General features: G+C 41.1%; 1 long non-coding RNA gene across 1 annotated transcript; it reads right to left on the bottom strand.

Annotated features, from left to right (window-relative positions):
• Positions 1-37165: 37165 nt before the first annotated feature.
• Positions 37166-108726, bottom strand: LOC122460377. The gene is made up of 4 exons (XR_006281641.1): positions 108662-108726; positions 45031-45202; positions 44369-44599; positions 37166-38942 (listed from the first exon to the last, which is right to left on the bottom strand). It is a non-coding gene; the product is annotated as an uncharacterized LOC122460377 (long non-coding RNA).
• Positions 108727-144179: the final 35453 nt, after the last annotated feature.

Below are 144179 nucleotides of genomic sequence, written 5' to 3'. Positions count from 1 at the left end.
TAAAAGGAACTCATGGCAATAACAAATAGGAAATTAATCTATGATGTTTGCCATGCAATATGACCAGAAAATAAAAACAAACAAATGAAAGTCAGATAATGCAATTTCAGGCAGCATATACAGAGACCACTCCATGGACTAAAGAAGTGATTGTCCTCCTCTGTACATCACTAATAAGACAATACCTGTCTGAGGACTTCTATATTGCGGGACAACAGCAGAAGAGGAAAACAAATCAGTCCCTGCAGTCCTTTATGAAGAAAGCTTAAAATATATAGTTTAACTAAATTACAGTTATGCAAAACATGATCAGCTAAGTAAATGAAGATCAAGACTCAAGGATAAAGAAATTATTGCAGATGGATCATAATTGTATAATTAGGAATGAGTGGGCTAAAAGTGAGCAAAGGAAAACAGGCTATAAAAATCAGGAAGAAATTCTTAGCAGTAAAATCTATTACCATACAGAATATTCTTGCCTAGGGAAGCCCCACAATATGAAAACTAAATCTGGATTAAGACACACAGATGCCATGGTGATGATCATGTTAATACAAAAACAGAACATACCATACTCTTTCACTGACAGGAAAGAGGATATGATTTCACAGGTCTTTTACATTTGTTTTCTGATTCTATCCAATGACCACAGATTGTATATAAATTTCCATGTCACATATGCTTATGGATAGTATTTGGGGTGTGCTAATAAGTCTGAAAAGATAGGACTAGTAATGAAGGAGTCAATTCCTTTTTCATTGTTGAGTCTTGTTTCTCTCCCATGTTATGCTGTACGCCTTCAAATGTCTTACCAAAATTTACTTCCATTATAACTCATTTATTGGGAGCATGCAGGAGGGCTAGCGAAAAAAGTCATTAGTGGCTGTATTATCTATTCTGAATATACTATTAAAGTGAGCAAATTTTCTGTGCAAGAATGCATTTGATTATGTGATGGAGCACTAAAGAAGGTCTACTCTGTGTTGATTTGAACAGTGACTTATTACAGAACCAGAGAACTGCACATAAAATGGAAGCATGAGCCCTATGCTGAAGCTTAGAAATACTGTACCTTATTTCCAAGGTTATAACAAGAAAGCAGTTACATTTCCTTTTACTTGGTTTCATTTAGTTACAAGGCAACTGAATGCACTGAACCTCAAACAACACAAATATCAGAACTGATGCCTGATTAAACCTAATTACCATCTTATCTGAGGCTTTCACTGCTCACTGTTACCATTTTGCAACATTAGTTAATGTGATTATTTAACAGATCATCTATTACTGTAGGTGTTACATTTTTTAGCTTTACTTTCATTACATTTCTATTGAGAACACTGACCCTGGATATCAGGACTGGCCAAGTTCCATACAGGATAGGATGCAAGAGTATGGGGCAAAAAGGTAAGCCTCTGTGCTTCCCAAACCCCAAGGCTATCATGCACCAGTTCAGCCTCCAATGCAAGATAAAACCAGGGATCAACAGAGCATGGCAGTGCTTGGGCCACTTCTCTCCTCAGCCCTGCCTTTATCATGTTGAGGGACACGGAGATGGAGTATATTCTGCTCCCAGCCTTATCATACCTAGGGATTCTCTTGTGTTGGAGGAACCTAATCCATGTACTGAAATATATCCTCTTTGGCCTTGAACAAGCCATTTACCAACTATCTCTGTCCTCCTAGAAATACTAGTATAACATTCACATACCTCACAGGAGCATTGTGAGAATTAATAAGTAAGTATTTGTAAAATACTTAAGGAGTAAACTCCTGATATCTCCGCTCAGGAAAGAAGGTGGTACAAAGAGCCTTATCCTCCTCTCCCATCTCCTGCAATTCTAGGCATAAAATTCCGTGCAGGAAGTGCAAAGTACTGTTTGAATTTTCCCATATCATCAGTGGAGGCAGCTGCATTCTGAATCAGTGATTCTGCTAACTTGTTTCCAGTGTTATTATAGCTGTGTTGGACCCAGGATATTAGAGAGACACAGTAGGTGAGGTAATATCTTTTATTGGATTTCTCCCAAACCCAAACAGCAGCTCTGAGTAAGCTCAAATGCTTGTCTCTTTCACCAGTGAAGTTGTTCCAGAAAAATATATTGCCTCGCCCACCTTGATTCTGCTAATAATTCTCATCTCATGAATTCAATAAGCAGTTTAGCATCATTGAAAAGACTATGTCCACTAGAATCTTGATAAATACATGTTCTAGTTATTGTGAGTTCTCTCTCCTCTTGTTAAGGACTTCAAAGGAAGGAGTTACTGAGGCAGAATGCATGATGAAACAGATGTTATGTCATATTTTAGATACTGGGTATAGTACACAGACTAGCTATCCGATTATTTTTTTCCTTTAAAAGTGGAAGTTACAAAACAATACTATATACACCTCTGTATATTGTAAAGAGCTCAGGGATTCATAGCAATATTTAGTAGTTTATCTCAGACCATGAATTAGATAGTAAAACTTTCCACCAGAAACACAAAATAGAATCTCTCGGGGATTCCTCAGTAAATGCACACTAAGGAAATGAAGCCCAGTAAGCCCCTAGCAGTTCCCAGCTACAACACTATGGATTGTGTGGCACTATCTGCCCCTGCCTTAATCTAGCAGTGGTTGCTCTATGGCATTGGTAGTTTCCCCTCTCCCTGTGGTCTAAGCGTAGAGAGAGGCTGCTGCATTCCACTACCCTCCAGTGACCTGGCTATGTCACTTCCCACTTAGTATCCTCCCTGAAGCTGAGGAAGAGGGGTGTAGTTGTCACTTACTGCCATTGAAAATACCAAGAAAGCAATCTACTGAATCAGGACCCGGGACAGATCTTTGAAACCACTAGTTGCACAGAAATGTCAAGAGGCTCAGGAGGGGAAGTTTTTTGGTGGCCTGGATTCAGTATACATCCTCCAAGTGAACCATCATAAGATTGTTACAAGCCAACTTCTGTAAACTCATTCTGCAGGGTCTGTTACATATAGCCCACAGAAACCAAAACCCACAAAGCTTATTCTCCCTATTTTCAAACTATAAGCATTTGGAAGTCAGCCACCTCTCCTAAGGCAGATCAGTTTCTCAAATCTATACTCAGTATAACTTGTCAATATGAATTTCCCCAAGAGATCCACCACCAACAGAAACTAACAAGAGAATCTCTGATGCCACCAGTCTTGAGTCTTGTAGTTCTGTCATGGTTTCTTACTATTTGGCCTACATTTTCCATTGGAAGCTGGTGGTTTCTGAAAGCATGCAGGCAAATTTGAGAATAATTAGGATTATTCAAAAAACATGCAAGGCCAACCCATCTTGCCCCCACCCTTCAAAAACCCTTAATTTCTACTCCCATATCCAACATCTAAAAATTAAACATTAAAAAAAAATTTCTCCTCATGACTGGCCATCATCTTACATGGGCTGTTCATTGATATTGCTGGTTCTCAAATAAAGAGCTCTCAAACTAGTTGTTAAGCACCTGTCCCCTGCGTAGTCTGTATCAAAGAGATTGCATAAGATGAGGGTGTGCAGCACATTTTATGTATTTAGATAACCACTTTTTTGTAATTGCTATTACATGACTATGGATACAAATGTGTGTCATGCTTCACCTGCCCATGTGACTGCTAGATTAAGTAAATTATTAATGGCTTTAGTATGTCTTGTCATCACTGTTTACTAATCCAAAAAGTACATTCTGTTTCCTTTTACATATTGAAGAGAGGCTGCATGCCCCAAACAGGTGACATATCAGCATAATGGTATGAACTCAAATCAATCTCAGAACAGAGATAATTTAAATCCCACCATTTTAAAATGTTCTGCTGTCACCAATTTCAGTGGTAGCCATGTTAGTCTGTATCAGCAAAAACAACTAGGAGTCCTTGTGGCACTTCAGAGACCAAAAATGTATTTGGGCATAAGTTTTATTTGGGCATAAGTGGGCTAATTTTCCCCTAATGTTACACAGCTTCTTGTCAACTGTCTGAAATGGGCCACTCTCATTAACACTTCAAAGGTTACTTTTCCTCCCTTGGTATCCTGCTGTTAATTGTCTCATTAGACTGACCTGCTGTGGCAGCACAAAAAGCCCAGGAAGTAGTCAAGTCTTCCTAGCTAGGTATTCCCCAGCTGGAATGCAGCTGACATCCAACTCCTATGGTCCCCCTCCACTACAGACCCCAACGCAGCATGGGGGCAGAGGGGGAGGAGCGCAATGGAAACAGGAAAGGAGCATGGCCAGCACACAATTCCCATCTGGTGGATGGCCCTTTATCAGCAGATATCATTTTAGAGCACATTAAATGCACTGAGGCCAGGACTGGAATAGAACAGGAATCAAGGAGCCACAGCCAGCTTTCTGGGGATCTCCCTTGCAGCATTCTGCTGAGTTCAACTGAAAATCTGGGACATTAATATTATACTATTGCTGAAGGTATCTTTTCACCAAAGCAAAACTAAATTATAGTAACACCTGTGGACACTGACAAGCTTCCAGAATTCCACAAAAACTATCACGATATCACAATAGGTCCCAACAGGTTTGAACTATTCTTGTAATGATGATGAGGACTCTACATTTGAAACTAAAAGCTAAAATCAGAATCAATAGAACTGATGTTCCTCTGTGGGCCTTACATCCAAGGATCTTTATGACCTCTACAAAGCAATAATTCTCTGACAACTTAGTGACTGTGCAACATTTGCTTTGGGCTTGGATCAGAACTAGAGATAAAAAGGACAGATTGACATAAGTGGGATCAATTTACACCCCAGAGGGACATCTGCATTGCATGAGGTAATTCATCCTGGTGGAAAGCAAGCTTGCAGTGCTGTCACCACCTTTCCTTGGTGATTCCACTACAGGAAGGCAACTTTAAATGTCATACTTCACAATATTCAAACAAGCAATACAATTGTTCCTCTGACAACAAACCTTCTATTAGGTCCCAAAGAGTTGGCTTTATCATCAGTTACATTTTGATTTGTTTTAGATGTTTCCGTCAGGACTGCGTGCGCCTTGCAGTCCTGAAGAGAGAGATTAAAAAGGTGCATATTAAGTAGATTGAGTCAAAACTGAAGAAAAAGTTAAATTGTCATTGAAAATTTCCCACCATCCCCCCTTTTTAGTCCAATTTTAAAATTTCTATGAATAGATATCAAAATTTTTGACTTTACAAAATTTCATCTAGGTCTAGGGAGACGCTGTTGATTGTTTCATGCAGAGGATGTCTTTCATTAGTTACAGCTTTCCATTCCTCCTCTCCCCCCATTAGATTAGGCCAATCATGACATCTTGCAAATCAGTTTACCGTTCATCACTTGACTCTTTGGAACAGAAGGAATTTTTTCACTCCTGCTGTCACTCTCAACTATGATAAATGAATGTGTCTTTTGAGGATTGTGATACACATCCGTTCAATCCATGCTTTGGGGTCCTCTAGGCTTATTTTGAGTTGTTCACTTTGTCTTATAAACAAATTACCATTAGGACTGCTTTCTAAAATATAAATATGGACAGATATTAATGCTGTGCAGATTTGCATATTGTTACCAAGTGATTCTGTGAATGAACTGAGTGTTAACAAAAGGCCTGTGTGATGCTCTCATCTGGGTGGTGAGGAATTATATTAAGTTGTATCCTTTTCATGCTGAAATAGTTTCCATCCAAAGTACTTATTAGATTAAGCCATTTTCTGCAGTGATTCATTTTGATAAAACCACAAATACCATTGCCAAACACGAGTCCTCAGGCAGCTACCCTTAGATTTATCCTTTGATAAACGTTTTGCTTATGAAAATTTTTTTCCCTTTTCTTATATTGCAAGATACAGATAATTCCTTAGTGAAACTGATATGCAGATGTTAATGTCTTTGTTATTTCCATCACTGATTATTTTCGAGTCTTCTGGTGTGGGTTCTCCATAGAGTGCATTTAGTACAGACAGGTAAGTTTGAACTAGATCCGGTTTGCTTGAGTATATTAATCCCATTGTAAAAAAGGTCTACTATACGCCAATAAAATTTTGACTTTATTTTCTATGGTACTATATAATTGAATAAGAAGGTTCTTAATATCAGGCTTAATATCTAACACATTCATCAAGTGCCAAGATCTATAGACGAAAAGCATTATATAAAACAGCTAAGAGGAGGTGTGTGCTGATTATTTATTATGACTAGAGCTTTTCAGAGGACAACAATTCCATTTCATTGAAACTTTCAGAGTTTCAGAATTTGCTTCTATACCAAATTGGAACAAAATCAAAAACTTTAGAACATTTTCACAAAATGGGGTGGTGTCAAAATGTCCCATTTTCAGATTGAAAACCTGAGTTTTTTGGTCTGTGCTCGCTCTCCCACTCTGTCACACAGAAGTGACCAGAGGACTATGGACCAAAAAGCTTCACAATGAAAACATCAACATTGATACGTCACCACAAAATGTTTTGGCTTCAACAAAAGAGCATATTTCAATGAAATTTCATTTTGTCAAAATTATTCCAGACAAATTTAGCAGTTATTACCTTCCTTAAGAGAAACAATAATTAAGAAACAAGACTTCTCTACTCTCCTCCCCACTACATATGTGCTTATAGTCTTCTTAAGAAGGGGGAGGAACCTGAAATCTTTTATTAAGAGGCCCACTTCCCAACCCTTGGAAAATGAATTCTGAGAGACAGGAAAAGTTGTGTTTATGAAATTCAGGAAGCCCATTGATTAATTTTGTTAAAAGAAATATTGATAATGCTAATAGACTTAAGTTGTCCTTATGCCTAGAATGGGCTGGAAGGGATGAGGGAGAATGCAAGAAGTCTTTTCCCTTGTTGCACATCCCTAGAAAGCAAAATAATCAATCGTCACATTCCCTGCATTTGGGGGAGAACAGGGAATATTGCTTCCATATGTAGTCTCCTGGGGGCTGGAATATTTTGATCTAGTTTTGATTGTTGGGTTTAGTGCACAAGTCCTGAATCCTTAACTTGACAAGGTAGGCAAACCACCAATGTGTAGTAGCAGGGAGTCTGAGGATAATTGTTAGCTGCTTGCTTGCTTGCAGGAAGGAACAAATTATCTTCAAAAGACTGAAAGCAAAAGGCAATATATAACACCATAAGTATTACTTAACTTGCTACAGTTAATGTTCCATTTTCAGAGAGAAGCAGCAGCAACAACTTTGATGTTAAAATTGTAAATGCTGCTTTTGAAATTGTGAACTATTTTCCTTTTAAATTCTCAACCCACAGTTCAAGTGGCAGGATGTTTAAAGCCACAGAAAATGCTACTTCCTGTATTTTTTTCCAAGGGGATGATCTTGAAATTTAAAAAATAATATGATAATTCAGCAGAAAAAATGGCTATGTGAGTAATAAGTTACAAATTTCTTGACTGTGCTAATTTCCATCTTCCTGTTAAAAGGAGAGGTTGAGTATGAAGAAACAGGATAGGTATGCTCAGAGGTTGTTTGTTGGTTTGTTTTTGATAATTAAAAAAAAGGGGGGGCTGTACAAGTCATAGCCTAAATTGCCCAGCTTCCTAAGTGCTGGAAGAATTCTCAGCTTGTCACTAAAAAGGAAAGAGGTTTAATACATAGCTGTGGGGCATATGATCAGAATGGCATTGATCTTGAATCCATGAGGTGCTCTTGGTTTTAATAAGTGAGTTGCCAGGAGAAGAGTAAGGAAATGAGAAAGGTTTTTTGTTGGATTGTTTTTAACAACTCATATTGTTGTTAATTCCTCTGGACAGGAATCTGACGTGTTATTCATTTGTAAAGCTCTATAATGCCCACAAATGGCACCGTATAAAAAAATAAATACACTTCTTGTAAAATCTGTAGGTCTTGCTGCCATTTATGGTCTGATGGCAGCAAGATCTGACCTACAAGGTACTGTACTCACATCAAATTTCTCTCTCAGTGAGAGCTTGACAGAACAGATCATGGATTGTATTTACATCTATGCAGTGATGAGCTGCCAAAATCTTAACAACCGGTTCCCTCCTCACTTCACGAGGGGTTGTGGACTGCCCCCGCCCCCTGGGACTCCTGCACCATCCAATCCCTGCATTCCTTGATGCCCCCCCAGGACCCTTGCCCCATCCACCCCCCTTCTCTGACTTCCCCCAGAACCGGGCAGGAGGGTCTTGTGGCCCACCGTAGTGGGTACCCACCCCACCCCTAAGAGCCAGAGGGACCTGCTGGGGGGCAAGGTGGGGAATCCCGGCAGTGCTTACCTGGTGCGGCTCCCAGGAAGCATTTGGCAGGTCCCTCTGGCTTCTAGGGGCGGGGTAGCGTAGCTGGGGGGGGAGCAGCCGCTTATCACATCAAAAATGGTGCCTTAGGCACCGACTCCCTGGGTACTCTGGGGCTGGAGCACCCACGGGGAGGAGGCGGAGGCGAGGTCAGCTGGGGCCGAGCGAGGAGCTGCCGGGTGGGTGCTCTGCACCCACCAAATTTTCCCCGTCAGTGCTCCAGTCCCTAAGGCGCCACTTTTGGCCGGTTGTTAAATGTAGAAACCCTTTTAGAACCGGTTGTCCCTCATGGGGGCATGTCTACATTTAACAACCGGTTCCAGCGAACCGGTGCGAACTGGCTCCAGCTCACCACTGCATCTATGGCATCAAAAATCACTGGTGTTTATTAAGTCCTATGTGGTTTTGCACAACATGGACCTGATTATATAAAGATGCAATATTTTCATTTATTTTATGAAGTTCATCCAAGAACTAAATATCTAGGAAAAGTTGTTTTTCCATCAATACTTATGTTTTTTCTTGATGTTAGCTGTCATGGTCAGAGTATGCTGTTTTATACTACTCTTTGCAAACCAATGTGCAAACTCACCAGCCAAGGAAGAAAACCTAAAACCCTGAGCTACAGGTCACTGCACACTCTTTTCCTCAGATCTCGCTTTGTTTCCAAAATCAAAACCAGGACAAAAAATTCAGCTCCAACTAATGGGTAACACACACACAAGGCCTTTCCAGCTTCAGCCAGTGAGGAGAAGAGAAGTTCATATTCTTCCCTTAAGATACCTTTGCACCAGATTCCTTATTCTTTGTATAACCTCACTCAGATCAGACATGTGATAGGCAGGAATCCATAATCCTCTACATGCCAGATCACTTTTATACCTTGTTACACTCTTGCTTGCTGGAGAACAGTGTCTTCCTCAGGCACTAAGTTTCAAATTGTATAAAGCTCAAAAGTAACAGGAAACTAGTCTCAGATTCTAACAGATCAATACCCTTTTTAGCTAATTTTTTAAAGCTCAATTAACTAATTTTTTAGCTGAATTAACTAAAGCCTTAGCCTTGCAAATATCTGTACTCAGGTAGAACCCTACCCCAGTATGGAGCTCATTGCAAGGCTGGGACAAAGCAACCTTCTAGTGGTGGGCAAATAAGAACTGGACACTGTGGTCAGTCCGGACATTGAATGTCACTAGCAACCATTTCCAGGAAAATAGTAAATAGTTAATTTCAGTCAAGGACACAAAGTGTATATATGCATATGGAGTGGGTAAATCCATGACCCTAACCCACTACATCCATCACGTGCATGTGCAATTCAGATAGCTGGGATGTACTGTAAGTCTAGGGGCACAAAGCTCTAAAGATATAGAGCAGGTTGCACAGAGGAGCCAAGAGGCCAGTGAAGAAGCTTGGCAACATGTGACCTCCAGAAGAGGTAAGCGGAATGTCCGGGTTCCAGTAACACAGACACAGGTAACTAACCGCTTTCATGTACTCTCCACAGGTACCATTGCGGAGAATGGACCAGATGATATGTCTGGGGGGAGAAAGCAGAAGGAGACTCCGCTGGTTGGGAGGCATGAGATGCGATGTCCTGAGGTTGGGGGTTCCACGACCACCACTCCCAAGAGGAGAAGGCGGGTGGTGGTGGTCGGGGACTCTCTCCTCCGGGGGACTGAGTCATCTATCTGCCGCCCTGACCGGGAAAACCGAGAAGTCTGCTGCTTGCCAGGGGCTAAGATTCGTGATGTGACGGAGAGACTGCCGAGACTCATCAAGCCCTCGGATCGCTACCCCTTCCTGCTTCTCCACGTGGGCACCAATGATACTGCCAAGAATGACCTTGAGCGGATCACTGCGGACTACGTGGCTCTGGGAAGAAGGATAAAGGAGTTGGAGGCGCAAGTGGTGTTCTCGTCCATCCTCCCCGTGGAAGGAAAAGGCCTGGGTAGGGACCGTCGAATCGTGGAGGTCAACGAATGGCTACGCAGGTGGTGTCGGAGAGAAGGCTTTGGATTCTTTGACCATGGGATGGTGTTCCATGAAGGAGGAGTGCTGGGCAGAGACGGGCTCCATCTTACGAAGAGAGGGAAGAACATCTTTGCCAGCAGGCTGGCTAACCTAGTGAGGAGTGCTTTAAACTAGGTTCACCGGGGGAAGGAGACCAAAGCCCTGAGGTAAGTGGGAAAGCGGGATACCGGGAGGAAGCACAGGCAGGAATGTCTGTGAGGGGAGGGCTCCTGCCTCATACTGGGAATGAGGGGCGATCAACAGGTTATCTCAAGTGCTTATATACAAATGCACAAAGCCTTGGAAACAAGCAGGGAGAACTGGAGGTCCTGGTGATGTCAAGGAATTATGACGTGATTGGAATAACAGAGACTTGGTGGGATAACTCACATGACTGGAGTACAGTCATGGATGGTTATAAACTGTTCAGGAAGGACAGGCAGGGCAGAAAAGGTTGGGGGAGTAGCACTGTATGTAAGGGAGCAGTATGACTGCTCAGAGCTCCGGTACGAAACTGTGGAAAAACCTGAGTGTCTCTGGATTAAGTTTAGAAGTGTGTGCAACAAGAGTGATGTCATGGTGGGAGTCTGCTATAGACCACCGGACCAGGGGGATGAGGTGGATGAGGCTTTCTTCCGGCAACTCACGGAAGCTACTAGATCGCATGCCCTGATTCTCATGGGTGAATTTAATTTTCCTGATATCTGCTGGGAGAGCAATACAGCGGTGCATAGACAATCCAGGAAGTTTTTGGAAAGCGTAGGGGACAATTTCCTGGTGCAAGTGCTAGGGGAGCCAACTAGGGGGAGCGCTTTTCTTGACCTGCTGCTCACAAACCAGGTAGAATTAGTGGGGGAAGCAAAAGTGGATGGGAATCTGGGAGGCAGTGACCATGAGTTGGTTGAGTTCAGGATCCTGACGCAGGGAAGAAAGGTAAGCAGCAGGATACGGACCCTGGACTTCAGGAAAGCAGACTTTGACTCCCTCAGGGAACAGATGGCCAGGATCCCCTGGGGGACTAACATGAAAGGGAAGGGAGTCCAGGAGAGCTGGCTGTATTTCAAGGAATCCCTGTTGAGGTTACAGGGACAAACCATCCCGATGAGTCGAAAGAATAGTAAATATGGCAGGCGACCAGCTTGGCTTAATGGTGAAATCCTAGCGGATCTTAAACATAAAAAAGAAGCTTACAAGAAGTGGAAGGTTGGACATATGACCAGGGAAGAGTATAAAAATATTGCTCGGGCATGTAGGAAAGATATCAGGAGGGCCAAATCGCACCTGGAGCTGCAGCTAGCAAGAGATGTCAAGAGTAACAAGAAGGGTTTCTTCAGGTATGTTGGCAACAAGAAGAAAGCCAAGGAAAGTGTGGGCCCCTTACTGAATGAGGGAGGCAAGCTAGTGACAGAGGATGTGGAAAAAGCTAATGTACTCAATGCTTTTTTTGCCTCTGTTTTCACTAACAAGGTCAGCTCCCAGACTGCTGTGCTGGGCATCACAAAATGGGGAAGAGATGGCCAGCCCTCTGTAGAGATAGAGGTGGTTAGGGACTATTTAGAAAAGCTGGACGTGCACAAGTCCATGGGGCCGGACGAATTGCATCCGAGAGTGCTGAAGGATTGGCGGCTGTGATTGCAGAGCCCTTGGCCATTATCTTTGAAAACTCGTGGCGAACGGGGGAAGTCCCGGATGACTGGAAAAAGGCTAATGTAGTGCCCATCTTTAAAAAAGGGAAGAAGGAGGATCCTGGGAACTACAGGCCAGTCAGCCTCACCTCAGTCCCTGGAAAAATCATGGAGCAGGTCCTCAAAGAATCAATCCTGAAGCACTTAGAGGAGAGGAAAGTGATCAGGAACAGTCAGCATGGATTCACCAAGGGAAGGTCATGCCTGACTAATCTAATCGCCTTTTATGATGAGATTACTGGTTCTGTGGATGAAGGGAAAGCAGTGGATGTATTGTTTCTTGACTTTAGCAAAGCTTTTGACACGGTCTCCCACAGCATTCTTGTCAGCAAGTTAAGGAAGTATGGGCCGGATGAATGCACTATAAGGTGGGTAGAAAGCTGGCTAGATTGTCGGGCTCAACGGGTAGTGATCAATGGCTCCATGTCTAGTTGGCAGCCGGTGTCAAGTGGAGTGCCCCAGGGGTCGGTCCTGGGGCCCGTTTTGTTCAATATCTTCATAAATGATCTGGAGGATGGTGTGGATTGCACTCTCAGCAAATTTGTGGATGATACTAAACTGGGAGGAGTGGTAGATACGCTGGAGGGGAGGGATAGGATACAGAAGGACCTAGACAAATTGGAGGATTGGGCCAAAAGAAATCTAATGAGGTTCAATAAGGATAAGTGCAGGGTCCTGCACTTAGGATGGAAGAATCCAATGCACCGCTACAGACTAGGGACCAAATGGCTCGGCAGCAGTTCTGCGGAAAAGGACCTAGGGGTGACAGTGGACGAGAAGCTGGATATGAGTCAGCAGTGTGCCCTTGTTGCCAAGAAGGCCAATGGCATTTTGGGATGTATAAGTAGGGGCATAGCGAGCAGATCGAGGGACGTGATCGTTCCCCTCTATTCGACACTGGTGAGGCCTCATCTGGAGTACTGTGTCCAGTTTTGGGCCCCACACTACAAGAAGGATGTGGATAAATTGGAAAGAGTACAGCGAAGGGCAACAAAAATGATTAGGGGTCTAGAGCACATGACTTATGAGGAGAGGCTGAGGGAGCTGGGATTGTTCAGTCTGCAGAAGAGAAGAATGAGGGGGGATTTGATAGCTGCTTTCAACTACCTGAAAGGGGGTTTCAAAGAGGATGGCTCTAGACTGTTCTCAATGGTAGCAGATGACAGAACGAGGAGTAATGGTCTCAAGTTGCAATGGGGGAGGTTTAGATTGGATATTAGGAAAAACTTTTTCACTAAGAGGGTGGTGAAACACTGGAATGCGTTACCTAGGGAGGTGGTAGAATCTCCTTCCTTAGAGGTTTTTAAGGTCAGGCTTGACAAAGCCCTGGCTAGGATGATTTAACTGGGACTTGGTCCTGCTTTGAGCAGGGGGTTGGACTAGATGACCTTCTGGGGTCCCTTCCAACCCTGATATTCTATGATTCTATGATTCCAGGACACTCTCATAGGTCTTGAAGTGACAGAACATTGAATATTTCCTTTTACTCCCCCCCCCAGTTCTATTATTCACTGATATAAGAGGAAAGGTGTCTCACTTTCTTTCTAATGTTCACCACAGAAATAACCATTGTGCCATTTGGGAGTCTAAAAAGAACCCACTGGGAGTGGCAAGTAATGTAATTGTTCATCTTCTCATCTGAAAGTATTTTTTGGAAGAATATTGAAGATTTCTTTTGGTGATAGATAGTATGGCTAACAGGCAAGCAGCACAAAGGTGGACCATCATTTTGAAGCTATTGATTTTGTTATACAGAATATAGTCATTGCAAGTGTCCTGCTTCTTGTGTACCTGAAAATTAACGAATAGATGGGAACCTGTAACAAGTCCTAACAAATGGCTATTCTTCCAACATTAATGTCCTTTAAAGCCTTCTAAGGATTCATCACTTTGAGAAAGTAATCTTTTTCCCCAAAAGGCAGCTTGCACTCCATGGAGTGCCAACAGTAATCATTATGACTCAATGTTATGCTGTAGTCTTTCAAGCCAAATAATCTATATAGAAAAAGCTCCAAATGTAAGCAGTCAAATAATTCAGTAAAATCATCCATGAAACTTGGTTCATTTTGCAGAGGTATGTTTATGTTTAAAAAAAAAAGAAAAAAAAGGTCATAGCGCAGGGGTTAGAATGACATTTAACTAGAGTTACATTGCACTTTTGAGATGAGCCAATGAAGCACCTCATCTGTTGTTGGTAACTAGATAGATTATCAGCAGCACAAGCTGTAATACAAGTCACCAAAACAGATTTTCATCCTCTATGAGCATCTAGTATTTTGGTTGCACAAGCAATGTCCGTTTTGAGAGAAAGATACCTTCCTCCCCCCGCCACCCACCCACACTTTGGCCAGCAAATAGGAAAACCAAAAATCAGAGTTGTTAGTGATTGAGGCATGTTATATACAATAGAACAAAATGGAATGTTATTGTATAATCATATGAAGATACAAAATTAGATTGGAAAAAAGATTGTAAACTATACAATGACCAACAAATGACATCAAATACATTCATGTCCTATTTTATCTATAAATTGCATCACAGATACCCCAATAAAGTGAGACATTATCTTAAAAACCAACTGTCCATTAATCTAACCAGACCCCTGGCACAGTTCTTGTTACCCAATAGCAGACTATCTAAAGTGTCATGCCAAAACACTTGATTTTAGTTTCTATTTCCCCCACCATCCTCAGCCTGTGCCTGTCCCAAACTACCTGCACCCACTACTCTGAGAATGAGGGTAGAATAACTTATTACAATACCACAAGCATCTTGTTCATGGTCCAGGTCAGCATTTCTCAATCTTCTCTGCAGGAAAAGGGAACTAGCTCCATCCAACTTCAGCACACCATATGTTATTAAAGGCCTATCCATCTTATGCCCATCATGGCCAGTCCTTTGTGCCCCCTCAGTGGGGTACATATGTCACTTTGGGAAATGCTGGCCTAGATACAAAGAAGTGCTCAGCATATTTCTCATGTTAAGAATGTACATCTGACAACAGTATGAACATTTACTGTGCATAAATAATATGATAATATTATAGAACAAAAGCATGTTAATTTAAAGCAGAGTGATTACAGCCTTTGTCATGGGGTATTTGTATAATTAAAGCAACATTCACAATACAGCATATGAGCAAGTGTTTTATAGAAGCAAAGTTAGTTACTATATGGTTTTCTATTTGTCTTCTCTTGCACAAGGTATTCACAGCTACATAGAAAAAGTAAAAATCACTGATGAACAAAAGGTGAACACTTAAATCCTGTAGCTAGAGCACTGCCCTCAGATCAAGCCAGTATTTTATTCCTAGCATCTACATGCAATAACCTTGATCACAAATTGTGACTTTAACAGAAGGAGAGAAATCTGAAATATATGTTCACTTGATCTGCCTTTCCTCTATTTCACTTCTGAAGCCCTTCTGCCATTCTAAAAGCTATTCCTTGCTATAGAACAACAAAAGTTTTGCTTTGGGGATTATGAACATATCTAACTACTATAAGCCTTTGATCATCTCCTAGGCACTTTTCTGCTTACAACACTGGAGAAGTAGGGAAGTGTTAACCTTGTTTTACAATGGAAAATTGAGGCACAGAGAAGCTAAAGTGGCTTGCCCCAGGTCACATCTAAAGGCTGTGGATAAGCTGAGAATTGAGCCCAGGTCTCCTGAGTCCCATTTTAGGATCTTAACCACACCACCATTCTTCCTGCATAGCTGTAATACACTACTGTTAAGGACGAAGTTGGAGAGACTCAGCAGACTGTTATAGTTAAAAAAAAATAATTTGTCATTGTGGAGGCTAATATATTTATTTTTCAATGTATATGTTTATCTACAGTATCAAACATGGAGCAGGAGTAGGTGATAAGATTGTTAGCAAAGAAACTGATAACAGTCATGGAAGAGGTTTCATTTTGCTTTTCCTAGGAATTTGAAATGTTGTTGGCTATTTGTTACAGGGTCCCAGGTTTGTGTGGAAGTGGTGGGGGGCGGGAGAAGAGAGATTTGTGAGATAATTCATTTGATGCGATATCTGCCAGTAGATAGGTATAGAGGGTTTATTCCTCCTAACCATCTTTTTTCTGGTAATGCTAGTGTAAGGACTCTGAATGGGGAGCTCCAGGTTATGAGCAGCTATGAGTTTGAACGCTTTCCACCTCTTCCATAGGACGTGGAGTAAAGGTTGCTTTTCTCCTTTGCTCCCCATATGAGAAAACACTATAGATTAATGCCTTCTATATGCCTTAATTATTTAACTCAAGTACTTAACCGTACTATGATGCTTGAAAGCAATCTGGGAATTATAGATTTCATTTTGTGGGATGCATAGACAGGAAAATCTTGAGTAGGAGTAGAAAGGTTATTTTACCTCTATTTGGCAATCATGTAACCACTGCTGGAATGCTGTGCCCAGCTTAGTGTTCCCAATTCAAGAAGGATGCTGATAAACTGGAGATAGTTAACAGAAGAGCCACTAGAATATTTAAAGGATTAGAAAACGTGCCTTATAATGATTGAGCTCTTTGAGTCTATTTAGCTTAATATAAAGAAGATCAAAGGGTAACTTGGTCTGACTCCAAGAATCTACATGGGGAACAAATATTTAGTAATGGGGTCTTCAGTCTAGAAGAGAAAGGTTAACAATCCAATGGCTGGAAATTGAAGTTAGACACATTCAAACTGGAAATAAGGTGTACATTTTTGACAGGGGGAATAATGAACCACTGGAACAATTTACCAAGCAACATGGTAGATTCTCCATTACTGATATTTTTTAAAATCAAGATTGGATATGTTCCTAAAAGATTTCTCTAGGAATTATTATGGGGAAGTTCTATGGCCTATGTTACACAGGAGGTCAGGTTAAGTATTATAATGGTCCCTTCTGGCACTCAAATCTCTGAATATTTGAAATGATACCATTTTCTATTTCCAGTTTTCAATATTAGATGCTGTACTTTATAGCATATGTACATTCAGTAATACAGAAGCTGAATACATCTGGCTCTGATATTGATGAAACTGAACTTTTCTTCACCTACTTAAAAAGATAAATCGTATGGATAATTAAAGTTTCCTAATGAGTAGTAAAACATTAACACCCTTTTACATCTCAGATGTATGGTGAAGGATCAAAAGAACCAGTTATTTATCAGAATACCTGTAATTACCTACAAAATGAGTAGATAATGCAGAACTGTTTAGAATGTAATTATATATAGGTCAGTAATTTACATAAATATTTTAAAACTCTTACATATAAGGAAAATATGCAGGCTCAGGATTAGTGATGAAGCAGTGTTATTATGACAATAGGCTCATCGGTACCTAAGTTTATTAGGGGTAGTGTCAGGATTTTCATTAGAAGACTCGTCAGTTATTTGCCTAACCGGTACACAAATTGCTCAGATGTATACTTGACAGAAAGGTCAAGATTGTCACACTTTATTACATTCAGGATTTCCATAATCCCAAATAGACACCCATTGATTATGAAGATATAAAATGGACATGCATAATTTAGATGTATATACACATGTCTGATAGTGCAGATGTAATTTTTTGTACACAGCCTTTACATGCAAAAACAAACTAGCCTCATGTGTGCGAGCACTTCAAAACACATGAAGCAGATTCATGCTTAAGCCTATGATTTTGGCATGAGTATTTTTTATTAAAAGTCATGGACAAGACATGGGCAATAAACAATAAATCATGGATTTGTTGAAGTCCAAGCCCCGCTGCCCAGGGCTGAATTATCGGAATATTCAAGAAGTCACAGCAGTCTCCTAAAAATCACAGAATCCATGACCTCTGTGACAGATCTGTAACCTTAATCATGCTTTCTGGCATCATCTGTAGAGAGGAGGTAGCCATATTGCTCCAGGCCATCTGTCTACTAGATGTGGTATTGTCCTCTCCTCCTCCACTTGTGAATTGCAGTGTCTGTCTTCTTGCTCACTGGTAGAACTTCCTTTACCCTGTCCAAAATAAGATTGATCATGGATAGTTAACCAAGAAGAAAAACCAGATTCCAAGTTGGTCAAAGGATATTAGTCAACTGAATTTACTTACATTTTTAAGTCTTAAAAATACTTCTGGATTGATCATGAACAGTTTGCTACAAGCATGCAATACTCAATGGGCTGTGTTGCTTAGCTCTCACTGATCAGAAGAGACACATGGTATTTTTGGTTCCCTAATTGGATGAGACTGCAAATATCATTTAAGTGTTTTAATGTACAAAAGTTCACATGTATAAATTAAAAATTCAGTTGCCTCAGATATTAGTATGTATAACTGTGTAATTTGGTTTCTGCAAATATTCATCAACTTGATCACTTAAATGTTTGTGGAAAAACAAACATTAAAAGGCACAGCACATGACCAATTTAAATACCTGTGTCAAACTGTCTGGAGTGGCTCAATTCCATGACAGCCTACATCAGGGCAGACTGTCAAAAGCAAGGCAGACAACCCAACTGGTAGTATGTTCTATAATAAGAATTTGCCTACCCAGTGCTAAATGTGAACTCCCAAAATATTACAGTGGACTCACAGACAATCCCCTTTAAACTCTCCAGTCTACTTTGCCACCCAAGCAAGCTGGACTAAGTTTTAAATGGTCACTTACACCAAAAATCAAATATTCCATATTACTCCCAGTCCCAGGAGGCCAGTAGCTCACCCAGGTCAACTTGCATCCTAGATCTCACAAAGACAAATACTGATAGCCAATTCTATAGTAAACTAAAGGTTTTTTAGCTAGGAAAAGGGAATGAGTTATTGAGAGGTTAAAGTAGGTAAAAAAAATATATATGTATGGGTGAGTCACAGCCTATAATTTCAAAAGGTAGCAGAGATATAGTAGTCTGCCAGTTTCCCAAAAGTCTTTTAGGGCTACTCAGAGTAACTCTGGGAATCTCAGGCTTCTCATTCAGTTATTCTGCCCTGTTATAATCCAAGCAGTCTAGTGATAAAGAATTTTTCCTTGTCCATATTTATAGCTTCTCGCAGAAACCAAGCTGACAGCAACAGTTCCCACACAGATCCTTTCTTCATGGATGGCAGGAGCAGGAGGAAGGCATTTAAAGTCTTGATCCTTGATCTCACACATGATTCATTTGATTTAATTAACAGGATTTAACATCTTTTGTAAGAGATCATTTGCATTATCAGGCTTCATTCTCATCTGATGGATTACTTAGTTACAGGGTCATGCTGATACGTGTTTGCGGATAACTACCTCATGTTCTAATGTGAGTGAGAACAACACAGGAAGCATCCTGCAAGCATATTATAACACACTAAACACATGCTTATAAATTTAAGAGCTAATATTTGTTTTGATAATGCTAACACACAGGTACGCAAGACTAGTTTCCTGCTATGTATTTTGAGTATTTCTTGAGGCCTGGGGCCTTGACATGATCTAGCACCTGGTCTGCCAGCATCACAATGTGAGTGAATGTTAATGGGAAACATATTGCACTATTCATCCAGATCTACCTGTAATGCAGAAAAAATTAAGTCCGGGACAATTGTTTTTTCCTATGGAATCAGCCAAGCAGGAACAATTTGTAGTGCTCCCTCATCTCAAAATACTCTTTTAGGAAATGAGCATTCTAATGCCAGAAGTTCCCAACTGTTTGGACCAATTTTTAACTGTTCTGCACTGACTCACTATCAAGTCTGAGGTCTGCAAGAGAACATTGATATACTGTGGGGCTCGAGAGGGAAAGGGGGAAACTGTCACCTATTTAGTCTCATTTATACAGGAAGTGAGCAGGGTGTGGTGGGGTAAGTACCACCAAGGACATCCCAGTTTATGCTTTAAATGTGAGACAATAGCTTTGAAAGTGTTTGCACTGCAGCAGAATTGAGCACGTGGATGATATGCATAGGTGCAACTCATCTTGGGGTGTTACTAAATCAGTGCCCAGAGGCTTGGTACGATTATGCCAAAAGAAGGAGGAGGAACCAGTATAGAGAGACCCCCCACGGTCCTAAGAAGTGCATGCACATACATGCAAAATTAGTTGATAAGCTGAAGAGGTTTGATGGGTGCAACCATCCTGAAAATACTAGCAAGGAAGTGCTCGGACCAGCTAATGAGAGAGACCAGAGGGATCCTGCAGTCTGTGCTTATTGTTGTAAAAAGCAGAAAACTTGAGTGTCCTCCAGGAACCAGAACCAGAGAGCATTGATCAAGGCTGGGAGAAAAGGGATCAGCCCATGAATCAGCTGCATCTGGGGCACGAGCAGGCAAATTGTGCATGGAAGAGAGTCACAGGTAATAAACAGAAGCCAGGAAAGTAGCTGTCTTTGGCTATGAGAGAGAGCAATGAAAGACATATTGCATAAATTTAGCTTAACAGGAAAGTGTATTCATTCATACAGACCCTCACTAAATCAATCTAATCGCTGAAATAGTGACAAATGAAGGATTCTGGTGGAAGTCCTTTATAATTTTAAATAAATATGTGCCCAAGTTGCCTGGATGGGGCATACTGAGAATGCTACACTCAGGGCAGACTGCAAGAAATAGGGCAGGCAATCGCCCAAAGTGATGGTTTATTCTATCATTAGATTCACCAAGCCAGTAACACAATAGTTTCTTTAATACCACATGGGTAAACAAGAAGCCAAATACAGTCCTCTTTATGCATTCCAGCTCTTGCCTTCCACCTAGACAGAGTCTAACGTAGTGAGGGGTTACTAAAAACCTGATTCACCATACACGAGGTTCACCGATCCCAAAGGACCAGACACTTATCCCCCGGTCCATATGAGTCTCAGATCTTACCTAATAATCATGCTGATGCCAATCCTTTAGTAACTAAAACAAACTTTAATAATAATAAAAAAGAAAAAGAAAGAAGAGAGTTGCAAATAGTTGAAAGATCAATATACATACCAGGGACTTCCAGTGTTCATGGTTCAGGATAGCAGCAGTGATGGAATAAACTACTGGCTTGTGAAAAAAATTTCTGGAATCATCCCAACAGATCAGAACCCAAAGGTAGCTTAGATGTAAAGTCTTTCCAAGTATTATTCCTAAAAAATTATTTGGAAGGTCTCCCTCTTACAATTTATACTTTCCTTGTTCAAAGCTTAAGCAGACTAGAGAGGGATCAGGCCCAGGGTTTTGCTTTATAGTTCTCTAGCAAGCTGACAAGTCTCCTGTCACAACAGGACCTTCCCCGGAGGAAGAATAGGTAGTGCAGAGTAGCTTCAAAGCAATAGTACACAGACAATCTCCTATGCATACACAGGTAAACTAGTTGCATTCATTCACACAAGGAAAATAGCTGGTCCTTCATTATAACATAGGTAGTTACACTGGAAACAAAGTAGATAATATTAGTTTCCTGCAGTATCTTACACCTTTGGTCTTAAGGTTAACTGGACACAGTCGCATACATAATTAAGGCAATTAAGACATGAAATGGAACTAGCATCTACAAGCTAATCTAGTTAGATTGTTTAACTTCTAACAAGATATACGTGTAAACAAACAAATACACTTAGAAATCAAGGGTAGATGCTATTATTACAAATAAATGAGTTGACAACTGCTAGTCTAGTATTTCTCTTTGCATAGGCACAGAGTTTTTCTTTTCCCCAGGGGTGCTCCATCCCTGGTCTGCCCCGAGGCCTTGCCCCCACTCCACCTCTTCCTGCTCCCCCCTCCCCAAGTCCCCACCCTCACTCTGTCTCTTCCTGGCCCTGTTCTGCTCCCTCCCCAAGGCCCTCACCCACTTGTTGCTCTCCACCTTCCCCCAAGCCCCTCCCCCAGCCTCCAGTTAGCTAATCGGGGTGGTACCTCCAATCAGCTGTGGCTGGTGGGTGCTGAGCACCCACTATTTTTTTCCCCCGTGGGTGCTGCAGCCCCAGCTCACCCATGGAGTCGGTGCCTATGTCTCTTTGTCTTAATTACATTTCAATGCCTCTTGTCGTTATGGGTCATACCCAGATTGCCAGATCTATCAGTGTCACAGTATAGAAGAGACTTTCATGTAGAAATTTACAAAGCTCTGGATAACATCAAACTTCTAGATTATGTTACAAACTAGGAAGAGGAACTGGGACAATCAGCTGCTATAGAGAAGGCTGGATATTTTCCCAGTACAATTGGAAGATATATATAATATGTGACACATTGGAGTGCTAAAAGAAAAGGAGTACTTGTGACACCTTAGAGACTAACAAATTTATTAGAGCATAAGCTTTCGTGAGCTACAGCTCACTTCATCGGATGCATTCGATGAAGTGAGCTGTAGCTCACGAAAGCTTATGCTCTAATAAATTTGTTAGTCTCTAAGGTGCCACAAGTACTCCTTTTCTTTTTGCGAATACAGACTAACACGGCTGCTACTCTGAAACCTGTCATTGGAGTGCTAATAAGAGACAATTTTATTTCCTGACCTTTATCACCTGAACTGTGTCTGGGTTAAAAAGGGCACAGGAGAGAGGTCAGTTTCCATTGAAGACAGTGGTTACTGTCACAATATCAACAAACAACTTATTGTGAAAGCAATATACATTTTCACTCTACACACATAAGTTAGGTGGTAGGTCACACTTTGCATCTATTGCAGTTTAGAGTAGAGACAGTTGACATCACATCTAGCAATGTACTATTATCCAATCATTGTCAGTGTTAACTTTAGTTTAGTATCAGTGCACTATTTTAACATTAAAATTTGTGTGACTGAAATAAAAACAGAATGGAATATTTAAACTAAATAGCCAGTGACCACTAGAAAAAAAATGTGAAGTCCTTAATGGTTTGCAACAAAAAAATTATACTCAAGCTAAACAATTAGAAGAATCTATATTAAAAATGTAAAACTTTCAGCCACAGTGGATAATCAGCTCACCATGAGCTCCTAGTGCAATTCTGTAGCTAAAAGAGCTAATGTGACCCTTAGTTGTATAAATAGGGGAACATTGGTAGGAGTATTACTACTGTATTTGGCACTGGTGCAACTACTATTGGAATACTGTTTCCAGTTCCAGTGCCCACAATTCAAACGGGATGTTGTTCAATTGGATAGGGTCAGAGCAGAGCCACAAGAACAATTAAAGGATTAGAAAACCTGAAATACAGTGACAGACTCCAGGAGCTCAATCTAATTATCTTGCAAAGAGAAGGTTAAGGAGTGATTTGGTCACAGTATACAGGGCACAAATATTTGGTAATGGCTCTTCAATCTAGTGAAAAGCATAGCAAGATCCAGTGGATGGAAGTTGAAGCTAGACAAACTCAGACTGAAAATAAGGAACAAGTTTATAAACAATGGGGGAAATTAGCCATTGGAACAACTTGATTGGATATTTTTGCTAAAAAGATATTGTCTAATACAAACGGGACCTAATTCAGGGAAGTTCTATGGCCAGTGTTTTGCAAGAGTTCAGACTAGATGATCACAGTAGTCCCATATGAGTAGATATGACTAACTGTGGGATTCAGCTACTGTACCGGACACAAAAGACACATGTAAACCATGCCCTCCAGGACACTTTGTTTTTAAGGAAGGAGAAGATCAGTTTTTATTCAAATTTGGGTGTTTCCTACAATCCAGTTTATTCTGAATAGAGGTAAAATGATATGAGCAAGTTAAATTTTAATTTACTTCATTTATGGTAATTTCACAGTACAAAGAACAAATGCTGATTGGAAAAAATGGCTTAATACGTTTGCATGTACAGAAAGTGACTACTTACCATTCATTAGTAGTTTAAATAGGCATGAAAATTGTTCAGACAAGAAATTCAGAACTTCTCTTTTCCAAAATATGAACCTAACATTTTCTCAGTTCAATTTTTTTTAATAGTCTAGTATGATATTTTATAAGCCAGGTATATGTATCATAATTGTTAAAATCTACTGTAACAATTTATATATAGAATCTGGGTGGTACACACAATCTATAATAATCATATTGTTTCATCTTTGTGCACCTAACCTAAAGTGAGCCAGCCCAGCAGTGCAACAGCAGCAATAGTTTCCATGATCAAAGTAGTAAGTCCTAGATTCTGGTATCTCAAAGAGGGAAAATAGTGACACCAAACTACATATTTAGGAAAAGTCAAAGATTCATCCCTCAACTATATTATTAGTCACAGTGATAAGCTTTGCTATATTAGAGCTTATAATATTTAGTTTAAAGTACAACAACAAATATTATATTTAAGGAGAACATTACTTCTTATAGTTCTCCTTTTTCTTGAATGCTGGCAGATGGATAGCACAGTGGATATTTGTAAAAGCAGGTAGACGATGTTGCCATTTTCCACATAACATACATTCACATCAAAAATTGAAATAAATAACTTAAAATTACAGATCTAGCCTCAACACAAAGAAAGGTGTATGTTCCTCACACATCAATTCTCCCCTTTGTCAAGGTTCAATACAGTAAAAAGTAAGCATTTTAAAGTGCTTTTGAGATACAGAAAAGATTTTAAAATAGCTAAAAAGCAAAGCTAAATAATAACTGTTACTTTGAAAGCATTAACAGACTTGATATTCTGAACCCTATGTGTCAGAATTCTGTATCACATCTGAAAGTCCTCAAGGCATACATCCTGAGGTGGTAGGTAGGACTCAGTAGAACAAGGTCAGCAGAATCCTTGGCACAATAAGGCCCCCAGGCAATAGCAAGGTCATTCAATACATGAAGGTCCAGAACTATGAAAAATTGTTCTAATAAGAGGTCTTATCAATAGGCTGTTTTAACAGAAACTCAGTGTAATCTTTCAAGCAAAGCAGGAAAAATATGACTTGAGAGTGTTTATTTTGAGCAAGATACCCTAATACGATATTGAAAACTTACAAATGGGTTTGACGTGATCTAATTTGAGGATCCTGGAGAAATATTTTGAAGTAATTCTGCAAGAGCAGAAGTTGCAGCCAAGCACAATTCCTTTAGGATGGTAAAAGCTAGAATTTCATTTCAGATGATAATGGCTAGACAGGAAGTAAACCAGCATTACTGAAATGTTTACCTATGATTTGTGCACACTGCTGTAAAAAAAAAAAAAAAACAACAACATACTGTTGATACTTCAATACTTGACTTCGTTTTCCCTTCCTCACTTGCTCCAAGCCTTGATTATTTATTTCAAGCAGATGTGTCTTGTCTTTAATCCCCTGAACTGGCTATTTGTATCACAGATAGCAGCGCAGGGTAGGAAGGGGATGGAGGTAAGGAGAGTAGCCTTCACAGGCCTCTACTTCCTTCCTGGACAGATGGGTGGGAAGTGGGTAGGCAGGAGTGAGTGAAGCTTTGGCTTTGATCCCTCCACCACAATGTGCAAGCAGGAGCTGCTCAGTCAGTGTGGAGGGGGAAATTAAGCTGCACCAGACATAGGGTTGATGTAGAATAATTCTTCCTCTGTGCATAGGTGGAAACCAGCTCCAGATTGTGACTCAGACAGTCTGGTCCTGGACCAGTGTAACTATGTGCCTTCTTTTACTCAGGGCTTATGCCAGAGACTAACCTTTTGGGGGCAAGACCAACTCTTACTATATGTCTGTACTGCACCTAGCACAATGGAGTCTCAATCTCAGTTGGGATCTTTACGTATTGCCATAATCCAAATAATCATGATTAATATTATGAAACAATAAGAAATGTAGGGCTGGAAAGAACCTCAAGAGGTCATCAAGTCAATTCCCCTGCATTGAGGGCCAAGTAAACCTAGAGAGCTGATCCTTGACAGGTGTTTGTCCAACCTGTTCTTAAGCCTCTGGTAGCGATTCCACAACCTCCCTTGGAAGCCTGTTCAGAATTTAGGCTTGTATATCAATTATAAAATAATATTACCCAAATATAATGAAATGTACCCCCAGATTCAAAAGGGTCCTATCTCATCTGCAGTGGTTCAGAATTCCAATAGTTATATTGGACCAGTGGTTCCCAAACTTGTTCCGCTGCTTCTGCGGGGAAAGCCCCTGGCGAGCCGGCACAGTCCACCAGGGGCTTTCCCTGCACAAGCCGTGGAACAAATTTGGGAACCACTGTATTAGACCATAAATTGTTCAAAGCATTAAACATATTAGTTGTGAGGCAAATGGGCTGGGGTCCAACAAGGCCATCTCATGGGCAGCTACAGAGGAAAGTGTCTATTGTCCAAAAATTCGTTTGGCAGACATCTAGCCTGTAACATCTTCATTCAGACAGGACTGATACCAGTGCTGAAAGATTTATCAGAGAGAATAAACCTAATCCTTGACAATATGGTGTGGTTTATAAGATGTGAAGGAAACCTATGGCTATTATAAAGCATAGGCACCAGGGCAGAGTCTTAGGTAATCTGTAGTTCATAACAACAAAGATCAGAAACGCATTTATCTAGTGCTACACTGACAAACTGGCACTATTGAGGCAAACGGAAATAAAACCATTACAGTAGGGCCCAAAGTGTCTGCATAAGGCTTCAAGCATTTCAACAGAATACATCAATCAAAGACCAGTAAAAGATCAAGGAGAATTACAATTGAGAGTGTACTAAACTCCAACCACTCCTGTATAGGAAAAGTCACCACAAACCTACTGCTCATTAAAATAATCTCATAATTTTAGCCTGATGCCCAGTTCTTATCTGATAACTTTATATAGTTTGCAAGTGAGACTGCATGTCTCATTGTTACAACAGAAAAAAGGGACATCTGAAATAAGGCAGTGATGCCCAAAGAGTAAATAATTCCCATTAAAGTGGCTGGAAATGTTAACCTTTAAAAAAAAAAAAAGAAAAAAGAAAAAAGAGAGTAACTTGCTCTAACAGCTGCCGGAGCTCGCTCTCATACTGATACATGATGATCTTTCACACAATTGAGCCACAAAGTTCTGTAAACTGCACTGCTCTATCATCAAACACTTGGGATCTGAAATTTTCAAGGAGAGCAGAGAAAAGGAGTTAGAGCATGGATTTGAGTTACAGAACTGTCACTAGTTCTAGAAATATATTTATTATTAAATGAAAAACCTGTTAGTGTCACATTAAATTTCAACATAGCCACATAATCCAATGTTTAGAAGCAATTCAAATTCAAAGTTCTCCGCAGACACCTTAATTGTACACTGACTAGGGTGACATACTTTTTGTCAACCATGTTTTACAGATTGAGATTATCTGGCTTCTGATCCAGCAAAACTCCAAAACCTGTGAGTAGTCCCATTGACTTCAAGTTGTGTGCATGCTCACGTAATTTGATAGAATGAGGACTGTATAAGGATATGGAAATATTTTGTGCATCAAGGAAATGGTTTGTAAACTCTTACCTCTGGGGTTGGAATATGGAGGGGAAATGTTTAGTGCCACTCAATGCAAGGTACAATATAGATTCAGAATGGAGTGGTTTTGAGGGGACTGGCAGGACAGAAGTATGTGAAGGAAAGGCTTAAAGCCTTTGCTAGTGTCAGCTCTTTTGAATTATTGTTCTTAAAAAAAAACCCTCATAATACAATCCAGACTAAAGTCAACATAAAGTTCCAGATATGAACTTAAATTCCTTAGCTGGACAGGTGGGTGGGAAGTGGATTGGCAAGAGTGAGGAGTGGGTGAAGCTTTGGCTCTGATCCCTCCACCACAATGTGCTAGCTGGAGGGGGAAAGTAAGCTGAACCAGACATAGGATTGATGCAGATTATATAGTCCTTGCACAGAGGAAGAATTAAAGAATATTTATATCAGATAGAAAGGGTTCCCAAACTGTGGGCCACGACACGCTGCTTGGTGGTCCGCCAGCACAACTGCATTCTCCAGTCCAGATCTTAGTAAATCTTTAACTCCCCATGACTTGTTTAATCTAAGTGAAAGCTATATAAATGTAATGCTTTGAGCTGTATATATTGGACAGAGTATAGAAAAAATATTTTTTTATTTTAAAAAACAAGCTGCAATATGTCAAGTTTAATTCTCGTGAATACAATAGTGCATTTCACTGCAAGGTAACTTAGCAACGTACACACAGTCCACCATTTACAACTGTAAAAAACATCAAGCAGTATTTCAATCGGACATGTTTTTAAAAAGTAAATTGAGCCAAGAAGAGTGCAATGGTGGTGAAGATAATGAAAGTCCCAGACCATCTACAGCTACATAAAATGAGCCAGCCAAAAATATAAAGAAAGTGTTAAGAAAATATGATCACTCATACCTGAGGTTTGGATTTTCCTTTAGCAGATCAGATGAATACCTGTTGCCTCAGTGCATTATATTAAAACTGTTATTTAAATATTTTTGCTTTACAATATTTGATTCTTTTCTAACTAGTAGAGAGTAGGGCTATGTCTTTACTTACACAGCAGATTTTACACTAAAAAAAATTGAACACAATTTAGTATTCAAAGTTGGACATTGTTGTTTTAAAACCAAGAAAGAACAAAGTTGTTAAACACAGTGTGTTAACATTGTTGTGTTGCTTATCATTCAGTTTTAAACATTGTACATTTATACATTGTGTTTTCCCTTTTTGACCACTACATTTTGCTCTGAACATTTTTTTAAGTATAGTTTTACTAAAACTATTCGGTTTCAAAGATCTTGAAGCATTTCTTTGAGTGCACATTGCTAGGGATTTCAATCAGTACAATTGTTTACATTAAAATGAAAAGGAAAAATGTACATTATTACATACAAATAAACTATAACTTTCTAAATAAACAAAGTGAATAATTTTCTTCAGGAAGTGAAAAGAAAAGGAGTACTTGTGGCACCTTAGAGACTAACAAATTTATTAGAGCATAAGCTTTCGTGAGCTACAGCTCACTAGCTGTAGCTCACGAAAGCTTATGCTCTAATAAATTTGTTAGTCTCTAAGGTGCCACAAGTACTCCTTTTCTTTTTGCGAATACAGACTAACACGGCTGCTACTCTGAAACCTTCAGGAAGTGTTAATAGTGGGTCACAGTGCCTACTGCAGCTGCACAGGTGGGCCTCAGGGAAAAGAGTTTGGGAACCCCTGTCCTATACCACTGATTATTATAGGATTTCTAGCAAATAAACATAGAACTTTTATTAAAATGTAAGGAAAGTGCTCCAGAAGCCAGCCTTTTTGGATGGAGGTCTCCAAGAGTATGTCTACACTGTAATTAAAAACCCGCAGCTGGCTCATGTAGTTCTGGTGTAGAACTTCAGGCAAGTACTAGAGCCAGGCCCTAGCATCCTGTGAATTGGGAGGGTCCCAGCAACTGGGCTGCAGCCTGAGTCCAAACGTCTACACCACAGCTACACGGCCCCTGGGCCCTAACCTGAGTCAGCTGGCATAGGCCAGCCATGGATGTCTAATGGAAGTCTAGACATACTCTCAAGGCCTGATCCAAAGTTTATTGAACTCTGTGGAAAGATTCTCTATCATTAAACTGACCAGATCATAGGATATAGGAAATGATGTATTTTGAGTTCAAAACTTGCTGATTTAAAAAAGAGGACAATGACAGCTTACCCTGTGTGAAAGTCCATCCATCGGCCAATACTAAAGATCAAAGTTTGAAAACATCTCGTACATAAAGCTGAACAAAAAAATTAACAGATATGAGCAGATAGAGAAGCCTTTCACAACTTTTGCTGATTGTTTCTAGGTATTATTGCTAGCCTTTTCTAGTTATACTCCACTTTGTAAGATGAGTTATACTATAATGGTTTACCATAGAAATAGCATGTTGTATCCAGAGGTTAATAAATATTCCCTCTGAATTAAAAATTTTAGTTAATTTTGAACTATTTGCTTTTTATTGGGTTCCTTGGTATTTGTCAATTCCTGCCATCTCATTAGTTTTAATAGGGTTGCTGAGTCAAATTTAGAGAGAGATGCAAGTGTTTGAGCTTTTACTATTTTATGTTGATGCATTAGTCTATAGATGAAAATAGAAGATGCATGTACAAATTACAAATGTCATCCTACATTATTGGTGGTTTATAGAAATGTGGTCCTAGTCTAATAATGCAAATTGTAGTTTTAGCAATGAAAGCCCTGGAGCAGCTTATCTTGGAACCCTGATGATCCTGAGTTAATGTAATAGCATCTATTTTCTACAGGTATTAAGGACTATAATAAAGGAATGAAATTGCCTATATATGGCACACATTACTTCTGCCATTGATGTCTGTCTATATTTGCCAATCACATTAACTCAGACATATCCAAAACTATCATGTGGAAAGGGCAAAGCAAATTCAGGTGGAGGAGATTCTCTATGTGCTTTTGTAAACAGAATTCTACAAAAGGAATGAAAGGAGAAAATAAGTTAGTGAATACAATTTTATTAAGAGGGTCAATTCTATGGCAAAGTCTGGCTCCACCAAATTGCATGAATCTGGAGGCTTTAGATATCAATTTTTATATAGCCTAGGTCTTTAAAGCATTGTGTATTAGAAAGTTGTTTGGTAAATGAATTCTTCTCTATTGGCAGAAGTTTGAACTAGGATTTTTCAGTGCGTACTGAAGTACAATACAAGATCAACTAATTTGCTTATACAGGGTGTTTTCAGTATTGAACCTCACATGCCCAGCATACAGGATACTGCTATTTGATAAAAGTAAGTCTATCTGTTGTTATTCAGAGTAACAATAGGAATAAACAGAGTGACAGTGGGAATAAAGGTTGCAGAATGGCCAAATTATTATTTATTTTTAATACTGAGATTATAACTAAAGTCCAAAATTAAGTTTTTGGCACAATAACGTTGTTAATCTTAAATTACAGCATTAGGGAGCAAAACGTCAATAAGACAAGCACTGCCATCTATAGCTTTGACAAATCTGGTTCTCCATGTTGACAATCATGTTTAACCACCAGAGTTTGAAGTAGCTTTTCATTTACACCAGTATTAAGGAAGCTCATATGATAACTGCCTGTTTTACATTTATGCCTGAAGCAAAAAAAAAAAAAGTTACATAATAGAGGGGAAATGTTTTCCCTTGGTAAACAAGAGAATCAGCTTGAATACTGCATAAAAGGAAGAGCAAAAAAGAAGCAGCATTGCACTAATAAAGATTAGTGCTCCAATGCTGAGAGGGTTCTAGCTGAATATGCCCTGTCTCCATTTCTTACTGCTGTTTGGTACTGCAAGCAAGAGTGTCCAGGGAGAGAAAGGGGAGATGGAATATAGAAACTTTGTATTTCACATTAGTTTAGATAATGATGAAAACGATGCTACTCACCAAAGTGTGCACCAGCAACACCAAAGTAAGCATTACAGGGTTGGAGCAGTCTGTAATAACTTATAAACACTATCTTGATGGGGGCACTGCATGGTTTACTGTATGCATATATTGAATTTAATTCAATAGCAGGATTTTTGGGCCAGTGAGTTCACCACTTGTCACAAGCTCCCATAGGGAAGAACCGCAGGTTGCATACCTAGTCAGACGGGCTGGCAAGCGTGCATGATACAGGGTCCTATTGCCTAGGCCCAGTCTAATAGTTTGGGGAAGGAAGTCACAGGATTCCACTCCAGAAGAAGAAAGACCACAAGGCCTAAGATGTGGTGATGCAATCAGAGAATCCAGAGGTACAGTTAGCCCTGTAACCATGATAATATATTTTATTTAAAAGATTTTAAGATGTTTGCCTGAAGTGTTAATACCATGAGAATTTATGAATTGTGAAAACAAAAGCTTAAGTTGAAAATATAACTCCAAAATAAATTAATGTATCACAAAAAGTTAACAGCAGAATTTAAACACGAGTTGGATATATTTAGTTACTACTTACACATAACAGGTAAGTATTCAACATGGTGATGTAGCCATATAACTTCTGTTATTAACAGTCTTGCAACAGATATTTTAAGAGCAAACTAAAAAGTTTAGTCAACCTAAAAATAATTCAAATGAAAACGGTGTCTTCAAATATTTTTGTTTACTCAGGGTAGTAGTTTGGAATTACATTATAGCCTGTTCTACTAGTACATGGCATAAGAACAAAAGAGCTGCCATACAGGATCAGATTGTGGTCCCTCTTGCCCAATATCCTATCTCTGACAGTGCCTTATACCTGAGCTTCATGGTGAGTATACAGAACAGGACAATTAAGGACTGACCCATCCCTGGCAGTCAGAGGTTCAGAGTTGCCCTGAGCATAGGGTTGTGTCCCAGACCATCTTAGTTAATAGCCACTGATGGATCTATTCTCCATGAACGTAACTAGTTCATTTTTTTTAACCCAGTTATACTGTTAGCCTTTACGACATCACAGGGCAAAGATTTCCACAGGTTAATGGTGTATTGTGTGACAAAGTATTTCCTCTTGTTTGCATTAAACCTACTGCCTATTAATTTCATTGGGACACACACACACACGCACATACATTTTTGGGAAAGGGTAAATAACACTTCTCTATTCACTTACTGTACACTCTTCATGATTTTTATAGACCTATATCATACCTCCCTCCCCTTATATTTTCTTTTTAAGCTGTCATCGTATGGAAGCAATTCCATACCCCTGATCCTCCTTGTTGCCCTTTTCTGAACCTTTCCCAGTTTCACTATATCTTTTTTGAGATGAGGCAACCAGAACTAGACTCCATATTCAAGGTCTGAGCACACCATGGATTTATAGAGTAGTATGATATTTTGTCTTGTTTTCCATCCCTTTCCTAATAGTTCTTAACATACCTTCAGCCTTTTTCACTGCTATTGTGCACTGAGTGAAAGTTTTCAGAAAACTTTCCAGTGACTCCAAGATCTTTCTCTTGAGTGGTAGCAGCCAGTGATGAGCTGCCAAAATCTTAACCGGTTGCCTCCTCACCCCATGAGGGGGTCGTGGCCTGCCTGCCCCCCCCCGGGACTCCTGCCCCATCCAACCCCCCATGTTCCTTGATGCCCCCCCTGGGACCTCTGCCCCATTCACCCCACCTCCCCTGTCCCCTGACTGCCCCCAGAACCGGGCAGGAGGGTCTTGTGGGCCACCGTAGTAGGTGCCCACTGCGCCCCACCCCTAAGAGCCAGAGGGTGAGGTGGGGAGTCCCGCTGGTGCTTACTTGGGGTGGCTCCCAGGAAACATCTGGCAGGTCCCTCTGGCTCCTAGGGGTGGGATAGTGAAACTAGGGGGGAAACACGGGCTAGCTGCCGCTCCCCCCACCAATCACATCAAAAGTGGCGCCTTAGGTATCAACTCCCTGGGTGCTCCGGGGCTGGAGCATCCACGGGGAAAATTTGGTGTGTGCAGACCCACCGGCAGCCCCCCTCCCCATGCCCGGCCCCAGCTCACCTCTGCTTTGCCTCCACCCCTGAACATGCTGCCCCACTCTGCTTCTCCGTCCCCCCAGCTTCCCGCAAATCAGCTGTTCGCGCGGGAAGCCTGGGAGGGCTGAGAAGCAGGCAGTGGCTTCACGCTCAGGCCCAGGGAGGCGGAGAGCGGTTCCCCTGCGCACCCTCCCCACCACCCCCCGAGTTACTTGCTGCGGTGTGGGCAGCCCTCCTCGCTCCCCCCTCACCCCAGCTCACCTCCGCTCTGCCTCCTCCTCCCTGGGCCTGAGCATGAAGCCGCCACCTGCTTCTCAGCTCTCTCCGGCTTCCCACGTGAACAGCTGATTCGCGGGAAGCCAGGGCAGGGGGAGGGGGCAGAGAAGCAGAGCAGGTGGTGCGTTCAGGGGAGGAGGTGGAGGCGGAGGCGGAGCAGAGGTGAGCTGGGGCCAGGCGAGGAGCTGCTGGTGGGCGCTTTGCACCCACCAAATTTTCCCTGTGAGTGCTCCAGCCCTGGAGCATCCATAGAGGTGGCGTCTAAGGCGCCACTTTTGGCTGGTTGTTAAATGCAGAAGCCCTTTTAGAACCGGTTGTCCCTTTGGGGCCCTTTCCAGCGAACCAGTGTGAACCAGCGCCAGCTCACCACTGGTAACAGCTAATTTAGAACCCATCACTGTATATGTATAATTGGAATTATTTTTGGCAGGGTGCATTACTTTGAACTTAATATTTAATTTCATTGCCATTTTGTTGCCATGTCTCCCTGTTTAATGAGTGCTCTTTGTAACTCTTTGAAGTCTGCTTTAGACTTTACTATGTTGAACTTTGTATTGTATGCAAACTTTGCACTTCACTGTTCATCCCCTTTTCCAGATCATTACTGGGACCAGTGCTGTTCAACATTTAGAACAGATCCTTGGGGGACTCCACTATTTACCTCTCTCCACTATGAAAACCAACCATTTATTCCTACTCTTTTTACCAGTTACTGAACCAAGAGAGAACCTTCCCTCTTATCCCATGATTTAAGAACCTTTGGTGAGGTAACTTGTGAAAGGCTTTCTGAAAATCCAAGTTCATTTTATCAAGTGGATCACCTTATCCACATGCTTGTTGACTCCCTCAAAGAATTCTTATAGCAAATAATCCCTCCCCACTTACAAAAGCCATGTTGACTCTTCCCCAATAAATCATATTAATTTATGTGTCTGATAATTCTGTTCTTTACTATAGTTTCTACAAATCTGCCTTGTACTAAAGTTAGGCTCACTGGCCTATAATTGCCAGGATAACCCTGGAGCCCTTTTTAAAGCTCTGCATCAGCTAGCTACCCTCCAGTCATCTAGCACAGAGACTTATTTCGGTGATAGGTTATATACTACAGTATACAATATACTACTATGCTATATACTGCAGTAAGTCATTTGGTCCTGGTGACTTAATACTGTTTTTAGAAAAAAATTACTAAACCTTTTCTAGTGAGATCCATTTGGGGAAAATACTTCAGATTAGTTGCCCAAAAGGAATGACTCTGATGTGGGTTTCTTCCCCCACATGCTCTGTAGTAAAGACTGATGCAAAGAATTCATTTAGCTTCTCTGCAATGACCTTGTCTTCCCTGAATGCTCCTCTAAACACCTTTGTCATCTAGTGGCCTCACTGCCAATTTGGCAGGCTTCTTGCTTCTGATGTACTTAAAAAAATGCAATTAGCTTGTGTGTCTTCTGCTTGTTCCTCTTGAAGTTCTTTTTTTGCCTGCCCAATTATACTTTTACACTTGACATACCACAGTTTATGCTCATGTCTGTTTTCCTCAAAAGGATTTGACTTCAAATTTTAAAGGATGCCTTTTTGTCTCTAACAGCATCTATTACTTTGCTAATTAGCCATGGTGGCAGTCTTTTATTTGGAGTATACATTTAGTCTGAGCCTCTATTATGGTCTTTTTTAATAGTCCCCATGGTGTTTGCAGACATTTTACCCTTGTGACTTCTCATTATAAGTTTCCATTTAATTAGCATCCTCGTTGTATAGTTCCTCTTTTAAAAAGTTAAATATTGACATGTTGGGTTTTTCTGGTATTCTCCCGCACCACGTACGCTAACATTAACTATATTGTGATCACTATTACCATGCAGTTCAGCTATAGTTACTTCTTGGACCACATCTTGTGCTCCACTTCGGACTAGATCAAGAATCTCCTCTTGCGGGTTCCAGGACTAGCTGCTCCAAGAAGCAATGTATGGGGATCTAAAAATTTTAGATCTGTATCACACCCTGATGTGAAATGTACTTAGTCAATATGAGGATAGTTGAAACCCCCTATTATCATTGTGTTTTCTGGTTTTGTAGCCTCTCTAATGTCCCTGAGCATTTCACAGTCACCAGCCTGGCCAGTGTGGTTAGTTATATATTCCTACTGTTATACTCATTGCTCAAGTATGGAATTTGTATTCACAGAGAATCTGTGGTACAGTTTGAGTCATTGAAGATTTTCACCTTATTTGACTATAATTTTCTTCCACACATAGTGCCATTCCCCCACCAGCATGACCTATTCTATCATTCATATATATATATATATATACATATACATATATATATATATATATACACATACACACACACACACACATATACATACATACACACACACACATTTGTACTCTGCTGTTATCATGCCTTATTAAGTATGCTCATTTCACCAAGTTTCCAGGATGCCACTATCCTTATTTAATGCCAGGCATTCTAGTTGACCCATCTTAGTATTTAGATTTCTTGTATTTGTATATAAGTACTTGAACATTGTCAATATTTAGTTAATCTACATAATAAGACATAATAAGACAGTACCTAGTTCTCATCTCTTTATTATGAGAGAGTTATAAAACTAGAATGCTACAAGGCCAAATCTTGGTTTTATCTCATGATTCGTCAGTTCTTTTGCCCTAATGCTAAGAGCCCTTGTTTTCTGGACATAAATTATAATATATTAAAGTGAAAAATGCATGCTAAAACCATGACTATTATAGAACATCAACAGCCTAAGCATGCGTAACGGGGAACACTCATCTCTGGAGTGCTGAGTACAGCACTACATGCTGCTACATGCAGTACTTCAGTCCTTTTCCCACTCCTAAACCCCCATAGGTTTTCAGCCTTGCTTGGAAAGTCATCAATTGGTCAGCTCTCCAGCTGGGTCATACAATCAAAGTGAAGACGTCCCAAGATAGCAAAGTCCAACAAAACTGTCTATCTGCCCTCACCAGTATCTTCACCCCCAACTCCAGGCCCTTTAAATTCAGCTTTTGCTCAGGCTTCTAAGAGCCTTGCTCCCTTCTCAGGATTTACACCACATTGCTGGTAGCCAGTGGGGGAACCTGGGCCCACCCACTATCCCAGGTTCTAACCCAGGGACCCTATAAACAGCAGCCATGTACCTCTCAATTCAATTCATTGCTGCTACTTCCCGGGATCTCTTTCCACCTGGCCCCTTAATCTGCACTCCTTACTTCAGGGTTAAAGTTCTTAGGTCCTCTCTCCCCCAACATAAGCAAATGCAGCCAGAACTAAATGCTAGTTCTCTTTCAAGCTCCCTTGAGCAGAGATAAACACCCTGTCTTGTCCCTTGGTCCCAGTCAGAACCTGACCTGCTAAGGCTCTGCAGCTCCTTGTTTCTGAGCCTGCTGAACTCTGATTAGCTGCTTCCATCCAGCTTCCATCTAGCTGCACTAGGCAGGCCTGGAGAACCCACCTTCACTTCTTCTTTCCTGGAACAGGAGTGTAATAAGACCCACAGAGCCTCCTGTAAGGAGCCATAAAGATCAGGTATATCCGATCACCGCATACTGTTTAGTTTTTCTCCCATTTCCCTTGGTAGTTTTATTTTTGTTAGTTTCCAAGCAGTCTTGCTTTCTAGCTTTTGCTAGCTTTTATAGTACTCACCTGGGCTCACTTATTCCTTCTTATTACCCAATCAAGTTTTCAAATTCATTACTCAGACATCAGGTTGAATACATTTTTTATTTATAACTGCTGATACTTTTGAGAACAAAGCAAGCTGCAAAATCTTTTTAAAAAACCCCTACAATTGGCTTAAACAAACTGTCTAATAAATCTTTAAAAGTTACACTTTGCAAAACAAAACAACATAGCAAGGGCAGATCACTCCCTCATCCTGGCACAGATTATTTGTTATATAATTCAAATACAAAAGCCCAATGTATTAGTCATTTTGACTGCATTTTTCTCAGAGTCAAAGGTTCACATAACATTTTAGTACTCAGTTTAATTTTTTACATTTATTATAGAAGGTATTTTCTGGACACTTCGTTTGACACTAAGAACCAAATCAGAATGCACATTATAAACTGCTTTTAAAGTATTATAGATAAAACTGATAGACTGAACATGTCTGTTCTTTGAAAAGAATTGATCTCCTTGTTGTTAAGCAGAAAGAAAATGAATGTTATTTTTAAATCTAATAGGTATGAGAAAAGTATTAGAGTTAGTACTATAAGTGAATTTCCCCAAGTTTGCTCAAGCATTCCCTTTATAAAAAGAAAAAACAGAAAAAGCAGTAGCATGGAAGATTATATTTCAAATTCACTGTTCTGTGATTTCAATAAGGGGTGGGCAAACTTGAACAAAAATATGGAATGCCATATTCCAACTTTCACTTTCATCCATTCAACATTAAAATGAAACTTTTCATTAAATTTTGAAAAAATTCTGATATGGATTCCAGAGAAAGGAGATAATTCTTAGCTTTTATATAGCACTTAACTTCCATAGATCTCTGTGATTTACAAAGAAGGAAAAATAATCATCATTTTCACTGGGGAAACAGAGCCACGGAAGGTGAAGTGACCTGTCCAAAGTCACGCAGGTCAGTTACAGATCAAGAATTGAACCTATGCCTTCTTATTCCTAGTCCAAGGCCCTTCCACTGCACAGCACTACTTTCCAGATGAAGGAAGCCCCACGTATTCTCTTCCGCTACGCATCAGTCTTCTTCTCCCAATATTTTACAAGCCTTTTTGGGGAAAGTAGGGAAAAGTCAAACAGCTTGTGATTCCTTTCTGGGGACTTTAGGGTGCTGCTGGTAGTCATTTTTTATCACAGATCTGGCAGGGCGCTCCCTTCTGGCAACCCACCAGACTGCTCTGAGGGAAATTCAAGCCTCTGTGTCCCTGGATTCCCAGCTCTTTTAAGTTTCTCAAGCCTGAACAAAGTCCAGTTACTCCCCCAATCTTGGGTTCCCTAAGCACAGAGTGCAGGCCTGCAGTCTTACACTCCCTTCTGAGCTGGAACCCACTATCCAGCTCCTATCCCCACTGGGCATAGGGCTGACCCTTCAGTCTCCCCCACAGTTAAAACATACCCTTCCCAGATCTCCACCCGAAAGGTGTGAAGCTTCTGGGTTACAATTTAACTTTCTCTGTATGCAGCAATTGTGAACTGTTCGAGACACTTTGCCCACAGTTTAACACCTTAATGCTCTTTAACTTAACCACGTAAAGCACAGGAGAGTACAGATCATATAAAACAACAAATATCTTAACTGCAATGCCACTTTCTAGATCACCCTTCCCTTGGGAGTCCTAAGGCATCATCTGTGTCCCCTGCCTCATGCAGGCTATTGCATGCTGAGTTGTCTGTTTCTCATGGAGTCCCTTTCCCAGCTTATGTGACCTTGCTTTCTCCTGCCTCACGCTTCCTGTTCCGGTCTGGCTCCCTCTGTTTCTGTGGGTATGTCTGCACAGCCCACAGAAGCAAGCATCCCAACCTAGGCCAAAAGACTCAGGTTAGCAGGGCTTATGCTAGCACTCTAAAAAGCAGCTGTATAGACAATGCTTTGAAGTTGTGGCTCACTAGTAGTTATATCATCTATACTTCTGTGTAATTAATACAGGAATTCTCACGTACTGAGGTACAAAAGATGCAGTTAACTTTTGTGTTTTGTTTTACCTTGTCAGTATCAAGTAACATGTTACCAGTTTGAACAGGTATCGTTATACTTAGAACAGAGTATATTGTTAGAAAAGGTAATATCATACCTACTAGAAAAATCGTAAAGGAAGTTTGATTAACTGTTCCCATGCTGCGTGTGTCTGTTATCTATAGCAATTAGCATTGGTTCTAATGGCAACCTTTATAAGAATGATTCTGGAAACAAAAGTCTCTGCACAACATCAAGTATTTTGTACAATTGTCTCAGGCTATTTCAGACCTCACGGTCACACTCTGACTCTCGACTTTTTAATAACCGATAGGCACTTCTTGACAATCCAAAAATGTTTTTTTGTTTTAGCAGTGACCAGACCCTACCCCAATTCAAACTTTAAAAAATGCTCAAATGGGATAAAGGGTCTCTTATGTTTCCCAGTACTAGAATTAAGTTTACAGTAGTGAGGCTTTGAACAGTTGTGACAGTTACTGAGCAATGCACCTTCTTCCCAGGCTGGAAGGATGCTGCAGAACACTTTACTGTGTACCTGGAATGTCCTTCCCCTTCCTCCCTTCAAATCCCATCTCAAATCCCACTTCTGCTGCTACGTGTATAAGAAATTGGCAAATTAACAGCTGATAGCTTGGTGCTGTAGCAGTATTTCATTTGTTTATTTTTACAACAGTCAGATGTTTGGAACTATCAAGCTGTGCAACAGTGGATCAGTGTATCCAAGTGACTTTACTGCTGTTACTCTCATCCTTCTTCCTCCCACAGACATCTTCTTTCATTGTTTGTTACACTCACATGATGTATCTTGTCTTAAATTAGGCCCTGATCATGCAAAGACTCACACATGTGCTTAACTTTACGCACTCTGAGTAGTTCCTTTGACTTCAATGGGACTACTCAGTACATAAATTTAATTATATGGCACTGGGGCCTTAGATTGTACACTTATGAAGAAGGGGCTCTTTCTTACAAGATCATTTTTACAGCACCCAGCACCATAGGTCTCTAATTCTTGTTGTGGTCTTTGAGCACAACTGTTACATAAATAATAATAATTAGATCCTGCTAATTGGTGACAAATCACAATCTAGGCAGGATGGGAGGATGCCATGAGATCATCCCCAAGAGGTTTTTCATTTAAAAAATTCCTTCAGGACCAGATTTATGAGGCTTATATTGGCCAGGCCTTGGGCTTTTTTTTCTGCTGGACAAGTTGGAGAAGTGGGATGGAAACATTAAACAAATTTCTGCCAAAATCTGTTTACATTTCCAAAAATATGCATAGAAAACTGTTTAATTTCCCCCACTCTCCTTCTTCAGACTAGGAGTACTTGTGGCACCTTAGCGACTAACAAATTTATTAGAGCATAAGCTTTCGTGAGCTACAGCTCACTTCATCGGATGCATTTGGTGGAAAATACAGTGGGGAGATTGATATACACACACAGAGAACTCATGTTATACACACACAGAGAACTCATGTAAGAGAACATGAGTTCTCTGTGTGTGTATATCAATCTCCCCTCTGTATTTTCCACCAAATGCATCCGATGAAGTGAGCTGTAGCTCACGAAAGCTTATGCTCTAATAAATTTGTTAGTCTCTAAGGTGCCACAAGTACTCCTTTTCTTTTTGCGAATACAGACTAACACGGCTGCTACTCTGAAACCTTCTTCTGACTGTAAGCATAAACTTATACTGATAGCTGAAATGTACATTGAAGAAGTCCACTGAAGAAAGACTCTGGGCCACGATATGCTCCAAACTACAACATTATTTCACAATATCATATTATGTTGGCTCACTGCGAGTCCCAAGAGTTGCCATACAACATGTGCCCCATTGGACATGTTTCCATTAATGGAATATCCTCCCTGAAGAACCCACATAGAAAAGAGTACTTGCCAGCAGGTATCACTGTATAGAAACTGTTACACTATTGCACAATTAAAAGGTTACAGTGTGTGGGTAATCACTCTGGGGAGGTGGGGTGGGAGAGGCAAAATTATAGATGTTCAAAGGGAATAGAAAATGTTAACACAGAATAACAATTACAGAATAAGAAGAAAGAATGAGAAAAAATAACCACTCTACCAACTGAGTTTACAGGGAATATATATTTCTGCCTGTATGCATTCTGCCTGGAGAATTGGTGCTAGCTTTAGATTGCTGCAACTCACACACAGGCAGTCTACAGCCCAGTCAGAGGTGCTGGATGATTAATTTCTCCTGAAGGAAAGAAATTTTGGCTTAAATGATGAGAAGAAGAAAACTTCTATTAAAGCCTCCAAAATAAAAAGATATTTCATATCTCACATATGTTAGCGCAAGTGTATTTTTTTCTAGGTAAGATCAGACCTAGGAAAAGATTGTGCTGAGTAAGAGTGAGATGGGGGAAGAAGAACATAGACCATGTGGAACTCAGGGCAACATTTGGCCCTTTGTTTCTAAAAACTGCCTAGTCTTGGCTTGCCTGCTGGTGACAGTCTGTTTCTTAGTGGACCAGTGCTCATATTTACAGTCCACATTTTCACCTGTCAAACAGCACAGACAGCCTCATTTGTGAATGTCGGCCCACTAGACAGCGTAAGTAGAGACACAGGGAGAGCACTGGCACTGCACAGGTGCTGCAAATCACAGTGAAAAGCAGAGTGGGAAGCAGCCATTAAGGACAGCTGCTCCCACTTATACCTGCTCAGCCATAGAACCTCTCAGCCACTGAGGAGCTGCCAGCTCAGAGCACCTGGCTCTTTGAATAGCAAATTCATCTTCCTTTAGTTTGCTCAACACAGTATTTTGTCACAACAAAACCCAGCTGCTGTTGCCATTATCATGTGCAGTTTATGTTCTATATAATTTTGAGCATATATAACTATGTATTTATTTTGGTTTTGGTGTGATACATGCACAAAACTTTGCAGTTTATTTATTCCTTCTGATGTATTTAATAACACTTATCACAAGCTCTGGGCATCCTCACAGGTTCAAAAAAACACAGATCAATTAATACAAGAATATAGTTCTACATGACAAAAAAGGACTCCTGAAAGAAGCCAATACTTAAGAAAATACTCCAACCCCTTCTCCTGGACTCTACTGTTCCAACCCGCTGTTTGGGCTCTGTCCCCAAGCCTGTATAAATAGATGGGCTTTGCAGCACATTCTGAACCTTCGACCAAAGAGGGAGTGAAATCCAAAGGGAGGGAGTCCTCACAGAAAACACCCTACCAGCAGCTCCCTCAGCCCAGGATCAACAACATTGGCACCACATCCTGAGCTGGTATAAGTTGTCATAGCTCCCTTGAAATCCAATGGGAGTTAGACACCTAAATACCTTTGAGGATCTGGGCCTATGCCCCTCAGAATGGTTTTTCTATATCTATTGTTCACTTTGTCTTAGGACTCAGTATTCTATGGAAAAGATGTCTTGCTCTATGTCTTGCTACCCATTAGCTGAATTTATCAGACTAGAAACCACATACCTAGGTAATTCATAATTAAGACACATATAATTATTTTGTTTAAATGAGCCCCCAAAACGGAAGAATTAGCTGATACACTTCAGTTGTCCCTTCTAAATGTACAGGACAAGAGGATCACTTCTGCTCCCATTAAAGCAAAAATTGCATTGACTTCATTAGGAGTAGGATTGGACCCTTAACTTTTAAATCCACCTATGTTGATAAATAATTTTATTGGTGGATTTTTTCAGATTTTATCATGAAGTGTCATTCCACTTTTATTCCTTATAAGATTTATGACACCTATATCCATGAAATAAATTCAGCCAACTGCCTATCATTTTTCATTTGTATCTGAATAAAATAATACATCTAGTGCTAAAATACTCAGTTTCTCTACAAAATGTGTTTAAAATAACAGGACTGTTCTAAACTGGGATAAAATACCAGTTTTGGATGTGTAAGAAAATGCAAAGAAAACTGTATTTCAAGGTGAAATTAACACTTGGCAAAATACTACACAGTGAATTTCTTCTATAACATTGTGTAAAGAGCTGTAGAAGATAAACAGCTGCCTTTATATGACTTGCCTTAATTTATAACCATTGTGTTATGAAAACCTCTAAAAGAAAATCCATCAGTGGAACAAATGAACAGTATGCATAACCATAATAATAAACCTGCAGAGTATTAATTATACTGCTTTTCACATCCCGCTGTCTTCTGAATAGCCAGAAGTTATACTTCTCTTTGACTGTACAAAGATTAGTCAAGATTTATAGCAGAAGAATGTTAAGGCTGAGAATCAAACCAATTTTGTTTATATACTAAGATGTAGAAGTCACCATACTATAAGAGTCTGAAAGTTTCCATTTGTGGATTAAAGCATCATAAGGATGCTGACTGGGGGGATACAGAGAATACTGGATAATAGCTGTTCTTATGACCAGTAAGCTATGCATCAGCTATGCATCTATATCAACAGACTATGCAGAAATAACTTTTTAATGGCAAGACATCTGAGGCAAAATCATGTCATTTTATCAATGCATATGGATCAATATAATGAAAATTTTCATTGGATTTTCTGCCATCTGAGATATCATAAGAAATCTACTGAAAAAAAACAGTCATTGAGGCAAAAATTTTCAAAAGTATCCACTAATTTGAAGTTACTCAAGTTTTGGGTGCCTAACTTGAATAATTTAAGACCCTATTTTCAGAGATGCTGAGCACCCACAGCACTAACTGGCTTCAAGGGAAGTCATTAATTGAGAAACTCAAAATGAATAGACACACTGAAAAAATTAGATCCAGCTCACAAGACCTCACAATTCAAAGGGCACACTGTACTGCAGAAAATGACTCAAGAAAGTACTGCAACAGAGTACACCAAACTCCTGTCTGGTTAGCTAAATAAGCCAATGTTATATGAATAGTCATTTCTGAAGTGTCATTAAAAGAGAGAGAGGTCAAAAATTGTTCTACAGAAAAGACTGCAATTGAATTATAACTTCACAAAAGAGGCAATCTGTCTGATTGTAGAGATACTTGCACTCCACAACCTTGGTACAAAGGGCATTCCCCGCCCCCGGCCACTTTAATGCTATCAGGTCTGTTATTTCAGCCAAGCTGGTGACTGAACTTCTTTTCTGTTCAGATTTATTTCGCATCTCTGTAGCAGTAAAAATGAGAAGTAAAACCTGAAAGAGTGGACTTAGCGTGCACATCAACTGTTCACATCACTGTAAGCATAGTTCCAAATTATTCATGCTGCGCAGGTAAATCTACCCTCTATGTAAGACTATTACTGCTGCTTTGTTGCTTTATAAGCTGACATTTGATAAACGTAGCATTGTTGCTGCTTGTATCCCATTTAGGCCTGTCAGTTCTGAAAGAGAATGAGTCATCCATGTGAAGAATAAGGCAGTGCCTGCAGAATGAGTAAAGGAGCGCCAAATTGCTCACAAGAAGGTGTGTTGATCCATTTTCAAATATAGAATGTCACCTTCTTCTCTTAGACTGCAAAAAAGAAAAAAGAATGCAAACATTACTTTAAATGTGCATAAAAGAAAAACACAAATTAATACAAAAGCACTTGAGAAGGCAGTGTAGGAAGCACATGTATAATGATAGAGGAAAGGACAACATGACCTAATATTTTCCTTTCTAATTCAAATTTATATGATCCTAGAAAATACGTAACAATAAGAGCAAGGCAGGTTATTTATTTGTCCTCCAAAAACCTATTAATGCAGTTATAGGGGAAGAAAAGTATTCATCATCGGATCCATGTGATTTCTGCCAAGATCCTGCATAAGTCTTTCTTTCATAATGAATAACATTGCGTCTGTAAGCATGAGCAGCCATTATGTGATGTCAGCGGTGCACACTATCTGTCAATGAGTGTGCCATAAATGCATGTCACTGCATACTTCAATAATAATACTCACAGTTTTGTTATTAAGATTTTTAAGTAATCCTCAGGAAAATGCAAAGAAATTTGTGATGCACTTTTTTTCTTTTTAAATTGTAGGTATAAACTCCCATGTCATTCTCTCTGTTTCTCAGCAACATTAAAATTCAAATGAGATAGGAGTCCCTTCCTGGCTGCTGGAAGCATCCCTGTGGGGAAAAATTAAGAGCAGCTACAGGTATTTACCCCGGATAAATAGACAGGGCATTCACTCACTTGACCAAAATGTATTTTTGATTTACCATTAACAAGTGTAAATATAATCATATAAAAGGTATCCAATTCCATGAATTGCTTTAGTTACAGGATATACAGTTGCATATTAGCCTCTAGGCCAATGGGGCTCATGTCCAGGGGCCCCAGACAATCGGGGGTGCCCCCAGAAAAATGGGCCCCCCACGCCCAGACCTGCTCATCCCCCGGGCACTCCTGCTGGGGGCAGGGGCGGGGCACAGGGGCTTGCCCCGCTCTGCCCACCTGGCACTCCTGGGAAGTGCGGTTGGGGCACAGGGGCTTGGTTTTAATAAATATAATTCCTAAATATTAATAATAATTCAATACAACCATGTCTCCTTCACACTACTCCATGGGATTCTTCACCAACCTATCATATCTTGTTCAGACTCTGAACTCTTCAGCTTTTATTTTACATATGTTCGGTATCAAATACAATGAGACCTTAGTCCTGACTGAGTGTTCTAGGTGCTACTATAATGAATACAGTAACAATTTGTATTTATATCAGTTACTCCTGTCCAAAAAAAACTTTCTTTTCCCTTTATTGCTGACCTCCAAATTAACTTGCTGTGCTGGAATAATGCACAGTGCATACATTCTTAATCTTTTTTAAAAGCTCCATTTCCTTTATATGATTTCCATTTTAATTTGAAAATGTGAATTCCCATTATGTTTTGTTTCAACAGAATAATCCTTTTATATAAAATCATTCCTTTAAATGTCTTGCATTAAGCATATTTTATAATTTCAACGTGCATAGACATTGCCAACAAATATTAAATATAAACAGCATGTGCAATACTCATAACTTTCCATTTTTTGTATGGTTTCCCTCACTAATTAACATTTAACTCCATAGCTTAAACAAAACATAATATTCACTCAGTAGAAACTATCCAATTTAACAGTTTAGATTTCTTTGGGTTCAAAGATGATTTCTACTCGACACAGCCCAGCCATACCTCCACTGCTGCTATCTGTCCTACCACAGCTACATTGCTATTTATACTCTTGCTAGCTGGATGAAAGCTGGCACAAATATGTGTATGCAAGCAGGGGAATCACACCCCTATCATGTAGTGTAAATGTAGTTTCAGATAAGCACTTGATTAACATGTGACTTAGCACTTAGAAAGTAAGCACATGCTTAACATTCAGCAGGTGTTTAAGTGCTTTCCTGAATCAGGGCCACATTGAAAGGAAAGCTAAGAACTTTGAAAACTAAAGGGTGTTAAATTGTATTAAGGCTGGCTCTAATTACTTTGCTGTATCAGGGCCTATGGGGCTAATCCAAAGCCTATTCAAGTCAATAGGATGTTTCCACTGACTTCAATAGGGTTTGGACAAGGGCCAATAGAATTCAACTAAATAAAATGGTCACTCCATGTGAAGCCTTCTCCTGCCCCTTCCCAAACTTAATGACTTAGAAGTATCCATGAAGTCCAAAAGTGCCACTTAAAACTTCCCAGGGGTTACATGGAGTATATAATAAAACTGGGCTTTAGTAGTTCATGAAAAGGAATCTGGGGTTACAGTGGATTACAAATTGTATGAGAGTCAGCCTTATGATGAAGTTGTGAAAAAGGTTAATATTCTGGGGTGTATTCACAGGAGTCATATGTAAAACACAGGAGATAAATGTCCTGCTCTACTTGGCACTGGTGAGGGGGAAACCTGATAACAGTCTTTCAATATGTTAAGGGCTGTTATAAAGAAGAATAGGAGTACTTGTGGCACCTTAGAGACTAACAAATTTATTAGAGCTCTAATAAATTTGTTAGTCTCTAAGGTGCCACAAGTACTCCTTTTCTTTTTGCGAATACAGACTAACACGGCTGCTACTCTGAAACCCGAAATAAAGAAGAATGTGATCAATTGTTTTCCATGTCCACTGAAAGCAGGACAAGTAGTAATGGGCTTAACCTGCAGCCAGGGAGATTTAGGGCATGGCTACACTGGGGAGTTTACAGCCTTAAATTAGAACATTTTCCCTAATATCTAACTGCAAGGGTAGTTAAGCTCTGGAGTAGGCTTCCAAGAAAGGTGGTAGAATCCCCATCATTAGAGGTTTTTAAGAACCGACTGGACAAACACCTGTCAGAGATGGTCTAGCTTTACTCGGCCCTGCCTTAGTGCAGGGAGATGGACTTGATGACCTCGAGCTTCCTTCCAGCCCTTCATTTATCTGTTTCAGTGCTAAACAACTAATCAGAAAAGTTGTTTTAAAATGCTGTCTATTGTAATAACAAAGGGCCATCTCCTCCATGAATGTGATTTCATTCAGTTAAAAATCATCTGGATACCGGATACCTTCTTCCTTCCATTTTACTCTTTTATCAGTTTCCTGCATGGAGAGAAGAAAGGTGATGAACACTTCATTCCACATATTGTTCTCTATTTAATGTAGAAAGTCCTTTTTTTTCAAAAATGAATCCAGTTCAAACTGAAACTAACAATGACCTATCTAATTAATCATACATTTAAAAAAAATCATGACAGCCTGTGTGGACTTTGCCAACTGGGGAAATACTGCACTTAAGAAATATACTTGGTAATCACACCATATTATTTGCTTGGCTGTCTATTTCCATTTTCATCATGCTCTAGTTGATGAGACTGGTATATTGACCAAAGTGCTACAAAAACATAATACTGCAAGTACTATCCCTTTACTTCCTCAGTGTCAGCTCCGCTATAGTGGTGGCAGTCACAATGCCTCTTTTCGCTCTATTACATCTCTTCATACTCTAGTGAATTAATAAATAAGCCTGTGGTTTTCTCCTGACCTTCTCTTTGTATCTTGAATCATTGCTGATCATCCTAGAGAGAGAGACTGAAGGGTATATTATTGTAATTTCCTTCGTTGATAGGGTTACTGGCCTAGTGAGGGGAGAAAGAGTAGACGTGATATACCTTGATTTCAGAAAGGTTTTGATACAGTCCCACATGAAATTCTCAGAAGCAAACTAGGGAAATGTGGTGTAGAGGAAATTACTATAAGGTCAGTGTACAACTGGTTGAAAGACTATACTCAAAGAATAGTTATCAATGATTTGCTGTCAAATTGGGAGAATGTAGCTTGTAGGGTCCTGCATGGGTCAGTTCTGGGTCCAGTACTTTCAATATTTTCATTAATGACTTGGATAATGGAGTAGTGAGTATGCTTATAAAATTTTCAGATGACACCAAGCTGGGAAGAGTTGCAAGCCCTCTGGAGGGCAGGTTTAAAATTCAAAATGACCTTGACAAATTGGAGAATTAGTCTGAATTCAACATGCTGAAATTCAATAAAAGACAAGTGCAAAGTACTTCACTTAGGAAGGAAAAATTAAATGAACATCTACAAAAGGGAAATAACTGTCTAGGTGTTAGCATTGCTGGAAAGTATCTAAGGGTTATAGTGGACCAGAAATTGAATATGAGTCATCAATGTGATGTAGCTGCAAAAAAGAGTAATATGATTCTGGGGTGCATTAACAGGAGGGTTGTACATAAGACACAGGAGGTAATCGTCCTGTTTCTACAAGGCACTGATGAGGTCCCAACTGTGTCCAGTTTTGGGCACCACAATTTAGGAAAGATGTGGAGAAACTGAAAGAAGTCCAGAGGAGAGCAATAAAAATGATAAAAGGGTTTAGAAAAACTGATCTACTGATCTGAAAGGTTTAAAAAAAATGGCTATGTTTAGCCTTGAGAAAAGAAGACTGAGAGGGGACTTCACAACAGTCTTCCAATATGTTAAAGGCTGTTATAAAGAGATTGGTGATCAATGGTTCTCCATGTCCACTGAAGTTAGGACAAGAAATAATGGGCTTAATCTGCAGCAAGGGAGATTTAGGTTAGATGTTAGGAAAAACTTTCTAACTGTAAGGGTTAGAACAAATTCTGGAATAGGCTTCCAAGGGAGGTTGTGGAGTCCCTTTCATTGGAAGCTTTTAAAAACAAGTTTGACAAACATCTGTCAGGGATGGTCTAGGTTTGCTTAGTCCTGCCACAGTGCAGGAGGCTGGACTTGATGATTTCTTGAGGTCCCTTCCAGCTCTACCTTACTATGATTCTGTATTATGAAACAAGTGCAAAGGGCATCAGCAACTCAGGCACCGCATTATTGTTCTTCTGAGAAAATACTGCTTCAATTAATTGCTGTGTTCTTCACTGAGCCATCTTTCAGGTAAACCTCTGTGGACCTGAGAGATCATTTTGCCAGATGAGGGGAGGAGAAGCTGTTTTTTAGGACACAATGAGTACCTCCTTCATAAAGGAGCTAATGGCAAAGGAATATTTAGTTCAATCCCTCAGAAAGGGAAGGAGAATTTCTGAAGTGTCTTGTGTATATAGCTGACAGCATCAGTACAGTGTGTTGCACCTTATCACTATATCTCAAGGATCTCTTCACCCTGACAGAATGTTTCTCCCATATACCCATTTATATAAATATCCAAACTCAAACTGGTTCTTCTTCTCTGCCATAAGATGCATTAAACATATATATTCCCCCTCAGAACAATTGTCCATAAGTAGATCTCTCTTCAGTCTTCCCAATATAGACTTGCTTAAAGATCCTCGTCCTTTAATCTTACTAGATACTGGCTTTCATCTCTCACTACCACCTTCAGGCTACACAGTCTAGACCAGTGCCTCTCAACCTTTCCAGACTATTGTACCCCTTTCAGGGGCCTGATTGGTCTTTCATAACCCCAAGTTTCACCTCTCTTAAAAACTACTTGCTTTCAAAATCAGACGTAAAAATACAAAAGTGTCTCAGCACACTATTACTGAAAAATTGCTGACTTTCTCTTTTTTACCATACAATTATAAAATAAATCAACTGGAATACAAATATTGTACTTAAATTTCAGTGGATAGTATATAGAGCAATATAATCAAATCATTATATGAAATTTTAGTTTGCACAGACTTCACGACTGCTTTTTATGTAGCCTGTTATAAAACTAGGCAACTATCTAGATGAGTTGATGTACTCCCCTGGAAGACCTTTGCATACTCCCAGGGGTACGCATACCCCTGGTTGAGAACCATTGGTCTAGACTGAATTGATGGTAATTTCTTCATGGGCTGTATACAGAACCTCACAGGAGGGAAGCACTGTGGAGCTAGAACTCCTGAGATCTCAGGCTCAGTGTACTGATTGTCAGAAGTGTTGACTGGATTCAGCAACATCTGAAATAACGGGAAAAGATTTGCAGATGGGAAAGGCAGAGAGTTGGGAAGAGGAGACCTGGAACTGGACCACAGGTTTCTGTGTTTGGAAAGGAATGTTCTTGTAATCTGGAGTTAGATGGAAGAAAAGAATTTAGCGGTTGTTTTTTTTCTGAACCAGATGAGTTCTAATTAACATTTGAGTTCTAGTCGCATGTTTTGCTATTGTCAAGGGTAGGGCTAAAATGGAATATTTTTCCACACAGCTTCATGGTAGATGCAAGCATAAATGGAAAGAATGAAGAGACTGTCATACCTATTGGGCATTATGATATCATCATTCAGGATAGAAATACTGCATCTCCTGAGGCTTCAGAAGGCGAGCATGGCCTGTGCTTTTTAGTAGGATGCCATATTGTGCTCTATCCTAGCTTTACTATTGCCTACACTACCTGAAATCCATAGACAGAAGAGGTACAATTCAGTACACTATGTCACTTTATGTGGTTAAGTTTTAATATATGCTTGCTTTGATACAAGAGAGCAATCTGTCTGGCAAACAACAATCTCTGTAATGCGTTTGCAACTTACTGTTTACTCTGCAACATTACATTGAATCAAGTATTCCCCTGAATGAACAGGTACAGGACACAGAGCATGCATCTGTCAGATCTCACGACAGACAAGCTAGGTTTATCAGAGAAATTGCCAGCTTATGGAGAAGTCCTCCTTCTACATTAGATAGGCTTCTATTACAGCAGAATGATAGCTGTGCTATAGTTAAGTTTAAAAACAACTTTCTGTTTAAAGCTCAACTCTTAATCTAAGGGATCTATAATCTACATAGTTACTCAAATTGTCTTGTAATTGGTGTACCTCATGGGGTCACAGAGTACTGTTAATAATCCAAATTTGGTGCTTCTAACCAAGAGGTTCCAGAGACACAACTCCTGAGAAAAAAACAACTTTTCTTAAAGTTAAGAGATTGCAGCAACCTTTTTTGTGCTCACAGAGAGAGGTCAACTCAGGGTTCAGATCATCACACCAGGTTCTCCAACCTGCGAGGGTTACCCTCAATAGAGTGCACAACACACACCAGCCATTTGGGGGAAGTCAACTAAAACATTATTTGAAAAAGAGTTTGCTTCTCCAGTTAGCTTCTCTCTAGGCAAGTGTAGCCATTGAGACTGTAATTAAGCATGTGAGGCTAGTCATGAGCCTAACTATCTGGAAAACTACCTCTCCATCACAGGACCATGGCTCTGAGGACATGTTATGGTCATTGAATCTAAGCACAAACCCCAGGTTCCATGGCAGAAATCTGAAGTAAAAAAAGCAGACATACTGCTCCAGTCTGCCCCTCACATAGGGGGATTTTTATTTTGGGGAAATGTAATCTGAATACAGTGGAATATTCAGAAGGTGCTCAAACTATTTTTATACAAGCAAATGCTTACTGGGAGGGGAGGGGGATTGGGGTGGAAGAGTAGGTGGAAACAGGGGGATCAGCTGATGAGGAGAGGAGAGGAACTAGAAGGAGTATGTATGAGTGTGAGGCGAGTGCTGGGGCACTGGGAAGGGGAACACAGGTGTTCTGGGGGATAATAAGGTCTGGGGTGCTTATCAACACCACATTGCCCTTCCTGTGTGTACCATTATATGGGCATCCCCAACCCATCTACAAGGGTGTGATTCTCCCTTCCCTGCCCCCTCCCCGCTCATATGAGCCAGATTCTGAAGGGGCTTGCCTATCTGGGGTGCCTCGGCCCCTCTTCTTACCCCCTCATATGTATCAGGATCTGGGGAAGCCCTGCCCCCCTCTCTCCTCTGGGTGGGGAGATTAGGACAGCCATGCTGGGAACATGTGTCAAGAACACATTGATGTGGCTGGATGAGGAGCTAAGAACAAGCAGGCCAGGTTTAGGGGCAGGCGACGCACAAAACAGCCTGGGTTGCCAGGCTTAGGGTGGGCTGTAAGGTATTCAAAAGTTTAACAAATGGAAGGGGTTGGGCACCAAAGACACTCCTCACCTGGCGCACCATTTGGGCCCTGAGAACAAGTATGCTTGACACATATCAGAAACTCTCCAGGACTGGAGAGGGGGAAAGGGAATACCCATTGAAATGAATGGAGCAGTTTACATTTCTCAGAGCTAATGTTTCAGGCTGCATTCATCTTCATCAGGTATTCTCCTTCAGCTAAGAATATCTCATTGAGATGTTGTATCCTACAACAATACTGCAAACAAGGAGTTTTTTTATTTTCTAGAAAGGTAATCTGAGTACAGTAGAATATTCAGAAGTTGCTGTAACTATTTTGAAAAGAAAATAAATTACACATGTAAATGCTCACTGGGAGGGGATGAGAGGAGAGGGGTAATTATGGGTGGAAGAGTAGTTAGTAATAGGGAAAGGTGATTGGGTCTACAGTGAGGGATGGGGGTATTATGGGGAGTGGGAGATAGGGGAATGAAGAAGGGTTGGGAGGCTCAGATAAGGAGGAGGGGTAGCGATTAAGGAAAGTGAGCGAGGAGAAAACATGAGGGATTGGAGTCAGGCCTACTTAACTGCTCAAAATACTCTCAGAAGCCTGTGCACCAGGATGCTCATTCTCTCCTGGCTGTAGATTGTTCTCAGATAAACTACCGACAAATAAACTAAAACAAAAAATTCTGTCCACATTTTTCACATCTGCAGGGAAAGAAGAAATGGGAAGTTCTGACCACCCACACATGGGAGCTTGGTTTACAGAAACCCTTAAACCAAGGCCCAGAGGTATTACAGTTCCAAATATATGTTCCAACATGGGTCTTCTGAGAATTTCTCTCAGCCTTCATACCAGATTGTTTATTGAATTTAACATGGCAGGAGAACCTCCTGCCTGTACTCACAGTATCCATCCTGGCCATGTTGCAAGACAACCAGTTAATCAAGGCAGATAGCTACGTGCCTGATTATTAAGGACAACAAATCTGTGGGTAATTTGGATAATCAGCTAGAACAATTGCAGGGAGAAGACATAGTCTTGAGGTTAAGGTACACAACTGCGGACCTGATCCTTCACTAAAGTCCTCTACTTTGACAATAAGAGGATGCCTCTCAGGGTATGTCTACACAGCATTTTGGATCCCATGGGAGCGAGCCTCCCAGTCTGGGTCAATAGACTTGGGCTATGAGGCATAGGCAATATAACCCCACATGCCCCCCTACAAGTGGCTCCCCCCAGGTTTCTGCTTGACCTGCCTGGGGGCACAGAGGGGGACTCCCTTCTCCCACTGTGTCTGCCCCCCCAGCACGCTCAGCCCCGTCCCTGGCAGCTGCTCCCTGCCTGGACCCAGAAGGGGCAGGACCAGCTACTTCTCACACCGTCCACTCTGGGTCGCTGTTCTCTTCAGTACAGCGCCTGCCTGAGAGAGTGCCTGGCTGGGGTGGAAGCCCACCCCACTCCCTCTGTTCCCCACCTGGCCCCAGCTGCTGGGGACAGTGGCCAAGTGAGCTGGAAACGTGCTGGTGGGGATGGGGAACTCCTCCTCGCTCAGGCCCCGTCCCCAGTAGCCGGGCCCAGGCAGGGAGCAGAGAGGATGGGATGGGTCACTGCCCCAGCCAGGCTCTCTCAGGCAGCTGCTGCGCTGCACAGAGTCAGTGACCCGGAGCAGCCAGCTTCAGCCGGCATGAGAAGTGGTTCCCTTCTGCTCCCTGCCAGGGCTCAGCTGCCAAAAGTGCAGAGGGGGAGGTGGAGAGGGAAAAGGACAGAGCCCCACCCCCTCTGCAGGTAACTTTGGTGGGGTGGGGAGAGCATGGGGGCCCCAGGCTGGGAGGTTGCTGGGCAGAGGAGACATGTGGGGAGGTCATGTGTCCTCCCATTTAGATTGTGCCCCCCCAACCCAGTATCAGAAGGCATGAGTTGTCTTATGCTAGGGGGGCTTGTGTTGGTTTCTCGAAAGAACTGTGTAGACAGTACTTTGAAGTTGCAGCTTGGGCTAGAGGTCAAGCCCTGAAGCCTACAGAAGGGGATGGATTTTAGAATTCGAGCTGAAGCCTGAACCGTAACTTCAAAATGTTGTCTATACAGTTCTTTAGAAAGCCAGTGAAAATCATGCTATCCCAAGCCTATCAACCCAGACTGGGTGCTTGCTCCCACGAGCTCCAAAATGCAGTGTAGATATTCCCTTACTGGCACTTGCCCCAGCGAATCGCATTCTACTATAAGCTGGGGAATTACTAGAGTTGGTTTTCCATTACTATCCATTTAAACAAATTTACTTTTAAGGTGTTCTTGCCTCTTTTGTTTCTGCTTTCTGTGAATCTTTTAGCAAAGGAAATTACAGGCCCTATTTTTTGCAGAAATGGTGAATTTTAAACAAATATTGGAGAATTACATGGAATTCAAATTTCAAATGCATGATTACATGTACTTACTCTGAAAACTTCTTCAAAGGGTTACACTTAACCAACTTGGGAACTGAAAATACTAAGGAGCTAATGTGTCTAATCAAAAAAGCTCATAGTATGAATATAACATACTCACAATGAACTCCTTGCAAAGTTACTGTCCTAGATCTGATTCAGACAGGATTCAGTGAATAATTTCAAAACAACAAATATATTCAAGAACATCACAAACCAGTCACAGATAATTTACAAGCAGAAACAGAGTCAAAATTCACTAAATAAATTAAAATTACACAACATTTGCCCCTTGTACTTTCTGTGCTGGAGAAATCTAGCTCCCTCTCCATGGGCCAGATTGAGAACTGCTTACTCATATTGATGAACAGTTACTCATATGACTAGTCCCAAAAATTACCATGTTTACATGTACAAATTAGGTATATGCATATACAAACACCTAAGTTGTAATAAATGGACCTGAAAACTAGGCAACCACTTGTACATACATACTAGCATGCAGTCCAAGATAGGCATTTTTATATTCATTTTCTCTGTAACCTGTTTGGAAGCAGAGTGATTATACCATACTGACATTTCCTGGCTTTCCTTCAATCATTGCAACTTTCAAAGCCCGATGCTGTAAATGCAATTTGTTAATTTTTTCAGATGAATTCTCATCCTTCATCATTTAATTGTAGCATTGTATTCTAAATGATGTTCTATTGAATTGCCTGCTGTTTTTATACATCACATTCCTTTTAATAACATTCTTAAAGTAGTTTAATTCCATATTAAATATAATTACTTTTGTTCAGAATTCTTGGATTGTTAGGTATTCTTGTCTTCTTAATGAATGAATTCATTATTTGAAGCAGAATGGCTGATCCTACTGTAGTATTTTTGTTGTGTTAAAATAAAACAAGATGTGCAGCATGTCTACATGTTCTACTTACTATTGCTGTGTTTACATTTATAGCTTTATCTTTCATTTTACATCTCAAAAATTCAATTAAATGAAGGTCAGCTGTGTAGTTTCTCTGTTATGAAGCAAGCATTTGAATGAAAGAAGTCTGTCAAGATCTTCATTTAAGATCAAGCACAGCAACCTAATCTCTCTGAGCTGGGACACCTCATACATCTAGTTTGGGCCAACATTTAGAATGGCATTGACAGACTATCCACCTCAGTCTTTGGGTGTATGGACTGAATAGAAAAATATATTCTGATTACAGATCCAAAAACTGGGTCAAATAAAATAAGAATCCACTGAGATAAAACCCAAATTTCTTTTTCAACCTTTTAAAGCTTAGAAAAAAATTAGTAATTTAAGTTGTGACTGGATGCTTAAAGATAAATACTATGAGAATGGTCTCGTCCTGTCCAAAAAGAGAAAGCTTCTTCTCATAAAATTTCAGTCCATTAGGGTCGCAAACTTCAAATCCATATGACCCCTCATTATTTCTGGTAAGATATGAATTTTAAAAATCCCGACTTCTTGCTTATTCAAAACTTGCATAAACTCAGAACCTTTAAAATGGTATCATCCCTGTTTCTAAATTCTAATCATTAGACAGACTAAATTACAGATTCCATTGTGTAATGACATGATCTTAAAGATATCCAATTGTTCCACAAGCTTATAGCCAGAGATTGAGTCTATTATGGCCTAGCTAAGATTCACCATTGTTTTTATCTTGCCATAAATAAAGGTACATGAAGCACATGAAGACAGGGACAAAACTTTCAAGGCAGATTACCTGTAATGATTAAACAAGGGATTCTGAGTACTTTTTAAATTGTTGGGGTTAAGCACAATCTTAGTCTTAGGAAGCCTTTTTCAGTTTTGTTTTTTGCATATATAGTCAGAAAATATATAAAGGAGAATTAGTAAATACTTATAGCTTCTGAAGAAGAAATGAAGACACTGACAAAAAATAGTATAAGGAAGCCTGTGTTATTTTTAGCAGAGTCTCTGCTGCCTTAAGCTAGTACAGCTGCTCCTTCACTTCCATGGGCAAAACACTTGCATAAAAAGCTGAAAGTCTTGATTTTACATATCTCCATAGATGCTTTCCTCTATAATTCAATTACTGACTGTGCATGCAGCAGAAATTGTGCTCTATGGAATCATAATACTGTAGTAATTGAAGGAAAAATAGAGGGGAAACAACAGACTATTTTTACTAAAGGAAAATGCCACCAACAAAACTGAAAACATTTGTGTGCGTGCCCACACATGTGTGTACATCTTGGTGAGAGTGAAGACATCCTTATATGCACCAGGAGTACCAACCTCCATTATACTATACTTCTGGTAATAATTTTACATCATCAACCATCAGAACTGCCTGAAGTGGTGCTGTCATGGTCGGCGGGTATCATTGGCTAGGGGAAGCTGTTCCTCCCCAAACAGGCATTGCCTCGCCCATGCTCCGTCCCCAGATGCCCTACTGCCAGTTCTCCTGTCCCTGAGCCATGGCCCCAGCTAGGGCTCAAGCTGGTGCTGGGGATGCACCGCCCACCCTCCTGGCACTCTGGGACTGGGCCTGCACTGCCCACCCTCCCGGCATGCCGAGGCTGGGGCACTAGCCTGAGGTGAGGGCTGGGGCCATGGTGGGGGTCTATGGGCTCCGGTGGAGGGTGGAAGGGGCAGAGCTTCAGCAGAAGGGGCAAGATTGGGGGTTAGCCTCCCCCAGCTAGCGGTTCACGCACCACCCATGGGTGCTGTCTTTCTGAAAATTACCATTTTCAAGGCCAGTACTTCTTTGTTTATAATATAAATGATTCACCTGTCACCCTCGACTGTTCTGAATTCCCGGTGGAGGTATGGCAACCCTCCCACTCTGGAGTTACATACAACTCCTAGCCCACAATGTTACATAAACCATTCATATACTTAACACAACATGGTCCCCAAAGATATTGCAACTGCATGCACTATGTGTCACAGCCAGAATAATCCAGCAGTATTTACCCCAAACTTAACAGCGTTTTAGCACCCAAAGTCAGGGCAATTTAAACAGAAGAGTTCTGCATACCTATGTAGGGACTAAAAGTCTGCCACCCTATTCATACAATCTTCATTTGAGTTCTCTCTTGGAGAAGAGCATTTGTGCAAACTGAAAAATTTAAAAGATTACTTTTCATTGTCACTTACCATGGCTGTTTACTGGTCCAAAGCCATTAAAACACAGATGCACAGTGAAAGGGCCTCTCTGAAGAGAATGCACAAATGTTCTCACAAAACATTTAATATTCCTTCACTCAGAAATCACTGCCTCAGATTTGATGAGAAGCTTTTCCGTATAAAAGACCTGAATTAAAATTTTATCAACAACTCTTCTGCCTCAGAAATTGAAAAGGACTATTTACAATAAATATACAATCATAACACCATTGACACAGATGCTGCTAGTAGAAATAGACATACATTTACAAAAAAATGTTTTCTTGTGGTCACTCAATATACTTCTTCCATTCTAAGTTTTAAAATGGTGGCTTTTGTCCCAAAGGCCAGGATAATAGCAACTAGACCCCAAGCAGAAGGAAAAATTATAAAACCTCTAAGACTACAGTGCCCTTAAACCTGATTCCAATTTAACCCCACTGATATCATTGCTTTGATACACTAAGATGTTTGGATGCACTAGGCCTTTTGGAAGTAAAAGAACTGCTCCTACTCCCATCCAATCCCCTTCTAGAGATCAGGAAATTGGGGAGGGGGGAATGATTACTTTGGGTGTGCACACAATCTGCTTCATAACATATGGACATAGCAACATCTTTTTTATCATTCACTTTTACCGGGAAAGCACTGCCATTTAGATTGTCTTTCATAATTGCCTTCTCAAATAATACAATGCATGGTCGGTGCATTGTACTATCACAAAGAGAATTATAATGGAGTAATTACATGCATTTCTTTTTTAATTAAAAACAAAGTGGAGATAAAGTGGAAGCCCATGGTAGAACCTACAAAACCAATGCAAGTGATTGGAAAAGTACAGTCTTCTGTAAATTATCAAGTTTATTAGAAGATATTAAGAAAAATAGATGTCCCTATTACTAGAGAAATATTTTATATGTATATATAAACATTTACTCTTACCCAGTCTTTTTTCTATTTATTACCAGTTTTCACTTCTGGGAAACTTTAGGTCATAATTCTGCTGACTCATAGCAGAAATATTATTATAATCATAAAAGAAATCTGAATTTTCCAAAGCATCTATAAGATTTCAGAGGCTATTTAGTATCCTTCTACTTCCTCTTTTATCCTCCTGCATAAATTGATCTGGGAAGAAAATCTGGCTTTGTGACTGCAGCCTCAGAGAGAAACTGTGTGCTTAGCTAATTTTATATATAAACAAATTAAAATCACTGACAGAAGTAGAGTATTTCTTGCCTCTCTTTTTAACGGACTGTTCAGTTAGATGTGAAGGTGACCGTTATGCAAGTTATGAATAAAATCTTCACTTTTAAATGTACTTTAAACCAATGAAATAAACCCTTGCATAGTTAAGATGTGAAAGTATTCTTTAGAAATTAAAACTTACAGTACAAAATGTACATAAGCTATACGAACTGTGACAAAGTTCCTGCTCTACCTTGGTGAGTCTTGCACTTATTGGCAGATTTGCTCGCCTTGGAGCTTCACGGCAGCCCTCAGCTTTGCCGTTTTTCTGAATTCACAGTCCAGGTCGACTCCTCCTGTGTCTGACCAGGAGTTAGGAGGATTTGGGGGGAACCCAGGCCCGCCCTCTACTCCAGGTTCTAGCCCAGGGCCCTATGGAATGCAGCTGTCTAGAGTGCCTCCTAGAACAGTTGTGTGACAGCTACAACTCCCTGGGCTACTTCCCCATGGCCTCTTCCCAACACCTTCTTTATCCTCACCATAGGACCTTCCTCCTGGTGTCTGATAATGCTTGTATACCTCAGTCCTCCAATAGTCTGCGTTCTCACTCTCAGCTCCTAGTGCCTCTTGCTTCCAGCTCCTCACACGCACACCACAAACTGAAGTGAGCTCCTTTTTAAAAACCCAGGTGCCCTGATTAGCCTGCCTTAATTGATTCTAGCAGCTTCTTGATTGGCTGCAGGTGTTTTAATCAGCCTGTCTTAACCTCCAGAAGGTTCCTGATTGTTCTGGAACCTTCCCTATTTCCTTACCCAGGGAAAAGGGACCTATTTAGCCTGGGGCTAATATATCTACCTTCTATTACTCTCCTATAGCCATCTGGCCCGACCCTGTCACATATCCCCCCACTCTGCTCAACACTACGGGGTTGGGCAACTTGGGACGTCAGGCAGTGTACTCGTGACAATCCATCTGCATTGCCATGGTGGCTTCCAGCCCAGTGTTGTATGGTGAATTGGAAAGGTTGTAGGGACAGGAACCATCTGGTCACCCTTGCATTCTTCTCTTTATTTCACTGCATCCACTGGAGGAGTGCATGGTCAGTCACAAGGGTAAACCGTCATCCCAGAAGGTATTAACGTAGTGTTTCCATGGCCCATTTCACAGCTAGGCACTCTCTTTCAACCACAGCATACTTCTGCTCTCTCGGGAGGCGTTTCCTGCTGAGGTAGAGGATTAGGTGTTCTTCATCTCCGACCATCTGCGATAGGACAGCTCCCAATCCTACTTCAGATGCATCCGTTTGTATAATGAATTATTTGTTGAAGTCTGGGGCTATAAGCATGGGTTTACTGCAGAGGGCTGTCTATAGATCCGTGAATGCTTTCTCTGTGGCATCTGTCCACTTCACCATGTCTGGACCCTGGGCTTTTATCAGGTCTGTCAGGGGACTCGCTCTGGTAGCAAAATGGGGAATAAATTGTTGATAGTACCTCACCACACCCAGGAATGGCTGAACTTGCTTTTTCCGATTTGGCCAGGGTCAATTTTGGATAGCCTCTAGTTTGTTTAGTTGGGGCTTGACCATGCCCCTTCCTACAAAGTAGCCAAGGTATTTAGCCTCGGCTAGCCCTATAGCACACTTGGCTGGGTTGACTGTGAGGCCAGCCTGTCTTAGCGTGTCCAGAACCGCTTCCACCTTTCCTAAGTGGGTTTCCCAGTCGGGGGTGTGAATAATCACATCATCCAGGTATGCCGCTGCATAACTGGTATGAGGCTGTAGGAGCTTGTCCATAAGATACTGGAAGGTGGCAGGTGCCCCATGCAGTCCAAAAGGAAGAACAGTATATTGAAACAGACCCTCTGGTGTAGAGAATGCCATCTTTTCTTTCACATCTTTGGCAAGGGGAATCTGCCAGTATCCCTTTGTTAAATCAAGGGTGGTCAAAAATCGGGCATTGCCCAGGTGGTCAACTAACTCATCAATACAGGGCATGGGGTATGCATCCAATTTGGATATCTCATTCAGCCGGTGAAAGTCATTACAAAACCTAGTGGTGCCATCGGGTTTGGGCAACAACACAATCGGGCTTGACCACTGACTTCGATGACTTGCAGCTTCAACATCCTTTTTACCTCTGCCTTGATCTCCTCCCTTTTTGCTGCTGGGACCCAATAGGGCCTTAAAGTTACCTTTGCCCCGGGGTCTGTGATAATGTGGTGATATGCTTCGGTAGTCCGGCCTGGTTTGGTTGAAAACACGTCCTGGTATCGGTTGATCATCTCAGTTACCTCCTTCTTCTGGTTTGGTGTCAGATCAGTGGATATCCTGATCTGCTCCTGCATATTATTTCCCTGGGGTCTCTTGGGCCACTACACACACCTCTCGTTGGTGCCAAGGCTTTAAGAGGTTAATGTGATAAATTTGTTCTTGCTTCCGGCGTCCTGGCTGCCGCACCTTGTAGGTTACTTCCCCCACTGGTTCAACCACCTCATAGGGCTCCTGCTATTGGGCCAAAAGCTTGCTTTCTGCCATGGATACCAACACCATCACCCGATCCCTTGGTTGGAACTGTCGTACTTTTGCCTGGTGATTGTAATGGGTTCGCTGGGCCTCCTGCGCCTTTTCCAAATGTTCCCGTACAATAGGGGTGACCTGGGCTATCCGTTCTCACATCTGCAACACATGGTCATTTATATTTCTCCCCTCATTGGGTTCCTCTTCCCAGATTTCTTTTGCAATATCTAGTATGCCACGGGGATGGAGTCCATATAATAATTCAAAGGGGGGAAAACCCAGTTGAGGCCTGAGGTACCTCCCGGATTGCAAACATAAGGTAGGGTAGTAGGGAGTACCAATCCTTCCCGTCTCAACTTATCACTTTCCTTATCATTGCCTTGAGGGTTCAGTTAAACCTTTCTACAGCCCATCGGTCTGCGGATGATAGACCGAAGTTCTCAGGGTATGTATATGGAGCAGCGTACAGAGGTCCTTCATTAGCTTCAACATAAATGGGGTCCCTTGGTCTGTTAATATCTCCTTTAGTAGCCCCACTCGAGCAAAGATGCCCACCAACTCTTTAGCTATCATTTTAGAGGCCGTGTTCTGCAGAGGGACGGCTTCTGGCTAGCGAGTAGCATAATCCAGAACGATAAGTATATATTGGTGACCCCGGGCTGTCTTCTCCAGGGGTCCCACAGGATCCATGGCTATTCACTCAAAGGGGACCTCTATGATGGGAAGGGGTATTAAATGTGCCCTCAAGTGGGGATGGGGACTGTGCAGCTGACACTTTGGGCAGGACGCACAGTACCTCCACACTTCTTCATATACTCCAGGCTAGAAGAATCGTCGCAGGACCTGTGCCAGGGTCTTCTCTACCCCCAAATACCCCCCAAAAAGATGACTATGGGCCAGACTTAATATAGCATTCTGGTGTTTTTGAGGTAGTAGGATCTGCTATACCTTCTGCTCCGTACTGGGGCAACCTGGTATAAAACATTCTTCTTCATTATGAAGTAGGGTCCTGGTCCCTGGGTTTTCCCTTCCACGGGGACCCCATCTATTTCGGTCACCTCCTTCCTAATGTTGTCATACCTTGGGTCTTCAGCCTGGTCCCGTCCAAAATTTTCTCTCCCAGGGCTAATCTGCCCGAGATCTACGGGGCCAGTCTACCGTGGATGCATCACTACTTTCAGGGCTTCCCCCTTTTTCCAATTCCCCTACTGGGAGTAAGTCTCCAAACCCTGGGAAGTCCCTCCCTATGAGCACTGGGTATGGGAATTTAGGGAATACACCTAATGCTACCTCAGTAGTGTTCCCCGAATCTCGATTTTTACTGGGATGGTGGGGTAATAGCCAACTGTCCCATGGACGCATGTTATCCCCATACACTTAGCCCAAAACAGCTGACTACACTTCACAAGCTTCCCCGAGACAAGCATGATGGCACACATATCTACATATGTGTTGAGATATTTAGATAGATACTACTGTGATAGACACTATCAGACACCCAGCACTTCGCAAGTACGAAAAGCACCGCCCCACAGGTCTGATTTATGTTATTTGGCAAACCTCAGTAAAAAAATGGAAAAATATGCAATGGAAAAATTATTTGCACACTAACAGTTCAAAAGGGATCTTCTTGACTGAGTTCATCGGCCTGCTAGCTCAGGGACCCTAGTGACTAGTAAACTTGAGGTTAAGTCAGGAAACAAACTCTGATTCCCCCATATGGCAACACAATGTGATACGACCAGACTGCTGGGCCAGCTTGTTTGGAAGTTTTAAACAGCTTTTTTTAAGTCCAGACTGTGCATTGGAATTTCATTCAGAGATTTTTCCAGATTTAAACCATACTAACTCTTGCCCAGTTTGTCACCCACCCACTAGGGAAGAACTGAGACAAGCATTAAAGGAAAATATAGTTACTTTGGCCTAGTTTACACACAAAGTTATAGCAGTTTAACTAAAGGTGTGATGTTGCACTGATTTAGCTAAACTGGTGCAATTTTATGTGTGGATAGTCTACATTGATTTAAACCTGGTTTACTTTGGTTTCACATGTTCCTACTATTACAGGGCAAGCTAAGATGAAATAAGACAGCTTTAAACTGATATACAGCACCCACATACAAAGTTGCATCTGTTTAACTATACTGGTGCATCATCATACATTTAGTTAAACGAGTGCAATTTCTGTGCATAAAGAAGCCTTAAGTATAGAGCCATTTAGTGAAGGCTTAATTGAACAGATAAGCTTTGGGTAATCACTGAAAGTACACAAACTCACCTTAGAGGGACAGATGAAGAAATAAGTTTCACAGTGATTCATACTCAAAAACCGTCCTTCATTGAGTCCTCAAGGATGCAATTCTTGAGCAAAAGCATACAAGTGCTTCAGCTAAACTCAGCCATTGCAATGGTGCATAACTTCCTATATTTGGCTTTCTTTATTAGCACAAAAAAATTGCTCATTTGATCCATTGATTTACAATGGATCCCAGTACAGTCCCTTTATTAAGCAATTTACGAAGGGCTGGTGCTGCCTCTAAGAAATTATTGTATTGATCAAGATAGAGTTTATATTTTTTGTTAGGGAGGACTATGTTTAAGGAAATATTGTGAGAGTTTCAGAACTGAGATGCACAAAGACAACAACTTTTACTACAGAAATATGACTCAAATTTAAAATAGTAAACTTTTCAAAAAAAATGAAGAAGAAGAAAGTTGATTTTTATACAGGGCTTATTCTGTGACAATGAAATAGATTGATTGCTTGGACTGCATTTGGAAACTGGATGAAAAGACAAGATTTCAAAAAATGGGGCCAAAAAAATGCCTGCAGACTTATAAGCACTGACCCACAATGATGATAATTACTGTACTGGAATTGTAAAGTGATGTGCTATTGTGTGAAAATAACAGACTGCTTGTTGCAAATATAATATTTTCTGCAGGAACAGAGCACGGTTACAGAAAATTGGCCTTTTCAAAATTACAGTAGCAAAAATAAATGAAAAGAGAAAACCTCTCTGGAAATTGAGGATTAAAACATCCCATCTTCGGACTGAGTTACAATAAGAATATTCAAAATTAAGAGCTTCCAAGCAAAGACCAAATTCTGTTAAACTCAAATAGTCCCAATGACTTCTCATCTACCCTGCTTACTCCAGTAAAAGCAGCAAGATTTATGCCCTGGCATAGCAACTCCTAAGCCTCACCTATAAACAGTTATACATGTGCTTAACTTTACATATGTCCAACTGAAAGCAATGGAAATACTCATATGCATAACAATTAAGTACATGTGTTACTGTTCACAGGACTGAGATCACACACTTGATTTTCCCATTACATCTCATTTCAGAGGTGTAATGATTTAATCCTCCACTTCTAGAAAGTTATCTCTCTCTCTCGTTTTGCTGCTGGAATTTGAAAAGGGCAATTCTCTGTATCTATTTTCTGTTCTTCCACATCAACATCCTGGACCATCCCTCATGATGTGGAAGAGTACAGTTATCTCTTTTCCAGTTATAGTTAGAAGCCAATTTTACATAACTGCTTTCAATCACAATTCATATTTCTAGGGGTTTTTTTACATTTATTTATGTAACTATGAGATGAACATAATTAAAGCTGCAAAACAGAAACGTATAGTAAAGTGTTTTTACAGGGTTTATTTCAAAATGGATGGAAGAATTATTATTGCATGGATGTGCCAAATGATCCAGTCTCAAGAGGGAGTGGGAGCAATCACTATTTGACAGATTTAATTTCATCCTGCAATATGGACTTTTTTTGATATTAAGTGCTATGAAGCTATGATTCTGATTTAATGCCAGATTATCCTTTCATAGAGCTTGTTATGTTCAGAGGTGTGTGTGTGTGTGTGTGTGTGTGTGTGTGTGTGTCTCTCTCTCTCTCTATCTTCCTTCTCCCTGCACAGAGGAAAGCTGGTACCCTAACTCTGCATTGTGATGTTGCATTTTGTTTTCATTTTCACGATATTTTTTGGAGACATTTGTACAGTTTAATTTATTTCACTACTATTGTATCACAGGTGGCTGCAGTGACTCAGAGCACACTGTATGCAAATGGCCTATTGGTGGTGCAAGGAATCCAAGCAAGTGGAAATTTATCTGTTTAAGCCAAAATGGGGGGGCGGAACAACACAGAAATCTCACTATCTGCACTTGTATTGTGAACTTATTTTCCATATTCTAGTTTATACTGTTCTGTATTTCCACCAGCTGATTGTTTGGAAACTTATTACTTTACCCAAGCTCTGTAATACCTTATGCAAGGAAAAGTAAAAATAGGACAAGAAAAATAATTCAAATACAGCAATTTCTATTTAATTTTGTTGTTGAACTTCCCATTAACAATGAAATGTAATCACACCAGTGCTGCTGAACTTTAAGAACTCCAAGCTCAATATGGAGACTTCTCTTCAATACAGCATATAAATTAAATTAATAATATTCTTTTCTCACTACCTTAGTTTGATTTAAGGTGGAAATTAAATTTTGTTTTTGTTTCTGGTTTGTTTGTTTTTTGTAGCAGATAAGTTGAGCTCATCTTGTGCATGAATATTCCTCAATCATAAGCTGTTCTTTCTTCAACTCAAAGAAGTGGAGTATTTACATATGCCAATGCATGACCCCATCTTTGCCTTCTTTGAACAAATATTAAATAGATTTATGTTAACAAACACAAATTAAATGTTGACTTTCTTTTGCACAGATTTGTGTAAATGAGTCTTTGAAGTAGGTAAATCTATCAGTTGATATGCTAGGAATCTAGTGCTATGAAAGTTACAAAGTTACTGTAGCAAGAGAGAATTGTTTACTACTACAACTACGTTATTCAGAGTTGCCCCTTGTTGATCTTGTATGCCTACTCAGCTTAACACACTTGCTGACATATCATTCAGATGTTAAAAGCCTTCCTGAACAAATTAAGCAGGACAGGTTACTCACCTTGTGCAGTAACTGGAGCTCTTCTGGATGTGCATCCTGATGGGTGCTCCTTTGGAGGTGCATGTGTGCCTTCAATAGAACATTTTCAGCAGAGTGTTTATCTGGTCCTTTCATCCACCCTAGCTATGCTCATGCCACATATCAAGGGTACATAGGGCTGTGAGGGATGAACCACTCTCAATACCTCCCCGACTGCACAGTCCCAGGGAGACCAGACTCTGAAGCAGAGGCAAAGAACAGTGGGTAGCAGAGCACACATAGCACACACATCTTGAAGAACTCTGGTCACAGCACAAGGTGACAGAGTAGCAGCCATGTTAGTCTGTATTCGCAAAAAGAAAAGGAGTACCGGTGGCACCTTAGAGACTAACAAATTTATTAGAGCATAAGCTTTCGTGAGCTACAGCTCACTTCATCGGATGCATTTTCAAATGCATCCGATGAAGTGAGCTGTAGCTCACGAAAGCTTATGCTCTAATAAATTTGTTAGTCTCTAAGGTGCCACCGGTACTCCTTTTCTTTTAGCACAAGGTGAGTAACCTCTCCTTCTTTGGAGTAATGTCCCTATGGGTGCTCTACTTGAGATAACTCCTGAGCAGTATCCACTGAAGGAAATATGAGCTTCAGAACCAGGTCTATAACTGTCTTCAGAACTACAGTATCGAAGGTAGCATGTGCTGTAGAGGCATGCACTAAGGCATAGTGTCTTGAGGAGGTGTGACTCAAGACCCATGTAGCAACTTTGCAGATTTCTGCAACAGGAACATCTTTTAGTAGGACAACAGATGTGGACTGAGAACTAGTAGAATGGGCTATGACCTACTCAGGGCATGGCATATTAGCTGCTGCATAGCAGGAGAGGATGCAGCCAGAAATCCACTTAGAAAATCTCTGAGTGAACACTGGCATCCCTTTAACTCCATTTCTGATGGATACAAATAGCCTTGGAGGAATTCAAAGAGGTTTCCTCCCATCCAAATAATATCTTAGCCCTTTCCTAACATCTAAGATGTGAAAGGTAGAATCCTCCTTAGCCTGATGAGCAGTAGGGTGGAAGACCAGCAGATGAACTGTCTGATTGATATGAAAATTGGAGGTGACTTTAGATAGAACTGTAGGTGTGGTCTGAGATGTACCTTATCCTTGAAGACAACAGTTTAAGGGGGTTCAGCTATCACAGCTCCTAATTTATTTACCAACTCTTCAAGCAGAGGTAATTGCTACTAAAAAGGAGGTTTTCATGGAAAAGTTTAAAAGAATACAAGTAGCTAAGGGCTCAGAGGGAGGTTTCATCAGATAATTAAAAACCAAGTTCAAGTGCAAAGTTGGGGTGGGCTTTCTGATATTTGAGAAGAGGTTGGATAACCCTCTGATGAATCTGGAAGTTGTACGGTATGCAAATACTGAGAAACTTCCACAGGAAAATGTGACTTTGTGATAGTAGCTAGATGACCTTTACTGAGGCTCAAAGAGAGACCTCTCTGCTTCAGAGTGCCAAGGTCTTCTAGGTAGGTGATGGTGAGTGTACCCAGTGGTAAAATCTTTTCCATTTCTGATGGTAAGTTTTCCTTGTGGATTCCTTTCTGCTGTTCAACAGGACTTCTTGAACCTCTCTGGAACAGCAGAGTTCTAATCCTGAAAGCCATCCAGGTACCAAGCCTTGAGTCGTAGAGAGGTCAGGTTGCGGTGACAAACATTCCCTAACTCCTGAGTGAGAAGACCAGGCATCAACAGGAGACTGATCACTGGTCAGGAGGAGAGGTGAAATAGGTAACTAAACCACAGTTTTCTCAGCTGGTTGGTGTGAACATGATTTTTATGACTTTTTCCTGTTTGATTTTGTTTAGAGCCCTAAGGGTTAGTGGCATTAGAGGAAAGGCAAGAAGGAGACTTCTTGACCAAAACAGTGGAAAGGTGCCACCCAAGAATGGCAACCAAGACCTCCCCTCAATCAGAATTTTGCACATTTCCAGTTGTCAGTGATGGCAAAAAAGGTCTATGTACAGAAAACCCCAGGTAAGGAATATCTGCCTGAGTATGGATCTGTCGAGTTCCCACGCGTGATCTTGAATGAAGTGTCTACTGAGGTCATCACTATGATGTTGTGGAGGCTGGGCAGAAATTGTCATTGTTGCACTATGAACTGGTTCCATAACCTGATGGCCTCTGAGCAAAGGGAAGGGGATCTCAATCTCCTTGTCAATCTATGGAGTACATACTGACCCTGTTGCCTGTCATTATGCAGATGGGTGATCTTCTGTCATGGGGAAGAAGAGATGACAAGCATATCTCATGGCCTGGAACTCCAGAATGTTGATATTTAACCATCTATCCTGGATAATGTGGTTCTGAAGATGAGCTCCCCATCCTAGGAAAGATTAATTCAAAACTACTGAAACTGTGGAAGGGGGATGTTTGAAGGGAACAACTGAGCACACCTTGTCTGGGTTCTTCCATCAGTCAAGGAAGACTACTAGAAAGCAATATGTTCAGACTGTCTCCATTGGGGGTATAAACTGTCTGAGTCAGGTTTGGAAGTAGTGCAGATATAAACAAACATGTAGCATGATGAAAGAGCATACTTCCATGTGCCTGAGCAGCTGAAGGCATGAGCTAGGAGTGACCTGTGTACTCATTTGAACTTGTGCAATTAAGTGTATCAGAGTGAGAAATCGGTCTTCTGGTAGATGGGTTCTGGATTTCATGACATGAAGAATGGCCTCTGTGAACTCTACCCCTTCTAGAGGTAAGAGAAAGGACTTTGGAGTATTGAACTGAGGACAGAGAGTGTCTTTAAAGAAAAACCTGGCCTTCTTTACTGCTCTTTGAAATTTGATGTAGGAACACCCTTTTAGGAGCCAGTTGTTGAGATAGGGGAAGACAATTTCTCCCCACTAGCAAAGCTATGCAGTGACTATTGCCATTACTTTTGTAAACACCCTGGGAGAAGTAGATCATCTGAAAGGGAGAACTCAATATTAATAGTGGTCCTGACCTGTAGGAATCTCCTGTGAGACACATGTATTGTGATATTAAGTTTCAGAGTAGCAGCCGTGTTAGTCTGTATTCGCAAAAAGAAAAGGAGTACTTGTGGCACCTTAGAGACTAACAAATTTATTAGAGCATAAGCTTTCGTGAGCTACAGCTCACTTCATCGGATGCATTTGGTGGAAAAAACAGAGGGGAGATTGATATACACACAGAGAGAACATGAAACAATGGATTTATCATACACACTGTAAGGAGAGTGATCACTTAAGATAAGCCATCACCAGCAGCATGGGGGAGAAAGGAGGAAAACCTTTCATGGTGACAAGCAAGGTAGGCTATTTCCAGCAGTTAACAAGAATATCTGAGGAACAGTGGGGGGTGGGGTGGGGGGGAGAAATAACATGGGGAAATAGTTTTACTTTGTGTAATGACTCATCCATTCCCAGTCTCTATTCAAGCCTAAATTAATTGTATCCAGTTTGCAAATTAATTCCAATTCAGCAGTCTCTCGTTGGAGTCTGTTTCTGAAACTTTTTTATTGAAGGATAGCCACTCTTAGGTCTGTAATCGAGTGACCAGAGAGATTGAAGTGTTCTCCAACTGGTTTTTGAATGTTATAATTCTTGTTGTGTGGTGTGTGGTTGCTGGTGGTGTTGGTGCTCCAACCCCTCAGACAGAGACAAACACCTACAAGATCTCTATCAAGCATTCCTACAACTACAATACCCACCTGCTGAAGTGAAGAAACAGATTGACAGAGCCAGAAGAGTACCCAGAAGTCACCTACTACAGGACAGGCCCAACAAAGAAAATAACAGAACGCCACTAGCTATCACCTTCAGCCCCCAACTAAAACCTCTCCAACGCATCAAGGATCTACAACCTATCCTGAAGGACAACCCATCACTCTCACAATCTTGGGAGACAGGCCAGTCCTTGCTTACAGACAGTCCCCCAATCTGAAGCAAATACTCACCAGCAACCACACACCACACAACAGAACCACTAACCCAGGAACCTATCCTTGCAACAAAGCCCGTTGCCATCTCTGTCCACATATCTATTCAGGGGACACCATCATAGGGCCTAATCACATCAGCCACACTATCAGAGGCTCATTCACCTGCGCATCTACCAATGTGATATATGCCATCATGTGCCAGCAATGCCCCTCTGCCATTTACATTGGCCAAACTGGACAGTCTCTACGTAAAAGAATGAATGGACACAAATCAGACGTCAAGAATTATAACATTCAAAAACCAGTTGGAGAACACTTCAATCTCTCTGGTCACTCGATTACAGACCTAAGAGTGGCTATCTTTCAACAAAAAAGCTTCAGAAACAGACTCCAACGAGAGACTGCTGAATTGGAATTAATTTGCAAACTGGATACAATTAACTTAGGCTTGAATAGAGACTGGGAATGGATGAGTCATTACACAAAGTAAAACTATTTCCCCATGTTATTTCTCCCCGCCACCCCACCCCACCCCACACTGTTCCTCAGATATTCTTGTTAACTGCTGGAAATAGCCTACCTTGCTTGTCACCATGAAAGGTTTTCCTCCTTTCCCCCCCCCCGCTGCTGGTGATGGCTTATTTTAATTGATCACTCTCCTTACAGTGTGTATGATAAACCCATTGTTTCATGTTCTCTCTGTGTGTATATCAATCTCCCCTCTGTTTTTTCCACCAAATGCATCCGATGAAGTGAGCTGTAGCTCACGAAAGCTTATGCTCTAATAAATTTGTTAGTCTCTAAGGTGCCACAAGTACTCCTTTTCTTTTTGTGATATTAAGGTACATGCCTTGAAGGTCAATGGTTGCAAAATAGTCTTCCAAATCCACGGGTGGAATCATAACTATGAGTGTTACCATCTTGAATTTTTGTATCTTGACAAATGTATTCAGCATTCTGAGATCTAGAATTGGCTGCCACCCACCCTTCTTTGGAAGGTACTTGGAATAAAATCTTCTTCCTTTGTAGTGAGAATGTAAGGAGTCATTGTTGGATATGCTGAATAATTTAAGACCATCAAAGAGGAGGGCCTCTACAGCGTTCTGAATTTAGTGCAGCAATCCTGAGGACTGCAGCAATTGGGCTCAATGTTAGGCTCTGCAGGTCCGGGGGCTCTTAAGCTGCTGCCACATCTATGCCACCATCGGACAGCTCTATTAGTGACTGGAGAATTGGGAACCCTAAGGCAGGCCCGTCAATGGGGATGGGGGTGGGGGGGAGGCAAAGGCGTCAATTGCCTAGAGGCCCAGCAATTTAAATGCACCCGGGTGCATGGGATAGATACATATTTTTAACAAAATTTAAGATTTAAAAAAAGAAAAGATATCCGGTTTCCTGCTGCTTCTGCTCTGTAAAGACTACTGTCCCTCATTGTGACAGTAACAGTTTGCCGGAGCAATGCTGCACCCTGCTGGTCTGACAGTCTGGCAGAGTCTCAGGAACAGCAGCCTGGGAACCGCAGAGCTTGCTGCCTCCTCTGGCTGCTCGTTGTGCCTGCTGGCCTGGCTGTCTGGCTGGCTGCGGGGCTGAGGATAGGGGGACTTGAAAGAGGAACAAGCTCCCCCTGTGCTACCATTTTCCTCCCCTGGAGCTGCAGCTCCTCACTAAACAAGCCAGCAAGTTCAGCCACCCAATCGAGCCTCTCTAAGTTTGCAGAGAGGCAGCTGGGGCTAGCCCCGCCCCCCACTTTTGCTGCCACTAGCACTGGCTGACAAGCCACTATCACGAGTGCAGCACGAGGGGTCACCTCCACCACTCAGCCAGGGAACAAGGCATGGGTTTTCCCTCTGCCTTCGCCCCTGTCCGCCTCCCAGTAGACGTGGTGAGCCATGCCTGCCGTCTCCTCATTGCTCTGGGTGCTGATGTCCCACAGCACCAGCAGAACAAGTATTGTATTGTATGATATATTTTAACTTTGTTGCTCATATTCAGGTTTTTTTTCCTTGTCTTTAGATTACACAGGAATCATGATTAGGGTGTTTAATTATCCTGCTTGATACTTTAGGTATTTTCTTACTTTTTGCTTCTTTAAATGTTTTGTATTTATTTAATTGAAATATATGATTCAAAATAACAAATTTTACGTTGTATATTTAGGCTCACAATTTGTATAATACTGGTGTTGTAACTGGGAAAAAAAAGTTAACTAGGTCAAGCAATGCCACAACTTATGCACAGTGAGTTCTAATGTGTTATCAATGGGATAAAAAGTAGCATCGTAAACTTTCTAGGGCGGGCATTGACTGTTCTGCCCTGGGGCCCAGAATTGCTGTCTGTGGGCCTGCCCTAAGGTTTTGTGCTCCACTAAAGGTACAACCTATAGAGACCTGACTGGACAAACTCCAGAGTCGATGACTGGGCAGGGTAAACTATTTAAGCCAGAAAGAGAGACAGGAAGTCATCCATGCAGGTGAATTCCTTCCTGGATACTACATCAGACCTGCCTTCCTGACTTGCCCCTGGTTCCTGGTTCCCTGCTTTGCTCCTGTGCTTGCCTTTCTGCCCTGTTCCTGATCCCTGTTCCTGGCTCTGACCTGAGGCTTGTCTTTGTCCAGCCTAAGGGGCAGTGGAGAGTCCTGTCACTAACTGAGCCGTGTCCATTGTCAGGGGGCACATATTCATAGTATGTCCGGTAGAGTCTGCGGGAAACTATTACTGTGCTTCGTTTGACAATAAATCTGGCTAGGTGTCTGTGTACCTTATCAGAGTCTGTGGCCATTGGGGGTTCTCTTGGGGTCTGCTGTGTCAGCTATCTGCGCAGAGCTGGGGCAGCACACAGAGGGAACACATGCATGCAGCCAACTATTATCAACATTAGATAGAGCAGAGCACCACACTGGTGACGTCTGATAACACTGATCTTTATTATCTGATGCAGAGGAGTGGCAGGGCCATGATCCTACCATTCCTGACTTCTCTGTACTTTTAGACAGCTAAAAAAATACTTCACTTTCTGAGATTCTAGCATGTTGCTCTGCAAGGGAAAGGAGGTTTCTTATGTTGGCCTCTGCCTTTGTAAACCTGTACTGAGGTGTCCAGAATCCAATCTTATGTTCCAATTGCAGGACCAAATCCTAAGAACCTTGGGGTTGCACACGTATAACTGAGCTCAGAATTTGGCCTGCAAAATCTTTACTGTTGATGATGCACCAACCAGAACGGAAAAAAACCAAAACTTCTTTGACTTTTGGATTCAAGGTTATATTTGCAAGTCAGAGAGCTAAATGAACCTGTATTTTTACATGGAAATTTACTCTTGAAAGCCACAGAGAAACAATATGGAACTTGAAAAGCAACATTTTATGGTCAGTATTCATGATGACATAAATGCTGCATAGTGCTTTGTCATGAAACCAGTGGAAGTTTCATTTCTCAGAACAGTAAATCCCAGCAACATCACAGAAGTGATTTGAAGCTCAGGGAATGTGATGAAACCATTATCAAAGAATGATTTTAGAACATGTGAACTTTTCATCCCCTCGGCAAGAACCTGAGGGCTGTCATGGAATAAGTGGCTGGAGAGAGTTATTAGGAAAATACATTATCTGAAAAATGTTGGACAGCTCCCCCTTCCTGGGCAGAGGAGTTCTGCATTTTGGGAGCACGTATAAATTAGAAAAGGAATTAAAACCTATCAGAGATCAATAGTTCAATAAACCCCATCCAAACTTCTGCAAAAGAAAAGCATGTGGAAGTTATTCAAAACCCAGAATACCAGAGCAGGATGGCAATTTGATTTAATCCAATTCTTGGTTTTACTGTAAGAAAATAATCATGGGACTATAGGCATTTTGGAGGAGTAAGGCAATCAGGATTTGGTCCTAAATGAGTGTCAATGTATATTACTTTGTCTACTGATGTTACATCAAGTATCTAAATAGTAGGAATGTAAATGATGCACTGCTGTGTGCAACAAGTGTAGATGGATGGGTCTTGAAAAGTTCATAATGAAAACAGACAGAAAAACTGTTCTTTCCTAATTTGCACAGAAGACAATTAGGTTCCCTTTTATCTACCAGGATCAAAAGAATACATATTCATTGGCTTTGCATGTCAGCACAAAAAAGACATATGCCAGATATAACTGGCAAAGGGGATCAAGAATTTTTTGGCCTGGATCTAGCATTATCTCTTAATGAAAAAACTAAGGGTCTGGACACTGGATTTCTTGTCTCTAAAAACATTACCTAGGGTGCTTATGGATGAGTTTCATGCATTTTTTGTCTGTGCTGCAAGTTTAGAATCTGTCAGTATTTTATTCTGCATTCTTAATATCAATAACATTTAGAAATAGACATTCCTCTAAAATCATTTCAAAGCATTAATTCTTAAAGCACTTCCATATGTTCTCCATAAAAACCTTTTTTCCAATTAAAAATTTTTTTAACAAAATTGGGTTTTTAAGAAATATAAAATTTCGCAAAAAAAGGCAAAAAAAACCCACAAAAATTTCTATGACAAGATCAGACCTTGTCGTGCAGTATTTATCCTTTAAAACCTGCAGGGTGTAGTATAAATCTATATCTTCTTTACAGTTTTCCCCCTTTCCCTTACTTAATGGTGGTAAGCCAGCCAGCATCATCAAGTATACTCTCTTTTTAAGAGAAGAGTCTCACAAATGGACAAGGTCCAATGTTCAGACCTCTGATCTGTCAGTACTATACACACAGGCCCTTACCGGGTATTATTTTGTAACTATACATGCATAATTATACTCCTAATTTGCATTCTCATCACAATTATGCATGCAAATCAGGCATTTTCACAAACAAATGTCCAATTATGGGACTAACTTTCCATTTCCACAGGCCATTAAGATAAATTTGTATGTACAAGTTATGTACACAGTCACTGAAGCCCCATTTAGAAAAAAATCAGACTCAGAGAGTCCCATTAGACACAACTAGTTTGACAATAATATAGAACATCTCGGAATACTGGACTGGACATTCTAGCTCACAATATTGAGAACAATAATGAAAAAAGTCAGACTTGCATGGAAGTTAAGTCTTCTGAACAGTTCACTAGGAACAGTACTGAGTAAGGTAAAATGTAGGAAATGAATGGGTTCATGTGAAATGTACTGTATGTTCATTAAATACAAACTGCAATCTGTTGAACATGCATTTTTCACACTAGATGGATAATTATGAGCATAAAAATTTATGAACTAATACACAACTGAGAAAACAAATTAAGGCCATGCAAAACCTGGATCCAAATCATTTGACTATTATTATTGCAGGCATTCCTCCGCCCCCCGCCATCATTAATGATTTAACATTGTGAAAGGAAATCAGTTTTTATTAAATTTTGGAGACAAAGCAGTCATAATTCATCCTAGAAAGAATAATTCTGTTTAACATGAGAGCAAATAGATATAGATAATTGGATTCCATTTATATGACTCTCATAACTTTATATTTGTACTATAAGAAGCACTATCAATATAGTTAAACTTTTATGTCAGTCATGATAAAAGTAAACAAAACCAGTATATAAATCAATAACCATATTTCTAGTAAATCCAGTAAGATAAAATTCAGTGAATATAGTATAATTCCTAAAACAGAACTTATCAAATACTTGATACAGAAGATACAGTATGAGGAAATGCTCTTCTCTTCAAGTGTCAGTATAATAATGCCTGCATCTGTAATTTTCAGTCCATGCATCTGAAGAAGTGGGGTTTTTACCCACGAAAGCTTATGCCCAAATAAATCTGTTAGTCTTTAAGGTGCCACTGGACTCCTTGTTGTTATTATTAGAGCATAAGCTTTCGTGAGCTACAGCTCACTTCATCGGATGCATTTGGTGGAAAAAACAGAGGAGAGATTTATATACACACACACAGAGAACATGAAACAATGGGTTTATCATACACACTGTAAGGAGAGTGATCACTTAAGATAAGCCATCACCAGCAGCGGGGGGGGGGGGAAGGAGGAAAACCTTTCATGGTGACAAGCAAGGTAGGCTAATTCCAGCAGTTAACAAGAATATCAGAGGAACAGTGGAGGGTGGGGTGGGAGGGAGAAATACCATGGGGAAATAGTTTTACTTTGTGTAATGACTCATCCATTCCCAGTCTCTATTCAAGCCTAAGTTAATTGTATCAAACAACAGAACGCCACTAGCCATCACCTTCAGCCCCCAACTAAAACCTCTCCAACGCATCATCAAGGATCTACAACCTATCCTGAAGGACGACCCATCACTCTCAAAGATCTTGGGAGACAGACCAGTCCTTGCTTACAGACAGCCCCCCAATCTGAAGCAAATACTCACCAGCAACCACACACCACACAACAGAACCACTAACCCAGGAACCTATCCTTGCAACAAAGCCCGTTGCCAACTCTGTCCACATATCTATTCAGGGATACCATCATAGGGCCTAATCACATCAGCCACACTATCAGAGGCTCGTTCACCTGCACATCTACCAATGTGATATATGCCATCATGTGCCAGCAATGCCCCTCTGCCATGTACATTGGCCAAACTGGACAGTCTCTACGTAAAAGAATGAATGGACACAAATCAGACGTCAAGAATTATAACATTCAAAAACCAGTTGGAGAACACTTCAATCTCTCTGGTCACTCGATTACAGACCTAAGAGTGGCTATACTTCAACAAAAAAGCTTCAGAAACAGACTCCAACGAGAGACTGCTGAATTGGAATTAATTTGCAAACTGGATACAATTAACTTAGGCTTGAATAGAGACTGGGAATGGATGAGTCATTACACAAAGTAAAACTATTTCCCCATGGTATTTCTCCCTCCCCCCCCACCCCCCCACTGTTCCTCTGATATTCTTGTTAACTGCTGGAATTAGCCTACCTTGCTTGTCACCATGAAAGGTTTTCCTCCTTTCCCCCCCCCTGCTGCTGGTGATGGCTTATCTTAAGTGATCACTCTCCTTACAGTGTGTATGATAAACCAATTGTTTCATGTTCTCTCTGTGTGTGTATATAAATCTCTCCTCTGTTTTTTCCACCAAATGCATCCGATGAAGTGAGCTGTAGCTCACGAAAGCTTATGCTCTAATAAATTTGTTAGTCTCTAAGGTGCCACAAGTACTCCTTTTCTTTTTGCGAATACAGACTAACACGGCTGCTACTCTGAAACTTGTTGTTATTATGTAATCATTATTTCCTTACCGCCACCCACCTTAGGTCAGCAAATATGGTAGTTTGGTAAAGTACATGGCAAACCTGTCATTGATTTCAATAAGGCCAGGATTTCACCCCATAACTTCTTCACAGCCATTCTTAATTTAGGGGAAAAAAATGTGGTTTTACTACTATAAGCATTGTTAAACCAACATAGCTAAGAAAGACTAAGCTGTATTATTTTATGTTTTATTTATCAAACTGCCAGTAGTTATGCTGTCAGAGGATCAAACTCTGCTCTTCAAATGTAATCAGTGAAGCTTCAATGGGGGACTGACGGAATAATTTGGCCCATAACATTATTTGGCTCAGAATCTTTGTTGTTACTGGTTGTTGAAATTGCTGATGATGTATGAAGCTGAAAGCACACAGCTTGCTTTTCAGATAACAAATTCAGGTCACATTGTTGGCAGTTAGAAAATCTTGTTTGACTTGTAAATTAAACACATTTGCTCTGAATTTCATTAACAGAAAAACAGGAAACATACGCTAACATAAATATACACATGTAATGTACACTTAGTGATGGACAAACCTCTAAAAGTTTCAAGCTTATATTTATATTTGAATAAGTAACATAAAATCTGGATGCTTATCCAAAGCTCATCTAAACTTTTCTGTACTTCTCTGACAATACAACTAATTAGTGTAATGAAATTCAAATTATTCTTCCATTTAATATACTGAACCCCATTATTATTATTAACAGTTTTATAAAATGGGGATAACGATATTGACATCCTTTTTAAAATGCTCTGAAATCTATGGATGAAAAGCACTACATACACACTAGATATTATGTTGATGATTGAAGTAGATCCAATATTTCTTCATAATAAATAAAACTAAAAATGTATTAGATTTAGGATCATTGCCAGAAAAGTTTTAGACCATTGGGAGCCTTCAGTGTATTTAAAGTTCAAAGAAACTGAAGGCTTGCTTTGTTGAACTGCACTATGTTTCTCAAATCAACTAAGCTCCAAGTGACAGTCTGTCATTCCAAAACTCTATAGCACAAGAGTACCGAGGGCACATGGCTTGAACAGAGAGACCACTGAGTTTGAAAAAGTACAAGTGAAGAGCTAGAATATCATCAAAAATTTACATGTAAAAATACTCTGAGTGAGATTTAAGGAAACTTCTATAATGGATATGATTCACCCAGCTCCAGTATTCTTTCTTTGCTCCTACAATTACCAAACACTAGGGCTGTGTGAAATAAGCACTGAAAAACTCAAAATTTGTTTCTGTACTAGTAAGTTGAGCTTTCCCAAGAATGCATGGTTGTGAGCAATTTTTTACATCGGCAAAATTTTTGCAAAGTTGAGCAAGAAATGTTTTCACTGTATGGATATCAGCAAAAGTGTCATGGCAATTGATCCTGGTGCATTTTCAAGTTTTGACCTGGACTGGTTGGATTTCATAATTTCATGTCATGAAGTTATATTAGATAGACAAGATGGGTGAGGCAATATTTTTTATTGGACCAAATTCTGTTGGCGAAAGTGATAATCTCCTACATTTTTACACAGAGCTCTTCTTCAGGTCAGTCCTGAAGAAAAGCTCTTTGTATGCTTGAAAGCTTGTCTCTTTCACTAACAGAAGTTGGTCCAATAAAAGATACTGCCTCACTCACCTTGCCTGTCTTATATCCTGGGACAAATACAGCTACAGTACTGCAAACAACAAACATATGGCATTTTCTAAGGACCCCTAATTGGCTTGGACTCACTCCTATTTGCTCAGGAGGGTCAGCAGAAGCCACTTTCACTTTGTTTCTCAATCTTATGAGAGAGGAAGGTGATTACTGTAAAGAGAATTTATTGAATGGTCTACCAAGGAAGGTGGATTTAGGTTGGGATGGACTATTGGAAAACAAGTTGCAATCTTCCATATGGCCCTGATCTTGAAAAGTGTTATCATGTGAATTGAATCAGTGGGACTATTCAAATGTGTGAACTTAAGCACGTGCTTAACTATAAATAGCATATCTTTATAAGATCAAGCTTTTGGTTTGCAAATTTTGAAGGCTTATCTGAACTGAATTCAAATCTTACTAGGATCCTGTCAAACCACGAAGAAATAGTGTGAGAGTCAACTTAATCTTTGACAAAAATGGAATTAAATAAGCTTGTTAAATCCATTACTTGAGAAGGGGACCTGGCAGAGAGCTGTAGGGAGTGATTACAGTGCTTTCAAATTTTGCTGGAAGCAAGTGATATAGCAGAGAAATGGAAAAGGAAAAATCCACCAGCCTGTGGCAAGAAAAATAGATTTGACTTTGCAAACAACACAGAGATTTGGAGGTCTAGTGACACTGATACTTTCCAAATGAAAGTGAAGGCAAGATATAAAGTCCCAGAATGCTTACAGTCATCATTATCATCCTCAAGTGATCCATCCCCTGTCACCCATTCCCAGATTCTGACAAATAGAGGCTAGGGACACCATCCCTGTTCATCCTGGCTAATAGCCATTGATGGACCACCTATCCTCCATCTAATTCTTTTTTTAACCCTGTTATGGTCTTGGCCTTCACAACATTCTCTGGTAAAGAGTACCATAGGTTGACTGTGAGTTGTACAGTTAAAAATATGGCACAAAAGACAGAAGAAGAGGTTGCCACAGTGGACAAAAGGAGAGTTTGATTAGGTAAGGAAACCAAACTTGTCTAAACCAAGTTGATGCAATCAAAATCACTGTGTCATTATCAACATCAGATAGGACCAAGCCCTTTAAGAACAATGGATCTGGAGGATATGCATATTGTCCATGCACTAAGAAAAGAATTTCCTAGAGATTGGGGTTCGAGTACCACTCTGGAACAAAAAGAAAAGGAGTACCTGTGGCACCTTAGAGACTAACAAATTTATTAGTTTATTAATGCTCTAATAAATTTGTTAGTCTCTAAGGTGCCACAGGTACTCCTTTTCTTTTTGCGAATACAGACTAACACGGCTGCTACTCTGAAACCTGTCACTCTGGAACAGAATTTCTTGCATTTTGTGTAGTCTGTTGTGGCAAAAAGGTAAACCTTTGGAAATCTCCAAGCTAGAAATATTTTGCTGGGGACTCAAGAGTCCAACTCACATTCATAATTTAGGGAGAAATATCTTTTCAGGTCATCCAGCACTGTGGCTTCTTACTTCCTGCTTATACAAAACAAGATGACTATCCAATTTGTTATGCACCAATTCCAAAGCTTTATCACTTTGGTGCAGAGCAAGGGGGCACATGCTCTGTCCTGATATTAATATAAACTATACACGCTATATTGTCTGTCATCATCTTGATGGACTAGTTTTTAAGTAAGGGAAGAAAGCAGAGGCAACTATTTCTGACATCCTTTAATTCCAACAGATTGATGTTTAAGCGCTGTTATGACCATTTGTCTTGGACTGTGTGAGGACCCAGATATGCGCCCCATCCCAAGAGGAAAACATCCAATGATTGTAGGGGGATACTGATTGAACAGGATTCTTGCACAAAGTTTGGATGTGATTGACTGTAGGACCTGACTGGGTACAGCTACCTGCCTGTAGAGACTGTTCGTTGAATACATGAACAGTCCTGAGCCACCCCTGGAGACACTGAAGATGCAACCTGGAATTTTGTGTCACAAAAAACACAATCTGCCATATGCCAGGCCCGCTGACAGCAATTCCGGGCCCCAGGGCAGAACAATCAATGGGTTCCCCTAGAAGGGATGGCTGAGGTTTTTTGGGCAGTGCTGCATCTGCGCTGCCTGGTGCCCAGCAAGCTACTGCTGGCTGCTCTGCTGGTGCCCAGAGAGTTGCTGCTAGCTGTGCTGCTGAGTGTGCTCTCTGGCACAACCAGGGTTTCCACATGCCTGCCAGGCTGCCTTTACCGCCGGCGGTGGCTGTACCACCCCGCACATGCCTAGGAGCCCTGTGGCCCGTCCAGGATATTTAAAAGGGCCTGTGGCCACGGGTGGCAGGTATCGAAGGCAGGGTGAGGCTCTGCCTCCCCAAACAGCCTTGCATGGCCCCGCCCATGCTCCACACCCAGACCCCTTCCTGCTTCCCAGGCTGTGCTGCAGGGGGGTCTTTCCCCCATGGCCAGGACCCCAGGCTGGGGGCTAATGGGGGACAGCTGTGCTCTGGGGCTGGGGAAGGTAGGCCGTACCGCGCTGCCTGGCCCACACACCCGCCTGGCGTTCTGGGGCTGTGGGGGAGGAGGCGGCCATGCTGCCCAGCTTGCTCACCCTCCCAGCAATCCGGGACAGGCAGTGGGGGCTGCAGTGCCCGCTTACCCACCTAGCAGGGACAGGGCCATGCTGCCTGGCATTCTGGAGCTGACAGCATTCGGGTGGCCTGGGGTGTGTAGCGGTGGGCTGGCTGCCAGGCCGGGGGAGAGTGGGAGACTCCAGAAGGAGAGGCAGGGCCTCGTGTAGAAGGGTGGTCCAGGCCAGGGGTTAGCCTCCCCAAGCCCAGGGTTCATCTGCCACCCATGCCCAGGGCTCCAAGCTGCTCCGAGCCCTTTTAAATTGCCCAGGCCCCTGGGCAATTGCTCCCTTCCCTCCCCCGCCCCATCAACAGGACTGCATGTGTCCCAGCAATTGCAGACATGTCCTTGCTGGAACTTGAGGGCTAAGCAGCACTCTTTGCATAAGGTTCTTTAGAGCAAGGAACCTGTCAAGAGGAAGTTAAGCTCTGCCTGTTATCAAATCATGAGGCACTCCTATAAAGAGAATTCATTGCACAGAGGTCAAGATCAATTTCTTGAATCTATCCTTAGGCTCAGACTTCGGAATAATGATGTTATTGTTTGAACTGCCAACCATACCTCCTGATATTATCGATCCTTGAGGAGCCAGTCAACGAAGTAGGAAAAGACTGTTATTCCTAGACAGTGGAGGTAGGCAGCTACAACTGCCATGATTTTTGAGAACACCATTTGAGTGCCAGGCAGGTCAATGGGTAGGACCTGGTAGTGGTAATGACTGTGAGTGAAAATGAAATGAATAAATCTTTTGTGAGAAGAATGAATTGCTATGTGGAAGTAGGTATCTTTGAGGTCAAGGGTCATAAACCAGTCCCTTAATTCCAGGGAGGGAATTATAACTGCTAAGGACACCATCCTGCATTTCAGATGTCTGCCATGTTTATTCAATTGTCTGAGATCTAGTATTTGCCTCCTACCCGCATTTTTCTTGGTTATCAGAATATATCTTGAAGAGAACCCTTTTCCCCTATGTTGATGTGGGACTGGTTCTATGGCTCTTAGATTTAAGAGTGATGAAATCTCCTGCATCAGCAATTGCTTGTGAGAGGGGTCCCTAAAGAGAGATGGAGATGGGGGGACCACTGCTGGAGTTTTCCAGATGGACTTGTTTGGCCCCGGGGGGCTTCGTTAATTGGTAGTGCCACCCCACTGAGGTAGAGTATGCAATATGTTCAGGATGCAATATGTGATGGGAATCCTGGACTTCTTCCAGGGGAATTTGCAGCGTGCCAGCCACCCACTTCATCAGGTCCTGGAGCTGTCTAATCAACTAATGATGGTAGTGGTGGCATAAATCCCTCATCTGGTGACAATGACAAGATGTTTTGGAGGGGTTAACCTTGTCCATCCTTGCCTCTTCTTCTCAAGCTCAGAATGGAGAAGAGGGATGGACAGTACCAGGATATGAGATTTTCTGCATTCCCTGTGGGGCTGAGTTAAGGTCTCTCAAATGTGCTGGTGGTACATTGCCCAAGGATTCCAATAAGGCCAATGAGGGAGACCATAAGGCTTGAGGGGAGGAATGTAACGATGGTGATTCAAAGTGTTGGAAGGCTGGAGTCTGATGTCATGTTTCTGTTGCATCTACAACAGAGGACAACATCTGCTGCAATATACTGTAACAGAAATTTCAGAGTCTGAGTCAGAATGCTCCTCCACATATTGTATCAGAGGTGACAACCCCTACTCATGGATAATTGAACATGGAGAAGAGACAGATCTCCCAGAAACACGAGCAGTCAGCAATGGTGGATTAAAGATTTTGCCACCCCTAGGCCCTGTAATAATTGCCGCCCCCACAGCTCACCTCCGCTCCGCCTCCTCCCCTGAGCGCACCGCGGGGTCCTGCTTCTCCCTGCTCCTTGCCAGTGCTTGTGTGCGAAACAGCTTCACAAAGGAGGGGGAAACACGACATGCTCAGGAGAGGAGGCAGGGCCAGGGTGGGGATTTGGGGAAGGGGAACAATAGGGGCAGGGAGGGGGCAGCGAATGGGGGTGGGGAAGGGGTGGAGTTGGGGCAGGGCTGGGGGTGGAGGGCACAAACCAGCGCAGGGGAAGCAGCCTCTGGCTACTATTATAAATTTGCCACCCCTGCAAATTTGCCAGCCTAGGTGTTAATAGGCCACTGGCAGTCAGTGACCCAACCAACCTTGGTGCTGAGAGGCATCCAGAGGTTGCAAGGAGTAGACATTCAGGCTCATTCAGTGCCATAAGATCTTTCAGGTGCTAGATTTCCTGCGGTACTAGAAGGAAAACAGAACTTAGTAATGGCACCGATGAAGTTACAGAGGCCATCATATGACACACTGATGTCAGTACTGAGGGGTTTTAGGATTCTACTGAAGCTGGCTTCTTGGTAGTAGTAGTAATCAGTACTGAGCCCTCTACTGCTTAGGTATGGGACTCAGTTGAAGACTTATACGCTTCACAGTACCCAAAGTACTCAGAGCCTCACTAGCACTCCTTTCAGGCCTGAGGGCTCCAGTGACTGGAGGAACTCTGTTGTTTACTCCTCTTATCCCCTTCCTTATATTTGGAGTGGGAAGCTCTTGGTACCAGCGATGTGGTTAATTGATACCTCAGTCAAGAAAAGTGCTGAAGACCAGGGTTTTGGTGCTATCTTCCCATTGGAAGCTCTTGGTAATCATGATCTCAATGGGGCACTGACAGACTTTGAGGGTCCAGTACAGGAGGGTTCTCTGTATCCAAGTGCAAAGCAGGGGTTAAGGTTTGCTCCATCATTAATAGTCTATAGTTAATTTTCCTGTTTTTACAGGATCTTCCCTCAAAAGACGAGCTGGGAATGTGAGAGTCTTTGAAGCAATGAATGCAGTGGGAGTGCCATCATTAACACGGATTGTTTTTCAAGAAGAAAGGCACCTATTAAACCCCAGGATGCCGACAGAAGAAAAAGTTTTTCAAGCCCCTTAATGGGGGAAAAGAAAAATATAGGAAAGAAAAATAAGAAACAAATGTTCCAACTATAAGGTACTAAACCTACTACTAAGAACTAATAGAAAGCTAAAACACTAATAAAAAGGGTGAAATAGGTACATAGTGAATAGACACTCACTAAACAGTCTCTGGCTGAAGGCCATTGCAGTTCACTCATGCAGCCGTATATAGCCTCATTTCAGGCCACAAGGATGCGCACTGCTACCAATAATCTCCTATCTGGGATGCATTGCACACTTGAAGTGGAGTACCCAAGGGACACTACTTGAAGAAGAATACAAAGGTAAACAAATAGCAAAAGCAAGATTTGTTGGAAATGAATGTAGAGGCAATCACAAAACAAAGCAAAGGATTCCAACATCAGCAGGAAGTGTTAAGAATCCAATAAAAACAAACTACTTGCCAAAATGTGTCACTCTCAGCACAGGCTGCACATACAAAAATATAATATATTCATGAACATATAGGTGGAGGACAAAGCTATGATGATGATGATGATGATGCAAACCAGAAGGTAACATTTTCAAAGGTGACAGAAGGGCAGATTTTCAAATACTTTTAGACACCTAAATATGCAGATAGGTTCTTAGTGGATTTTCAAAAGCTCCAAACAGTCACCTAAATCCCATTGATTCCATTTGCTGCTTTGGTGCTTTTGAAAATCCCATTAGGTGCCTATCTGCATACTTAGCCCTGGTCTACACTAGGCATTGAGGTCGAATTTAGCAGCATTTAATCAATGTAACCCTGCACCCGTCCACATGACAAAGCCCTTTTTTTCGACTTAAAGGGCTCTTAAAATTGATTTCCTTACTCCACCCCCGACAAGGGGATTAGCGCTGAAATCGGTTTTGTTGGGTCGAATTTGGGGTACTGTGGACGCAATTAGATGGCCTCTGGGAGCTATCCCAGAGTGCTCCATTGTGACCGCTCTGGACAGCACTCTCAACTCAGATGCACTGACCAGGTAGATAGGAAAAGGCCCACGAACTTTTGAATTTCAATTTCCTGTTTGGCCAGGGTGGCAAGCTGCAGGTGACCATGCAGAGCTCATCAGCAGAGGTGACCATGATGGAGTCCCAGAATCACAAAAGAGCTCCAGCATGGACCGAGCGGGAGGTACGGGATCTGATTGCTGTATGGGGAGAGGAATCCGTGCTATCAGAACTACGTTCCAGTTTTCGAAATGCCAAAACATTTGTGAAAATCTCCCAGGGCATGAAGGACAGAGGCCATAACAGGGACCTGAAGCAGTGCCACATGAAACTTAAGGAGCTGAGGCAAGCCTACCAGAAAACCAGAGAGGTGAACGGCAGCTCCGGGTCAAAGCCCCAAACATGCCGCTTCTATGATGAGCTGCATGCCATTTTAGGGGGTTCAGCCACCGCTACCCCAGCCGTGTTGTTTGACTCCTTCCATGGAGATGGAGGCAACACGGAAGCAGGTTTTGGGGACGAGGAAGACGATGAGGAGGAGGTTGTAGATAACTCACAGCAAACTAGCAGAGAAACCAGTTTTCCCGACAGCCAGGAACTGTTTCTCACCCTGGACCTGGAGCCAGTACCCCCCCGAACTCACCCAAGGCTGCCTCCCGGACCCGCCAGGAGGTGAAGGGACCTCTGGTGAGTGTACCTTTTAAAATACTATACAAGGTTTAAAAGTCAGCATGTTTAATTATTAATTTGCCCTGGCATTCGTGGCTCTCCTGGATATACTCCCAAAGCCTTTGCAAAAGGTTTCTGGGGAGGGAAGCCTTATTCCGTCCACCATGGCAGGACACTTTACCACTCAAGGCCAGTAGCATGTACTCGGGAATCATTGTAGAACAAAGCATTGTAGTGTATGTTTGCTGGAGTTCAAACAACATCCATTTTTATCTCTCTGTATTATCCTCAGGAGAGTGATATCATTCATGGTCACCTGGTTGAAATAGGGTGCTTTTCTTAAGGGGACATTCAGAGGTGCCCATTCCTGCTGGACTGTTTGCCTATGGCTGAACAGAAATGTTCCCCACTGTTAGCCACGCGGTAGGGGGAGGCAAAATGCAACCTTGTAACGAAAGCACATGTGCTATGTATGTAATGTTAACAGCAAGGTTTACCGTGAAAGAGTATACCTATTGTTCTATAAAATGTGTCTTTTCAAATACCACTGTCCCTTTTTTTTTCTCCACCAGCTGCACGTGTTTCAAGGATCATAGAATCTTCTCCTTCCCAGAGGCTAGCGAAGATTAGAAGGCGAAGAAAACGCACTCGCGATGAAATGTTCTCTGAGCTCATGCTGTCCTCCCACACTGACAGAGCACAGATGAATGCATGGAGGCAGACAATGTCAGAGTGCAGGAAAGCACAAAATGACTGGGAGGAAAGGTGGCGGGCTGAAGAGAGTAAGTGGTGGGCTGAAGAGAGGGCTGAAGCTGAAAGGTGGCAGCAACATGATGAAAGAAGGCAGGATTCAATGCTGAGGCTGCTGGAGGATCAAACTAATATGCCCCAGTGTATGGTCGAGCTGCAGAAAAGGCAGCAGGAGCACAGACCGCCACTACAGCTCCTTTGTAACCAACCGCCCTCCTCCCCAAGTTCCATAGCCTCCTCACCCAGACGCCCAAGAACGCGGTGGGGGGGCCTCTGGCCACCCAGCCACTCCACCCCAGAGGATTGTCCAAGTAACAGAAGGCTGGCATTCAATAAGTTTTAAACTTTTAAAGTGCTTTGTGGCCTTGTCCTTCCCTCCTCCACCACCCATCCTGGGCTACTTTGGTAATTATCCCCCTATTTGTGTGATGAATTAATAAAGAAAGCATGAATGTGACGCAACAATGACTTTATTGCCTCTGCAAGCGGTGATCGAAGGGAGGTGGGGAGGGTGGTTAGCTTACAGGGAAGTAGAGTGAACCAAGGGGCGGGGGGTTTCATCAAGGAGAAACAAACAGAACTTTCACACCATAGCCTGGCCAGTCATGAAACTGGTTTTCAAAGCTTCTCTAATGCACACCGTGCCCTCCTGTGCTCTTCTAACGGCCCTGGTGTCTGGCTGTGCATAAGCAGCGGCCAGGTGATTTGCCTCAACCTTTCCCCCCGCCATAAACGTCTCCCCCTTGCTCTCACAGATATTGTGGAGCACACAGCAAGCAGTAATAACAGTGGGAATATTGATTTCGCTAAGGTCTAACCGAGTCAGTAAACTGCGCCAGCGCGCTTTTAAACATCCAAATGCACATTCTACCACCATTCTGCACTTGCTCAGTCTATAGTTGAACAGCTCCTGACTACTCTCCAGGCTGCCTATGTGTGGCTTCATGAGCCATGGCATTAAGGGGTATAGGCTGGGTCCCCAAGGATAACTATAGGCATTTCAACATCCCCAATGGTTATTTTCTGGTCTGGGAAGAAAGTCCCTTCCTGCAGCTTTTGAAAAAGACCAGAATTCCTGAAGATGCGAGCATCATGTACCTTTCCTGGCCATCCCACGTTGATGTTGGTGAAACGTCCCTTGTGATCCACCAGTGCTTGCAGCACTATTGAAAAGTACCCCTTGCGGTTTATGTACTCGCTGGCTTGGTGCTCCGGTGCCAAGATAGGGATATGGGTTCTGTCTATGGCCCCACCACAGTTAGGTGGCTTTTTCATTGAAGCAAAGCCATCCACTATGACCTGCACATTTCCCAGGGTCACTACCCTTGATATCAGCAAATCTTTGATTGCATTGGCTATTTGCATCACAGCAGCCCCCACAGTAGTTTTGCCCACTCCAAATTGATTCCTGACTGACCGTTAGCTGTCTGTCTGTCTGAAGCATTGCAAGCTTCCACAGGGCTATTGCCACTCGCTTCTCAACTGTGAGGGCTGCTCTCATCTTGGTATTCTTGCGCCTCAGGACAGGGGAAAGTAAGTCACAAAGTTCCATGAAAGTGCCCTTACGCATGCGAAAGTTTCACAGCCACTGGGAATCATCCCAGACCTGCAACACTATGCGGTCCCACCAGTCTGTGCTTGTTTCCTGAGCCCAGAATCGGCGTTCCACTGCATGAACCTGCCCCATTAGCACCATAATGCCCACATTGGCAGGGCCCGTGCTTTGAGAGAAGTCTGTGTCCATGTTCTCATCACTAATCACCGTGCTGACATCGCCTACTCACCCAGTTTCACTTTGCCAGGTTCTGGTGCTGCATATACTGCTGGATAATGCGTGTGGTGTTTAATGTGCTCCTAATTGCCAAAATGATCTGAACGGGCTCCATGCTTGCTATGGTATGGCATCTGCACAGAAAAAAGACGCGGAACAATTGTCTGCTCTTGCCCTGATGGAGGGAGGGGCGACTGGATTGGATTTAGATTGGATATAAGGAAAAACTTTTTCACTAAGTTAGATTGGATATAAGGAAAAACTTTTTCACTAAGAGGGTGGTGAAACACTGGAATGCGTTACCTAGGGAGGTGGTAGAATCTCCTTCCTTAGAGGTTTTTAAGGTCAGGCTTGACAAAGCCCTGGCTGGGATGATTTAACTGGGACTTGGTCCTGCTTTGAGCAGGGGGTTGGACTAGATGACCTTCTGGGGTCCCTTCCAACCCTGATATTCTATGATTCTATGATTCTATGACTGATGACATGGCTTACAGGGAATTAAAATCACCAAAGGGGTGGCTTTGAGAGAAATTGAATGGCCGCCTCAAGGATAGAACTCAAAACCTCAAGGATAGAACTCAAAACTGAGGTTAGCAGGCCGTTGATTTCACAGAGGGAGGGAGGGAGGAAGGAGAAAATGAATACAAAACAAATCGGGTCTATTTCTTGTTTTGAGCCACTTCATCTATCTTTATACATCTTGCTGGCAGCAGACTGTGCAGTATGACCGCTAGCCATTGTCATCTCCTGGGTGCTCAGCAGAAGACAGTGCAGTATGACTACTGGCTAGCTGCAGATTAAAAGACAGTGCACTGCTGGTAGGACTCAATCGCCATGAGATGAAACAAGGGAAATGACCTGGCTGAGTCACTCCCATGTTTGCCCAGGCGCCCGGTTAAAAGAGCACCCAGGACTACATCGACGATGGCTACCAGTCATACTGCACTGTCTGCTGCCAAAAGGCAATAAACTGCTGCTGTGTAGCAATGCAGTACCAAGTCCGCCAGCACCCAGGAGACATACGGTAACGGTTAGCTGAGCGGGCTCCATGCTTGCCGTGGTATGGCATCTGCACAGATAACTCACGAAAAAGGCGCAAAACGATTGCCTGCCCTTGCTTTTACGGAGGGAGGGAAGGAAGGGGGCCTGACGATATGTACACAGAACCAACCGCGACAATGTTTTACCCCATCAAGCACTGGGATTTCTACCCAGAATTCAAATGGGCAGTGGAGACTGCGGGAACGGTGGGATAGCTACCCACAGTGCAAAGCTCCAGAAGTCGACGGTTGCCTCGGTACTGTGGACACAGTCCACCGACTACATGCACTTAGAGCATTTGTGTGGGGACACACCCACTCGACTGTATAAAAACGCTTTCTACAAAACCGGCTTCTATAAATTCGACCTAATTTCGTAGTGTAGACATACCCTTAGATGCCTAAATACCTTTGAAAATCTGGCTTTTAGGTATTTAGGAGCCTACATTTCATTGACTTTGCTTTGTTCCTAAATCATTTTTAAGAGATATCTGCAAATACAAATGATTACATATATGCAATTTTTCAAATATTAAAAGGGACCAAAAGCAGGATAACTTCCTACAAGCTTGTTGGAAAACATCTTGGTATGTAGGAATAATAATAAAAATCCTCATCAATTTATAACCAACTATGATCACAAAGTGGAGTTTGAATCCAGCCCTTCTAGCCCCACAAATAGAGCCCTTCTACTTAAGCTGAAAGACACTTTGCAAGGCCTGTCTACTAGTTTTGTAGCCAGAGCTCACATCTGCATTTCCTTTGCTAACTACCTTTGTATTTTAATGTGAAATCTGGCTCCATAGTGTCTGACTGAATTGGAAATGTCTAAAGAGAGGAACATGAACTACTGGCCATGTTTTGGTATCAACACCAGGGATCCTTCTTGCTTTACTCTTATGAGTTATTCCATTGACCTCTGTGCATGACTTCAATTCAACTTCATAACTCTGCTGTATTGCAGAACTGCTCGTATGAAAAACGTGAGCAGGGTTTGCCTTAGAGTTGCTTCATGTGTCTCAGATTTTGCCACCAGAACTAACACTGTTCCAAATCAATAGGATTACTCAGGAAGTAAGCTATTTGTGTGAATAAATCTGACAGAATTGGGTCATGAATAATTCATGTGGAGGACCACACTTTTTGCCAGCTTTTCAATAGTGCTGAGCTCCCAGCAGCTCCCTTTGCTTTCAGAGGGAGCAGCTGAATGCAGTGCACTTTTGAAAATCTGGCCTATAGAAACTGATGCAACTTGCAGGATGACAATAATGGAATCTCTCTCAAATACTGCAAATGATCTGGATGATAAAATATGCTGAAACACAGGGTTAATGTGAAAGAAAATGAAGTTCAGGCTGGCAAGAGTATTTGTCCTCCTTGAAGGGACTGAAGAACAAATAAACTCCCTTTGTCTTTCTAGGGAAATGAGTTCTGTAGGACATGTAAAATTGAAGAAAACCAGAAAAGATTAAAGAATAATAGTAGGCCTGTAAAGAAGAAGCCCCAAAACAGCAGTCTACTTTGTCTCTTAGATGTCCTAGTATGCTTTCTGCTGATGTCATCAACACCACATTCAGCACAGGAGCATAAAATCTGTGAGTAAGAATCTGTTCAATGGTCTGTGAGTCTGTAAATTCTTTTTTATATAAACATGTGTATTACTCATGTTACATCATTACAATTGTAATGTACCACACTCTTGTAAATTTGATGGTTTCGGAAGGAGCCAAATTAATAGCCCTGGAAACAGATATTTTCTGTGAAGTCATAAAACGGACATAGCACAAGCGATGTCTACACTGACTCACCATGCCAGTGTGACACAAGCAATCAGAATGTGTGACAAATGACCAAAATGTGGAACAGCTGAGTTTTGTTGCATGTCAGGTCATAAAAAAACATTATACCCTGTCACTTACCCATAAAACCTGCCTTCAATGTGTGAATTAAGCAGTTTTCTTTAAATAATGGAAAAAGAAATGTCATCATGTGTAAATAAAAATACACACATCCAGAAGGTTTGAATACTAGATCCAGTTCCCCAGCACAAACCCCTACCACCTGAGCTAAGAAAGTAAGGCCTAGACCCACAAAGGGACTTACATGTTGCAATGCTCAGCATTGCAACACCTAATTTTTAGGCACCTAAAAAATCAGTGGAACAATGGGATCCACAAAACGCATAGTTAGGTGCCTAGGTTCCCTATGCGATGCATAAGGAGAGAGTGGTGCCTAAGAATGAGATCCACAAATGCCAGCACTCTAGGCAGGAAGCCACATAAGCTAGCCATTTGGAGATGCCAATGACAGGGATGTGTCCTAAGCACCATCTCTTTCACAGACTTCAGCACTTCAGGCCAGGCTGCAGGGCAGGGCTTTAGACCCCCAGCCAGAAACCCCCATCTTGGAGTCAGGCAGCTTAGGCACCTACCCCATTTCTTGCAAGACTAAGTTAAGTGCCTGCCTTCTCCAAATAAAATGGCCAGAGAAGGGAACGGTGCTGCTGCCCACCTTATAGCTGAGTGGTAGACATACACACCTGGGATGTGGGTAGGTTTGCCAACTTTCTAATTGCACAAAACCGAACACCCTCGCCCTGGCCCGGCCCTGCCCCTTCTTTGAGGCCCCACCCCCACTCATTCCATCCCCCCTCCCTCTGTCACTCACTTCCCCCCACCCTCACTCACTTCCACTGGGCTTGGGCAGGAGGTTGGGATGTGGAAGCGGGCTCAGGGCTGCGGTGCAGGATGAGGTGTGCGGTGCAGGCTCTGGGAGGGGGTTCAAGGCAGGGGCAGGAGGTTGCAGTGCGGGTGGGGGTTCAGGCTCCAGCCAAGCGGCGCTTACCTCAGGCGGCTCCCGGTCAGCAGTGCAGTGTGGTGAAGGCAGGCTCCCTGCCTGCCCTGGCTCTGCATGGTTTTTGGAAGCGGCTGGCATATCCGGCCCCTAGATGACGGCACGGCCAGGTGGCTCTGTGCAGTGCACGCTGCCTGCGTCCATAGGTGCCACCCCCGCTGCTCCCATTGGCCGTGGTTCCCAGCCAGTGGGAGCTGCAGGGGGAAGCGCTCAGGAAGAGGACAGCACACAGAGCTTCCCTGATTGCAACCTGTGCCTAGGGGCTGCAAGGACAAGCCAGTCACTTCCAGGAGGTACACAGAGCCAGGGCAGGCAGGGAGCCCCACTGCACTGCCAACCGGACTTTTAATGGCACGGTCAGCAGTGCTGACCGGAGCCATCAGGGTCCCGTTTCAAACGGGCATTCCGGTCGAAAACCAGACACCTGGCAACCCTAGATGAGAGACCTAGGTTCAACTCCCCACTCTGCCTGATAGGATTGGAACTGGGTTTTTGACAGCTCTCAGGAGAGTGCTCAAATCAGTTGTCTGTGTCATGTTGAAACTGTTTTGTTTTGAATAAATAATGGAAGAGTCATTGGAGTTGTAGGACTGGACCCTGGGTCTCCTACATCCAAGGGGAGTGCCTAACCACCAGGCTATAAAGACACTTTCACTCTCTTTCTGCCCAGTGACTAAGCATTTTTTAAAAGTGGCACGGTTTCAACAGCATAGATTAAAAGACCCCTCACCAGAATTCTCCTGATCAGGCAGAATGGGAACTGAATCAGGCTCTCTGACATCCCAAATGAGTCCACTAATCACTGGGTAAAAGTTACAAGATAACCACCACCACTGCTCAGATTTTTAGCTCAGCCCTAACCAGTAGAGCTTTGTAGATGAGTTAGGCAGAGGAGTACCTGTCTTCCTGTGGTTTGCTGCTTGAATTTAGGCTTAGGTGGGAGACTGGGCACGTGTACTGCTGCCTGAGGCAGAGACTTATGTGCCTAGAGAACTTTTACAGTGGAATCATAGGCAATGGTTCAGGTTAGGTGCCTTCAGGATTAGGCAGCAACTAAGTGGGGATTTTGTGATTACAGAGAATTTAGGCACCTAAATCTCTTTGTGGATCTGGGCCAAATTGTTTTTCTTTATGTAGACCAGCTACTAGAGGAGAGTCAACATACATTTTACCAATGGATTGCAAACTATTTGCCAATGAGCCGTAGAACACTGGAGATCCAGCATCCTGTGTTCTTTTCCTAGCTCTTTGCTGTAATTGACAATTAAAGGGGTTTTTGTTTTGTTTGTTGTAATTTTTTTGGAGATCTATTTATTGGGAATTGGATTGAGACCACCAAAAAGACATAATAAAGTAACAATTTTCAGTCATTTAATTGAATGGGCCAGATTCCAGTGGATTAGTATACAAATTACACATTTTGTCTCTTTTTTTAATCAATCCTGTACGCCATTTAGTCCCACAAAGAATCTAATTTTATATTCTAGAGACTACTGGCCTGATTCTCATCTCATTTACATGGTAGTAAAATGAGAGTAACTCCACTGAAATTAATGGAATTATTTCAGCATGAAATTGCTGTAAAATTGACTGTCAGTCAGATTCTTTTTCTCTACAAGGGTCAAATTGCTCAACTGTTTGACATTTCAATATATCAAGGCTTTATTAATTAAATTATTTAATTTATTATCATGTTCAGTAGATCTACCTGTTTCTCTGTACACATATTTTGTTCCATTAATTTCTCTACTGTGTCTACTCTACTTCATTTCAAGTAGTTTTTACCATTCATTTTAGGTGGATATTGGGGAGAGTTGGCTTCACATTCCCAGAGCTACTTATTAGTATAAAGCATTTTACTGTCCATTCATACTTCTAATAATATGTAAAATTTCCTTAGATGTCTTTCTTGTACAAATTGAAAGGAGGTTTTAAAAGTTCTCAGGGCCAAAGTCAGTTCAGTTACACTGTATTATACTTAGAATTAATAACCATCATGTCCCTTATTGAAATTTTAAAAAATGGTTATTCACATGGAAGACATAATAGAGACCACAGTATTTGAAAAGGTAAACCATTTGTCATCCTTAATTATCAGTATCCATTATATCAGATTCATTTGTCATGATTAGGACAAGAACAGGACTCTCAAACTGCCTTTGCAGCAAACATCCACCCCCTCACTGATTTAAATTTTCTTCTTTTTTTGTAAGAAATAAGAATTTTTTCCAATCTCAGAAAGGCTATGGGCCTGATTTTGTCTCACGTGCATTGGTGTTACACCAGTGTAAACCCACTGATTACTCCTGATTTACACTAGTTAAGTGAGCTCAAGACTAGGTCCTGCATGTTTCTGCCTACACTATAATACAGTTAGAGCAAGAAAAAAAAACAGTAAACCCAAAATAGTTTTAAAGAAGAAAAAAATCACCCTGATTCATTTAACTCTGCATATAGTAACAATAGTGGCACAATCCTCCAAAGAGTTCTAAATTGTCTCCATCAGTTAAGAGTACCAAGATCAAGACCTGCTTCTCATTGCAGTAAATTAGCCATAACACTTCAAACCCAGGAGGCAGTTGTTGGTCAGCTCGCTTCAATGACTGACAAAACTGGTTCTGTTGATGCACATTCAGAGTGGCTCTCTACTGCTAAAGCCAGCTCAACTGTCACCATATTTTGATGAACAATTATCCTGATCCCCTAGAGGCCTCAACTTTATGTGAACTCCAACAAACTATCTGCATTTCACAGCTCTCAGGCAACAGCTGTTGACACTCACCCTTCTTCTATTACCAAGTGTACTAGGCTTTGCAAGATCAGTTTTGCAGCAAGGAAAAAAAAATCACACTTAAATTAGAATTTTTGTAAAAAAGTCAATGTTAACTAAAGTTGTACCAAAGGTACAGGCCTCTCTGCAGGATCCTCTTGGAAGGTGGCTAGCTTAGACGCTTGTAAGAAAGAGCCAAGATTTTCCAATGTCCAACTTCCAAACAAAAAACAAAAAAAAGCACAGTATGTTAACATCTTTTTGAAATGAACTAAGGTTGAAGAATCACATGGGAATAGTATAAAAGTAATAATTCATTTTGACAGAAACAGACCAATCACCATGCCAGCTACTGACTATTATGTGGCAGAATTCTTGAAAAAATGATGCCCTGCGTGTATGTGTCTTTCAGTCTGCTGAGAAGAGATTTTAAAATGGATTTACAATGGATTTTAAAATTTTGAGCCAAAATCTGCCCACTGCTTTAAATCTTAAAATATTCCAGAGATTTCAGTGGAGTTACTCTGGATTTATGCTTGTGTAACAGAGAGCAGAATTTGACCCCAAACTTTTAGTAAGAATTAAGACCAGGGTCACATTCATACCTGGTGTAATTCCAATGTAGTCAATGGAGTTATACTCAGGATGTTTTTGGCTTCAGGGCTCCAAGAAGAAGAATGTTATGCCATTCCAGTTTAATAGTATGGCTGTGTGTGCTATTGTACTAAGCACAAGAGTGGAACATGGAAATTGCAACTTGGAAACAAACTTATTACGTAAGCCTCAAAATGTGATAAAATCAACCATAAATATTCTTCAGAATAGAGATATGCATTGTTTTAAATCATCTAGAAAATCAAGAATAACCATCAGTCACATGGGAAAGTGCCAATTTACTGTGACAAAGTCAGTCCTGAGAGTGGTGGAGGACAAATATATCAGCCCTAGAATGGTGAAGACCCTGTTCCCTATGAGCTGAAAAACGGTTACCTCCGGTTAACTAGATTAGGGTGACCAGACAGCTAATGTGAAAAATCGGGACATGGGGTAGGGGGTAAATAGGAGCCTATATAAGAAAAAAAACCCAAAATCAGGACTGTCCCTATAAAATCGGGACATCTGGTCACCCTAAACTAGATACACTTAAGGCCAGTTAAAGACTGCCAATGATCTTTAAAAACCCCTATTCAGATGAGAGAGGAGAGGTAAGAGATGAGAGACAGGCTGCATCAGGGGCAGTGGCAGGAAGGAAAGGCTTCCTCTGGATGGAAGGCTGTCTCCCCTCTCTATAGGGAAAGAAACTAAGGCCTTGGCTACACTTGTGAGTTAGAGCACATTAAAGGAGCCCTGGGCACACTAGCTCACTACCCGTTCACACTGGCAAGGCACATAGAGCACTCTGACTCCGTGGCTAGAGCGCTCCTGGTACTCCCCCTCGGCAAGTGGAATAATGTTTGGTGCACCCCCGCTGGAGCGCCGCGGCACCAGTGTGGATGCCCTGGTCTGTTAGTGCGCTCTGATCGGCCTCCAGAAGTGTCCCACAATGCCTGTTCTAGCCACTCTGGTCATCACTTTGAACTCTACTGCCCTGCCCTCAAGTGACCAACCGTCAGACCCGCCCTTTAAATTCTCTGGGAATTTTGAAAATCCCCTTCCTATTTGCTCAGCCAGGCGTGGAGTGCTCTCAGCGAATCTTTCCAGGTGGCCATTCCTCCATGCGCCAGACAATCCCCAGTATGGAGCAATGGAGAGGTGCTGGACCTCATCAGTGTTTGGGGGAGGAAGCTGTCCAGCCCCAGCTGCGCTCCAGCCATAGGAATTATGATACCTTCAGGCAGATACCAAGGGAGATGATGGAAAAGTGCCATGACTGGGATGCACTGCAGTGCAGGATTAAAGTGAAGGAGCTGCAGAATGCCTACCGCAAAGCCCGTGAGGCAAACAGCCGTTCCGGTGTTGCCCCTACGACCTGCCATTTCTACAAAGAGCTGGACGCGATACTTGGGGTCGACCCCACCTCCACTCCAAGTACCACCATGGACACTTCAGAGCCCAGTTCAACAAGGCAGGAGGAGGAGGAGCAAAGCAGGAGCGAGAGTTCTGAGGTGCAGGAAGACACCCTGGAATCCCTAGATGCATGCAGCCAGGAGCTGTTCTCAAGCCAGGAGGAAGGTAGCCAGTCGCAGCAGCTGGTGCTTGGGGAAGGACAAACACCAGAGGAGGTTCCCGCTAAGCAGCTTTTGTTTTGGGAAGGAAGTTATTCAGTGCAGGCTCTTGGGGTGAGGAGGGTTAGGGAGGCATGCATGTCTAGTTGCAGAATAGGGCATTGATGTGCTCTCTCACATCACAGTAATCGGCCTCAGTGATCTCTTCAAAAGGTCTCATCCAGAACTTGGGCAATGCGCTTAGCAGGTTTCTCGGGAGAGCCACTGTGGTCCTTGTCCCAGTAAGGCTAACTTGTCAGCGCCACTGTACCATGAGGGGCGGGAGATCATCGCTGCACACAGGCTGGCTGCATATCGGCTGGGGCGGAAGCTGCATTGCAGTAGAAGACCCTCCCTTGTTTCCCAGGTCACCCTCAGCAGCGAGATATAAAGCTTATGCTCAAATACATTTGTTAGTCTCTAAGGTGCCACAAGTCCTCCTTTTCTTTTTGTGGAAAATGTGGGGATTGTGTTAAGTATAGGGGCCCCCTGCAGCTGTTGGCTCTCCCCAAGGCACAGAAACCCAGAGGACAGTACAGCCATGAAACAATCAGTCACGCTTGACCCCGTGTTTACTCACCATTTTGGGGCCCCCGTGGGCTATATGCTCTCGCTTTGGGATAGGCAAATTATGCTATTGTGTACACTGTGCTTGCGCTTAAGTTCAGGGGAATCATTGCTCTGTCTGGTGTGAACAATGCTGCCTCTGTTAAGTGTTGCATTTTGCCTTTACAGATGCAACCTTGAGATCTCAGCCATCCATGTTATCACCAGCTGAAAGACTCCAAAGAATCAGAAAGAGGCCATGTAGAAGCAAGGAAGACATGTTGCATGAGGTAATGCAGCATTCAAGTAATGAAAATCAAAAAGTTCAGGAGTTGTGGTGGGGCAGTGAAAGGAGGATCCGCCAGCAGAATGAGGACCGCCAGCATAAAAGCGCGGTGCTCCGGCAGCAAAGCATGATCGGTTGATAAGCATAATGGAGCGCTAAGTGGACTGTATCCAGGCGCTTGTAGCCATGCAGGTGGAGCACTACCGCGCCTTCCCCCCCTGCAGCCTTTGTCTGAAAACTCTTTCCCTTGTGCCCCATGTCACCTCCAACCCAATTTCCCCAATATCTGGGTTCTTATCGCCACCAGCTTCCTCCAACACCTGTAGCTTCACCACCTAGCCCTGAAAACTATGACCCTCACCCACTGCACTCAATCCCCATCACCCTGCAGTATAGCCATCCTGATGTGCAGCACTCATTGCACAGCACTCCAGACAGGAAAGCTGAGTATGATAACAGGACATACGCAAATCTGTGATTGTACCACCCCATCTCCCCTTGCCCTTTCTGTTTCCCAAGCAGTTGTTTCTTTTCAATAAATGGATTTTTTGGCTTTGAAAACATTCTTTATTATTGCATAAAGTAAAAGATACCTTAGCCCAGGAAAGAAACAGGCACTGCAAGTCAGCATAGCAAACACAGATTCCTGCTAACACTGGAATCACTCCCATGCAGGACACCAGCCATTACTGGTGGCTTTCAGTCTCAGATTGCTCCCTCAAGGCATCCCTAATCCTTGCAGCCCCGTGCTGGGCCCCTCTAATAGCCCTGCTCTCTGACTGTTCAAATTCAGCCTCCAGGTGTTGAACCTCCGAGTTCTATGTCTCTGTGAATCGTTCACCCTTCCCTTCACAAATGTTATAGAGGCTACAGCACATGGATAGAACCATGGGGATGCTGTCATCGGCCAGGTCCAGCTTCCCATACAGAGAGTGCCAGCAGCCCTTTAAATGGCCACAGTCATTCGACACCGGCTCAGCCTGTTGAACTGCACCTTGCTGCTGTCAAGGCTCCCTGTGTAAGGTTTTGTGAGCCACGGCATTAAAGGGTAAGCAGGTCTCCAAGGATCACAATGGGCATTTCGATTTTCCCTACGGTGATCTTCTGGTCTGGGAAAAAAGTCCCGGCTTGCAGCTTCCTGAACAGGCCCGTATTCTGAAAGATGCATGTGTCATGCACCTTTCTTGGCCAGCCTGCATTAATGTCAATGAAACACCCATGGTGATTCACAAGTGCCTGGAGAACCATAGAGCAATAGCCCTTCTGATTAACATACTCTGAGGCTAAGTGGGCTGGTGGCAGAATTGGAATATACATGCCATCTATCACCCCTCCGCAGTTAGGGAAACCCATTTGTGCAAAGCCATCCACAGTGTCATGTACGTTACCCAGAGTCACGGTTCTTCTGAGCAGGATGCGATTAATGGCACTGCAAACTTGCATCAAAATGATTCCAACGGTCAACTTTCCCACTCCAAACTGGTTAGCGACTGATCAGTAGCTGTCTGGAGTTGCCAGCTTCCAGATTGCAATAGCCTCCGGCTTCTCCACTGTCAGGGCAGCTCTCAATCTCATGTCCTTGCGCTGCAGGGTGGGGGCGAGCTCATCACAAAGTCCCATGAAAGTCGCTTTTCTCATCCAAAAGTTCTGCAGCCACTTCTCATCATCCCACACTTGCATAACGATGTGATCCCACCACTGAGTGCTTGTTTCTGAGCCCAAAAGCAGCGTTCCACGGTGGAGAGCATGTCTGTGAATGCCATAAGCAAACTCGTGTCATATGTGTTACTCGAGTCGATATCATCACTGGAGCCCTCACTGTCACTTTGGATCATAAGGAATAACTCAACTGCCAAACATGATGTGTAGCGAGAATCATCAGCATACTCCTCAGCAGTTGGGGCTCCACTCCCGCAGACCAAAAGCACGCAGTACAAAAAACGTTGAAAGATGGCACCAAATGTGGACAGAAGCACAGGAATTGCTGGGATGCAAACCAATACATCACAGGGCATTGGGACAGGATCCAGAATGCCCAGCACCTGCACCTCCTTCCCACAAGGAATGGGAAGAGGTGCTCTGTGGCATAGCTGCCCATAATGCACTGCTCCCAATGCAGCTGCAAGTGCTGCAAATGTGGCCACGCCAGTGCGCTTACAGCTGTTAGTGTGGATAGACTGCAGCGTTTTCCCTACTGCGCTCTCCCAAGATGGGTTTAACTCAAAGTGCTCTACATCTGCAAGTGTAGCCATGCCCTAAGATAACAGCTGCCTGGGGAAACCCTGGCAATGAGGAGCCAGTGTAGTAAGATAACATACTGGAAGAAGGGGCAGGTGAAAGTATTTCTCTTTTCATTCTAGTTTGGGGGTTTCTTTTCTTTTGCTTACACGGACTTTTTGGGCCCGCCCTGAGGCCCACCATGTAAATGTGGGGAAACAAAACCTGAATGAAGAGAAAAACCCTCCAGAGTCAGACTGGTTTACTTCAGGCTCCTTATCCCCGCAAGGAAGAAGCGATGAGACTGACCAGGCAAAGGAGTTGCCCTGCCACATTACCTTCTAAGAGAATCTAAGGATTTGTATACTCACCATGTTGTATAGTAAGATCGATTGTGAACTTGTATCAAATACTAGTAACTTCTATCTACTGCATTAAGAAACCTTCAAATATGCCCTGTAAATTTTCCCTGTGTGAATATGACGAATTGCCCTAGACTTCTCATCTACAACTTGACCATTATTATACCATTTCCCAGTTCAACAGTGCATTGTTATCAATAAAAGGAAATCAGTTCATGGCCTGGTGAATTATCCACCTAAACACTTACTATCCTGAAGACAGACAGACCTGACAGGCTATACTGTACAATTTATGGGACAGGTAACACTTCTGATTTCGCATACTCGGGGAATGTATGTGTTAGAATTGAAAGCTCAAATTTCCAATTAAGCTTTCTTCTCATTCATAGTATCGACCATATCTAATAGTGGGGAACTTTCCTTTAAAGCAGCAAGTTTTTTTTCCTCCCTTCCCCCCCCCCCAAAAAAAGTGAAGAGCCAAGACAAAAAAATAAAGAGAGAGGGAGAGGACTGGGAGGGGAAAGGAGAGCAATGTCTTAGTTTCCATCCACTAGGATTTTTTCAAATTTATCTGAAGTCCCTTTTCTCCAAAATGTTATCTGCTCCTTAGCTGCCAGGTCAGTCACGTTGCTGTGCCAAGCGTCTATCTTTGGAAGGAGTCTGACCTTCCATAAGCAGCATAGGTTGTTTGGCTGAAAGCACTGTTCTAGAGAACCAAACTTTCCGTTAGCTGGAGAGTTTCTAAGATGATGGTATATATCCCAAAACACAGTCTGGCAAGTACTTTTTAAGGAGCATTCCATTATCACATTAATCCTCCTGCCTACTTCTAGCCAAAAGGATTGTATCCTGGTACAGTCTCAAAACATGTGAGCCGGTGTCGCTCCTGGAGAGAATCATCTCCAGCAGCAGTCTGTTCTGACAAGGCCAAAGCTGCAAGTTTCTGATTTTTTAATTCTGTTGCAGTTTGATATATCATTTCATTTCCTCTCATTTGGCTTCCAGATTTACAACTTCAGCTCATCATTTCTTTTAGAGGATCAATTTTTAGTTTTTTATACCAGTTCTGCAGGGGGCAGAGGCTGAACGCTAAAGCAACCCGAATTGGAAAAACTAAATAATTTCATGACTCCTATGGACTGACAGACACATCTTTCTTCAACTGAATTTTTACATATTTTCCTTTACAGTCTGTTGAAGATGGTTGGTATTTAATAGTCTTGATGTTAAATTGTAATGTACTTAGAAACTGGTTATGACTGAGTTGGGAAAGACAAATATGTTTAAGCACAATTTCCTATTAAATTCTGTATTATTTGAATGACCTCCTCTGGGGTTCCCCACCATTTAAACTGCAAAGAACCTCCAAATTTAAATGTCTGTTTAAGACATATGTGTTTATGAGTACATTCACTGTTTGTTTGGCAGACTGTTACTAAAGCATAATTTGATGCATTTTTAGATAGGAGCAATTTAATTTATCAATTTAATACTTAATGGCCCAGGTCAAATTACCTTTGCATTGCTACAGCAACACAAAGGCAATTTAGAGCTGCCTTAATTATGCTGACTTTATGCTATCCGCTTCTCAACTTCTTGGCATAGGCGGTGATATAGGCTGTGATGGAGCCAGAACACAATACTCCCCTAAATGATCATTCCAGACAATGTGACTTATATGAAACTCATCACAGGGCTGCTTTAAATGTAGGCCCAGTTTACCTTTGGCTACCTTTAGGAATGGGGGGAAACAGACATGTGGCTTACAGTCAAGTGAGTATCTTAGAGCTGACATTAAAACAAAAATGGTAAGGAACCATACATGCCAAAATTTGAGTTTAAACATTTAGAAAAATACCCTGAATACTTCCATATAAATATGTTTTCTGCTTTCTTCACCTAATCTCACTGTATGTAAGCTCTCTCCTACTAAACCTCACCTCTACACTGAAAAGCAGGCTACAGGGGGGAAAAGGATAGGAAAAGGCAAACATGTTTTGTTTAAATAGAAAGGATAGTCTTGTGGTTAATGCACTGGTTTAGGACTCAGGCAATCTGAATTCAATTACCAACTGTGCTACAGGCTCTCTCAGTGACTCTGGAGAAGGCATTAATTTCTTGGTGGCAGATCCTCAGATGGTGTGAATTGTCATAGCTCCATTGACTTTGATGATGCTATGACAATTTATACTAGCTGAGGATCTACTTCTAAGAGTATTTCTATCATATCCCCAGCTCGAAACGTAGACATACCTTATGTGTCTCGTAGCCCCATCTGTATTACGATCACTCTTGTTCCTCCCTCCCGCATCAAGTATCTGTCTTGCCTATTTATGGCTTAATCCAGCATCCACTGAAGTCATTGACTTTAGTGGTGCAGGTACAGGTATTTAGATTGTAAATTCTTTCAGACAGGAATTGTCTCTTAGTAGATGTATGTACAGTACCAATCTTGATTGGGGCCCTTGGGCATTATATAATAAAAATTATATATCTTATAGCTATCATGACTTAGTCCATTCTTAGTACATTGTGCTTAGTCTACTCTTGTGCATGCAGTTTTCTCTCAGATATTAACAGAGTGGAGCTAATGAGGTAGAAACCCAATGAGGCAACGGGAGCAATGTACTTAGCTCTCTAACTTTAAAAATGCTTTTCCAATATCATATGACATTTTGATTTAAAATTCAATTTTTACTGATCTTTGGGGGAAAAAAAGCATAAACTGAAAAACAGAAAGTAAAAGAGCACTTCTCTGCAATGTTAAATCTTGCTTATTAACATGGAGAAGTACTATACGGAGATACCATACAGCAGGTGAAGTGGACCATTCGTATAAAAATAAAACTTATGCTGTACTTCTTTATAGCTGGGTTTTATTTGGTTCCTCTTCTATGTCAAAGATTAATCAAATTAAGAAAGGATAGAGACTAGAGGACGAGAGGGTCTCAATGATAAATTGTGTTATCAAACAGTTGATGTAGTACTAGGGTGTAGGAAGCTATAAAATTTTAGTAGGGTTTGCATATGAGGATGAAATATACTGGTACCTTTTATTGGCTTGTCTCATCCTATGAGAAATAAGCCCATATTTCAGAAATGCTATAGCATACCTATGCCAACAGGTTCATACGCCAATTCTTCCCCTGCAAAAAGTCTCCTTATATGTATTCAAATTTATTGTCATGATTTTGAAGATAAAATCATGTTAATGGAAGTTGCAGAAGGGACTGTACAAAAGAGAAAAAAGATGAAAACATCCAGTGGTACTTAATAATTCTATGGAAATGGAGTTGGTGGGGCTAGGAGGTCACTGCCTCCCTTGTTTATTCATAGCATGTACATCAGCCCCTGATATCATTCTGTGTTCAGTGCATAAGTACTATCCCTTACTCAGTCTCTGCTTTTCAAGCAAGAAGAAGGGAAAGAAGCAAGCTTACCATCCAGGCCATGGATCTGAACTCAAAGCCTTTCATTTAGATTGGCTCTTGTAGTGGACAGTGGCAGAAGAGTCCACCCACCCCTACAAAGTTGGAAATACTGGAGGTTTTAAGGTCAGCTGGTTCACATCCTACTATACTTTAAACTCTGAGACTCTAAGCAGTTCAGATAACAGGGGTGTGAATTGCAGCGCACACTAGCATGCTACGCTGTGCTGTAATTCCCCCATGTGGATGCTGCTGGCACAAACTAAAAGGCACCTAGTTTCTCTTTGATGTAGGTGTGTTTGAAAGAGGACTATGTTAATGTGAACTAGGTATCTTTTAGTTATGTCAGCAGCATCCACAAGGGTAAATTACAGTGCCGCACACTACTGTACACTGCAGTTTACACCCCACTAGTCTGAACTGTGGGCCCTGTAGATATAGCCTTAATATCACATTTTTCAATAAAAATTACAGAGTCCCAAATATTATCTAGACATGTGTATGGAAGACATATCTTGGACCATAGCAGCTTTCAGTGCCCCATAACCAACCTGACAACAAAAAAGTCATTTTTAAAACTAATTACCTTTTGATAAGCAGGTTCAGGTTTTCACTCTGTTCTCGTACTTTACTACAAGTGGCTGTACTCAAAATTGCAGAACAAAATTAGAAGAAATAAAACAAAATATATTTTTAAGATATGGACTACAAAGATAATATATCCACCAAGCAGACCCAACAAAGAAAGCTTAAATGAAGAAAAAGAAAAATGCAACCACATTGTTTTCATCCTACAAAAACATTTTTCATAACAAAATGTATTTGATCTGTCTAACACCTGATCAAAGAATGCCTATCACCCACAATGACTACCATATTTAAAGGCGACAAATTGATGATCATGAGCATTTGTGTCACACGCCCACTGGAGGAAGTTACTATAAAGCTAAGAGCCCAATAATTGAAAGTATTGTTGCGAACTGATTTAAATTTCATAAAAAGCAAAGAAAGACACATGCATTTGGTACATGTCTACAGACACCAAAGAAAAATGAAAAGGTCCTAAGAACGTATAAACAAAGCAAATGAATAAAGCCTGCAAAAACAAAACAATATACTGTATGAAGAAGCCATACCACATAAACTCTCAAGTTGTTAGGAAATTGAGACTTTCCCATAACAATGACCCAGGATCAGCAAACAGCTGGAAGACTGGATAAGAGGAAATAGAAGGCAAAAAAGAAAGAAAATTAAAAATATACACATCAAGCACAAAGGAGATGTGAAATTAGTGCTATTAGGGCACATTCAGTGCTATCTTTAATCAGTTGCACAGCAATTAGCTATCAAAGTGATCAAATAGACAAAAAATAATACTTAACATTTATATAGAGCTTTTCATGTGTGGATCTCAGATTGCTTTGCAAAGTTCTCTGTAAGTATCATTATCCCCATTTTATAGATGGAGAAAATGATACACAGAAAATCAAATCATTTGGATACCAGCTTCACTACATGGCCTAAGGCAGAGTCTCAGTCCATTTCTGTGTATACCAAACCACAATGTTTATCAAGTTATTTGAGTATTGTAACAAGGAGCTAGACTGAAAGATGCTTATATTCATCAGTACCAAATGACAAATAAATTTAGTATCTACAGAAACCTGGAACAACCTGCCAATGCCTAGAGGGCATTCTGTGAGAAAGGCCCATTTCAGTGAACAACTGGTAAAGGAACAGAGCTATTCAAAGATCACAAAATCACTTGTTTTGAATAGTAAGGTCATGGTGTGAAGCATACCAAATCATTAAGATAGCAATGAAATAATCCTGTTCACACTTCTATAAAATTTCAGAAACTCACAACTATGTGAGTCATATTGGTGTGTTGATTTATTATACGAAAATAAGGTGTAAAATTGTTCAAAATTTTTCCAGCTGAATATTTTTCCATCTATAAATGCTGAGTTGTTGAAATCAAGCATTCTGCAGGAACATGTCAATTTCAGTGAAATACCATCTTAAAAAAAATCAGAGTTAAATGTTTCAATTTTTTGTTTTCAAAAGACTTCATTTAGAAATGTATTTTATATTCTATTTTCATCTTTTATTTTGTAGTTTATATTATATTGTTTTATTTTATATTATAATTTAAAATTAAACCATAATGTTCAATAACATTGTCTTGTAATCATACATTTAAAGCACGTTATAAATGTCTAACTTTGGCTTGTAGCCTATAACTCCACTCTCAGATCTACAAGTATTCAGTCACATTTTATGATGAGCTTGTTTTCACAATGTTCTGACCACTTTTCTGTTGTCAACTAATTTTTGAATTTTACTCACACAAATGCAACAAAAAGTTCATTTTAAATTTGCATTCCAGCAAAATTCCAGCATTTGCACTAATACTGCTGAACAAGGGTTATCAAAACCACTAAGCAGAGTACTGATACAGATGCCATTAAATAAATGGACTATGCAATTGTCTGTGTACACTTTTTAAGGTCACACACACACAATTACTTTGTATGCATATGATAATTGGTGCACAGCAAATAAATTTTAGAGTAGCCTAATTTTTCTTGAAATTATATTTGTGTGGCCCAGACAGAAAAATACTTAAAATATTATTAAATGCCCTAAAAGTGTTATCTTCTGCCTCTCCCTGAGATTTTTTTGAAGTCCAAAGTGATGTGGTGCTCAGAAGAACTGAATTCTATTCCTGACTCTACCACTGACCTTTAACACATAATTTCATCTATCTACCTCAGTTTCCCCATCTGCAAAAAAGGGATAATTATATTACTTCTGTCTTTTGAAAAGTGCTTTGATATCTACAGGCATTATTCTTTCAACCCCATAAGGATTATGTTCATCTAACCAGGGACTAAAAACAACATCACGTGATTTATTTGACTAGACACAGCTATCCAATCATCTCACATTTCAAATAACTATAGTGAATTCTTTGCATTCAATCCATAGAGTAAATTAAACTCACAAAATAGTCATGTATATTAAAATAAATTTAAAAATGTCAAGATATTGTGGTCTGGTTCCAAAAGCTCTATGAGCAGATAAAAAGACTAAATTCATGTAAATTATTCAGTGATAGCTATTTGCTTAGTCTTCAATGACTGTCAGAACTTCAGAAGTCACATACCAAACTTCTATAGTTAACAGAAGATTAGTATTGTAATTGTTTATCATAAGGAAACACAAATGAAGTATCAAATAAAAAGAAGAAATTATATCTGATCATATTATATGCTAGTGTAAAAGAGAAAATCAACATGTTCTCACATAACATACCACCATGCAGTTTAATAATTAATTGTTAATGTTCGACTCAAAATTACTTATGAACGCCTACAATAAATGCATGATATAACTAACAGAAAAAGATCAAGAGAATCAAAGGAGGAGCACAGCGGGATGAAACAGTACAGAAACACATGTCAGAACATATCTGTTTATAAACCAGTGCAAATATACTTCCTTAAAATGAACAGTGTTCTGAATCCAGTGTTTGAGTCTCTTAATTAGGAATCTGATTAATATCCAGTTAAAGTATGTGCAATGCAGTAGCCTTGTAGCTTTTCCTCCAAAACACACCTATAGTTTGTATGCTACCTGCTGCAGGTAAAGGCATCTTACATTGCTGATTAAAGTATGCATCTAAGTTAAGTGAAGGTATAATAGTCCCAGTTCTTCTACCACAGACTTTCAGTGTTGTTGTTTTTCTTACCTACCTGTAATTGTTGCAACTAAGCAAACACTGTCCATGATGCATTCACATATCATGGTGATGGGTGCACTATAAAAAGAAAAAGAGGGAGGAGAGGTGATGTGTTGATTAAAAAGGACAGGAAGCTCGTAAGAATACTGTGACCAATGATGTCAAAAGCCACAGGAGAACCTTTAGTGAGGTCTTGTCACATTGTACCAAAGGAGTAAATAAATGATTATAACAAAAGAAGGTTATGCTATGCAAAGGTCAGAAGATAACTGGAAATTTCATATGTTTATTGTTCCTACAGTAATAAAGCCCCATTATCTCCCGTAAATATAAAGACAACTGGGAATTTTTCCAAGCAATTGAGTGTTTCAGTGCTACATGAACCAAACACATATGAACAATAACAGAAGCCTAAGAACATAAAATGTTCTATCAATATTTCTTGTCAGTCATCTAGATTTTTCTCATCTCGCCTATTATACAAAAAAAACCTGATAAAATTATTTTTCTAACACACAAGAAAATAAGAAAAGCGGATGCATATGCAGAGTTGGAGTAAAAGAAAGTCTGAAATATTTTTGCTATTACCACTTGACATTATTTTTCTGGCTCTGATTTGAAACATTTTCATTTAATACACAACATTATAGAAGAGTCAGAAGGAAGGTTTTAAAAATATTATTTATAAAATACCCATCAATAGTAAATCTGGAAGCAATGGGTTGGCTTAAAAACTGTTTTGAACATGCAAAAACTGTCAGATAAGTAGAACAATACTGTCATGGTTGGTCCAAACAAAACTTGACATCCTGTGCTCATTTTCTTATATGAATTGAATTATTTACGTGTTCATTTTTTTTGTTTTTATTTAATTTTTCCAAAAGCAAATATATATAAATAAGTATTTGGAACAGCTATGTACAGTTGTTACTAATATCCGAAGTAGCGATGCTTGAACTTCCAGTGGTGTGTAGTTTTTAATCCACGACAGCAATGCACCCAAAAGATGAGAAAAAAGCTGACTAAATGAGCCAAACTTTTGTGTATGCACAGTTTAGCTAGAAATCTCAGGACAATAGGCTCTCTGATTGGATTTCCAATATATCATGTTTCCAGTCAAGCCAGGAGTACAAAGAGAATGGCCTATCTTGCAGCACTTCTATACCAGCCAGAATACTGGGCAATCTGGGTGGATAAAAATCAATGATTTAAAAAAAAATTAAAAATCAGATTTTTTTTATTTAAATCAGATTTTTATAATAAAATGCTTTTTGAGGAAAAAACCTGATCTAAAGATAGTTTTAATTAAGATACATTATAGCTCAAAGATATCTCATCATGAAATATGGATCATAAATTCTAATTCTATTGTATGAGACAATATATTCGTGTAATGTTTAAGAAAAGTTTTGTAAATGAGTTCCAATAGTTCACAGATTAGGGACCCAATTTTATGGGGTTCCAGGGGCTTCTGTATAAGATTATTTAGGTTAATCTTTCTATCTACCCAGTGGCACTCAGTGTTCAGTCTAGAAGATACCATCAGAGATGCTTAGTTTTCCAGTTCTCAAACTGTGGATTTGTGTCTACAGAGATAACATGTTTGTTAAGAGCAAAAATGTTTTAAAATAAATAATATATTGAGGTGAAAAATAACAGACCTCAACCCTATTGTCCCTTTGCAGTTTTGTGTACACAGGGTCAATCCCTTACCTCTCTCTAAAAGTGCAAAGTTTCAAAAAGTTCGATGAATAGAAGATTGTTGGGGGCAGAATAGGTCTGGACAAGGAGAAGAAGTCTGGAGACAAATGTGAGAAGGGAGGGTCAGGCAGTAGAAACAAAAGTTAAACTGTCTGAGCAGCATATTCCAGAAGTCTTGAGGTCTTTCTGAGTATGAGCTTCATTGATTTAGATCTACCATACCATTCTCTCACAAGAAGGGAAAACCTATAATGGCAGCAAACCATAAAAAAGACCCAGTTTAGGAATAGTTTAATGAAGTTCCTCTACCTCTGAAGCATATGTATTAAGGTTATAACAACCAACAAGAATGCACTTTTATGTAAAAATCCATGAATAAATTGAATCTTCCTGACTAGTGATTTAAATCAAATCCACCCTGTGGACAATGTAGAGATATATGAAAATGAAATACATTTTAAAAATTAAACAATTTGTAAATGATTTCATAAAAACTTTGGTGCAATTTCAGGTGAAAATTCAGGTTATTTATTACTTTCCCTGAACCAATGTGTTTGCCCCAATTGAGATTATCTAGGATTTTTTTTGCCAAATCTAGAAATGCACTTCAATAAATATGAGTTTTACATAGGCCACCCGCAAGCCTGCTCCCACTAATCCTGCCATACAGTACAAATATCTGCACCAGGCCTGGGATTCTTTTGTCATATGGTCTCCACAATCCTAGGACATGAAAAGGTGAATCACTTGAAATTTTGGAACTGTCTGCTCAGAACTCATTCCACGCTGCCTCAAGTGATTACTTTGTTCAGAACCAGTCCTGCAAAACATCTGACTCTGGTGAGTGTGATAGCAAACTGAGATGGAATGACAGGACAGACTCCCTTAGATGGCACTAGAGTGACAGGATAGCAAATGTGAAAAACTGGGACAGGGGGTAGGGTGTAATAGGATCCTATATAAGAAACAGACCCAAAAATCGGGACTGTCCCTATAAAATTGGAACATCTGGTCACCCTAGATGGGACACACACACACCCCTTTCAGTAGAGTGGCTGGTTGTCCCTCATACTAAAAACATCCCTTTGAATTGAGGCAATAAGTATGTAGTTTAGTGGAGAACATGGCTCTTACATTTTTATTAAGGTCACGGTTTTTATTTTTGCCATATTAAAAAAAAAGATGGATACGCTGAGAAACAATAAAACAGCCTGCACATTCTCTGTGTGCACATAGAGTAGCACTGTGCACAAGCACTATTTGCATATGCATATAATGTTCTTTTCCCCAAAGCAAAACTGGGAGTGTAGATTTGGAGGCCAACTTAATGCATCTTTGAAAATGTGATTTTTGTTATGTAGAGTCCTGTGTCTTTGCAATCCAATCCCTTTGTGTAAGAGGCTTTGCCAAATGAAAGCGGTAAAGCATTAGAAAGCAATAAGATGACATGCATACATGCAGCACACAAATATTTTATCTTTTGAGCCACACTAGTGGCCTTGGCTCCGGCTGTCAAGTTTACAATCATTTCACTGACAGTCCCTATAAGATTTTAAAAATTAAAGCATGTCTTAAAAGCTGCTATGTACTAATTGAGCCAAGAAGGCATAGTTTTATAAATATTTTGAACACTTCCTCCCCGCTCGAGTTTCCAACAGAGCCCTGAATTTATGCTAATAGAAATTACCATGCCACTATTTGGAATAATTTTGCCTCTGGTCAAATTGAAAAATGGGACCAGCTTCTAAGTGTAACCTCATTGCATCCCTGTAGCTTAAAAAACAGGGATCATTATTTGGACCCATTGGAGGAGAAGGGGAAGGGCTGTTGCCCCATGCAGAAGCGTTCTCTCCTTTCCTCCCTCCCTCCCTCTCTCTCATGAGAGCAGCTTCCTTGTCAATTGTGAGGAGGGATGGGAAGAAAGAATTCTGTGGAAGTCTCTTAGCTCCCGCTCAACAGAGGGGAGGGTATATAAGCCCTTTACATATGATTCAGGTGCTGTTAACTGTGACCTTGACTGAGATGTTGAAGCAGAGGGCCTGGCAAGGGGACTACAAGGCCTTCAGGAGTGGGCAAGGCTACGGGAGGAGTAAATCAGCCTCAGGCTAAATTATGTGAGTGGCGAAAATAGTTATTACCCATAATGATACTGAATATCCAATACTACATTATTCACCTGGAGAGTGGATATTATTCTGGCTGCTATTTGGGAAGGAATGGTTAAAAATCAGGGTATCCAGTAGTGGCTGAGGGGAAGCAGCAAAGGTATTTACTGGTGCTTCCTGGTGCCTAGTGTAGGTATGCATTCCATAGGAGTCTTGCTCCCTGATAAACCAGAATTGGAAGTGGACTTAGGGGGTGCCTTCCCCTAACGCAGAAGGGGGTAGAGTCCCAATGTCTAGCATAGGAAATGGACAATCCCCTTAACCTGCATAGGAGGGGAGGGTAATGGGGTCCCAGTAACAGTCTTGGGCTAGGTGTCGAAAGCTGAGAGGTTTATAGACAAGTTGAAAAGATTATGGAAGGATGGCAAGCACTGTATGAGTTATTGCTAAATAACTCCTAGATGAGTTAATTTAATAAACTGTGTTCTAGTTAAGCCATATCCAAAGCCTTGTCTTTCTTTCTGCATGTCTGGGACAAAGTTGGTAGCTCTGCCTATTGAAAATGGTGATGTTACTGCAGATTAACTCTTTCAGTCTCCGAGGTATCCTCCAAACTCCACAAATTCCACTTGAGGTACCCTCTAACTCCACTGGAACATCACACCTTTCAATGCATTGTCTCCCTCAGTGACTGATTTATTTCTTCTTGCATTGTGTCTTATCAATTCATAAGGAATGAAGAATTGGGAACTCAAGCCTTGTCTACCAGTAAGACAATTCTACACTGGGGTAACTATGTTGATTTATGTACCTGTGCAAACTTGTAATGTTGACTGCTCAAGATCAAAACTGGGGCTTACTCAGATGTAGTTAAGTTATCAAATTATATTAACTCTGATACATGCTCCACTCAGCACTAGTGCAGCATCTCTACATTAGAGTGGTATTAAATCAATGCAATTATACCACTGTTAATTTCCTTAATGTAGAGAAGGTCTGAGACAGAGGAAACAGCAGTGGGGTGAGAGTATTGAAAGCAGAACAGACTGATACAACAAAGGGAAAAGGAAACTGTCTACAGGGAAGACCAGAGACAGGAAAAGAGAACATTCTGCTTTGTTATTAATAGCATTGAGGAGTTTAGCCACTGGGTGCTTTCCGAATAGCAATGAGAAACCATTATACTACTTTTGTTTCTTAAAAAGGCATTGCTTAAAATTTTCATTATATGTACAACATAATTTTTAATAAAAATATGCAACTCCAACAGGATATAAGCTCTAAGTAGCTTTCAAATATAAAGGAGATATTTTGTAACAAGGCCTACAATGCCTTTGGTTAATACCCATGGGAATTTTCCAGTGTTATTTTGGCCATCAGATAAAGCTTATATTGTTCCTTGCATGCCACAGACATAAGACACAAGAAAAAATAATAAAAATAAAATTAAGTGAACCACAGAGTTAAAATAGGGTGCATTACATAGTTCATCCCAAGTTCTATACAAGGTTTCATGATTTAATATACTATGTTTTTTGTTTCTTCAAGTGGTTAGAAAAGTAACAGTAAAAAGGGCAACGTCTTGTTCAATGGATTAGCATCCTGCAAGTATGTAGCCATATCTGTTTATTTTGATTACAGAAATAAGTTTTTACTGATTTATTCTTATTTTATCTTTAAAGATATAAATAAGAGGCACTGATGTGAATACACTAGAAGCCTCTGACACATAGATACAATAAATAAAGAAATGAAAAAAGTAGCAACCCTATGGCATAATAGTATTGAGTAACCAACAGACCAAAAACATTCTACATTTCTCTTTGAACATCACCCCGACAATATTAACTTCTTCAGCTGCTCTCCTAAGAACACTTGCCTTGTAGCATGGCTTGAAATTCAGCAGATTTTGGTTCTTGTGATGCAGGGGAGGAAATTTTTTTCAAAGGAATATTTCAAAGGAAAGGGGTCCTCACATAGATCATCCTGCTGGTGCCCCTTCCTTTTTATCAAAGGGGGGGATCCAGTCTCAGCACCTTCATAGATCTCAAATATGGTAGTGTATCAGGAAGAGACACTCTGTGGCATGAAATTCCTAACCCATTAGGGACTTTATAGGTCAATACTAATTCCTTAAACTCGATCCACAAGTCCACAGGCAGCCAGTGCAACTCATGGAACGCTGATTTAATATGCCTGCAGGGAAGCACTCTATTAACCAAGCATACAGTTGTATTAGCTTTAGCTCACAAATGGATTTAAGGTGTCATCACAAGTAGAACACATTACAGGAACTTAGTCTCAGGGGTCCAGGTCCATAGAGATACTGGAGTCCCAGTTTTAGGTGCCACTGAAATCAACAAAACTCCTGCCCCATACTGCTTAGGAAGGTGCCCTAACCACTCGGCTAAGGGATATTCTGATGAGGGGCTCCCTCAACCTCTGCTGTTGAATCACAGAATCATAGAACTGGAAGGGACCTCAAGAGGTCTTCTAGTCCAGGCCCCGCACTCATGGCAGGAATAAGTATTATTGAAGCTGTTCTCCATTCTGGATAAATAAATAATTAAAGAGAATCATTGAAACAGAGAGACTGAACGCTGCATCTCCTACTTCCTAGATGGGTGCCCTAACCAATGGGCTAGAGTCACTTATTCTCTCTCCCCCACCAAGAACAATTGATTTATACATACACAGTTGTAGCAACCAGGCAAGGTACTAGCAAACTTCAACAGGACTTTATTTTTCAAGTGGAAACCTCTTTACCAAGCTGCTGCTGCATCCTCAGTAGCTCTCACTCTGCCTTCTCAACTCCCCCCCCCACTTCCTGTTTCCTGTCCTTTCAGACTCCCAACAGCCAGTGCTCCCAGTTCTAATAATTACAAGCAGCATCTAAACACCACTTCCCTCCTCTCAAGAAACTCTACCAATTAAAATAAACATTGTTTTTTCTAACCACAGGAACAAATATGAAACAAGACACTATACTGTTGGCCGAAATATTACACTGAAAACACTGTAGATACTACATAACAGTCTCTAGTCCAGACAGGTGGTCGTCTGGGTCTGACAGGCCGTCTCTCAAGCCCCGGTTCCAGTGCAATGTCTTGTTGTATTGATACTACGGTGAAGTCATCCAATGCAGACTGGGTGTTGGCATAATCTCCTCTTGGTGCAAGGCAGGTGCAAGATAAGAAGCATTCCATACCCAACCATCAGAAAGTCAATAGCTGTAAGGTCCCTTCTTTTCTATGATTTTAAGAGGAGCTATGAATTTATGGTCCCCTTTGCATAAAATTCCAGGTTTTCCTATTCTAACGAAGGAACCACACTCAAACTTTGGTTCCTTAGCACCCCGCCACTTGTCTGTGAAAGACATATACTTTGCTTGGTTCTGGTCAGCTGTTTTTCTCACATCATCCTCGGTTGGGGCATCAGGTCATGCCTTTAACAATCCAGCAATGTTCAGTTTAGTATTCATTGTTTCCCATGCAGTAACTCTGTGGTTGATCTTTGCGTTGTGGCATGTCGTGTAGCCCGGTATGCTTGCAAGAAATCAGTAGTGAAGATTATTCACAATCGCACTTCCAGTTTAGCCATTTGCAAACTCTCTTTCAAACTTCTGTTAAACCGTTCGATTTCCCCATTGGCTTGAAGGTAATATAGGGATGACCTTCTGTGTAAAATGTTCTTCTCAGCTAGAAAAGTTTCAAACCCCAGGGAAGTAAATTGACTACCTTTATCTGAAACCAGTTCTTTGGGGTTACCTTCCCTGCTAAAAACTGAAGAGAGGAATTTAATTACTGTAGCAGAAGAAATTTGTAATGTAAACGCTACCTCAGGCCATTTACTGAAATAGTCTATTAAAGTGATGGCATAATGGCAGTCACTTGGAGCAATATCAAAGGGTCCTACAATGTCAATCGCCACTTTTTCCCATGCAGATTCAGGAAGAGAAACAGGCTGTAATGGAGGGCTACATGTCACTGCTGTCTTATCATGCATTTGGCAAGTGACACAGGATTTTATGAGGGCTTCAGTTTAAGAGTCCATTCCTGGCCACCACTACAGATCCCGTAGTCATTGTTTGGTTCTGACAATTCCTTGATGAGTATTGTGTTCCAGGTGTATGAGTTTTGATTGTAATTCTTCTGGCACAAGTAGCCGGTGTGTACCTCATAGCACACAGCCATCAAGCAAAGAAAGTTCATCCTGAACTCTAAAAGAAGGCAGCAAAACTGGGTCAAGGTTTTTAGGGTTACTGGGCCATCTCTTTGACAGAAATTCCCATAGTTTTTGTTGAATTGGCACACTGAACAAGCAGCTTGAAATTGTTTTTTTGTAACTTCAGCAAGAGTGCTTGTAATAAGCGCAACTACTACATCCTCATCCTCTGGTGGACCATGTGGTGAAGGCAAAGGCAGGCAAGAAAGGCAATGAGGTCTCCGACAGCTGGGCTCTGGCGGGGATTTAAAGGGCCCGGAGCTCCGGCTGCTGTAGGGAGCCCCGTAGTTTCAACAGAAACTAAAGCCAAAATTTGCAAGTTTGAGTACCTAAAGCTAGGCACCTCCTGCTAAACTAAATACACCTATTTACAGTATAAGTGGTCTGAATTTCAAATGATGCTCAGCTCCTGCAGGTATGGATTTGATTGGGGAAGGGGAGAGGGTTACTACAATAAAAGCTGATGTATAATGATTCCTTATATAGAAATGTAGGGGCAAGATTTTCAAAAATTGGTTCCTAAATTAGTATCCCTAAATCCATATTATGATACCTATTTGTGTTGCCTGATGTTCAAATTGGAAACATCTTGGTGCTCAATACTTTTGAAAAATCAATTAATTTATTTTAGGTGCTCAGATAAGAATTTACAACCCTAGCTTTAGGCAGCTATTGAAAATCTTGCTTTAAATTCATAAATAAGTTGCCCCAGTATACAATATTGATTAATGTACGGTACAGACAAGACAGCATTTTATAGGATTTTCACATCCATATCATGTTTTACAGTTAGCTCAAACAGAGAGGAGGGAAAGCTTAAGTTGTCTTGTTCAGGGCATCTGTTGTACACCCAGAACATATGCAGTGTTGATAAAGATTTGGCTGACAGTGGCAATACATCTTTGTTTAGAGATCAGTACAGATACTTCAAGAGGGAACAAGATTTTAACAAGGATTGAATGTGCTCTGTCAAATGTTAATGTAAGAAGTTTCAAAGAAACACACCAAAAGTTACATATTTATTCATTGTTTCTTTATTGCAAGTGTGGAATAGAATGGCATTTTTATATGGATGGAAAAGTAAGGCATGCCATTTCATTTAAAGTTCATTTTAGGTAGAAGAATCTTAGCTGTAATTCAGTAAGATTTAATTAAACTAAATTGGTTTGTGAGCCTTGAGAGACTTAAGATGATGTATTTAAATTGCATCTATCATCAGAACTTTGGAACAAACCTTTGAAAAGTTTTAATCCCTGGGAAACTGCCATGTTGTTCACGAGTATTCATATTTCATAGGAAGAATCCCATGCATCCTGGAAACAGACTGTCGCTTGTGATAGTTGTGATTACCTGTCCATGGAAACAGTTTGTATGTAATTATGTACTGATGCAAAAGACATTTCCTGAATATATGATAGTGGTTCTGGCATATACCATCGTAAGACAGGAAAGCAACACTACTCAGATACACCTCTGGCCCATTTTTAAACTAATCAACAAATGTAGTCTCCAAGTTTTCTTCCAAAAGTTCTCAAGCTTCAAAAATTTACCTACTTCCATCATGACATCATAACAACTAAGCTTCATTTGCTGAAAGCATACATCAATTTTGAGACCAGGTTCTTCCATTTACTCAACTCATTTTATTTTGTGCTGCAAAGTATGTTGCTGCAAAGTCAAAGAAAAGAATATCTCAAAACAATAAATATGGAATACCTCAACAAGATTATTGCACTAGTGCAAGTGGGTTAGAGTAGAAAGCAGAACAGATACCTCTTAAGAAAAAAAAGAGAGAGAGAGAGAGAGAGAGAGAGAGAGAGAGAGCGCGCATGTAAAATCTTCAGCCAAACTGAGGAAAAAATGAGCATTCAGTATCTATAATAATCAACATACGCTAGTGAAAGGAACAACTTTTAAGGTGCTTCTATTCTTTTTGTTAAGGTGGAGTGGAGAGTTGGCATTTGCAGCTTTTTAAAACAGGTTTAATGTCTGTGTGAACAAGAGAAATTAACAAAGTAAAGGATGGAAATGGCTGAAGATAGCACAATGTACGGAGTGAAAGGATCCTCTTAAGCATCAGATCGATAACCCAATGACACATTCAGGGAAACAGGAGGGAGGCCAGAAAATAAAATGAGGGAATGTAAACCTCTAAACTGAAACCAAAAATAGGATATCCAGCTCTCAAAAAAGCAAAAGAGGCAGGATGGAGTAAATGTTAGCTATGTCCATAGTAACAAGCCCAGAAGTGAGAACAACATTAAGAAGATCAAGCACAGCTGCAGTATCCTATCCCTTCTACCTCTAGTGAAATTATTCTGGTGCAACAGAATGTTTATCTGCCGCAAAGCATCATAGCAACCAAAGATACCAGGGCTAAGAGTACAGTTTAAGTTGGATTTGGAATTGGTAAAGCCAGTCTGGATATAGATGGGTTGTCAATGTTCACTATGTTTGGAGTGTAAATACTGCTTCAAGAGAAGATGGTGTCCAGGTTCACAAGTTAATCGCTGCATTAGAATTGGAAAAGCCAGATGTCCTAACCTGGAGAGACAGATGCCATTTGCTGTATTCTGGTGACCTACTGGGGATTGCTGAATATAACACTTGAAGATAGAGGACTAAGGCAAGAATACAAAGCACAATTCAAACATGTTCCCTTGTTGTGGGCTATTAATAGATCTGCATTGGAGGCTATGAATGCCACAATCATACACACTGAGGCTTTGCCCAGGTCCAACCCAATGCCTCCCACATACTTGACTATAAGTCCAACTATGGATGATAAATAAATAAAGTACTATTATCCCTATTTCACAGGTGAGGAACAGAGCAGTTAAGTGACCACGGTAACACAGGAAGTCTGTGGTGAAGCAAGGAACTGAACCTGCATCTCTCAGATCAAAGGCTAATGCCCTAACTACTGGGTCATCTCCCCTCTGCCTTTCAGTAACAGAAGACACAATCAGAACATTGTAAGTGTGGGCCTAGATCTCATCCCAGGGGCACTAGTGCTTTTGTGTTTGTAATAATTATAGAAAAGAAGAGGCAGAAGTCTAAAAACTGTTCCACTGACATTTAAACAGCAGCACTATCCTTCCAGTTCTCTAGCAGCAGCTGAATCTGATCCTTGGCTTGTAAGATCTAAGTGTTAATGATGATTAATAATGCTGTTTGGGAAGGAATTAGTCTCTCCCCAGTCCTATAAGGGCTTCAACAATGAAGCGCTTAAGTTTGGGGAGGCAAATCCCAGCTCTGTCAGGGCTTGGACTTCTGTCACTTTTGAAGAAAGCTGTGTTAGTGACAGCAATGATATCTGATAATTTGCTCCTAGGGATCACTTTAAAATGACAAAAATGTCTCTCCATCTTATCCACCTGGATCATAATGAAAGAACACCTTTACTATGTTGCTCAACCCCAAGATCCTCATCATTTTCTATTTTTGTTCCTCAGGGGGAGACATTCTTTTTATTCCCTTTCTACTATCAGTTTCTTTCCTCTGTGTAATAAATAAGATCAAGACTGTGGACATCTCTTAGTTTCCCTGAAGGTAATTGATCCCCAACCTCTTAGGTGTCAGTGATCATAAAATAATATAATTCATATTAGCAAACAAGGAACAGTCGAAAACAGTAAACAAAGATAACAGATAAAGGTCCCACTGACAGAGAATCTAAGAAAAAGAGCAATTTAAGATAATTGGCAATTTCTATGGGACCTAAAAGCACAGCAGGAAACAATTAATGCAAAAAATGTACAAAATTAGTCAAGGACTAATGGGACTATACTGGGGGTTTTCCAAAGACCTGAAAGAAAATCATACAAAACAGAGACAGAGGAAAAATCATTAAGACCAACGCACAAATTATGATATTGTCAAAGAATATTAAATAGGCAGCAGGTTTAAAAAAAAAGGAAGTATTTGTTCACACACCACACAGTCAACCTGTGGAACTCATGCCAAGGGATGTTGTGAAGGCCAAGACAGTAACAGAATTCAAAAAAGAACTAGATAAGTTCATGGAGGATAGTCTACCAATGGCTATTAGTCAGGATAGGCCGGGAACAGCGAACTGCAGCCACTTGGAGCTGCAGGGACCATGCCTGTGGACCGTCAACATAAATAAAAAGTCTCACAGTCCACCAGCGGATTACCCTGATGGGTCACGTGCAGCTGCAGGTTCCCCACCACTGACTTAGGCTATGGAAGAGTCAGGTTCAAATTCCACTTTACCTGATTCAAAACAGGGACTTGAATTTAGCATCCCCACATCCCAGCTGAGTGTCCTACCCACTGAGTTATCTGACATTCCCAAGGGAGGTTTCAGAGTAGCAGCCGTGTTATCCGATGAAGTGAGCTGTAGCTCACGAAAGCTTATGCTCTAATAAATTTGTTAGTCTCTAAGGTGCCACAAGTACTCCTTTTCTTTTTTCCCAAGGGCGGGGCTCTCTCTCAATCTCTCCTGCTGAAGATGTTCCACTTTGTAGAAATACGTACTTAAATACTCATTCAAGCAGGGACTTGAACATAAAAGTTTCCCAGATGACTGCCATGACCACTAGGATATAGAGTCACTCGCTCTTTGTATAAAATATGCAAATAATCATTTGGCCAAAGTGGAACATCTCCAACAGAAGAGATTAAGAAAGGTCCAACCCAGAGTACCTGATAACCCAGGGGTTAGTGCACTTGCCTAGGAAATAGAAAAGCCTGAGTTCAAGTGCCTGCTCTGAATCAGGCAGCATGGGGATTTGAACCTGGATCTCCAATAATATATTGGGCTACTGAGTATAAGAGTGAGGGTTTTTTTGTGCCAGGCCCAGTCTGGCAGATGGTCTCTGAGCATGGCTACCTGATCAGGCCCTGCAGTAGAGATAGGTGGGGGAATGCGTAGTTTGAGAGTCCTGCTGTGGCTTAGGCACCAGTTAGGCACCGAGCTGCTTGGCAGCGTCAGAACTTAGTCAAAAAGAAAAGGAGTACTTGCGGCACTTTAGAGACTAACAAATTTATTTGAGCATAAGCTTTCGTGAGCTACAGCTCACTTCATCGGATGCATTCGGTGGAAAATACAGTGGGGAGATTTATAAATTTTTCCGATGAAGTGAGCTGTAGCTCACGAAAGCTTATGCTCAAATAAATTTGTTAGTCTCTCAGGTGCCACAAGTACTCCTTTTCTTTTTGCGAATACAGACTAACATGGCTGCTACGCAGAACTTAGTCAGTTTTGCACATGTCCACCAATGGCAACATAGATGCCTAAGGAACTTTTGGTGCCTTAGGGTTAGGTGGGAGTTTTGATTACCTAAATTTTGGACCTATGTGCCTAAATCCTTTTGTGCATCTAGCCCTTATTCTTCACACATCATCTTAAAATTCATAGTCTCTCTCTTTGGGCACATGAAATAAAAACTAATCCAGCAGAAACTATCCTGAGAAACAACAATTGTTAGATAATAGCTGTTTTTGGAGTTAGACTATTTACATCTATACACTTTATCCATAAATGTCATCCACTGCATAAGTGCACTACATAACCTCCCTTTTGTCGATCACATAAAAAAGGGCTCTAGGGAAACCGATAGGTTCTGTATTATCCTTTTTCTTTCCATAGCAGTGCAAACAGGACAGATGGCAAAAACTGCAGAAGAGAGAATAATCTAACTGATGAAGTCCAAAGAACAAATGCAATCAACAAAGCTATTTTGTAATCATTATAATTAGCTTTTTTAGTGACATACAATGTTGTTTGATCTTATTTCATCTTCCAAAAAAAAAGAATTTAATGCACTAGATGAGTTCAGCAGAGGAACCAAACTTATAGTATACTAGCTGAAAGCTGGCATTGCAAATGTTTTGACAGAAGGTAACAGCAAAAAACAAAAACTAGTTTAATTAAAAATAGAATTATAGTGTAAAAGTCTGTTGTGGGGGCTGCTCAAAAATGGCAGGAAAAAAAACCTTTGTGATGAGTTGGATTTTGCCTTTGCAGGGTAAAAATGTACTGGATCAGAGTATGGAGGATTTCATAAGTCTCTTAAGAGAGATACCATATAATTTAACAATAAATGATACTCCATAGTAGTGTCTGCCCATTCCATAGTCATGTCTGCACACTTTCCACCTGCACTGGTAATAAGTCATCATCACATACAAATGCTTTGGTTTAGCTGCTGCCTGGTTTGTCTGTCTCTTCAAAGGCTCAAACTCTCACCCATTTCCCCAGAATCAGATATTTATGAAAGAAGCAGGTCAATGTTTCAAAAAAATAGGCATCTCTGAGTGGTCAAACAGGAAGAATAATTTATACCCTGTGGAATTTGGGAAACCAGAGAATATAGAAAAGGAGAAGCAGGTGTGGGCTATATGTCCTTTGAGATTTAAGAGAAATACATATACTGGATTGTTCTAACTGGACATTCAGGACCACAGACAGTATAACAAACAGCTAAAGAAAGCACTCAATAATATCTGACTCAGTGTTCAAACACAGAGACACCTTGTTTAAGGGTTCTCCTGTAAAGTTGTTTTCTAGCCTCGTGTATAGCCTTAACTTCAGATATCTGCAGTGAAATAAAATACAGGGTAAGAGGCTTGCTAATAAGGGGAGAAGATCAGTCTAGCATGAGCAACTGGGTGGCAGTGTCACACTCCAATGGCCCCCTCCCTCAAGGGGTCCCCTGGGGAAGGCAGATCAGCATTGTATATTGCTAACACTGTTTCAAGCATTACAGGATAATTGGGAAAGGACAAAGGTGTGAGTGAGTGTGGAATGGACGATTCTTTTGCAGGCTGAGAAAGGCCAAAGGGGAAAGGAGAAAGAAAGCAGAGAACAGGTTAACTCAAAACTGCAGCTAGCAAGCTCAGTCCAACTATAAGACGCTGGCCCCAGTCCAAGGTCACAGCACTAGACGAGAAGTTTATCCCTCACCCAGCCACACCAGCCATGAGAAAACCAGGGCTGCAGAGATGGAAAACACAGGTGAAACAACAAGGGGGGGAGCAGAGCTTTGCGTCCCTGGAGCCATTGTGTTTTGGGAAAGCGAAGAAGACCACAGAAAGCCAGTTTGGACTGGCACAAAGAGTACCAGTAACAGAGGTTGTGGAATGGAACACCCCGAAAGGAGCCCAGGAATTAAAACCCTCTTGAGAGCTGGAGCAATTCGGAGATCATAGCAGACCTTGGACAACCCATGCATGGGACAAGAACTTCCGTCCACCCCTCTTCCTCTTCTTCTTACGTTACACCCAGGCTTGGCCAGCCTCCGGTAGTGCAGGTGTGAGTATGAAAGTGGGTTAGGGCTTGGGGCATTAATGCTTTCTTCCTTCCTCTAAGTGACATGGGCAACCCTCTCCCCCAGCACTCTCCACTGTTATTTTATTATTTTATCAATAAAGCTTTAAAACTTAGACACTTGCTGTATTTCATCATCTCCCCCCCCCCCCCCGCCAAATGATCCTGTCGCCTCAGCCTCATCACCTGATGCCTCAGGCAGAGTGGTAACTGGAATCTGTCACAGCAGCAAAGACTCAAATTTTGCCTAGAAGTAACAGACTCTTTGCAGGCAATATGAGCAATGCTGACTCCACAAGTTTCCACCCCTGTCTTTGACTAATTAAACATCCTCTTTAAATAACTGTTTTCAGACATTAAAAAACAGGATCTGTTTCATAAACACCAAGAGTGTCTTAACTCAAGTCTGAGCAAAGGGAGTGCAAAAGGCAAAGCTAAAATCCATATTCATCTGTACCCTCTATTTTTCCCCCTACTATCCCTACTTTTCTATACCCAAGAAGATAATCTTTGGCATCCCACTGGGCTTGAGTCTCACTCCCACCTTTTGTATTATCTTTGCTTTCTTATTGGGACAGTGATCCTAAGGATCAAAGATGGGGCTCCATCAGAACTATTGAATTCTGTTCCTTGTTCTGCCACTAGCATCCTTGTTGAAGTCACTTAACCTCTCTCTACATCAGCTTTACCCATCTTTAAAATGCAGACAGCAGAAACAATTTCACCAAGATGTTACACAGTTTAATTATTTGTTTATTTTATGCTTTGAGGTCCTCAGATGAAAGATGCTACATACATTGTAAGTTGTTTGTTATTCTCCTTCCATTCTTCTACACTTATTACATTCTAGCTCAGACTCTGCTACCCTCAGACTCTACTAGGTGCAGCAGCACTGGGGCAACTAGCTCCCCAATATTCAGGCTGCCCTTATGCCAGCTCTTCCCTGAACAAATTTAGAGAAGTCTAAAATCAATAGAGTTACACTGATGTAACACAGTAAAGAATCAAGCCCAGCAACAGGCAAAAGATTACTTTATTGGGAACAGCTGGTATGTGTGTAGTACACATAAATGTGGCATAAACACAATCAATTAAACAATATATTTGAGTTCTTTGTTAATCTCAGACCCTAAAAATCCATAGGCTACCCCTGAGAAATGAAAAAGAAAAAGAAAGAAATGTTTAATTTAGAAACAGAACCACAGCCAAAGCCTTGGTGACTGCAAAATTTTTGCCATGTTTCTGCAACCTCCTTCCCAGCAGGTTTTCAAGTTTGAAGATCTTAAATCCTGTTTGTACTCAAGCTCCACACTCCTCCTCCGAAATAGGGAAAAAATGGAGGCAAAGGGCTGTTTTTAAGGCTTTAGGGTAAATTTTCAGCCCAGAGCTTTCTAATATAACTGAATGCGAGATTCCCCTTGACACTAAGGGGGATTGCCTAGCTAAAATATAGGACAAGGTTATCCCCCAGACTTCTGCACTGGGCAGCACAGTATGGGGAGGAGGTGAGCAGCCCTCAGTGGTGAAAGAACAGGTTAAGGACTATTTAGAAAAGCTGGACATGCACAAGTCCATGGGGCTGAATGCAATGCATCTGAGGGTGCTGAGGGAGTTGGCTGATGTGATTGCAGAGCCATTGGCCATTATCTTTGAAAACTTGTGGTGATCGGGGGAGGTCCCGGACTACTGGAAAAAGGCAAATATATTGCCCATATTTTCAAAAGGGAAGAAGGAGAATCAGGGTAACTATAAACTGGTCAACCTCATCTCAGTCACTAGAAAAATAATGGAGCAAGTCCTCAAAAAATCCATTTTGAAACACTTGGAGGAGAGGAAGGAGATAGGAAACAGTCAACATGGATTCACCAAAGGCAAGTCATGTCTGACCAACCTGATTGCCTTCTCTGATGAGATAACTGGTTCTGTGGATATGGGGAAAGCAGTGAACATGATATACCTTGACTTTAGCAAAGCTTTTGATATGGTCTCCTACTGTATTCTTGCCAGCAAGTTAAAGAAGTATGGATTGGATGAATGGACTATAAAGGTGGATAGAAAGCTGGCTAGATTGTCGGGTTCAACAGGTACTGATCAATGGCTCAATGTCTAGTTGGCAGTCAGTATCAAATGGAGTGCCCTAGCAGTCAGTTCTGGGGCCAGTTTTGTTCAACATCTTCATTAATGATCTGGATGATAGGCTGGATTGCACACTCAGCAAGTTTGCGGATGACACTGAACTGAGGGGAGAGGTAGATAAGCTGGAGGGTAAGGATAAAATCCAGAGTGACCTAGACAAATTGGAGGATTGGGCCAAAAGAAATCTGATGAGGTTCAACAAAGACAAGTGCAGAGTCCTGCACTTAGTACGGAAGAATCCTATGCACCACTACAGACTGGGGACCGACTGGCTAAGCAGCAGTTCTGCAGAAAAGGACCTGGAAACTACAGTGGACAAGAAGCTGGATATGAGTCAACAGTGTGCCCTCATTGCCAAGAAGGCTAATGGCATATTGGGCTGCACTGGTAGGAGCATTGCCAGCAGATTGAGGGAAATGATTATTCCCCTCTCTTCGGCACTGGTGAGCCCACATCTGTAGTATTGCACCCAGTTTTCGGCCCCCCACTACAGAAAGAATGTGGACAAATTGGAGAGAGTCCAGCAGAGGGCAATGAAAACCATTAGGGGGCTGGGGCACATGATTTTATGAGGAGAGGCTGAGGGAACTGCGCTTATTTAGTCTGCAGAAGAGAAGAGTGAGGGGGGATTTGAGAGCAGCCTTCAACTATCTGAAGGGGGGTCCAAAGAGAATGGAGCTCAGCTGTTCTCAGTGGTGGCAGATGACAGAACAAGGAGAAATGGTCTCAAGTTGCAGTTGGGGAGGGCTAGGTTGGATATTAGGAAAAACCATTTCACTAGGAGGGAGGTGAAGTATTGGAATGGGTTACATAGAATTGTGGTGGAATCTCCATACTTAGAGGTTTTTAAGGCCCGGCTTGACCAGGCCCTGGCTGGGATGATTTAGTTGGGGTTGGTCCTGCTTTGAGCAAGGGGTTGGACTAGATGGCCTCCTGAGATCTCTTCCAACCCTAATCTTCTATGATTCTATGACCATTTTTCTGAAAACATACCCCTCAAAATAAATGTTAAGAAGTATTTTGGAGAGATCAGAAAATAAAGTAATAAGAGGAAATAGCAAAGAAACACTGAGTTGAAAAAACAGAACATGGAGAAGAGCAAACAGGATAAAAAGGGGAGAAGGAAAAAGCATAATTCAGCGAAATAATACCAGCAAAGAACTACTATAACAGTGTGGAGAAGCAGATCCACCATATAAAATTACCATAAACTGGAAAAAAATCTTTGTCAGTTAATGTTTTACATTCTTTTATTACATTTTTGTTATTTTCAGTATTAATTATATCTATTACTAAAGTATTTCAATATTTCCAATTCTTTAAATTCCAAATAAAAGTCACTATCTTAAAAAAAAAACCTACTCAGATAAACTCTTTAGAAACAACCAAACAAAAAAAAATCAGTGCTTGAAGATTAACATTACTAATTATGAGCCTGATTATTGTGATTATGAGCCAGTAGCCTAAAGCGTGATCTAGAACATATATCAATTGTATATAAAATGACACTGGCTCTTTCATGAACAATCATCCAAGACCAATTATTTATTCTTCTTTATTTTGTTGTTATAATTAATAATAAATACTTAGCTCTTACATCATCCAGAGATCACAAAGCCTTTAAAAAGGAAGGTGTGACATACCCAGGTACAATTCAGACCAGTGGGGGGCTGTGTCATTGTTACACTGCAACCTTGGATGCCTTACAATGTTTTGCTGATTTAGCCACTCAAAAACAGCCTTCCAGCATGCAAGCCACATCCTATGTGTCTGTTTGTAATTGCAGCCTGCCAGTTACACCCTGGCTCTCACCAACCATGGTTATACTGTAGGGTGATCCCAACAGACTTCCAGTCCCAGATTTTCTCCCAGAAATGTATGTCATGTACTGCCGAGCCCTCTCCTAGACAGTACAGATATTTTATGTATGGTATTCCTTGAAGAGAATAATATGCCAGTTTATTATCTTATATAGAATTATCCAGACACTTCAACTTAAACATATTGTATTAGATAAAACAATAAAACAAGTTTATAAATTACAAAGAGATAGATTTTAAGTGAGTACAAGTAATGAGGCATAAGAATCAGAAATGGTAACAAGAAAAGTAACTATATAACACTTCTTGGTGTCTACTTAAGAAACTATCCTAATTGCAATGGGAACTGTCTCACCACATGCACCAGGAGATTACTTATCAAACTTTCAGGTCAGGCCCTGCCCCCGCAAAGTCAAGTGGCTTTTTCCTTTTGTCTTCTGAGGTGCAGAGAAAGACATGGGCAGAGGGGGCGGGGAGGGCCTTGGCATATTTGGTCCTCCTTTTTATAGTTCAATCCCCCCTTTGAAAAACATTTCCATCTGGGAACTAGGAGACAAAGAGTCTTTGTGGAAGGATGTTTCCAGTTATTTTTTTCCACCTGATTGAGCTTTCTTCGTTTCCCTTCTTGGTTGATTACTCTATTTACTGCTTAAATGCAAATTAAGACAAGCACACATGCCTTTGTTTAGGAGAAGACCTGTTTGCCAACTTCTGCTTTGGCAGGGCTGTGGGGTTTGGTTCATGTGTTGTTAACACATATAAGGGAATGTTATAAGTCCATATATAGTGTTGCCAAACTTATTTTATAAGGACAATACTGACTAGCAAATTATGAGTTTTCAAATGACATCTTACAAGGCATACCTGATACAAAAATTATTATAATAGTGTGTTCGGTGTGAATACAGACTAAAATGATTAGGGCTATTCAGCTTAGAAAAGTGACAACTAATGAGGGATACAATAGAGGACTGTAAAATCATGAATACTTTGGGAAAAAAGTATTCACCTTTTCCCACAATACAAAAATGAGGGACACCCCAATGAGATTAATAGGCAGCAGGTTTAATACAAACAAGAGGAAGTACTTTTTCACACACTGCACAATTTATCCTGTGGAACTCATTGGCATGTGATGTAATGAAGGACAAAGGTATAACTTAGTTCAAAAAAGAACTAGATAAGTTCATGGAGAATATGTCCATCATTGGCTATGAGAAAAGATGGTCAGGGAGGCAATCCCATTCTTGGGTGAACCCTAAACCTTTGACTTCCAGAAGACAGGAGTGAAAGACAGGGGTGGATCACTTGCTGTGTTCTATATACTCTCCCTGAAGCTCTGGTATGATCTCTGTCAGAGACAGGATACTGGGATGGATGGACCATTGATTCATAGATTCACAGATCCTAAGGTCAGAAGGGACCATGCTGATCATCTAGTCTGACCTCCTGCACAGCGCAGGCCACAGAATCTCACCCACCCTCTCCTATGAAAAACCTCACCTATGTCTGAGCTATTGAAGTCCTCAAATCATGGTTTAAAGACTTCAAGGAGCAGAGAAGCCTCCCTCAAGTCACCCATGCCCCATGCTACAGAGGAAGGCAAAAAACCTCCAGGGCCTCTCCAATCTGCCCTGGAGGAAAATTCCTTCCCGACCCCAAATATGGCGATCAGCTAAACCCTGAGCATATGGGCAAGATTCACCAGCCAGATACTACAGAAAATTCTTTCCTGGGTAACTCAGATCCCATCCATCTAATATCCCATCTCAGGGGATTAGTCCTATTTACCCTGAATATTTAAAGATCAATTACTTACCAAAATCACATTATCCCATCATACCATCTCTTCCATAAACTTATCGAGTAGAATCTTAAAACCAGATAGATCTTTTGCCCCCACTGCTTCCCTTGGAAGGCTATTCCAAAACTTCACTCCTCTGATGGTTAGAAACCTTCGTCTAATTTCAAGTCTAAACTTCCTGGTGGCCAGTTTATACCCATTTGTTCTTGTGTCCACATTGGTGCTGAGCTTAAATAATTCCTCTCCCTCTCCTGTATTTATCCCTTTGATATATTTATAGAGAGCAATCATATCTCCCCTCAACCTTCTTTTAGTTAGGCTAAACAAGCCAAGCTCCTTAAGTCTCCTTTCATAAGACAAGTTTTCCATTCCTCGGATCATCCTAGTAGCCCTTCTCTGTACCTGCTCCAGTTTGAATTCATCCTTTTTAAACATGGGAGACCGGAACTGCACACAGTATTCTAGGTGAGGTCTCACCAGTGCCTTGTATAATGGTACTAAAACCTCCTTATCCCTACTGGAAATGCCTCTCCTGATGCATCCCAAAACCGCATTAGCTTTTTTCACAGCCGTATCACATTGGCAGCTCATAGTCATCCTATGATCAACCAATACTCTAAGGTCCTTCTCCTCTTCCGTTACTTCTAATTGATGCGTCCCCAACTTATAACTAAAATTCTTGTTATTAATCCCTAAATGCATAACCTTACACTTCTCACTATTAAATTTCATCCTATTATTACTCCAGTTTACAAGGTCATCCAGATCCTCCTGTATAATATCCCGATCCTTCTCTGAATTGGCAATACTTCCCAGCATTGTTTCATCTGCAAACTCTATTAGCACACTCCCACTTTTTGTGCCAAGGTCAGTAATAAAAAGATTAAATAAGATTGGTCCCCAAACCGATCCCTGAGGAACTCCACTGGTAACCTCCCTCCAACCTGACAGTTCGCCTTTCAGTAGGACTCATTGCAGTCTCCCCTTTAACCAATTCCTTATCCACCTTTTGATGTTCATATTGATCCCCATCTTCTCCAATTAAACTAATAATTCCCCATGGGTCTGACCCAGTATGGTAGTTCTTATGTGTCTCAATTACTGCAACACCTATTTCTTTGGCTTTGAAAAATGCAATCTTTCCCCTTCAAAAATGCCATCTTTCTTCCATTCTGAATACTACTTCAAATATTTATCTAGACTGTTGGTTTGACTACATTATCCTTCTCTTTTAATCCCTCAACTGGCTCCCCCTTCCTTCTCTGTCACAAACATAAGTTGTCTGTCTTCACTTTCAAGTCCTTTAATGTCCTATCCTCTCTCTATCATCTCTCATTCACTCTCAAGCTGTTGATTCCCACCTTTGATCAGCCAATGAAGCCACCTTGTAAAATTTTCAAAGAAGCACCATAGTGATTATTTCTCACACTGTCCCACGTGCTTGGGAGGAGAGCTCCTAAATAGCCACAAAGCTACCTGATTATGCTCTTTCAAATTCCTCTTCTTTGCTGTAATGTCTATAAAAAACTCAACAGTTATACCTCTGCCTATGATGCTGATATTGTCTCATTTTTCCCTTGCAGTCCCCTGTCTCGATGTATCCATCTGTTGTCTCCCGTCTTATATTTTTATTTTAAGCTGTTTGGGACAGGGACCATCTTTTTGCTCTCTGTTTGTACAGCACCTACTGCAACAGGATCCTACAATAAATAATATATAATAAATATATATAATAATAAATATAATATAATATAATAAAAATAATAAATAAAATAATAAATTAACTGCATTGCTGGAGCCCTTAATTTCCTGCTTCTTAGCTATGCTTCTTCTACAGTCTGTTGACAATCCTGACTTCCACAACACAGCTAGATGCCATCTCCACTTCATTGTAGGAAAGTACTATGCATGGCTTTAGCCAGGGTAGTAATTTATTTATTTGGATTTGAGATACATGATGCCTATCATAGGCCACAGGCACCCTCTCTATAAATTAAAAATACAGTCACAAAAAGAAATTGAACCAGCTGCTGTCTCTCTCCCTCTCCCCTCATCAGCCCCCCATGTCTGAAAATGATTAACTGGCTATGAAATAAAACTATTCCCTTACCGCAAACACCACTCTTCCATATCCCTCACTCCCCAGGTGCCTGAGAAAACAGACGGGCTACATAACAGACCCTGAAGTTTCAGGCAATTCAGAGTGGAGAAACTAGATTGCAATGTTGAGGCCCCACTATGGAGGATGCTTTGCATGCAGTTCCCTCTCTTATGACAATGGAAGGGGGGGCCTCTCAAGAGTATCTGCTCATCACAGTTGGGGCAGTATGATATGGTGAAAAAGGCAGATCTCGCAAGCATGCAGGCCCCAAACTGTTTAGAAGTTATGGGACAGAATCAGCAAGAAGCCAATAGGCAGCCAGATCACAATACAGATACTGGAGCACATTTTATGGCTGCTGCACGGTGTATCAGTTGAACTTTCCAGGTTGATTTGAAGGTGTATCTCAAGGTAGAGTACATTGAAGTAATCCATGCATTTGTCACCTCAAGATTAGATTACTGCAATGGGCTCTGCATTGGGCTAATCCTTAAAATCAACCTGGAAACGTCAACTGCTGCTGAATCTGGTAAGTCACTTATTAAGTATATTGCTGGGAGCATATGCAATGGATACTCTGGGATCCAGTTTTGAGGTGAAAAAGGCACAGGTTACAGTAGCAAGATCCACATCACAGTATCAAGGCCAGACATAAATGAAATAAGGGTTTCCTATAAATTATGCGGCCATTTAATAGCAGTTGGTGATCCAATAATATCCCCAGACAGTAAACTCTAACAATGAATGGCAGGTACGCATCTCAACAACAAGGCTAGATGTGAGTCTCATCATACTTATGGTGACTTCTCCCCAACTACCAACATCACCTCAGTCTAATTTGGATTGAGGTTCATCCGGCTCTATTCCCCAGTCTCAACCACACACTGGGAAAGGAATTCCTCAGTGATGACTAGGTCAGATCAGATAAACAACTGGATATCTATAGCCTATGCCATCTCCCTGATTTTCCCAGTGGCCCCATATACTCCGTGCTATCAAGGGAGGCAAGCTGAAATCCTGAAGGACCGCATGTGAGAGCACTCTACAAATATTCAGCAGGAAAGAACTGGCTGAGAGCAATCTCATCCACTCCTGCTGTAGTGCACAGGCAAGTCAATATGATCTCATGGGGTTCAAAGGCAGCTACTAGATCTAATAATATTAACATGGGTACCCGATTTCTATACCTCATCAGGCAGTGATTATCAATCTAGGTTACCTTTTCAGCCTCCATGCTTTCCAAGGACTGTACCCTTGTGACAAGGTTCAAGGTATTCAAAGGCATCTAGGTATTAGCTACCATGTTATCCAAAAAGGAAGACTGGATAGTGGATGATAGTTAACCAGATTGTCAATTTCAAGTGACATTTTCTTGAGAAAAGGCTGCAGAACAGCTTCATTAAGAGACCTGCCATCTACCCTTGTTAAAGTAGATGCTGACAATCTCCATCAGCAAAAACCCAGTTCTTCCCCCATAACATTCACCAGCCAGGAAGACCAGAGATCCAAAGAACAGTTTGTGTACCAAAATACTCCCAAAACTTCCTGTACCTCAGTAAATGTCACCAGCCTAAATTCAGAGAAGACTTAATAGTCGTTCCCTCTGGATCCTGTTTGCATTCTCAGAAGCTGACAGCCTGACCTGAAACCACTCAGTTTTATCCAAAAACTAATGAGACATTTCCTCATAATAGAAAGAATTCAAATCAGCCACAAGCCAAGGCTGCTCAGATTAACCAAGCTGTCAACCACGCAAAACAAATCCACTGCCTGAGACTTCGCAGAGTCTATGGAAGAGGAAAAAAGAACCACTTCTTTGCCTCCCATACAACAACAGTATAAGAATTTTTTAAAGTCTTTATAGTGAAATCAGTCAGGTACAGCCTAAAATATCTACCCCAGTGCTCTTATCCATCTTTCCTCTCACTTGATCCATCAAAGATAATCTTAAAACATGGATTAGTCTTTCACTTTCATAAGCATTGAAAAGATATCACCTGATGGATTTTAAACATGTGCATAACATCATCATCATGCAAATCTTATTAAAATAAAAGGATGACAAATTAAGGACCCACCCAACTTTTTCAAAACCACACACTCCCCAGGTCTTAAAGATTTTTTTAAACAGAAATATGTTGAACAAGTCCTGAAATCAGTGATTAAGCAGAGACTACATTCTGAAAAAAAATGCTGGGGTCCTATAGGACAAAACCTTCCCAGCACATAAGGAAAAATAACATCAATTGCCTCCTTGTGCATTCTTCAGTCATTGTCAAAGTTTATTTCTTTTTCATAGATTCCTAGATTATTCATTTATCTTAATTTTTCTTCCAAAGGAATGGGCTAAGAAATTCATGTCATTTGCAGTTGGGTACATTACTTTCAATCTACTGCAACTACAATCTTTCACCAGTGAGCCAAGGAAAGACATCAAGCTCCAAGTAAAGGTTTATTTATCTTCATCCACTTTTCAGGAAAAGCTTCTAATGATAATATAAGCAACTATCAGTATTAATTGTCAGATGGATGAAAGCTTTATAAGATGAGGTTATAATTCATTGACCAGCTTCCTGTTAACTGTTCTTCAATTAAGGTGGGTTTTCTCCATCTTGGTTCAACATTCCTCTTTCTTCCTAACTTGATTTCTGATCATTTGTTAGCCTAAGAGACATTCATATTTATGCAGTCTAATGCTTTCTGAGGGCTCTCTCATGTAAAATGTTTATAGGTTGTAAAGTTTCATCAAGTAGGAAAAGATCATTGAAAAATCTACCCCTCAAAATGACTTTGATGTCCTGTAGCCAGAATTCATTTCTATTCAGAGATGTTTCAGAGTAGCAGCCGTGTTAGTCTGTATTCGCAAAAAGAAAAGGAGTACTTGTGGCACCTTAGAGACTAACAAATTTTTAAGTACTCCTTTTCTTTATTCAGAGATGCTCTCTTTTGGGACTGAGAACAGAACACTCTTTGGTCACAGGTTTGCTTGGAGCACAAAGTCCTTCAAGATCTTAAAATTTTAGTTTAAAACAAAGCCTACAAAAAAAGTGAACTTTAGAAAACAAATAGCTATAGATCCTTCTGTCACTCGTATATCTTTGAGTTCACTCTCTTGCATTTCTCAGTCTTTAGGAAGCTAGTTTGTCTGACAATCTATATCACACAAAATTTCTCAACTTTTAACCTGTTTTGTTCTTGAAAACATTCCTCACTCTCTCAATCTGTGCTGTAAATGACATTGCTAGACAGTTTAGAATATGGATTCTTTATTTGCACTTCTAAACAATAAATATTTTAATTATATACAGTAGAACCTCAGTTACGAACACCTCAGGAATGGAGGTTCATAACTCTGAAATATTCATAATTCTGAACAAAACATTATGGTTGTTCTTTCAAAAGTTTACAACTGAACATTGACTTAATACACCTTTGAAACTTTACTATGCAGAAGAAAAATGCTGCTTTTAACCATCTTAATTTAAATGAAACAAGCACAGGGACAGTTTCCTTAGCTTGGTCAAATCTTTTTTAAACTTTCATTTTTTTCTCTTTTTTTAGTAATTTACATTTAACATAATACTGTCTTATATTTGCCTTTTGTGTTGGGGTGTGTGTCTCTTTCTGCTGATGCCTGATTGTGTATTCCAGTTCCAAATGAAGTGTGTGGTTGACTGGTCAGTTCACAACTCTCATGTTTGTAACTCTGAGGTTCTACTGTAGATGCAGCAGATACAGGGTTTAGACACTTGGAGATTTTTGCATGAATTCCAACTGATGTATGATGAAAGAAGCAACTTTTGACAGATGGCAGGTTTCTTCACATTGTAATCAGTAGTTAAAATGCATTGTTGGTACTGTTTATTAAATTCTGACTATTCATGCCCCAAAGAGTTAAAAAATGCCAACTGGACACACAGGAGCTGTAACTGTGGGAGAGAACGCCTGGTATAAATTCGAACCTTCTGTTTTCAGTTCCTTCAAATCTTTCTGAAAATTTCAATTCTGTAACTGAAATTTATCTTGACTGTTGCCTGTCCTAAGGTGATTAATTTTGTAAGCTTTGATTGCATTTGTTTCAGCTATTTTTGAAGGCAAAGACGTTTGCCTTATAAATATAAAAATCCTATCTATCTATCGATCTATCTATCTATCTATAAAAAGAGCTTTAATGCCAGTTTCTTGTGGGTGGGTTTTAAAAAGTGAAATTTGATATGAAAATAGTCTTCCTTAAAAGCAGCATCTTTATCTTTTGAGGACTGCATAATGAGAATGTACAGTCATTTTTTTCATAAGTTCATAAAGTGCCCAACTAAGAAAGATTTCAAACATAAAACTTAGCTCCTCAGGAGCCCACACCAAGTTTAGGAACATTCTAGCTGCAAATCAGTTTAAGGAGGAATTGAGCATACTTTGTTAGTGATGCATCTGAGAAGCACTTCCTGAACAGTTGGAATCCTAAGCTTTGCAACAGAGATTCTTTCATGAAGACTGCAAGGAGACAGCCCAGTTCTGGGAGCTATACAACTAGAGAAGAGGCTCATTATCTTTCATCCATCCCATTTCCCACACCTGATTTTGTCTCTCTCTCTCTGTTTTGGAACTTCCTGGTTGCAGTAAGAACTAGAAATGAAAGTGTTAGAATACCATTAGACTGACCAGATAGCAAGTGTCAAAAATCAGGACAGGAGGTGGGGGGTAATAGATGCCTATGTGAGAAAAAGATCCAAAAATTGGGACTGTCCCTAGAAAATCGGGACATCTGATCACCCTGAATACCATAAAGGAGTCTTTTCCTCTCAAGATTTTCAGTGCAGTAATACAGGCAGAAGACATCTAGAGAGTCTGGATAACAATCCAAATTTTGGGATACTAATCTGAGCTAAACTCTAATCCTTATGAGTTTCACCCATGCCTCTGGAAGCAGTTTTGTGACAGATTCATATTCAGACTCAAATGTAAAGTGCATCTTTAGTTATTTAACTTGTCAACTGCAGTACTGCATCTAAGAGGTTTAACACAGTACACAAACATGTAACATGCTCTTTCAGACAGCCAAGAAGATATGAATGAAGTTATTCAGGTTTGTTTAATATATTGATAATCTACTGTATGAAAGTGTAGCATTTTGGGAAGAGGGAGGGTCATAAACTATTAGTTTAATAGAAGAAAGGATTCACTATACAATATACCCAACATATTATAAATTCAATTAATATGATAACTCCTTCTGTTTTAAAATTCACCAGAGTTCTTAATTAGTTTCATGTATTTTACTTTCCAGGCACTCAGAAGCTTAGGGATTCAGATAAGCAGCCAGAAGTGCAGCTGCTAGATTTTTTCAAATCTATCAGAGCCTCCACAGAGCCCCCTGCCAACTACCTTAAACAAACTGCCTCTTATAACAGCTGCTTGCTATCTACAATTATCTTGGACAGGGCAAACCCAAGTGGTGTTCTATTTCTTCAGGCATTGTTAGGGGAGGATGGCAGACCCATTCCACCCATTTAGCCTGTTCAAGGGGTATTTCCTCTCCTCTTTCTCTTCACTTAAAGGTAGAGGTTCCTTCCTGATTGCCCCCTGCTTGCTGTTCTCTACAACAGGGAGAAGCATGGGGCACTCCTCTTCTTCATCTCTATCACCTTTATTCCCTTTTAACATGTTGTCTAGGTCTTCCATCTCCCTGGGTCACCTTCCACAGTCTCTCTGGATCCCCCATCTCACTGTCCCAGTCAAGGCCTCCAGGAAACACTCCCCATTTCTTTATCCAAGGAGGAGCCTGGAAGTTTGCTTTCCTCCTGCTCCATCACAATAATCATCAAGTGCACAGGGTTTCTGTCTCTGTCTTCAGGGGGTGAAATTTGGGGCTTAACCCCCTTTGTCTCCACTAGGTGTTTGGGTGGAGTCATTTGAGGCTTACCCTAGCATCTCATGTTCCCCTTTTTTATCCGTTTCTCCTTATCTCAGTTCTCCCACCCTTCTCTGTCTCATCTGTGCTCCATGTACTGATGGTACTGGTATCTGTATACCAGGGTAGTATTGCCAATTCTCATAATTTTATCAAAAGTCTTCCTTTACTTGGTTGGTTGTTTAAAAGATAAAAAAAGTTTTCATGATGTTGTAACTGACCCCACTGCAGGAAGTTGATGCAAGTGCTGTGGTACACCAGTCCCCTCTGATGTCAGACAATGTTTTGGGTGTACATGCTCTTATTGGCAAGCACTACAGGCACTCCAAGCTCTATGGTCTCCATGCTTTAGCGCTTGGATTCCCATAAACCCTCTCACTTTGCATAACTGAGGATTCCTTTACTAGAGATGCTAGAAATAAAATGAAAATACCCTAGGTACACATACTTTCACAGTAACAATTAAAGATCGATAAACACAACAGTTCCCGACCCTGCCCCTCGGAGCAGTTCAGTCCAGCAGTATGAAAGTTACGGAGTGCCAGTGTAACCCCTCCACAGTGCCCTCCTGCTTGCAGATTCTAGCTGTGTCGTTCTGCTGCAGCTACTTCTGGCTCCCTGCCTGCATCTGGGTGTGTCTGTCCAGCTCTCAGGCTTTCCAGTCCCAATACCCAGTTTGTCTGCTTTCAGGTTTTCCCTCTGCACTGTGGTCTCCCATACATATGTATCCTCTAGCTTCTTCCTGAGCCTGGTTCCTCCCACCTCAGGTTGTGCTTCTTTTTCTTGTGGTGACAGGATTGTGGTAGCAGTAGTAATGAGACAGCAGGTTCATTGCAGTGTATTCTGATTTCTGCTTTCAATGTCATGTAGTTTTGCCCTTATCCACAGTGGCTGCCATCTTCTGAGGCATCCCCAAGCTAAAATTGCCACCACTGCTCAACAGGGCTAAAGTCAGGCTGCCTTCAGAAAAGATAGTGGCTATATAGTCACCATGTGAGGACTAGACAGGGACCAGGAGAATTTGGAAGTACTGGGTATGATGCTATGGAGGAAACAGGCATGGGGGGGCATGTACCAGTAGACTATTAGGAATTAGAGGAATGGGGGGAGTATAAGACAGACTGAAGGGTACAGAGAAATATGAGAGAAGTATACAGACTGAAGGGAACCACTATTTGAGTGTATTCAAGTTTTGATTTTGAATAAGAGAAGATGGCCTTCAAATTGGCATTGGGCAACTTCCCACTAGCAGAGAAGAATACCAGAAGACAAGCAAAAATGACTTTTTCTAAAAGACATGAGATTTTTAAGACAATCTCAGGACTTTTGAGGGTCTGACTCATGATTTTGGAACATTTGTGATTGGTAATACTACAGTGCTCTCTCCCTGTGATCTCAATCCAGGTCCTCAACGCTCTCTATCACCACCCTCACATCTTCTGTGCTACGTGTCTCTATGTGTTCCCCATGTCATATATCTTGCCCAGGGCTATCAGATACCCATCTGTGCCTCACAGGTCTCAGCCCTGAGATGGAATATACTCACAGTAAGCAGACATTAAAGTGGCATGACTGTTACTATGCAGGAGTGAGAAGTAAGGAGGGGGCCTGTTTTCTGGTCACTCCTCATACTGCCTCTTCTGTATTTATAACACCATCATCTGCTCATAAAGGCTCCAGTGGAGAGGAGAACAAATTAAACAGGCAGGGAGAAGGGGCACAGACAGTCAAAAGCCTTCCACACAATTCCCACAGTGGCTCATAATGGCAGAAGGCCTACAAAGTATTCAGTACAGACCCATTTACGCACGAATCTGCTTAACACAAAGTAGCACCATGCCTCCCAGTGCTACCTATTTAACACGCGAGACTCGTTAACATGCAGTACAGGAACTTGCTGTGTAGCGCTACAGATTTGCTCACTAACTCACTGACACAGAAATCGACAGGAAGTGTGGAGCAGAAACATGTTGTACGTCTTTACCGATATTGGTAAAAATGTATCACACATGCTTAGTCATTGTCACACTAGAGAGAGAGAGAGAGAGAATATATAGTAGTTATATAGTAATATATATACTACATTAGAAAATTTTAACCGCAGGCCTAATATAATGGCAGAGGACAAGAGTCAGCATTCCTACACTGCAGAAGAAAAGTTAGCTTCAATAGATCGAGTAAATAGCAGAGAAACCCAAGCCAAAGTCCCAAAAGATATTGGGACTGCCAAATCTACTCTCCAAGGATGGCTAAAAACCGAATCTAAACTGAATGGCTTTGTACAAAATATTGATTCTGCCACGGGGCTTAAGAGAAAACGTGTGCGCTATTCAGCAAAACCCACAATAGATAAAGCCATGCGCACGGGGTTTGCTCAGGGAAGTCTGAAAGGAATGCCATGAAGTGGGCAATTCTTCTAGTCCAAGTGACAAAATTTGGAAATTTAATGGGGGATGAATCATTCCAAGCCAGCAAGGGGTTTATAAGTCATTTTAAAAAGTGTCATGGCATAGCGCAGGTATTGATTTCTGGAGAAAGCCAATCAGATGATGAATCGGCTGCAAACGCATTGCCCGCCGAGTTAAAATCTATTTTACAAAATGAAGACTACTATGAAGAACAACTTTATAATTGTGATGAAACAGCTTTATTTGCAAAACTGCTACCTGATAAGACTTTAGCCTTTAATTACGAGACACAAAAAACAGCTGGATTCAAAAAGATAAAAGATCATGTGACTCTTCTTTTTTGTAGTAATAAGATGGGCAGCCATAAGCTTGCCCCTCTTCTCATTGGCTGCTTTCATAACCCTTGCTGCTTTAATCACCTCAATAGAGCCAAACTGCCAGTAATATATGCTAACAGCAAAAATGCTTGGATGATGAAACATTTTTGATGAATGGTTCCACAACCACTTTGTTCCAGCTGTTCATAAGCATCTGCAGGTGAAGACACTCGAAGCGAAAGCACTTTTGCTACCTGACAATTGTCCAGCCCATCCTTCAGCTGAATCACTGGTATCAAGCGATGGAAAAATTCAAGTGCTATACGTACCATTCAACACAACATCAAAAATAAACCTTTAGACCAGGGCATTATTCAGAATTTTAAAAACAATTATCAACGGAGCCGATTTCAGCGATCGTGTCATGCATGTCTTCAGGCATTTCCAAATTCCTGAAACAGTTAAACATGAAGGAAATTATTTATTTAGTTAAAAAAGCTTGGGACGGAGTAAAACAAAAGGCCATTGAAAACTTCTGGATGAAGGCTCTCGATGATGCCTTTTCTGTCAAAGACAGCTCAGACTTGGAATACTCCAGCAGTGGCACTGATTCAGAGCCAGACCTTGAAGGATTTTTGGAAGAGACGTCCTACAAACACGCACACAGACAAAAGAGGATAAAGGTAAACTTCTCTTTCAAATGATAAAAGATTTAATTTGGATACATCACTGGAAATCATTACCGAGTGGCTGGAGATGAATGAAGATTGCCTGACTTCAGAATTTCTGTCCGAGGGAGAAATTTTAACGGGCTGCAAGGCTTCGTCAGACCGCGAAAGTGATGGTGATGATGTCATTGAAAAGGTCAAAATTTTGCCCACAGAAACCCTTAGTGCTGTAGAAACTGGTGTAAGATTTATGGAGGAGCAAAATGCGGAAAATATCAAAATCATTCATCTGCGGCGAATGACAGACTTCATAAGAAAGAAAAAAAATGTGAGCCAGAAAGAGCAGAAAATAACGGCTTATTTTCTAAGTGAATCATAGACACTTTTTCAGCATGGCCCTCTTAACCAGCAGTTTGTTAACATGCGGTCGTGACTTGACTCCAGACATCCGCGCGTAAATGGGTCTGTACTGTACTTGTTTAATTTAACTTGCTACTAGGACTTTGGTCAAGACTACCAACGTCCAAGTCCCAGACACATACAATTTTTGACACATTTAAGGGTTTTGTTTGCTTATGTGGGTACACCCTATAGGGAACAGCTGACAAATAATGCTGTACTGAGATATACTGAGGCAGAGAACAAACATTCTCCTAAAACACCTTTCCAAAACAATTGCACCAGACCTCACAACAAGCTTTTCTCCAAAATAGCTGCCAATGTGTTCACTTAAAAACAGCATATAAGTTTATTTCTAATAATGTTGTCTGGTGACTACTAGTAATACTACAGCGTATGCCTGAGCAAATGAGTACAGTTGGCAAATATGACAAAAAACACCCTGACTTTTTTTCCATTTTCTGTTCTTCCTACTATGAGCACCCAAGGAACAGTATGAAGCTGCAGTCCAGTCAGAAAGGATTATTAATGTGCAGTATTAATATTTGTGATTATTATAATGTGCTTTCTAGAGAATTCTTCTTCATGGTTTCCAGCATTACAGCTTCACCATATGGTATGATATTTCTCTACTATGCTTACATTTTTACTTTCACTGATAGACAATACATTAGAACTTAATTTAGCAATGGTAAGATATCAGTATAATCAATACTCCATATCATTAACAACAGTGCTGATATTATTTTATTCAGTCAAGGCTACATATTAGACTTCTAATCATTTCTTTATTATGCCAGAAAATATAAAATAAATTGAAAACCTAATGAAATATTCTGCAAACATCTTTTTCCAAGTAAGATGAAATATTCAATATGATTCCACTGAAAGGAGAAAGCGTATTGTTGTGTCACATTTTGTACTTTCCTATCAGTTCATCAAATTGAGTAATAGAGACAAATTATAGCAGAACACCTATTAAAATACAATATTTATGAAATCAATGAAAAAGTAATTCACTATAAGAAGTCTTGAATTGAATGCTTAGTTAACACACATTGGCAGAATGTGAATGACAAATACAGAACAGTAGGACTGTGCCTGGAAGCTGATATTCATGTTTGGATCCCAAAATCTGAAACAAAGTGTACAAAATGAATATAAATAAAAGGAGTTTCAGTAGCTGAGAAATCTCACTCCCGAAGTTTTACCTGCCTCTTGGAAGAACATCCCATCCTATCGCCACAGAAATCACCAAAGGGATAGCCCAAAATTATTATTTTAGTGTTTTTTGGACAGAGCTTACATCCAAAGGGAAAGGAACGCATATCAAAATAGGGAAAGAATGGGAAAAAGAATCTTTAGACAAGTTAGATGTATTCAAGTTGGCAGGCCTTGATGAAATTCACCCTAGGTTACTTGAGGAGCTAGCTGAAACAATCTTTGAGAACTCATGGAGGATGTGCGAGGTCCCAGAGGACTGGAGAAGGGCAAACATAGTACCTTTTTTAAAAAGGGGGAATAAAGGGGAAGCAGTGAATTACAGAGCAGTCCTCCTAACTTCAATACCTGGAAAGATACTGGAACAAATGAACAAACAATCAGTTGGTGCGCACCCAGAGGATAATAGAGTAATAAGAAATAACCAGCATGGATTTGTCGAGAACAAACCATGCCAAACCAACCTAATTTCCTTCTTTGATAAGAGTTATTGGCCTAGTGGATAGGGGGAAAGCAGTAGAGGGAGAGGAGAATACTGCAGGGTCTACAGCATGGTCACAAAACTAATTTTTAGCCAAAATGACTTACATACAACAAAACATTAACAGAACATTATGCTTTCACTGTTAAGCATTTGAAATACCAGGTTGTAGGTACAGGTAGCAGGCACAGCCTTAACTCTGTACTTTTTCACATATGTATTACAAAGTATTTAATTACATAATCATATACCATGTCCCAACTAGGATGAAATATACATTTTTCCTAAACATGATACATTTATGGCATCCTGCAACATATTTTTATTCTTTTACACTAATTTTCACTGTCATAATGTCCCTACTGGATCTTTATTGAAATAAGTTCTCTTCTCTAAGAAATCAAAAACAGAAAATTTCAGCCATGAAATGAAAGTTTTGAGAAATTAAAATAGTCAAAATGGAAACCATTATGCAATCTTAATCCTTCCCATGATATAGCCTTTAAGATAGAAAGATACCATCAACACGGAGAAATTACTTACATTTTGTAGCTGATTGAGTGGATCAGAAATAGTTCTGAAAATTCTAGGGGGAATTGGGTTTCTTAGTTACAGAAGAGCAACCATTAGAAAGTGGCAAACTGAGTAGCTTCAAAATTACATTTTCCATATTTTTTGGGTGTACAATAGCATGGCACATTATATTGTCATGTAAAACATTTCAATACTTACTTCAATCACTTTATTTTATAGTGCCTTTAATGCAAGCACTTCAGCAGGACTTATAGTACTAATATCAAATGAAAATAAAACACTTAATTAAAAGACCTAAAGAAAAAACAGCAAAAGTCCAAATGTTGCAGTCTCCTGCCCACCTAACACAATGGGTCCCCAATCCATCACAGGCGCCCAGAGAGGCTGATGTAATAAAAATAATACATTTA

This window comes from Dermochelys coriacea, chromosome 5 (genome assembly GCF_009764565.3).
Source record: "Dermochelys coriacea isolate rDerCor1 chromosome 5, rDerCor1.pri.v4, whole genome shotgun sequence".
Classification (NCBI taxonomy): Eukaryota; Metazoa; Chordata; order Testudines; family Dermochelyidae; genus Dermochelys; species Dermochelys coriacea.
This window is presented reverse-complemented; position numbering and strand designations above follow the sequence as displayed.